The sequence below is a fragment of the Lutra lutra genome, chromosome 1, assembly GCF_902655055.1.
Source record: "Lutra lutra chromosome 1, mLutLut1.2, whole genome shotgun sequence".
NCBI classification, from domain to species: Eukaryota; Metazoa; Chordata; class Mammalia; order Carnivora; family Mustelidae; genus Lutra; species Lutra lutra.
The window spans coordinates 159,681,583-159,822,025 of NC_062278.1; the positions used below are offsets into that span (position 1 = coordinate 159,681,583).

Genomic DNA, 140,443 nt, shown 5'->3' on the forward strand with positions numbered 1-140,443 from the left:
AGAGGTGGGTTTTCATCCCAGGACCCTGAGTTCACGATCTGAGCTGAAATCAAGAGTCGGATGCTTAACTGACTGAGCTACCCAGGTGCCCCAACTAATGAAATTTTCAGTAATCCAGCCAGGATCTCCCCAAGGAAGAGACCTACAAATAGGACACATCACAGGAAGGATCTGGAATAGGTGATTACAGTTACAGTGACCCAGGAAATGTTGTCTGTAAAGCATGATTCTTGACACAAGGGGACCTTATGGGTGGGATGCCCAGAAGAACTTGTATTCTTGCGACTCCTGGGTGGCTCAGTCAGTTAAGAGTCCAACTCTTGGGGTGCCTGGGTGGCTCAGTTGTTAAGTGTCTGCCTTCTGCTCAGGTCATGATCCTAGAGTCCTGGGATGGAGTCCCGCATCGGGCTCTCTGCTCAGCGGGAAGCCTGCTTCTCCTTCTCCCACTCCCCCTGCTTGTGTTCCCCCTCTCGTTGTGTCTCTCCCTGACAAATAATAAATAAAATCTTTAAAAAAAAAAAAAGAGTCCAACTCTTCATCTTGGCTCAGGTCTTGATCTCAGGGTCGTGGGTTCTAGCTCTGCATTGGGTTTCACATGGAACCTGCTTAAAAAAAGCAAAACAAACAAAATAAAACTCATTGGGGTGCCTGGCTGACTCAGTCATTTGAGCATATGGCTTTGGATCTTAGGAATCATGAGTTCAAGGCCCATGTTGGGCATGGAGCCTACTTAAAAAAAAAAAAAAGAAGAGCTTATATTCTCTTGATAAGTTTTTGTGTTATCAGATGTAGATCTTTCACTCCTGTTACTGTTCCTTACTGAATCTTGAGAGATCTGAAATTTTGGAATGATAGAGGAAGCACCATATTCATCTTGATACTTCTTACAAGATTTGGAATGATGCCTCACATGGTAGAGTTTAGTCTGTTTTGCATAGTATCTGCAGCTGTCCGAAAACTTCCTCGCGATAATTTCAAGTTCTAAGGCCCATTCAAGACATGCTCTCTCTCTTCTAGTCCCACTTCCACTACAGAGGGGACATTGTATCCACTTTCTCTCATGGCAGTTAGGCTGGGTCCTCTTGGGCATTTTGAGCACTTCCTGACAAGCAGTAGACAACATCTTCTGTGTGGGACGTGGCCGTGAACAGCTCCTTGGCTATGGAGGTGGGGGCATTGGGAGATCAAGGCGGTGGTGGAATTAGACTCTCTATGAGAACTATTTTTTTTTAAAGATTTTATTTATTTATTTGAAACAGAGAGAGAGAGATCACAAGTAGGCAGAGAGGCAGGCAGAGAGGGAGAAGCAGGCTCCCCGCTGAGCAGAGAGCCCAATGCGGGCCTCGATCCCAGGACCCTGAGATCATGACCTGAGCCGAAGGCTGAGGCTTAACCCACTGAGCCACCCAGGTGCCCTCTATGAGAACTATTAACAGCATTTTAAAAACCTGGAAGAAGAAACCTCAAAGTTAACCTCCAAAAATGTTGGTCATTAAAAAAATTTTTCTGGATTTACCAAACTATTACTAATGTTAGCCATTTCATAGAAGGGAGAATTATGCTTTATACTTTCCAGGTTCCTTCCTTCCTTCCTTTCTAAGATTTTATTTATTTTTTTGACAGAGAGAGACACAGTGGAACAGAGAACACATGCCGGGGGAGAAGAAGAGGGAGAAGCAGGTTTCCCGTGGAGCAGGGAGCCCGACCTGGGGCTTGATCCCAGGACCCTGGGATCATGACCTGAACCGAAGGCAGACGCCTAATGACTGAGCCACCTAGGCACCCCTGGGGTTCTTTATTTCTTCAAACAAACATCGATTACTTTTACACTCTCCCAAAACAAGAGAAATATTTCCATTTTAGAAAAGAAAAAAAAAAAAAGGAGATCTTTGTGATTATGGAAAGCTGACAAATGAACCACAGAGAGATAGTCTAAAAAGGAGGGTTCACAGGTGAGGGGAGCAGGTAGGTGCTTATCCTGATCTGATGCCTGCCTACAGAGGATGTCAGTGCATTGAAGAAGACGCTTACGTCAGTCCTGTTGAAGAAGACACTGACGTCAGTCGGATGGGTAGCAGAGTTCATGGTGTGAGATGTGTACAAGATAGCATTAGGAGCTTGCAGAATATTTGTTTTTTTGGGATCACACTGTAGAGAAATGGGACTATAATTGGAGCCCAGCTAAGCAGGAAAATATCTCCATCATCGTGTACTAAACAGCCTCCTCTCCGTGGTTGCCTTGGTTAGAGGGATTCCTCGTAATTTTGATGACATCACCATGAAAACATCACATGTAGACAAAGTGGACACTGGTTCAGGATGCATTTTGTGGTCCAGCTGGGCTCCTCTTGGGAGAATAACTGAGGAGGAGTTAGAGGGGGTTTGTGCTGTGGACAAAGTAGGAGCTTACGAGGGGACATGTACGAACTGTGCCTTGAAAACTTCTTGTGGGTCATAGGATTGCTGAGTTCTTCACTGGGAAGACTTCTAATGAAGGTGCAGCAAAAGTTCCCAGTTTGGGGGGTTCTTCTTGTCTTCTGAAACACCTCATAAATTTAAAAGGTGGTTCTGTACAGGTTGACAGTTCTTTGTAAAGTTGAATGTATACCTACCTACCCTGTGATCCAGGGATTCTAGACCCAAGTATTTACTCAAGTGAAATGAAGACCTCAGTCTATAAAAAAGACTTATTCAAGAATGTTCATAACAACATACTTAATGGTGAAGGGCTGAATGCCTTCCCCTTCATAAGGTCAGGAACAAGACAAGTAGGTCTGCTCTTGCCCCTTCCATCCATATTGTATGGGAAGTTTGTGGTAAAAAAAAAAAAAAAAAAAAAAAAAAAAAAAGCAAGAAAAAGAAATAAAATGCATCCAGATGGGAAAGGAAGAAGTAAAACTATAAGATGACATAATCTAAGGCATCTATAAAAAAGTATTAGAACAGGGCGCCTGGGTGGCTCAGTGGGTTAGGCCGCTGCCTTCGGCTCGGGTCATGATCTCGGAGTCCTGGGATCGAGTCCCGCATCGGGCTCTCTGCTCAGCGGGGAACCTGCTTCCTCCTCTCTCTCTGCCTGCCTCTCTGCCTGCTTGTGATCTCTCTCTGTCAAATAAATAAATAAAATCTTAAAAAAAAAAAAAAAGTATTAGAACAGATAAGTTGAGCAAATTATAGGATGCAACATCAATATACAAAAATCAATTCTATTTCTATACACTGGCAATGAATAATCAAACATGAAATCAGAAAAAAATTCCATGTACAAGAACATAGATAAATTTAACCAAAAAAAGTGCAAGATTGAAAGCTAGAGGAGCCCTAAATCGATAAAAGGACATTCTGTGCTCACTGATTAGAAGATTTGGTATTGGGGCCCCTGGGTGGCTCAGTTGGTTAAGCCTTCAGCTCAGGTGGTGATCCTGGAGTCCCAGGATCGAGTCCCACATTGGGCTCCCAGCTTCATGGGGAGTCTTCTTCTCCCTCTGATCTTCTCCCCTCTCATGCTCTCTCTCTCTCTCTCAAGTAGATAAATAAAATCTTTTTTTTTTTTTAAAGATTTGGTATTTTAAAAATCTTTAAAAAATGTCAATACTGAGGGCGGTGGGAGGGATGGGGTGGCTGGGTGATGGACATTGGGGAGGGTATGTGCTATGGTGAGTGCTGTGAATTGTGTAAGACTGATGAGTCACAGACCTGTACCACTGAAACAAATAATACATTGTATGTTAATTAAGAAATTTTTTAAATTAAAAAAATTGAGTTAAAAAAAAAGATTTCTAGATTCAATAAAATCCCTATCACAACCCAGCTGGCTTTTAAAATTTTGGGGGGGGGTAGAAATTGACAAGCTGATTCTATATAGCAATGAAGGGGATCCAGAAGAGCTAAAATAACTTTGAAAGGAAATAAAGTTCCTGATTTCAAAATTTATTACCAAGCTACTGCGATTAAGACAATGTGGTACAGCATAAGGATAGACATATAGATCAAGGGATTAGAGTTGAGAGTCAAGAAATAAACCAGCATGTTTATGGTTCATTGATTGTTTGACACGGGTGTCAAGATAATTCAATGGGGGGAAAGAATGGTTTCTTTCAAAACTGATGTTAGAACAACTGGATATCCACATGTAAAAGATTGAAGTTGAACTGCTACCCACTCCATACACAAAAAAATTAAAATAGATCCCAGATCTAAATGTAAGAGCTAAAACTGTAAAGTTCTTAGAAGAAAACAGGGGCGCCTGGGTGGCTCAGTGGGTTAAGCCGCTGCCTTCGGCTCAGGTCATGATCTCAGGGTCCTGGGATCGAGTCCCGCGTCGGGCTCTCTGCTCAGCAGGGAGCCTGCTTCCCTCTCTCTCTCTCTCTGCCTGCCTCTCCGTCTACTTGTGATCTCTCTCTGTCAAATAAATAAATAAAATCTTTAAAAAAAAAAAAAGAAGAAAACATAGTTTTCTTTTTGGGGTGATGAAAAACTTCATAATGTAGATTATAGTGATGGCTGCATACCTCTGTGAATATAATAAACATCATTGAATTGTGCATCATTAATGAGTAAATTTTATGGTATGTGAATATATAGCAATAAAAATATTTAATAGAAGAATGTGTATAATAGCTTTATTCATAATAGCCAAACACTGGAAATAATCCAACTGTCCATTAGCAAGAGAATGGATAAACAGGTGTAGTATATTCATGCAATGGTTTATTACTCAGTAATGTAAATCAAGGAGTAAGTCATTTAAAACATTGGTATGCCTCAGAAACATTATGTCAAGCAAAAGAAGCCAGACACAGAAAGGCACATATTGTAGGAGTCTACGTATATGAAGCTTTAGAACAGGCCAAACTAATCTATGGAGACAAAAATTACAACAACGGTTGCCTTTGGCGTGTGGTGGAGTATCAGCTGTGGATGAGTGCAGAGCAGTACTGGTGATGAAGATTTCCTGTATCTTATTGAGTGTGGATCAGCTGGGGAGATTCATTTATCAAAATTTATTGAACTATACACTTAACAATATGCATATTTTATGGCATGGAAATTATACACCAATAAAAAAATATTGCAGAAAAATTCTGGGATTAAATATCTCAGAGGACCAGAACTGGGAAATGAAAGTAAAGTGGTGAGCAAAGCTATAGGACCTCAAGTTGGCTAGGTCCTGGGACCTGAGGCTGTCGGTAGCTGTCAGGAGCCCTGATCCTGCGGGGTAACTCCACTCCATGGGATATGGGCGGATTTGAAGCCGGAGGCTAGATCAGGGCAGAGCTATCTGGTCTCTGAAAGAAGAGGGAAGAACTGCTGGTTGACAGTTGACGGCCTCGTAGGCTGGAGGATGAACACAGCTTCACAGCTAAGATTTGAACTAAGCCTCAAGCACAGGGCTCAGGAGTCAGATCTGTGATACCTCCAGAACTGTAGGACTTGAGATTCAAACATAAGACCTGGCTGTGGACTGTAACTGTAACCTGTTAACTGGAAGGAGTGGTAAGTTGAATTCTCTAGAAGTTGAGTCCGAGACAGAGGTTTCGGTGCAAGCGATTTACTAGGGGCTACTGTGTGGAGAGGGGAGGGAGGGTGCAGGGTAGGAAAGGGGAAGAAAGTAAGCAAGGATGTATTGTATGTTAGGGTTCTCCAGAGAAACAGAACCAATAGGATTTTATCTTTCTATCTATCTACCCATCCATCCATCCATCTGTCCATCCATCATCATCTGTCTAGGGAACTTCTCCAAGGAATTGATTCATGTGCTTATGGGGCAGACAAGATCCAAGATTTGCAGGGTGAGTTTGCAAGCTGGAGACCAGAAACGATGGTATAGTTCCAGGCTGAAGGCCCGTAGGCTTGAAATCCAGGAAGAGCCAGTGTTTCAGTTTGAGTCCAAAGGCAGGAAAAACCCAATGTCTTAGTTTGAAGGCACTCAGGCTGAAGGAATTTTCTCTTTCAAGGGAGGGTCAGCCTTTTGTCCTATTCCGCTCCCCAGTGGATAGGATGAGGCTCTCCCACACCAGGGAGAGCAATCTGCTTTTCTCAACCTAGAGATTCAAATGTTAATCTCATCCAGAAACCTTCACTGGAATCGTGTTTGACCAAATGTCTGGACACTCCATGGCCTAATCAAGTTGACACATAAAATGAACCATCACAAGCTCCCAGCATGGGCTTGCCCCCACAGGGCCTCTTAGGCATGAACTGTATCACAAAAGTAATCCCAATTTGAGGCAAAGGGTCTGTTGTTGTTGTTTTTTAAGATTTTATTTATTTATTTGAGAGAGAGAGAGAGAAAACACGAGCAGGGGGGAGGAGCAGAGGGAGAGGGAGTAGAGGGAGAGGGAGAAGACTCCCTGCTGAGCAGGAAACCCGAGGTGGGGCTTGATCCCAGGACCCTGGGATCACAATCTGAGATGAAGGCATACACTTAACTGACTGAGCCACCCTTGGTCTGGTCTTTTGTGTCCCCATGTCAGTGAGGCATCTTCCAAATTAAGCCCAGAGTAGTTCTCCAGGGAAGGGAGCATCCAAAGCTCACAGCAGATAGAGGAGGGGCGCACCAGCAGGCAAAGTCTTCTGGGTAGGGCACCAACAACATGCTGTACAGAAGCAACCTCAAGATTTCTATAGAGGGATGGAGAGGCACAGAGAGAGAGAGAGAGAGTGACAGACAGAAACAAATCTTTATGACAAACTAACAGAAAATTTCCCAGTGAAAATGAGCATGCAAAACCAAATTCCATAGTCCAAGGGAAAAAATATAATTCTAAAACAATGACCAAGATCAAGAATCAAAACAAGAGCTCTGGGTGCCTGGGTGGCTCAGTGGCTTAAGCCTCTGCCTTCAGCTTGCGTCGTGATCTCGGGGTCCTGGGATCGAGTCCTGCGTCGGACTCTCTGCTTGGCAGGGAGCCTGCTTCCTCCTCTCTGCCTGCTTGTGATTTCTCTCTGTCAAATAAATAAATAAAATCTTAAAAAAAAAAAACAAAAAACAAGAGCTCACTTGAGATGAACTCAATATAATAGTGTAGAAAATACTTTCCAATAAATGTGCTGATCTATTTTTCAGGAAGTAATAACACCCACTAAAATAACAAAAGATTCTAAACATTTACTGACGCCAGGAAGGGCTGATCCTACCAGAGGTGTTAAACAAGATACACATGGGTGTCAACAGTAAACTTCCTTCTAGAACGGAACTCATTTCTATTTTGAGACCCCAGTTCTCTCGGAGGCAAACACATAATCTCAGTCAGTTCAGTGCCTCACCTATTCCCCCTCTCCTCAGTACCGTGTGGTGTTACATTTTTGGGAAAGGGACTCTGGTCTTCGTCATCTGTTGATGTCAGGACCTGCGGGGAGATACACTCCAGCCTGTCAGGGCCTCAAGCATCCATCCATGAAGTGACCCGCTGAGTTGACAGGCCCTTACATCCAGGATTTATCAGATCCTTTGACACTCCTCTCGTGACCTGGGAGACACTCCATTTTCTCCTGTTGTCCTCTGTGGCCTCAGGAGGCTTAGTGAGGCTGTCTAGACCTTTGCTACTTCATGCTGCTCTAGCTGGCATGGGAGACCTTCCTACTGCTCTCCACTCTGGGTCCTGCGAACCCTTGGAGGCTGCCTTGGCCCATGTGTAGACACCCACTCTATGCTGTCTCCCCATCTACCCCATGAGGGGGACCTCAGGGATCTTGCTTCTTCCCCAAGCTTGGCCTTGGGAATGATAGCTCAAAAAGCCCCATTTGCTGAGATATCAAAACCTTGGTGGGGATGCTATTATGCTGCCTAACCCCAAGGGCTTGGTCATGGGAGGTAGCCATGCTAGAAATCTTCTCAGGACTCAGGGATGCTCACACAATCTGCCCGTTTTGCTTTCCTTCTGACTCCTCTCCTCCTCTGTCTCAGCGTGTCGAAGTCATTTGCCTCTGGGGCCTCCTCCAAAGAAGTTGAACCTGGAGGGCAAAGGTGAGCATATGTCATATCAGGAATACAGACCGGACATGTTTATGTTAAAAACGATCAGAAATTCAGAGGTGGGGGGCCCCTGAGTGGCTCAGTCAGTTAAGCATCTGCCTTCGGCTCAGTTCTTGATCCTGGGGTCCTGAGATCGAGCCCCACATCAGGCTCCTTGCTCAGCGGGAAGCCTGCTTCTCCCTCTCTCTCTGCCTGCCACTCCCCCTGCTTGTGCTCTCTGTCTCTGTCAAATAAATCAAATCTAATAAATAGATAAGTTAATTAATTAATTAATTCAGAGGTTGGAGTAGACAAAGAAGAGGAGAGAAGATAAAAAGATGGGCAACCTATACGGATGACAGGAAAATGTCTTGTGAAAACAGGAATATCTAGGGGCACCTGGCTGGCTCAGTCGGAAGGGTGTGCAACTTTTGATCTTGGGGTTGTGAGTTCAAGCCTCACATTGGGTGTAGAGATTGCTTGAAAATAAGATCCTTAAAAAAACACCCTGGAATATCTACTATTCAAAACTACTGAGCTTATGCTGTGCCGTGTAGACCACCCCTAGCCCACAATCTCTTCAAAGCTTCTATAAAGTTCGAAAGATAAAAAGGCCCGATGTGGGTGAGGTTTTTGTGAAACTAAGGGACTCGGCTCCACATTTGAGTCAAGATACTGCAACAGGGTGTGTGGGATGGTGAGATCATTCACGAACTGAACCAATTCAGTGGAAGCAGAGGTAGAATGTCTAGCCAGAGGAAACTGAGAAAGTGAGCCCTCCAGCGGTTCACAGAAACTTGGGAAGGTTTTGAAGACAGATCTTATCAGATTCTTCAACAGAAGGACACCTGCCCTCACGTCTGTGTCAGACCTGCCGGAAGGAAAGCTGGAGACATGTGGACGCCCTCTTTGCCTGGGGACACAGTCACGGAAGGCCTCTTTCACCCATGACACGTCGATTGAGAACCTACTAGGGGCTAGATGTGCTGGCATGGGTACCGAGGACGCAAGAATGAAGGTCCCACGGAACTGGCCAGTGGAAAACAAATACGTGGCCTATTTCGAGCTACGTGCCATAAGGGATGTAACTGCAGAAGGGATTAGCAGCCCCTGCACAAAGCAACTTGAGGGCAGCCAAGCTCTTGGAGCACATGCGGGAGTTTGTTCTCTGTCCTATGCATTTCCTCTTCTGCACCCAAGGCTCACTGAACATTTTGCCAGCGCGGTCCTAATCTGCAAGTCTGTATTTCTGACACCGTGCCCTGGATATTTACTTGTGTCCTCTGCCTAATTAAAAGTGGGACGTTTCTCTTCTTTGTCGGGTAGTGATCATCGTGGGCTACTGCTTGGGGAGCCCAGGGCCACACTGCAGAAGCTCCCTGAGGACCACTCGCTGACATCGGGCGAGCACAGGTGAATTATTACCAACAGTGTCTCCAAAACAGGAAATTGCCCCTCATCTCAAAAACCCCTGGGTGAGATAACTGCCTTAGTAGGAACAACAGGTTCTTTTTGGAGAGGGGCCTCTGTCCCAAAGAGACCGTGAGATTCTCGGTACATTTAGTTTGAAAATGCGTGGATTTTTGGGGACATGTTTTCTCCAAGTGGGAGTTGGAAAGGACAGTTCTCCCCCTCCATTTTCCATAATAACAGCAATCAAAATAAAACAAATGTTGTAAGTTTCAGGCATTGAAGAAGGAAATAAGCTTGCATCTTTTTTTTTTTTAAAGATTTTATTTATTTATTTGAGAGAGAGACAGTGAGAGAGAGAGCATGAGCGAGAAGGTCAGAGGGAGAAGCAGACTCCCCATGGAGCTGGGAGCCCGATGTGGGACTCGATCCCGGAACTACGGGATCATGACCTGAGCCGAAGGCAGTCGTCCAACCAACTGAGCCACCCAGGCATCCCATAAGCTTGCATCTTATAGATTCCTACAACAGGCATTCATGGTATCCTGACACAAAAGGAATTTTGTTAAGAAAAATTCCTGCAAAAAGTCCTAGCTTCTACTTCCCTTCTTTTTTCTTTTTTAATACTTTATTTATTTGACACACAGAGAGAGAAGGGGAAGTAGCAGGCCGAGGGAGAGGGAGAAGCAGGCTCTCCTCTGACCTGATGCGGGCCTCGATCCCTAGACCCTGGGATCATGACCTGAGCCAAAGGCAGATGCTTAACCAACTGAGCCACTCAGGGGCCCCCTTCCCTTTCTCTTTAATGGATGAACAAACCCAAATACTCTCTGAGACCACTCAGCAGAGAGAGGTAGCTCTGCCCAGCAGAGGCCTTGCTTATCTGCCGGAATCACTGCGGGAGGACAGAGGATGGGGAGGCTGGTCCTGAGCCCGGGCTTTGTCTGTGCCGCTGACTGCCTGTGTGACTTTGAGTCTGTGTTTCTCCTCTCTGGACTCAAAGTTCTCTGCCTTCATGGTACAGATGAAAATTTGGCTATTTTATTTTGTAGTTCCCGAAGTTCTATTTAGTTCTCTCACAAATCTGTGAGGTCTTGTCATAGTTTCCCATCCCCTACAGATATAGTTTATTGGTCTTTAAATATTGTATTTATTTTAAAATACATTTTGTAATTTCAATATCTGAAGCCTGGGTGGGTCTGCTTCTGCTGGTTCTAGTCTATATTGTTTTGGTTGTGTGTGTGTGTGTGTGTGTGTATGTGTGTTTATATTTGACTGTGACTGTTCTTTGACCCTGAAGATTATTTGGGGGGATTTCCCAAGGTGTGGGATGAAGCTGCCCTTATTCCAAAGAGGACTGCTTCTGTCAGACACAAAAGGGCATTACCAGTTTTGCACAGGACCTCAGCTCACAGCCTGATGTTTAGTGGACTACCTCAGGGATGCAAGTTTAGACCACAGATCCACACAAGGGCTGGCCTGTGCTCAGAACCTCAGGGAGGGGTCATATCACTTATTCCTGTCTCACTGCACAGTCACGCACTTGTCCCTACATCCCCTGGGATTTAGACAAGGGAAGGTGGTTTCCATTTGATCCTAAGGATCAGAGCCCCCCAGCGTAATGTGGGCCTGGCTCCTACTGAACCTCCCAACCTTGAAGACCCCTGCCCCCATGTCTCACGAAGAAACCCCAAGACAGTTTCTAGTTTCACCGCTGGTTTACTTTGGATCGCCAAATGCAAACATGTCTCTAAGGATTTATTTATCTCTTTCTTACTGTCGCATCAGTTTTTCAGGGCTCTCTGATAAAGGGTTGTCTGTTTCTCTTTATCATTCCATCATTTTTTTCTTTATATATTTTATTTTATGCATACATGTTTAGGACTGACCTATCTCTTTGATGAGGAGTAATTTCAGCATTTTTGTGGTGACTTTCTATTCCTAAAGATGCTTTCAAGATTAAAGTCTGGTTTTTCTTGTTGTTTGCGGGGGCTATCACTGCACTCTGGCAACTACGGGAGGAATGCTCTGGGTGGTGGTTGCTCTGTCAGCCTGGGGCCTTATGTGAAAACAACAGGGAACCGCAACCTCCAACTGATGGCAAAGGATGTAGCAAGAATGAGAAATAATCTCGTTTTAAACTACAAAGATTTGGGTGTTTTTTGTTATGAGATAGAACTTAGTCTATACTGACTGATACAGAAATATTGGGCTAACGCCTCAACAATGTTATCTTCATTATATACAATCAAAAGAAACACTTCACATCAGCTTTCTGGACACCTCTGCAGCCCACATGTTCTCAACACTGTCCATCCCCATCACTCACATGTCTGGGACTGGCCTTACTCTCTCATGGCTCTGGCTGTCTGCAAATATGGTCAGTTTTACCCAGCACACTTTCCCCACACTTCAGGTGGCCAAATCTTATCCTTTAGGCTTCAGGGTAGAGACCTACAGCAGATGCAGAAGATGCTTGCCCAAGTCTCCATCAGGGAGTGGTTACCCAGTCTCCAGCATCTGTGAGCACTGATTGCAACCTCATGGATGCCCCTCTCTCCCCTTGTTCTGGGCTCCCCTCCATGAGTCCCTCAGAGCACAGCTAGGTCAGCTGCTCTCATGACAGCCTGCAGCCAATGGCTGGCTGGCATGGCTTCAGGTAATAAGTCTGGCCGCCCTGACTCAAGATGAGATCGACTTCGTGGTACAATGAGTACGTGTGTTTCTCTGGAACCAGCTGCCCAAGCTGCCTTACCGCCTGACCTCAGACATGGGAGTAAGCCCAGCCAACAGCGGTAGAGCCCTGTCCAGACCGGAACTGCCCAGCAGAATTTCGAACTAAGTCAACAGTGGCTGTTCTCAGCTGAAGTTAGTCTCCTGGCTTATCTTTATTCCCCTGCCCATGTTCTTCACTCACTCCCTCTCTCCTCGGCGCCTCCCCTCTATAAATTCCATGCACTAGAGCTCCTGTCTGAGGTCCTGCTGGCCCCTGAACTGTGAGCCCATCCTGAGCTGCTCTGCCACCGTCCTGTTCCGGTCATGGTGACTGTTCCACGCATCTGGTCACCACGCATGGAGTCTGCCTGTTTACTTACCTCTCCTAATAACTATAAACCTCTTGAAGGCACGGGCCTTGTTCTTATTATTGCTACTGAGAGTAGCTCCATGCTCTTGAGAGAGGGGATGGTAAAGTGGTTACCATTTTATCCTCAATGCTGAGCAGGCATGAGGTCCTCACTGAGAGTTGAAGGCATGAATGAGCGCTGACCCGGATTGAGCCAAGAGACACAGGCTATAAGCACTTTTGTAGGGCATAAGGCAGACGAATAACATTTCCACAGAGAATGGATCTTGGAGACTTTTCAGGTGCAGAGACCAAGGACTTCAGTGATAGAATTTTTGTACAGAAGGGATAAATCAGTGTAGAAAAACATGGGAGCAGAAAATGGCAGAATTTTGTTACCAAGAGAAAGAGGAGCATTTGAGACCAAGATGACATTGAAAGTTCCTACTCAGTGAGGAGGGGTTCAAAGTCTGGTTTGCTCCCACCGTGTGGTGCGTACCTTCGCACAGTGTTATCTGTTCCTGTACAGGACCGTGCACACTGAGCTCTTTTTTTTTTTTTTTAAGATTTTATTTATTTGAGAGAGGCAGAGAGTATGAACAGGGGAGAAGCAGATTCCCCACTGAGAAGAGGACTTGATCCCAGGACCCTGAGATTACGACCGAGCCAAAGGCAGATGCTCAACCAACTGAGCCACCCAGGTGCCGCCCATACTGTACTTTTACAGCAGGAGGAGAAGGTGGTTATTCTCAAAAGCACTGCTCTGTTTGACCGCCTCAGATGGGAGGCTCCTTCCCAGCTGGTAAGAGTTCAGAGTGGAAAGAAATCGGATGATCATCGCCATCTCCTTTCTCCATCCTCCACCTCCATCCTCCTGAACAACCAGAATTCCGTCTTCCAACCAACCAGGCTGGTTTCTGTAGAGTTTGTAATGAGACTGACTTGAATCTGCTAACCTCAAGACAAGGCCTTGAAGATGAATGGATTCTAGTAAACACCTCCCTTGTATCAGCTGATCAGGAAATCACAGAATCTTTGAAAAGAAAGACAGAGCCGGTCCTCTACCCAGCTGTCTCTCCTCTGGCTTTCTTCCTACAGATCCTGAGGACAGCAAAAGTCCCATCTAGTAAAAAGATTTGGTATGTAGCTTCTAGGCCATCTCGATTTCCAAGTACAAATCGGTGGAAGGTTCATCAAGGTCCCTGAGGGCTCTGGGAGGAGCCCGACCACCTGTGGTCCACTCAGATGACCTTGTCAGTGTGTCTGCTTGAGTGCTTTACTCTGTTTGTTCTTTGCAGATGTGTGTGCTGGTGTTTACTGAGGATGGCGGAATGTGGGCAAGGGAGGCCAGTCACCCACATAGAGAGTTCCGAGGTTCTTATCATCGCAAGGGCTCAGTTGAGTCAGTGAGCCGTGTTTCTCCATCTGGCCCAGTCTTCTCAGCCAGGCTCAACTCAAGGGAGTGACAGTCACCATCTGACTGCTCAATGGCATTCCCATGTCACGTCTCTCTCTGCTCACCACTTTCAGAGAAACCTGCTGCTCACGGAACCTTCCTGCTCAGTTCCTGGGGGAGTTTGCTGAGTGTCAAAGAACAGATTAAGGCCACGCTCTACAACAGTGGGTTTTACTGGGGAGGGACGCCTGGTGTGGAGGCCTCCTCGTTTTCTGACCTGTGTCCACTGGGATCCCACATATTTGGGCTGTTCTGATCTCCACAAACACGCAAACGACTCTGGGTCACTCACGAAAACCTGGGGCCACAGCTCACACCTGGCCTGATGGTGGCCAGGCAGCATGGCTGAAATAGTGTCTTGTGTGTTGAGTTTTCTCAAAGGGAACACAAAACTATCTCCTCGCAGACTAATCAATCAAGGCAACTTTCCCTGGGGAGAGAGTGGGGCCTTTGTCGGAAAGAGACTTGACTTGTAGTTTCAGCCCCCATAATTTGGGGTAAATCACAACGTTTCCTACTTCTCAGTTTTCCTAAACTACCAATTAACGTGGCATATCACCTGGCTTATTTTTTCAAAAGGTTTTTTTTTTTTTTTTAAAGATTCGGTGAGATACTGTCTGCAAAATAAAACCTTAAAAGTACTGTACAGATATTTGTTATTACTGTCATTGTTATTTTATTATGATTATTAAAGCACCACTGGAGTTTAGGGCAGGAGCCTAGAAACTTCAGAGGAGAACAGATGCGTGGACACTAAGTTCAGGACACTACTGTCCGGGTGGAGAGAGCTCCAATCCCTGCATCTCTCTCTCCACTCGGAACTCCAGTCAGACTGAGCTACATGGCAACAGTTTCTGGAATTCTCCATCATCTCTCCAGACCCTGAATCTCTGCAGGTACTGCTTCCCTCCCCAAGCACCTTGTGCTGTCTTCACTTCTACCTCTTTTCCTCCTCTGACTCCCCACCTGGCTCAGCTCTAGGAAGCCAGTCCTGAGCAACCCGGCTTCCACATCAAGTCTGCGAATAGATCCAGATATCACAGGGCTCTGGTGTTACTCCTCAGCACTGTATCCTCAGCACAAAGTCACGCCATCCATTTACTCACCCGTGTAAGAGAGGCCAGAAGGTGTCCTACTCAGTAGCGTGGGGTTCAGAGTAAGTACTGAATAAACATTGAGTGAGTAAATGGAAAAAAAAAAAAAAAGCCCACTCTAATGGCTAAAGCTGAGGAGCCCTCTCACCCCTGACGATGACCAGACCTGAAACCCTAGGGCTTCCTCACTGGCACTTCTCGGGACACCTCATGATTTCAAAGGCCACGGAAAAGAGGACATGTGTGCCACAGCGGCCTGAGCACACTGGGAAAAAGATCCCATCGCTCAGCAAGAATTAATGTGGAAGCAAATTCGAGAGAGGGCACCTCTTGCTCAGAAATCTAGATCAAAAGATGTCCCCAAAGAGAATAAAGGGGGAAATCAGATTGAGCTCTAAGGGCAGTGCCCATCTTTTCACACCGGCATGACTATGGCCGGTGGTGGGTTTACCCAGTGGATTTCTAGTCTGGGTTCAGAGTCACAATTTCCCTTATGCTAATACCTTGCGGGATCACCAGGGGCCAGCTAACTTGCAAAAGAGAGGGATTCAATTCATTACACACAGGCTAAATATACGTATTGTGAACCAAGCATGCTGCTCTGCCAGTGGGGGCTTGGGCCAAGGGCAATTAGGTCTCAGTTCATGCTCAAGGGGGTCTTAGACTTTTAGTGGAATGGACAGAAAGAGAGAAAACTGGTTATGCTACGCCCAGCACAATATGTACTTGTGAGAGGGTTATTATTATTTTTTAAATGGCCACAAATTGGGGCACCTGGGTGGCTCAATTGGTTAAGCATCTGCCTTTGGCTCAGGCCATGATCCTGGGGTCCTGGGATGGAGCCCCATGTTGGGCTCCCTGCTCAACAGACGGCCTGCTTCTCCCTCTCCCTCTGCCTGCTGTTCTACCTACTTGTGCTATCTCTCTGTCAAATAAAAACCTTTTTTTTTTTTAAAGATTTATTTATTTGACAGACATCACAAGTAGGCAGAGAGGCAGGCAGAGAGAGAGAGGAGGAAGCAGGCTTCCCGCTGAGCAGAGAGCCCAATGCAATGCGGGGCTCGATCCCAGGACCCTGGGATCATGACCCGAGCTGAAGGCAGAGGCTTTAACCCACTGAGCCACCCAGGAGCTCATGTCAAATAAAAACCTTAAAAAAAAATAAATGGCCACAAATTCTTTGTCCTTCCTCCTATCAATTGGTGGGATCTCTGTGCCCTCCGCTTGAATCCAGGTGTGTAGCAGAGTCCAGTGGGATTGTGTGATTCCTGAATCTTGGTCTTACAGAGCCATGCAGGTTCTGCCTGGTTCTGCTGGAAAGCTTACTCATGCTCTGGGAACCTGGCCACCGCACTGGAGAAGCCAGAGCCACACGGAAAGGTCCCACGTATTTGTTTCAGTGACAGTCCCACCTGAGCTCAGACTTCAGGTCATCCCAGCCCCAGTTCCAGGTGTGAGTGAAGGAAACTCCAGATGATTCCAGTATCCAGCAGAGGCCCCAGCTATCACAGAACAAAGATAGGCCATCCTACCGCCCCTGTACAAGTTCCTGGTCCCTAGAATCATGCATCACAAAATAGTTGTTTTCTGCCACTTACACAAACTTTATTGAAGTGCTTTATATACAATAAACAGACAACAACCCAAACTGGACGCAATGATGAGAAGTGCCCTTTGGGATGGGAATTCAACACATTGGCCCTGGAAGTCTCCCCCCTCCTTCCTCTTCTTCTGTTAAGGTTTTGTTATGCACAGAGCTGGAGGAGGGACTGAGTCTTTCTTGGCAGCTTGGAAACCTTCCTACGGCGGCTGGGACATAACTCAGCTCTTCTTGTGTGGATGTGAGTCTGGTCCTTTTCTTGATCATCTTGAGTGCCCACTTGTCCTTGGAGAACTTGAGCAGTTCCTTGGTGCGCTGCTCATAGGGGGCAAAGCAGCACATCCACTGAATCCCATCCTGCATGACTTGGCGTGCTTGGTGAGGTGCTGAGGGCAGCTGTGTGTCAGCTTGCTCACGTCCTTGGTTCTCTTGTGGCCCTTGTTAAGACCCATGGCTATGGGGTAGTGCAGAGCCATGGCTGCTTCTCTTCAATGGCTGCTGCGGCAGAAGGGCCCTACTTAGGTTTGAGAACAAGAGTCTTTTCCATAGGCTGGGGCAGCCTCCAATCGCTGCCCCCACCCCCTCCCCCCAGCACCCTGCAATGCTGGAGGGTCTTGACAGTTGACACACCCTAACTTTTTTTTTTTTAAGATTTTATTTATTTATTTGACACACACACACAGAGAGAGAGAGAGAGAGATCACAAGTAGGCAGAGCAGCAGGCAGAGAGAGAGGGGGAAGCAGGCTCCCTGCTGAGCAGAGAGCCCGATGCGGGGCTCGATCCCAGGACCCTGAGACCATGACCTGAGCTGAAGGCAGATGCTTAACCCACTGAGCCACCCAGGTGCCCTGACACACCCTAACGTTTTGTGGAACCTCCTCTGCCACCAACAATCTGTGTCTATGTTTTATTTTTGTTTTTTGTTTTTAAAGATTTTATTTGAGAGAGAGAATGCACATGAGGTGGGGAACCACACGTGAGGAAATTGAAGCTTATAAGTGAATTGCTTATTTGAGACCATGCCGGTGGTAAGTGATGAAGTGGGAACAGGAAACTGTGTTTCTGTCCCAGAGCCTGTCCTGTTTCACCTGGCGACACAGTGCTTCTGCGTGGGGAGTTCAGGGGAATGAAGCTTGTGGGAGGCTTTCTCACATGTGGGAAAGCCCCTTGGGATGCAAGCAGAGCTACTGTGTGGTGGGGAATCTGTTCAGAATCTTCATGGGACATTTACACGGCTGCTGGGTGTCCAGTTAACAAACATCACCGCCAGAAGGCTGGAGGGCCAGGGACGACCCAGAATGCAGCGCTCAGTCAGACCAAGAGCAGGGTCAGGGCTCAAACCCAGAGCCACCCCCTCTTGTTGTCTGGACACTGACTGGACTTTCCTCATAGCCCACGAGTTAGTGGTTCACATCAGCCATCTAGTTTACCACAGCCCAGACAGAATCCTTCACAGTGACTAAAAAAGCGATTTCAGAAAATGACTTTTTTTTCTCCTAAGGCAAGAAATAAAGATCACACAAAATCATTTCCTATTTGTGTCATCTGACAGAAGATACGTTGCTTGTTGGGGAAACAATGAAAAAAAACCAAACTTAGAAGAGCACTAAACAATTTCATTCTGAATAAACTGAGATTGCTGAGAAACAAAGACTGACGGGTTAACAGACACAAAAAGAGAGACGCTCACAGGGGCGGAGCAGGGAGAAGAGAGAGGACAGAGGACCACTCCGGACCAACGGCACCTGCATAGCGCACACTGCTGCTTCTTCGGTCCTTACTAGCCTCAAAAATGATGTTCTGAGATTGTCTGGCAGTTTCTTAAAAGGTTAAGCACATGTTTACTGTATGACTAAACAATTCTACTCAGGGGAAATGAAAACAAATGACCACACCAAGAACTGGAGATGGATGTTCACACCATCACTCTTCAGAATAGTCCCATCCCTGAAACAACTTAAACACTCATCAATCGGCAAATGGATAAACAAAAGGTATTGTGTCTGCCCAATGGAATACTCCTCAGCAATAAAAAGAACAGATTCCTGAATGCGCTACATACAATATGGTTGTGCCTCAAACACATGATGCCACGTGAGAGAAATAGGACACAAAAGCCTGCCTGCCTATGTGATCCCAGTGACCGCACAACCGCAGAGGCAGCAAACGGGTCAGCGGTTGCCTACTGTGGGAGTGGGAATGAAGACTTCCTCCACAAGAGAATTTTCTGGGGTGAAGTATTCTAAGACTGGATTGTGGTGATGGCTACACAGCTGTATAAATTTAGTAAAACTCACCAAACTGTACCTTCATATGGGTGAATTTTTTTGTATGTAAATTACTTTTCAATAAAGCTATTTATTTATTTAAAATTTTATTTATTTGAATGAGAGAGAGAGAGCACACAATGGGTGGGGGTTGCAGAGGGAGAAACAGACTTCCCACTGAGCAGGGAGTCAGACGCAGGGTTTAATCCCAAGACCCCAAGATCATGACCTGAACCAAAGTCAGGTGCTTAATTGACTGAGCCACCCAGGTGTCCCCAATAAAGTTATTAATTTATTGTTTTTTTTAAAAGATTTTATTTGAGAGAGAGAGTGTGTGTGAGTACAAGCGGGGAAAGGGAGAGGCAGAGGGAGAAGGAGAAACAGACTCCCCACTGAGCAAGGAGCCTGTCACAGGGCTCTAGTCCAGGACCCTGAGATCATGACCTGAGCAGAAGGCAGACATTTAACTTACTGAGCCACCCAGGTGCCCCCCCAACCCCTGCCACCCAAGCTATTTAAAGCTATTTAAAACAAGATGTTCTGAAGGGCATACAAATCTGGGGTACATCTAAATAAGGGTACAAAGGAAAAAAAGCTCACAATATTCATCACAAGGGTGACTGAGAATGTGCTAATATTCTAACACCGCTGGTGTTATGGTCAGCTCAGAAAGCTCCAGAATACTAAAATCAGCTTAAAGATAAATTTAATTTTACATAGCAGGCAATGAAGGCACTGTTTTTATTATTTTCAGAGGCAGCATCCAAACACAGAGTTGAGAAATCAGGAGTGCCTGAAGGCGCATCATGTTTTTAAAGACTGACTGATTGATTGAGAGAGCAGGGAGAGAGGCAGAGGCAGAGGGAGACAAGCAGACTCCGTGGAGCAGGAAGCCCGATATGGGGCTCAATCCCAGGGCCCTGAGATCATGACTCTGAGATCATGACCTACGAAGAGTAGGCTGCTTAACCAACTGAGCCACCCAGGCGCCCCAAGGCAAATCACATTTTAAGAATGGCACCATAGGTGACATTACGCCCCTCTGAGGTGGTATGGAGAGCTGGGGGGGGGGGGAATGAGAGGAGTCCAGGGTGGCACAATCTATGTAGCAAGATCTGGTTTTCCCGAACAGGATACCCTGGACAGGAGATGACCAAACACTGGCTCTGGATGGAGATTGCAATCCAGCCCCACCTCTCACTGAAGCGTTCCATATTTTCATGTGTCAGATGGGCTTGCCGCTGCCTACCTGATCGCGGTTCTGAAGATGGGGCGCCCAGAAAGCAAGCACACGCTCTCGCAAGGAGACCCCCCCCCTCCGCTGCCCGAGTCTTCTGGAGCCCTGACAGGGACAGTGCAGGTGCTTTGCAAGGAAGTGCCTCACATTTCTTTCTGGAGCTTATAACTGGGCACAGTTCCAGAGTACCATTCTGTATGTGAAAGGAGGAGTAAAGTAATGAGAACATGAGTCCATGCAACCTTTCCTTCGCCCTGCAGTTATGCCTCAAACATCACATGCAGGACATTGAGACAAAAATGCAACAGAAAACAGTCCTAAATAAAGTTCTAGTCTCAGTTTGTCTCAACCCAGGGATGCCTCCCTCAGCTGGCTCAACCAGAGCTCCGGTACCCCTCCGCTGCAGTCGTTATTAATGTCCACGAGACAGGGAAATTGACTCTATCGTGAAAACACATTGTAGATTAGCATCAAAAACATTTCCTTTCTTCCTCCCTTAAAAACGTTTACATCTTTCCTGTAAAGGATTTATTTTTTTTTTAAGATTTTTTTTTTTAAATTTATTTGACAGACAGATCACAAGTAGGCAGAGAGGCAGGCAGAGGAGGAGGCAGGCTCCCCGCCGAGCAGAGAGCCCGATTCGGGACTCGATCCCAGGACCCTGAGATCATGACCTGAGCCGAAGGCAGAGGCTTTAACCACTGAGCCACCCAGGTGCCCCCCTGTAAAGGATTTAAAATAGGGGTGAGCAAAAAAGAAAAAGTAAACTGTCTCTCAAATCCTTACTACTCAGATACGATCTAGTAACATTTTGGTTTCCGTCGTTCTAATCCTTTCCCGTGGGAACACAAGCATGTATTCATATATTGTGTGAGCCGTGTGTGCTTGGACACTTGCTCCAAGGTGGCTCAGCTTCCAGCTCTGTCTCTAACATTAACAGCTGTGTGGCTGGGTAAATCAGGGGATGACTGCACATTCTGCAGTTCTCCGAGGGAGGAGTGAATGAAACAGATAGCATGCTCGGAGCTGCACGTGGTGTCGGACCAATGCTCAGCAAGTGAGAGTGACCGCCCCAGGGCAGGACGCACATACTCTGGGATGCCACATCCCCACATATCTGTGTACGCGCACACACTCACGTGTATGCGTGTCTGTGTCTGCCGAGGTGCGTTCGGGCCTGAGTTGTGCAGGTATGTGCCGTTCTCATGTCTAAACACACTAAATGCAACTATTTTTAAGGTAATCAGCTTTTTGAACACAGCAGGTCACAAAGGGTTCGCACTAACAGATCTACATCAGCATTTTGGGGGCTCCCTGACATCCCAGCGTGCAGACGCCACGTTACATGCACTCTCCGTGGCTGACCATTTCAGTGGTTTGCAGGATGGTTTTGAGTTGTATGATGGGCCCCCTTGTAGACATCACAGAAACAAAAAAGGAAGTCAGATGAGGATCAGAGAAGCAGCAGTCCACTAGATCAAACCAAGACGATTTTCCATTCCTTTGAACCACAAGTTAGTGAAGTGGCTTATTCGACCTACTCAAGTCGAGTTATGATTTAAATCAGAACTTATAATTTAATAGCCGCTCAATGTGAGAAACAGTAACAGCATTTGAATACAAATTTTATTTCACAAAAAGACAACATGATTCCTTCAAGATAAAAATCAGGAACACCTTTAAACCTTTCATTCCAACCGGGCAGACGTATCACGCCTTCCTGTGCTGCCCGGCTCCTCCTGCATTTGTGGTGCACCCCCCAACTCCGTTGGAGGCTTGGGCACCATGGGGCTGCCTGGAAATCTCTGGAGAAAATGCACATGCTGACCCCACTTTCTAATTGCACTTTCCAGTGAGTACTGGCGTGGCATGGGGAAATACGTGAGGTATGTGCAAGCCAAAACTCCAAAGGGTCACAGTGCTTAGCCTTCAGATGTAGTCCAATCCTGAGGGTTAGTCAGGCAGGCCTGGAGGGGGATGACCAGAGGTCGGGGTGGCACTGATAACCGGCCTGTCCACAAACTCCACGGTGCACAGCTCCGGGCCATTGTCACCGCAGGGTGCTCGCTCTAGCTCCAGCACCACGATGGTGTTGGGGGCCGATGTCACCAGGATGTGCCGTGGCACAAACAGAGTCACCTGGGGTCCCCGCGCAGGCCAATATCGCCCAAGGTTAAAGCCATTAATCCACACCTGACCCTGGAGAAAGAGAGAGAGAGAGAACTGTCAGGCCCACCTGCACCCTCAGCCCTGGGGAGTCTGGCTCATGGGGCCAGCAGCGGCAGAGGCAGGAAGCGCCCTCACAAAGGTGCTCTCCAGCCACAGAGACCCAGGCTGAGACCCAGGCCCACACCAGCCACGGCTCCCGCACCCTGCTGAGATGACCAGCCAAGCAGCAGGGGCTGGAGGGCAGAAAAAAACAAAACGTTGCCCCAAACACCCATTCCTGCCTCAGGACGGCACACATTTGGTTCCTCTGCCTGAGCAGTATTGGATGGTACTGGACAGCACCGTGGCAGCTTCACCGGGTTTTGGAATGTTGTCCTGGGTCCCGGGTGACCACTGCCCCTGTAGGCCAGCCTTCCCTGACTTCTCTGCCCGCAGAGGAGAACTGCTGAGCTGTCCCCCAAGGAGACACACTCTAGTTGTTCGCTCCCCGTCCCAGGGGCAGGGCTCGGCCACACTGTCTCTGTGCATGGATGAGCATGGTCCGCAGCAGCTCAGGAACCCGGGTCCGGAGAGCTACCCTCAAACACGAGGAAGGCCACACTTGCTCCCAGCTTGCTCTGCATGCTGCAAAGACCATTTCTGTGAGTAGAAGCTCTCTCCCCTATAAAACTGAGAGAACAGAAATGCCTAAAGAATAGGGACCACGTTTGGGTGTGTCTACACAGCCCTCGATGCCTGCATGGGCTAGGGTTTGCTCACAGGGGAGGACTTAACAGGGGGCTGAATAAGTGGAACATTCTATTACAGAGAAAGGTGGGGAGGAGGGGAGATCACACACACACAGACACACATAGAATGAATATATGGGAGACGAAGGAAGGAAGGAATAGAGAAGGGAAAGAGGCAGAAGTGAAGAAATTTCTATCCAGAGTGGCCCAAATATACTGGGGCCGCTGGAGAAGGCTCAGCCATGCTGTCCCCTGCTGAGCCCCGGTCCCTGCAGGCTTCATGACCCAGCTGCAGCCACTCCCCTAGAGCGACTCAGCTGTTCATTTTAGGTATTTTTCAGTCTCCAGGTGTTCCCTTTAGCCTCACTCCCTCTGAATTTCCTCCCCTGGTTCCAGTCTTAGTCCTGCTGCTTCCCGGCTGCCGGGCAGTAGGGCAGGTGACTGGGGACAGCGGGAGGAAGCATCGCTGTCCGGGGGCTGGCACCAGGGGCAGAGCCCAGGGAGCGACAGAGCTCCTCGCACTACCATAAAACAGATCACATGCCTACAAAGGAGGCCAGTGATTGAAAACTATCTGTCTGTTGAATTAAGTCATTTAGAGAAAGGATGACAGTGTCACAGTTCTCAGAACTGTCTTACCCTTGTTTTTACCGCGGGATATGCTATCTTAATCCTTCCTACCAGGCATGGGCCACGACAGCCTTACGAGGTTCTTATCAGATGAGGATCTGCCGGTGCCTTGTTTTTGCAGTGCAGAGGAGAGCAGCACTTGACTTTAGAGGCTGAGGGGGAGACAGGTCCAGACGCGGAGAGCAGCGGGTGGCTTCACAGTGTCCTAACGAAAGCCAAGCCCACTCCCAACCCAGTGACGAGGTAGACAATGTGGAGGTCTGATGCCTCCTCTTGCCTGAAATTCCCTTTCGTGAGGATCCAAGGGACTGTCCCTCACATCCCTTGTGCTGAATCGGGCAGGTCCATCTGGAAAGCTGGGAAGCATTTCCCTGAACCCCCTTTGCCAGAGGGTTTTGGGTTAAAGTTGGTCAAAAGAGGACCCTGTTTGAGACTGGCCCCGTGGAAGGCAAGCTGAGGCCATTGCTCTTGTGGGGGGTGGTCATCTCAGACACACGGCTGACAGAACCAGGGACATCCACAGGTCCAGCCTGTCCTCGGTCCTCTGCTGCATGTCTGGCTCGTCTCCCTAAATGCTGCTCTGCCGATCAATTGTGCAGCAGCCTCACAGGGCAACAGTCCTAAAGACCTCCATGTGAGCTCCTCAAAGTACTACGCTGGCAGCTAGACTTGCTTCGGAAAGCCCCCAGGACCGGCCTGACAGCCTGGCAGGGATCTTAGTGCGTCTGCCTTTGATTCCTGGCCCCTCTCCAGCTTTCACTCTTCTGGCTCATTTCACATTTGTGTGAGGTCTCACTCCTACTAGGGAATACTCATATCTCCACAGACTGCACTAAGACAGACAAGACCCCAAACTGTGGGTCCTAGTTGCTAATCACAGTTGATACAACTTTTCTCCAACTGATTCCTTAATTCTGGACACAGTCACCCAGCTGCCCCCATTTTCTCCCACCGTGGGCCATCCACTCCCATACGAACTTTACCTCCTGGCCCACCCAGATGACGTCCCAGTATGTAGAGATGGTGCCTTGCACATCCCCTCTAACATTCCCCGAACTCAGGGTTATACCTTCCATGGCCTTGGTTAATTCTGGAAAGCTATGAATTTCTTCAGGACAAAATGACCCTCCACTCTTCTCCTAACAGAATGGGCCTTAAATGAAGTTTAGGGTGGCTTGGTTGCCCTGCCAGGACAGGAATAAAGCATTTGGAAAGAACAAACAAGGAATCTGGAAAGAATGGGTCACAGGCCCATAGCTCTGAAGCACCGGGTTGAACAGAACCATCTGCAATGACGGAATGTTCCACACAGCCCCATCCAGCAGCCGCGTGCTCTTGGCATGGCTACTGAGGGCTCGAAATGTGGCTACTGTGAGGAGCCGAATTTTCACTTTTCATTAATTCACATTTAAACCTAAACAGCCACGTGTGGCCAGCACAGTGGAGGAATGGTGAGGTGCCTGGCATTGCACTGTCAGACTACAGCGCCTGCGCTTCTCTCCGCCCTCATGGCCATCTTCTAGAGAAGGTCATAATCGATGCTGTCTCAGACTCCTGCGGCCTCCTCACAGGTGCCCCGACGGCTTCATTAGCTCTAGAACCGAGGTTCCCCCCCAGCAGCATAATAAAAATCAGATGATTTTTGCTCATTCTCGCTTCTGACCTTCTCCCAAGGGCCCCAGAGGACCCAGTGCCTGCTTCCTCCCCGCCCTGTCTGCGCCATTCTCCCCACACCTGCCCACTCAGATCCCCACTGGACTTTCCCCCCCACCGTCACCTGGACACACCAAGCTCCTTCCCCTGTGCAGTAACTGTTCCCGCCACCCGGAGGGCTGTTCTCCCAGATCCTAAGCCTTCCAGAGTGCAGAGATCTCAACCCAACCAGCGCCTCAGGGCAGGAGCTGTGGTCATCCTCAACTCCCAGCCTTCCAGTCCACGTCACACACTACCCCCTCAGGCTCTTCTTTTTCTTCTAGTTATCGTCATTGTTTCCTATTTGTATCATTTGTTTGATTATTGGCTTATCAGCTATTTCCAGCACAGATTCTATGAAGGAATAATCTTGGTTCACTTGCTCACAGTGAGACTCTCAGTGCTCAGCAAAGTGGTACTCAGTCAATACCTGGCAGCCCCTGTTAGAGAAGACTGGCTGATGATTCTGCCTGAGAATAGATTCTGGGAATGGGTGACATGAAGTCCTACTGAAAGAATATTCCAGGTTCCTCTGCTCCCAACTTAACAGTTTGAGAGAATCCTGTTCACTGGAAGAAAAATAAAATATTTGCATTGCTCCTTGATTAGCACTGTGATTTTTAGTTGTAAAAAATTACTTTAAAAGACTCAAATTTGGGGGGCACCTGGGTGGCTAAGGTCATGATCCCAGGGTCCTGGGATCAAAGCCCGTGTTGGGTTTCCTGCTCAGTGGGGAGCTTGCTTCTCCCTCAGCCTCTGCAGCTCCCCTTGCTTGTGCTCTGTCAAATAATTAAAATCTTAAAAAAAAAAAAGTCAAATTTTAAAAAAATTTAAAAATATACATACTCTAATTATTTTTCTCTTTAAAAAGTTATGCTGAAATTTGGGGCACCTGGGTGGCTCAGTGGGTTAAGCCTCTGCCTTCAGCTCAGGTCATGATCTCAGGGTCCTGGGATCAAGCCCTGCAGCAGGCTCTCTGCTCAGCAGGGAGCCTGCATCCCCCTGCCCACTGCCTGCTTCTCTGCCTACTTGTGATCTCTGTCAAAAAAAAAAAAAAAAAAAAAAAAAAGTTATGCTGAAATTATTGGGGGCAGGCAGAGAGTATGCTCATGTTAGTAAAAGTAGACTCTTTTTTTTTTTTTAAAGATTTATTTATTTATTTATTTGACAGAGAGAGATCACAAGTAGGCAGAGAGGCAGGCAGAGAGAGAGGGAAGCAGGCTCCTCGCAGAGCAGAGAGCCCAATGCGGGGCTCGATCCCAGGACCCTGAGATCATGACCTGAGCTGAAGGCAGAGGCTTTAACCCACTGAGCCACCCAGGCGCCCCAGTAAAAGTAGACTCTTAATTAGAGAGCCCCACTGGGGCCCAGCGTTCCTAGAGTGAATACCAATGACTTCTGGGGCTTTGTGGGGCTGTCCCAGCTAAAATAGTTCCTGACAAAGTCTGACTTTCTCTGACCATGGCTTGACCCCTGGCAGACTCCCCACTCTGCTATTATCACCAAGGTGATAATAGTTCAATAAATGTTAGCTTCCCAGAAATGTGTGACCTGCTTCTTTGTTAATCAGACAAATTGTGTGTCTGTTTTAGATTCTCCAGATAAACATAATCGTCTCCTAAGAACTTAAAGCAAAAATTTTGATGCTGTTTTAAGTCACAATTTAAAAATTTCAAATGTGCTCTGGTGTTCCTTCAAAAACAAGAAACTGGTTGAACACTGACTCTGTCAAACTCTGAAAGACGTCACGGAGACAGCTGGAGGACTTACAGTGGAACAGACCAAGGTCCATTTCTCAAGGTGAAAAGGCTCTCACGACACACAATTAATGAGTAATTGCGATGTTAATTTGGGAAAAACAAAAGAAAAAGAATTTTTTTTAAAAAAGGTAAAATAGTGAGGGGGTTGTTTAGATAAAATGGTAAAGAGATCTCACTGCACAGATCTCAGTGCCAGGGAGAAAATGAATTTTCCACAGCTGATGCAGCCCACATTCCCTGCTTCCTCCTTGGTCTTGGAGCAATAAATAACCTTATGATCTCCCTGTATTTTATGACAGACGCAACTAGAATTAAAACCATGAAAACATAAAATGTTACATAAAAGATGAATCATTTCTTCCTTTTTTTCAAACCCCACACATAAATTCCTTTCTTCTCAGCCCCCAAAGTTCCAGAACTGCTTGACCTTTTTAAGAGCACCTCACCTAACAGTGGGCATCACGCTGCCGCGAGTTTCTGGAACAAAGCTACAACCACTGAGTGAAAATTGCTGTGTATTTGCTACAAAATAACACATACTCAAAATTGCAGGAGACCCGCCCCCCACCTTGCTTGACTCAGAGCCTCTTTGCTCCTGTTTACACATAATTCTTACAAGGTTGTTACTAAATTTTTAAAACATTTTTACATTGTATTGATTTTTTTTTAAAGATTTTATTTATTTATTTGACAGAGAGAGATCACAAGTAGGCCGAGAGGCAGGCAGAGTAAGAGGAAGGGAAGCAAAGCAGGCTCCCTGCTGAGCAGAGAGCCCGATGCGGGACTCGATCCCAGGACCCCAATATCATGACCCAAGCCGAAGGCAGCGGCTTAACCCACTGAGCCACCCAGGTGCCCCTGTATTGATTTTTTAAAAAGTAAGCTCTATGCCCAATGTGGGGCTTGAACTCATGACCCCGAGATCAAGAGTTGTATGTTCTATGGAATGAGCCAGCCAGGCACCCAGTTTTGGTCCCAAATTAATATATATCATTGAAAAGAGGTTTGATTGTCTAGTTTCCTAGCTCATAGGGCTTGTGGCTAGGAAACAATGAGTTAGATGGAAATAGTAGACTTTGTCGGGGGTAAAAATAACCATAAATCAGGACCCAAAAATTTAAAAAGCATCTCAGATTCAGAATGAAAGTAGGGTCACCAGGGCTAAGACTCGTGGGACAGGCTACAGAAATGGCCCCAGTTCTTAGCAGCTGCCCCCCATCAAGGGACAGAATCTGTTCTCCCTCCTGTGAATCTGGCTGGTCTAGTGCCTTGCTCTGGCCGAAGAACATGGAAGAAGCGATTTGTGATTTCTGACTTGGGCCTTAAGAAGTCTTGTAAGTTGGCAGTCTTCCCCTGACCACGGCCGGTCACCACACGAATGAGTCTGGGACAGCTAGCTGGATGATGAGAGAGACATGGCCCAATCTCCTCGGTCACCTCAGTGGACAGACAGCTAACTTCTGTGAGTACAGCCTCCTCGCTGACTAGAAAGGCATGCCCGGCTGAGCCCAGCAGAAGAGCAGCCCAGTTTGCCAACACCCCAAATGATGAGCTGAATGAATTGTTTCTTTAAACCAGGAAGGTCTGACGGTTTGTTATACGGCAAAAGCTAACCAATACACCTCAAGGCACGTTAGCGTGCCACTTTTCATAAAGGAAATGAGGTTTATAAACCTGATTTAAAAATAGTAATTTTCTAGTATTCAGTTCCTCTTTTACTAAACAGTCACCAGATCCTGTCAGGGCTGCCTGGTGGCACGTGTGCCCCTCTTGGGGTTGTTGTAAATGACTAAGTGGGAGGACACATGTGAGCACGCAGCCTGGCAACATGCAGTGAGCACTCCTAGTCAATGCAGCTGCTGACGTAATTTCCCACGGTAGGACCCTCGCCCCCATTCCAGAGTGAGTTCCACTTCTGCATTCCCATTACAAGCACTGAATATATGAATAGATACCTTCTGGGTTTTTTTTGAGATTGTATTTATTTCGAGCATGAGCTGGGAGGGAGGAAAAAGGAGGGGTAGAGGGAGAGAGAGAATTTCAAGCAGATTCTGTGCTGAGTGCAGGGCGCAATCTCATGACCCTAGATCACGACCTGAGCCAAAATCAAGATGCTTAACCAAATGAGTCGCCCAGGTGCCCCTGAATATATACCTTTAACTTGCATTGCAGCCCATCTCCTGATCTGTAGGGCCTTCTCTCTATAGACCCAAGACCCCCAGGTCTTCTATAAGGTATCAGGTCTCGCAACATAGAGAACATTATTTCATTGTATTGAATGTAGCTTTACTTACTTATTCTTGCTATGTTCCAGACTTGCTGGTCACTTCCTCTTGGAGATTAGATGATTAGTAAGTACTTGAGGCTGAACATATTTAAAACAGAGCTTCTGATCGCTGCCAGCACCCCACCTGCCCTGCTCCAGCCTTCCCACCTCAGAAACTAACCACACTCTCCCCTCCCATTACACGGGCCCCAAACTCTGGTGTCCTCCTTGACTACTTTCTCTTGAACACCATACAGGATCCCTCAGCAAACCCTGCCTTTTCTTTTCAGTACAAATCTTGCACTTGTCTTCCCCAGCACCCAAGCCCACAGGTCCTTGTAGGATTGCCATACTAGCTTCCAATCAGGAATTCGTGCATCAAGCCTCGCCCTCCTATAATCCATTCCCACTGAGAATCGAGCTTTAATAGCCAGTCAGCTCTTTGACTCTCTGCTTAATACCACCACCAGAATGAGGAGAAGCCAAAATCTCCACCTCCTGAGCCAATCCCTCGTCTCCCACACTCTCCCCCTTGCTCACAGGATCTTTCTCTCTGGGCCTCTGCACGCACAGCTCCCTGGCTCTGGAATGTTCCTCCTTTGGCTCCTCACGTGGATGACTTGGTCTCATCCTTCAGGCCTTAACGGCCACCTTCTCTGAGAGGCGCCCCTGACCACTCCTTATGTGGTGGCTTCAAAAGAAGTCTATACATTCTTAACACTTCTCCCTTCAAAAGGCAGAAACTAATTTCTATCCCAAAAACAGGGCCTGGACTTAATGCTCTCTTTCGACTAACTGGATGTGATAAAGGCTACATGACTTCCGAGGCTAGTTTCAGCTTGGCTCTCTCATTTCTAGATCACTCCCTCTGGGGAAAGCCAGTTGCCGTGTCAGGAGGACACTCAAGCAACCTATGGTGAGGCCTGCTGGGGAAGAAGTGAGGCCCCCTGCCAACAGCCAGCCCCAGCCAGGCAGCGACTATAACTTCATGACAGACCCTGATCCAAAACCACCAGGCCAAGCTGGTCCCAAGTTCCAGACCCAGAGAAACTGTGAGCTTAATAAATGCTTATCATAGTTTTAAGCCACTAAATTTAAGGGTAAAATTTGTTACACAGCAATAGGTAACTATTATGCCATATAAGATAGCAACAGCTTCACCCCATACCTTACTTTAGATCACATTGTCACATTTAATTTCTCCCTAATTGTCACCACTATCTGAGATTATAACATTTACTCATGATGTCTTCCCCAGTAGCAGTGTCCTGCCTAGCCTGCTCACATGCTGAATACCAGTCCCCAAGTACTTCATAGTTCCTGGTACTTTCTACACACTGTTGCCATTTTCGATCATATCACTTTGATGCTTAAAATTGCCCCTAGTTCTACAAAGGTCTCAAGGTAATACCCAAATTCCTTGATACATGAGGCCATAAAGCCACCTTTCCCACTGCACTTGCTATAACTCCCTTCCTGGCTCCTTCTAGGGTGTTTTCTGTGACACCGACCGATTCTCCAATTCTCTGGACCCGGCTGCATGTCCAACAATTCAATGATGACATCATCTATCTGGAGCTGGGGTCAGATCCCACAGTTAAAAGGGCTCTGACCCACATTTCTGAACTACCAGCTACAAATTGGGGGTTCCCATAACCTCCTCCTCAGGTTCAATAATTTGCTAGAATGGTGCACAGAATGCAAGAAAACATTTTACTTACAGGTGTAAGTAAACTCCAGGTGTACCTGCCAGCACCTGGTATATCTGCCAGCACCTGGATATGTTCACCCACCCAGAAGTTCTAGAGTTTTTACAGAGCTCCATCTCCAGCCCCCAATCCCTACCCCAAGAAGTCAGAGGTTGAAGAGTGGAGCCAAAAGTTCCAATCCTTTGATTACTTGGTGTTTCTGGTGATCAGGCCCCACTGGCACCAGAAAGTCCAATGATGAGGGTATTGGAACTTTCAAAAGCAAGATGCAGAAATAATTTAAACAGATGAAGGGATCTTTGTCAGTGTTTTTTCTTTTTTTTTTTTTAAATTTATTTGAGAGAGAGTGAGCGAGAGACCAAGCATAAGCAGGGTGAGCGGCAGAGAGAGAGAGGAAGACCAGGCTCCCCACTAAGCAGGGACCTGGACCTGGGGCTTGATCTCTGGGCCCCGGATCATGACCTGAGCTGAAGGTAGATGCTTAACTGACTGAGCCACCCAGGGGCCCTGTCAGCCCTTTGTTAGAAATTCTTTTATCTTGTGACTTTTTACATCTTGAAAGAAGGAATACTTGCCTTTAAAAAACAAAATTACTTTTAGTCAGTATTCTATCTGCAACCTTAGCTTTCAAAGTATAATAATTCTGGCTGAGGAAAGGAGGGCGTGACTCCACGCTCTCCTCTCTACCCGAACCCACCCTGAGAGGCTAATAAATGCAGGAAGCCTGCGGCAGAGGCTGCTCTGGGACCATGTACAGCACATGGAGGAGACAGAAAGTGTGGAGATGCGTGGCGCTGGCAGAACACCTCGCTTGAGCGATAGATAGCACACGTGGCACAGCCAGCACTCCACCCATCTCAGGGAGTTTGTGGTCAGATAAGAGTTCTGTGCAGACCAGATGCAGGCCTGTGTCTCTTAGAAAGGGCAAAACATGCCTGACCACTTCCCACTGTAATCCCAGTTTGATGGTAGGGCATTTAACCAGAAAGCCACATCCAAATCAGGAGGGATTTTTAAAAAAATCTCATGAATCACCCTTATCAGTGACTTTGTTCACTAAATCAAGGCAGTCTCTTTGTATCAACTGAACAGCACAAGCCCAGAGGCTGGGACAGGACCTCCCTGATGGAGAAGGGTGGAGGAAGGTTGGTGTGTCCAGAGGCAGGGTCCAAGGAATGGCTCTGGCTTCAAGTGTCATTTGGTCCCCCCCACCCCCACATCTGCCAAAGTGTTCATGCTCCCAAAAGTCAAAACTCGGTGGTCTGTGGAGAGGTGGGTTCTGTTCTGCGTCTGCTGATCTTTCAAAACCTCAGGAGCTGGCCTAGGACTTTCCTCAGTAAGAGGGACCACTGTTCACCAGAAAATAACAGAAAACAGAGGGGCACCCGGGTGTCTCAGTCAGTTAAGCGGCTGCCTCCGGCTCAGGCCATGATCCTAGGGTCCTGGGATGGAGCCCTGCGTCATCTGTTTCTCTCTCTCCCTATGCCCTTCGCTCCAGCTTGTGTCCTCTCTCTCAAATAAATAAAATCTTAAAAAAAAAAAAAAGAACAGAAAACAGTATGCATTGTCTTACGTGTAAGTCCTCTGACCTTTGGACTCCCGTAACCCAGGTCCACGAATCCCATGGATGGGCCTTCCCATCTGCTTTCTTGAGATATATGTCACACTCTATGTAATTCACTCGTCTCAAGCGTACAATTCAGCGGCTGTGAGAACACTACAGAGCTATGCGGTCAATTTTAGAATATGTACATCACTCCAAGCGGAAACTCTGCACCCGTTAGTATTCACTCTCCATCCTCCCTCCCAACACCCCTCTTTCCCTGCTCCAGGCAACCACTGATTTTTCTGTGTCTGTAGATTTGCCTATTCTGACATTTCATATAAATGGAACCTTTCACATATGTGGCTTGTGATTGGTTCCCTTCACTTAACATGCTTTTAAGGTTCATCCATCCATGTTGTAACATATAGGATTACTTCATTTTATGGCAAATTTATTTTCCATTACTACATATCTAATAGACTGTTTATTCACTCATCAGTAGATGGATATTTGAGCTTTTCCACCTGTTGGCTGATTCTGGATAATGCCACTGTGACCATTTGTGTCCTAGTTTTTGAGGAGATACACATTTGGTGGGCTTCTGGGGTTCCAAACTTTCTGACACATTTGTAAATATCATGTGTCCATGTGCCTTCCAAACAGAAAGTGCAAAACAGCCATAGGACTGACAAGATGAGTGCAAAGGCCTGGTCTACGTACTTAGCCCAGCTCCTCATTGGCCTTCCAGACTCTGTACACTGCTGCCTGCCTTTCCATGTGGGCCTGCAGGTCGGACAGACCTGGGGCTCAGGGAGCTGTGCTACCAACTACTTCTGCTCCTCATGCAAGTTCCCTGGCTCTCTCGAGCCACTCCTATGAGAACTGGAGGTAACAACAGGGTATCGTACTACGCTTGCTCTCTTGGCCATGATGCAGCTCGTGTCTCCAAAGTGTGGAACACAATGTCTGGGTCAGGACTCTCGGGTGGGATGTCTTCAGGACCTGGTGAAGCCCCTCTGACTTCCAGAGATGTTCATGCTTTTCCATGTCTGCACCTTGGCCTTTACCGTTCTTCCACTTAAAATGCCCTCCCTCACAAAACTCCCTCTGACTCTGGTGAGGGGTGGTCCATCCGTCAGGTCTGCTTCCGCCCGAGCCACCCTGCTCTTCTCATGGGTCCTGTCGTGCATAGCTTCTCTCTCTGCTTCGCATCTCCTTAAAGTTCTTTCTCTTAAAGCACAAAACTGGCACCACCTGGGGAGCAGTGTTCGTCTTCTCGTCTGCCTTGGCCCTGCAAGGCCCCTCATCACCAACAGGGCTGCCTGAGGACCTCCGCTCCTCCCACCTGCTTTCTTCTCCTGGGGGAGAGGGGGGCAGCCAGGGATGGGGGAGCTCAGCAGCACAGCCACCTGGGCCCCCTCCACCTAGAGCATTTACAGAGCAGCCAGGCCCCACGAGGCAAGCAGGATGATGAAGAAGCCGAGCACTTTGAAAAAATGCCCCTTCTGAAGCTTATGGCCTAGTGGGTGAAACCAAGGGGCTCGACGAAGTGTGGAGTCTGGGTGGGGCACAGACGGGGTGGTGGGCCTGTCCTTTCCCAGACTAAGGGTCTAGGAAGGTTTCTTAGAGGAGTTAAGGCTGGTGGTGACAGATGAATAGAGACGGCGGGGTGGGCAGTGTGAGGGAGTGAACAAGCATGAACAAAGGAGATCTATGACACAGCAGGCCACCAAGAGGGAAAAGGGGACAAGGAAGGAGGGGAGGAGAGGAAGGAGCAAGGGAAGAAGAACAAGCCTGTGGCTGAAATGGGAAGATCCAGTGAGGGTTTTAGTTTGTTTTTGTGTCTTAGAGACCCCAGATGTCACTTCTTGGCTGCAGCCTGGAAGCTGACAGCGGAGACTGAAAGGCTGACAAAATGCAGGACAGGAGGCATGAGAGCAGGATCCTGGTGGAGGAGGAAGGTGGGGAGGAGATTCAGAGCTTAGACTTCCTCCTAGGGCCACCAGGCAGGAAGTGAGAGTAGAGGCAGAGATAAGTCTGACAGGAAGCTGAGGGAACAAAGGAGTTACACTTGATAGCAGTCAAGGAGGGTGAGTGGGTGGGGGAGGAGTACGGTGGCTTGGGGAGAGGTAAAGGTTAGAAAGACCAGCTGGGGAAGGGGGAAGAGACCAAAGACTGCTGGGCAACTTGGGGGCCTCCAGAGGCTGGAGAGAGTGAGGGGATTGGAGCCCTGATGAGCACGCTGGAGAGGCCCCCTGGCAGTGCTCAGTCACTCATGAAGGAGTAAAGGCCAATGGTGGACCCACTCAAAACAGGATGAACAAGGAGACAGAGTGGAAGGTCAAGGGGACCAGTGGATTGATGGCTTTTCAAAAAGAATAGTGGCGATGTCTAGACTGGATAGGGAAGAACTGTGGCCTTAATGGTGGAGAGTTTCAGATCATCAGTAAGATCCAAGAGCAGGCTGGGGAGATAGAGTTTGGGGGATAGAGACATGTAGCAGGAGAGAGGATATCACAGCTTAAAACTCTGGAGGTATGTTCACCAAGATACAGCATATGCTCGGTCATGAAACAAGTTTCAATAAATTTAAGATCGTGGAACAATCACCATGATTTAATTTGGGGACATTTCCATCACTCCAAAAACAAACCTCATATCAACCTGCAGTCCCTCTCCATTCCCACCATCAGCCCCAGACAATCATCAACCTCCTTTTTGTTCTCTACAGACTTGCCTTTTCTGAACACTCCATATAAATGCAATCCTACAGCAAATGGTCTTTTATGTCTGGCTTCTTTTACTTGGCATGTTTTTCAGATTCATCCACTTACAGCTTGTATCAGTAGTCTGTTCCGTTTTACTCGGGACACTATCCCTTTGTACGAATATGCCACATTTTATTGACCCGTTCATCAGTTGCTGGACATCTGAATTATATCCAGTTTGGGGTTGTTATGAATTATGCTGCTCTGAATATTTGCATATAAGTCTTTGGGTAGACATAGGTTTTCATTTCTCTTGGGTATACACCCAGAAGTGGAACTCCTCAGTCCTATGGTAATTCTGTGTTTAACCTTTGAAGAAACCTCCAAACTGCGTTCCAAAGTGTTTGTACCATTTTATGTTCCCACAAGAGACACAGGAAGGTTCTCATTTCTCTATATCCTCGCCAACATTTGTTATTGTCCATCTTTTATTAGTACAGCCATTCCAGGGGGTGTGAAGTCGTATTTCACTGTGGTTTTGATTAGTACTTTTCTAATGATTAATGCCATTGAGAGCATTACACATGTACGTATCAGTCATCTGTAATCTCCTTTGATGAAATTTGCACATTTTTTTTTGACTGGGTTGTGTATCCTCCTATTATTGAGTTGTAAGAATTCTTGATGTATTTTAGAAACAAATCCTCTGCTAGACATATGATTTGAAAATATATTCTCCTAGTCTGTGGCTTGGATTTCCATTTTCTTAATGATTTCTTTTGAAGAGCAAACATTTTTAATTTTGGTGAAATTCAATTTATCACTTTTTCCTTTAAGGATCATGCTTTAGGTGTCCAATCTAAAAAGTCTTTACCAGGGCGCCTGGGTGGCTCAGTGGGTTAAGCCGCTGCCTTCAGCTCAGGTCATGATCTCAGGGTCCTGGGATCGAGTCCCGCATCGGGCTCTCTGCTCGGCAGGGAGCCTGCTTCCCTCTCTCTCTGCCTGCCTCTCCATCTACTTGTGATCTCTCTCTGTCAAATAAACAAATAAAATCTTAAAAAAAAAAAAAAATTAAAATAAAAAATAAAAATAAAAAGTCTTTACCTAGCGGTGCCCGGATGGCTCAGTTGTTAGGTGTCATTTAAGTTTAAATGATAGAATGGGGGGGGCACCTGGGTGGCTCATTCATTAAGCATCTGCCTTCCGCTCAGGTTATGATCTCAGGGTCCTGGAATCGAGTCCCATGTCAGGCTCCCTGCTCAGCAAGAAGCCTGCTTCTCCCTCTCTCACTCCCCCGCTTGTGTTCCCTCTCTCGCTGTCTCTCTCTCTGTCAAATGAATAAACAAAATCTTAAAAAAAAAAGTCTTTGCCTAATTGAAGGTCATAAAGACTTTCTTCCTTCCTTTAGAATGAGTTTTATAGAGGAATTAAGTTAGAAATCAATAAAAATAAGATACGCTGAAAAAACAAACTCATAAATATATGGAAATTATATAACACATTTCTAAATAATCTATGAGCTTATTTTTTTGGAGAGAGAGAGAGAGAGGGAGGATGGGGAAAGGGGAGGGAAAGGTGGGGAGAGAGAGAATCTTAGACAGGCTCCATGCCCAGTGCAGACCCTGAGATCATGACCTGAGCCAAAATCAAGAGCTGATGCTTAACTGACTGAACCCCCCAGAAGCCCCCAAAAGGCATTCCTGAAACAAATGTGCATATCTTTTACCCTCTTCTCGTCCAGCGATTTACTTATTTTTCTCCTCTTCTCCTTCAGAGTCAAAATTCTCACAAAGAATGTTTATATTCAAGTCTCACATTTATGTTCACAAGGTTGTCTCTACCTGACACTCCTCAGCAGCAGGTAATGCAGCCCGTGGATGCTTTGCTTCCAGAGGGGCCCAGTGAGCAAATTGTTACTAAATCCAGGAGAAGGGCTTTGGTCTTCCTCTTACACATCCCCTCAGCAGCACAGATGCCAGTTTTCCTCCTCACTCTCTGCCCACCACATATGTGCCTCTTTTCTTCCTTCTGCATCCTTTCTCCTTAGAGGATGTCCTCTGTCCCATGCCTTCAATAACCATCCACACACAGATGACCTGACACATATACTCCCAGCCCAGAGCTCTCCTCTGACCTCTCCATCCACAGACCCCAGAGCCCCCCTCCAGTATCTTCTCTCCACTGTTCTAAAAAGGACTCTCAAACTCAATCTGTCCAAATCCAACTCACAATCTCCCCTCTCCTAGTCCATGTTTTCTTCTGAAATTTCTTTCAATAAATGGTACCATCTGCCCAGTCACCACCCTGGGACCTAAGAGTCATCCAGGATATGTCCTTCTCTTTAAACCCCAATATCCAATCCATCATTACATCTCATTGATTAAACTTCACACGTCTCTTAGATAGTTTACGTCATCCCCATCTTGGCTCCACCATCCTAGTCTCTCACTGAGACTATGGTCCAGCCACCTAGATAGCTTTCCCAGATCCACAGGTACCCTCACCCAACCCTCTCTGCACCCTGGGATCAGGGAGGTTTGTCCCATCATAATCATGTCATGGCACCGTTGCGCCCTCCTGCTTCAAAGGCTCTCAACACAAAGACAAAACTTCAATGTGGTTTAATTGGCCTATTCTAATCTTACCTCTACCCACTTTCTAGTCTCTTCACTGAAACATACTCCACACCCAAACCCTGTATCTGGGTCCTTTACCAGTTCTTCATGCTCCTCATTTCCCCTCTAACCACATGGCCTTTGCACGTGCTATCTCCTCTGCCTGGAACATGTTTCCCTCCCCCTTTGCCACATTAACTTTTTCTTATCCTTCATATCTCTGTCAAGCTTCACTCCCACAGGGAAGCCTTCACCAACCTCCCCGACAAGGTCAAATGCCCCAATTATTATCAACTCCCCTATTTCTTTTTAGCAATCATTGCAGGTGCAGTCTTCCCGTTTAATTTGGGTGATCATATGATTTGGGTCTGTCTCCCCAACCAGTGTGTAAGTTCCATGAGGGCAAATCTCATAGTTGGTTTTGTTCATCATTGTCTCCTTAGCTCCTGGCAAAAGCTTGGACCCATAGTGGCCACTGGAAAATACTTGCTGAATGAATAACTAAGTCATGGTAACGTCACCCAGCATGAAAATAGGACTGAAGGAAGTCATGTGAACATCTTCAGAGAATAAAATGGGGGAGGGTGACCAGGCAGTAAAATGGCCAAGGAAGAGCTGAGGATCATGGAGACGCACCCAGGGTGGACGCCCCCAAGGGGTAGGGCTGTATGAAGGCGGGGTGTTGTGGGGGTACAGAGGCAGACATGGACAAAAGAAAAACAAGTTCTTCCAGTGATCCACCCCTTTGCCTGGACCAACTTTTCTTCAAGAAAAAGAGAAAGTATCCCTCATAAGCAGTATCCCAAGGAGGTACAGCTTTTCTTAGAGGAAGCAGGGAAGCCATCATTTGCTCAAGGAAGTTGTCAGTCAGTGAGAATGGGGCAGATGGTACACATTCAAGCTGGCCACTGAGTCTCTGAAGATTGGCCAACGTCCCCCTACTGAGGAATGGGTAAACAAAGAAATCTGTGACATAGCATCTCATTAGCAGCTCTTTTTGACTCTTTATTGCTTTCCATGAAGACACGTACCTTGGTCCATCCAGGAAACTGGATAAAGGTGTCCTGGGGCAAGTCTGGGATCCCACTGGGAATGGAGAAGTTCCCCATATAAAAGGCCGGCAGAGTGTAGTTAGATGAGGTGTGCGCCAAGGCTTTCTCATGGTGGCACTTGTTATAGCCATTCCAGTCTTGCAGGGGTCTGCGCACTGCATTTTCGGTGTCCAGTGGGAAGATCATCCAGTCTGTGAGGATTTTGGAACCGAGGGTCAGGTTAGAAACAAGACCCTGTAAAGGAGAGACAGAGCAATGAGCTGGGGTGGGAAGCAAAAGGCTTCAAGTGTTTCTGTGTCCCTGCCCTGAATCCTTGGGGAGAGCACACTGGGATATGAAACACCAACAGTAAGTGAGACTCAAACCATGTGTACATCAAAGTGATGTTGGGCTGGAGGCCAGAGCTCCTGACCCCACGCCCCCAGTCTTCAGAGTCACTGCTGAATGGACGGGATGATGGAGTCTGAGGCATGGGAGAATGAACGCAGTCAGGAATGCAGAAGAACATTTAGTCACTGTAACGGGGGTTGGAGGGACAGACTCTGTCCCTTCATATAACCAAGAGCAAGTCCTGGCATTGAGCCCCTCAGCAGCCCTCATGGAATGATCACACCTGAGTCCATGTACCCACTGCGGGACTTAGGGAGGTGACATAAACGAGGACACTGATATCTGTGAAAGAGCAGAAAGGGAGTGATGATGATGGTGAACAGTTGTGCCACTCGTCCAGCGGGGTCAGCAGGCCAGGTGTCCACGGAACCGGCCACCTCATCGAAGCCTATGCTCAGGGCTCAGCTAGCTTCCTCTTCCCCGCCTCTCATGTGGCAAACTTCTCCATTCCCCGTAGGATCCCAAATCTGTCCCAGGACAACTCTCAGTACCGAGCCTCAATTGCCCACTTAGTAACTCAATAAACATGAGCCAGGCAGATGTGTGCCAGGCTCTTTGCTGGGCACTGGGGACCCAGCGACTACACAAGAATGCCTGTCACAGCATATGTCAACATGGCCTGTGACAGCCAAGCAGGAAGGCCACTAACTACAGCCTGAGCACAAGGACTTTAACAGGGACATTTCTCTTGGAGGTAAAGGTTGCCCTGCGTGGCCATTCTCTAAGAGAGGAACTGCCTTGCTACTGTGCTGCCAACGAGAGGGTCAGGAAACAGCCCCATACACCGCCTCTGTCCTAGAGCGTGTGGTACCCTCAGTCCTCGGAGGCCAGCCTTCTCTCCTCTGGCGGATGATGAGCCACCTGAGGGGAAGCCTGCATCTCGACATCTCCGCAGCCCCCCGAGCACCTTGTGGAGCCTCTTATGGAGTACAAGCTTAACAAATGTCGGCTGAACGACACTCCTAAAAATGTTGCCCAAGGAATAACATCTGGGCTAGGGCTAGACACCTGGACACAGGGTAACCAGCAGGGGTGAGAGGCCGTGCACTGAGGGAAAAGGCTTTCTACCATTCAAGGCTTTGTCATGGATCGTCCACACCCAGAACACAGAGCAGACCAAACACCGGGCTGGCATTGTCGGCTCCCAAGTGCCTTTTGAAAGTGAGCTGGGTTTGTTCAGCAAAGGAGCAGCGAGGTGGAGTAGCTTCCTCCTTCTGTTTCTCTCTACCGGGTGACTGAACCTGAACACAAGGGAAGGGTTCTCTCTACACAGCACAATGTTCTCATCACCTGCAGGGGACACCGGTCTTCAAACTAACCCAATTCTAAAGCTGCAAAAGAAATCACAGTAGGTTCACTCGCCGAACTTGGCTGAGAGTACAAGCTTTCAAAAACCACCTCTATGTGAAGGGGGCTAGAGGAAAAGAATGCATATGTGAGAGTTTTTATATGGCCTTCCAGAACCTTCTTGGGTGGCACAGGCACGGTCCTGTCAACCTCTGAACGTCACTCCTGACAGGGAGGCCGGTCCTACCTTAAAATCATTGATATATCTGCCATAGTTCACACGCCCCATGTTCTCCACCAGAAGGTCCAGAGTGGCTCCAGCTTTCCCGGTGATGTTCAGAGAGGTCACAGCACTTCGCTCCAGGACTCCCTGTGGCACCTGCAGGGTCAGAGTCCAGTGGGAATTAACTGGAGTGAGAAGGTCAGCAGAGTCAGCTGTCACACTCATTTTCCTGTCTTGAAGGGTCACTGGACTCGGGAGGCCATGCTCTGCTGGCCCCTTTGCCCAAGTCACCGGCTGGGAGGTCAAGTTCCCCCAAACACTGCTCCCTAACCAGGCAACTCTCCAGATGTGGCTCAGAGCAAGGGGAGGTCTAGGCTGGCTTCCTTGGCTCTGGGATGTTTTGCTGCACGTCTATTTTTTTTTTTTTTTTAAAGAGTTTGTTTGTTTATTTGACAGAGAGAAATCACAAATAGAGAGGCAGGCAGAGAGAGGGAGAGAGAGAGAGAGGGAAGCAGGCTCCCTGCTGAGCAGAGAGCCCGACGCGGGACTCGATCCTAGGACCCCAAGATCATTACCTGAGCCGAAGGCAGCGGCTTAACCCACTGAGCCACCCAGGCGCCCCTTGCTGCACGTCTATTTTTAATAGGAAGGGAATGGGGGCAAAAATTCCAGGAGGGGATTCCTGCCCCAGGAGCTGCTTTGTGTTTCACAGCACAAAAGGCAGTCATAAAAAGTGGCTTCCAAACAACGGGGAGAAATGAGGCAAAATCAGATAAATGAGATAAAATCAGAGTTAGGTGGAGCCGTCTTACCTCAAGATACCTGACGGGGAGCATTAACCACGTAAATTACGTAACAGAGTGAGGAAGAACAACAAACACTTAAGCAGCAACATACTCCTAACTTTTTAAAAGGGGAGGTTTCTAAAAAATTGAAGTTACTGACTATAATTCGCTAAGACAACCTCTAAAACGGAATTCAAGAGATTGCCATCAGTGTACATGTGGGCAATATACACGTATGTCCTAGAAACTTGCTCCCACTGAAACGAAAGCCCTCGATCACAACAGAATGGAAACTTTTTTTTAAAATTTTTTTTGAGAGAGAGCAGGAGTGGAGAGTGGGGCACAGGGAGAGGAAGACAGATAAGCAGGCTCCCCGCTGAGCAGGGAACCCAATGCAGGGCTCAATACCAGGACCCTGAGATCATGATCTGAGCCCAAGGCAGAGGCTTAAAAGACTGAGCCACCCAGGTGCCCCCAGAATGGAAACACTTTAATTTAAAAATTTCTGAGCAAATTTCCACCGTTAGAAAAAAAATCTCTTCACATGTTCTTTTACATGATTATTTCAGTGGAAGGAATGGAAACCCTCCAGTGTTTCTCTGCTGTGTTGTGAGACAAAGGTCTGTGTGGACTGTAGCTACCATTACCAGAACAGTCCTTTAAAACAGGATTTCTCACGCGGGATGAAGGCGCAGGGTTAAATGAATCACTGCTCCAGCATGTATAACTCGGACCCTGTCCTCAAGGAGCAAAGGAGACATGGGTGACATTCTGCCACTGGCAGAGAGGATGGCGTGGACTGGGGAGAGCAGACTGGGGAGAGCGCTCCCCTCCAGGTTCAGATGGGTGAGAGGGTGTACTCCAGGCAGAGAGGGAGCATGGGTGAGACCACAATAGCAAGCAAGGGGACACGGCCAAGGGACATCAAGAGGAGACGCACCGCCTGAGTCTGGAAAGGTGGGCAACGGCCCTGAATGCTGTGCTACCAAGGGCAGACCACACGTTGTCTGTCGGGGCAGACAGGCGCGCAGCTCAGAGACAGCTCTTACCCCATCCACGGCGACATAGGCACGGTCATGGACTGCGCTGAGGGGCGACGACAGGGGAGTGGGGTCACTGCAGTCTTGAGGAAGTGTCGTTCGGTACAGCACAAACCCAAAATACTGGTTAGTAAAGGATGCAAGAAAAACACATCAGTCTTTGAAAGATAACAGGGTCACCTCGACTTGTGTGAAAGCCATGTCTAAAATCATACGGAGTAAGAGGTTTCCCCAGCCTCCCACCAAAGTTCGGTCTGGATGAAGGAAACTGGCTGGCATCTTTAGATCACACACTAGCACAGCAGTAACAGCAAGGAACCCATATTTTATCAGAGAGCCCTTTCCCACACGAGGAGACTGGACTTTGGGACATGTTCAGTGATGTGCCCAGAATCACGCAGGGGATCCTATCATACACATCGAAAGGTCATCGATATTATCTCAAAAACACAACACAACAACAAAAAAGACAAACGGGGGCCCCTGGCTGGCTCGGTGGGTAGAGCATGTGACTCTTGAACTTGGGGTTGTGAGGTCGGGTATAGAGATTGCTTAAAAATAAAATCTTAAAACAACAACAACAACAACAAAGCTAAGAATGTTCGGTAAAACATTTTCCAGGTTCTTGGGTTACATGTGCTCTAACATACAAAACAAGAGTCAATCAGAAACCGTTTAAAGTGCAGGGCCGGGGGTGGTGGGGACAGAGATAGTGAGAGGTGGGGGTGTAGCCTGTCGCTAAGTCAGAAAACAGTGGTAGAGAGGCTGATGTCCCTGGTCCAAAAGGAAGGTGCCAGACTACCAGCCCCGCCCGCAACAGCACCTCAGCCTCAGCTGGCGCCCCTCTTGCTGTGGACACTGGCCAGGGTGAGCCAGGTCGGACCCCGCCACACAAGAGCATCCAATGGGTGTCCAACATGGGGCAGAGGAAAGGATCCTCCCGTCTAGGGCCCAGAAAGCAAGGGAGTGCATCTCGGCAAATGCAAAGGTGATTTGGAGGAGCTGAAAAAAAAAACCCACATTAACCTACGTTCCTGTGTTGCAGAAAGGGCCGAACTCAAGAAATGTCACTGGGGCCACCACCCAAGGCTTCTGGCACAAGGATGCCTCCCCTCCAGACCCCAAATCTCCATCTTTTGGCTTTTTTTTCTTTTCAAAGTAACCAGAGTGGTAAGTCCTAACTCAGAGGCTGAGGAACACTTTGTGATGGGGTTCGACAAGGGGGGCGGAAGCCACAGTCCTCCACCCTCCTCCCTGCACCTGTGCCCTCCATGGGTTTCGCTGGAAATGAACATTCAGCGGGCTTGCCCCAGACCTGAAACAGCCAGGGCCCAGGGAGCCCCCCCAGTCAGAGAGCACTGCCTCGGCCAGAGATCACAAAGCACAAGGGGCTGGCCAAGAACAATGAGTGCAGTGTCTATACATTGACCTGGAACTCACTTCCCCGGTTCCAGCTGCTCTAGTGACCACGTCTGGCCCGAGGTGCTCCCCCGCTAGGTGAAGGCAGGTTGCATTTTCTAGACAAAGATAAGGACACACAGCAGGCGCTGGCTGGAACTAGAGCAGGAATTCTACCCAGTGTTAATGAGATGGGGGTCGTTTACTCCTTTCACTGATCACAGGGTTGTTGGAATCAAAATCACAAGTGTAGAAAGAGTCTCCAAGGGGGTGCCTGGGTGGCTCAGTGGGTTAAAACTTCTGCCTTCGGCTCAGGTCATGGTCCCAGGGTCCTGGGATGGAGCCCCACATCGTGCTCTCTGCTCTGTGGGGAGCCTGCCTCCCCACCTCTCTCTGCCTGCCTCTCTGCCTGCTTGTGATTTCTGTCAAATAAATAGATAGAATCTAAAAAAAAAAAAAAAGAGTCACCAGGGCAAAATACACCAAACTAAGATCGGATATGCCATTGTTTTATCACCTTATTGTTCAGACGCCTTCCAGAAGGAGATCTCCACAGAAAGTCAGTGAAGGGGGACCCAGGTAAGTGTCCATTATTTCAAAAAATGGGACTGAATTCCTAACGAAGTGTTCAAACTGAATATCATAACAAAGGGACAAACGGAACCTCTCAGGCATCCGGACACGGCACTCTGAGGAGGACACATCGCTTTTGTCATGCTCATGCCAAATGTGTTACTGAGGCTAGTCCGGGAGGGGCAGGCTACAAAACAACAGGCCCAAACTCTTCAGAAATGTCCATGTTGCAAGAAAGGGAGAGAGGAAAGACAGGACTTAGGAACAGCTACGGATGAAGGAAGACTAGAGGGACATTGTAACTAAATGCAATGCGTGATCATAGACTACAAACTGGATTCGAAAACAGTTAGCCATGAAGGACATTACTGGATATGTAACCACAGAAAGCATATTAAATAATAGGTTATATGAACGTCAAATGTTTTAGGTGTGATCATTATATTGTGATTATATAGAAGAATGTCCTTTTTCTTAAAATATATAGGCTCTGCTATTTAGGGGTGAAGCGTCAGGATATGGACCACAAACTCAAATGGTTCAAAGGCGGCAGGTGACTGCCTGCGTGTGCTCCAAGGCAACTGCTAGTGCTTAGTGAATCCAAGTGAAAGCGATATGCGTGTGATACTTTCCTTGCAACATTTTTAGCTTTGAAAGTTTCTAAAATAAGAAATCGAGGAAACATTTTTAAATACATATGAGGAGCGCCTGGCTGGCTCAGTCGGTAGAACATGCGACCTTGATCTCAGGTCGGGAGTTTGAGCCGCATGATGGGTATGGAGCCTACTTAAAGAAAATAAAAATTAAAAAAATCTGAGGCAGCGCCTGGCTTAACCACATACACGCATGCACACACACTCAGACACGCACACACACACACACACACACACACACACACACACACACACACGTGCTCTGCTCTGTTCTCTTTAAAAGCAGGAAAGAGATTCTCCGAGAAACTAATCTATTAAGAGCACAGTCCTGGGGCGCCTGGGTGGCTCAGTGGGTTAAGCCTCTGCCTTCAGCTCAGGTCATGATCTCAGGTCCTGGGATGGAGGCCCGAATTGGGCTCTCTGCTCAGCAGGGAGCCTGCCTCCCCCTCTCTGCCTGCCTCTCTGCCTGCTTCTGATCTCTCTCTGTCAAATAAATAAATCTTAAAAAACAAAAAAAAGAACACAGTCCCATACCTTTGAGCTAACAAGGACAAAAAATTAAACTGTCTTGTGTATTACAGTGTGGTTTTCCTTTAGTAATAAAGATTAATTAGATCAGAAATGTGCTCAGTTTATAGCTTGCACTACAGAGTCACGCTGAATCAGGCTGAGTTACGAGCTTATTGGAGTAATAATAAGCAACAGGGAGGTAGGCTGATAGGAAAGGTCAGCCCAGCATGCAGTACTTAACGCTGAAGAGAGCCTGGAAATCAGTGGTGAATTTACCTGGGATGTGATTTATCTGCCTACGGTTCTGGTCCCTGGGCTCAGGACAGGCCCTGCAAGGCAGTGCAGAAAGCACATTTCTGTAAGGAGAGGAACTCTGGAGGCCTACCTGTTTCACCTGGATGAATGTCAAGGGATAAAGGCTTTTTACAGGCCCGGGCGGACACAGAATGGTCAGCGCGTCCTCCACTGTCTTTAACTGAAAAGAAACAAAAGCAGCACTCACTCCCTGTCACCCCTCCCTGGTATTCGGGGTGGAGGGCAATGTCATTGGCAAATTCTCAAAGAGATGAAGGTATTTGCCCAAATCCCTAAGTAGAACTAAGTGGTTCAAACTCCGCTCAGTGCTGCACAGTCACCTTCAGTCATGTTCATCCATGAGTTAGGGGCTCTGGATGAAAAATAACCGAGGGTATTCATAAGGTTTCAAGCATATCTATTCGCAAATGCAACCTCCTTTTATAGATGGCCCTTAAAATGAAGACCAAGGCTCTGAGGCTACCTCCTCTGTAAAGCCTTCCCCAGCACCCTTGTGGGAAGTCACCATGGCTGTGCCTTCCTTTGAACTTGTCTGGGGTGTATTTTCCATGCCTGCATCACTGACTAGTCGCTTACCTTTGCCGTCCTTGCCAGACAGCCAGCTCCATAAGGGCAGGGTCTGTATGGCACGGTGTCCCCCAATACCCAGCACATAGTATACACTCAATAAATACTTATTATATTCAGTCCAAATGGCTGTGTATTCTTGCACCCCAAGAAGCTTATTCTGATGCAGTAACAAGGATGGTAACAGCTACCGAGCACTGAGTGCCTACTAAACTCCAGGCGACAGCACCCTACATGCACACCTCACTGAGTGCTCATGCCACCCAGGGAGGCTGCCCTCGCTGTCCCCACATTAGTGATGAGGAAACAGGTTCTCAGAGAGGCTCACTGTTAGGTTTGGCTACAAACCCCAGACTTCCTGCAGCGTGATACTGGCTGCGAATTTCATAAACACTTTCAGGGTCACCTTACCTTGCTGATGTGTGCGATCAAGGAACACAAAATCTGAAGTACAATTCCATCAATTCAGCTACTCATGTGGATGTTTTTCTATTTGGACAGCTAAAGAAATTCAACTCACAGTAAAAGGTTCTATCCTATACGACCATGTCCAACGTTAAGTTAATTCAGTTGTATGCTAACTTGCTACCTGAAATTGTACATGTTTCGTTAATAATGAAAAGCAATTTCTGCTTACACAATTTTCCTTCATGATAAACAGAATGCATTTTTGGTATTAAGATTGGTTTTGCAGGGATGCCTGGGTGGCTCAGTGGGTTAAGGCCTCTGCCTTTGGCTTAGGTAATGATCCTGGGGTCCTGGGATCGGGTCCGCATTGGGCTGTCTGCTCGGCAGGGAGCCTGCTTCCCCCTTTCTCTCTGCCTGCCTCTCTGCCTACTTGAGATCTCTCTGTCATAATAAATAAATAAAATCTTTAAAAAAAAAAAGGTTGGTTTCCCTTTGTTTTGCAATGTTGCTGTATTAAATATTTGCAGTTATTTTCTGTTGCATAAAAATAAATTTCTCACAGCTCCAAAACAAATCAACTTTTTCCTTAAGTAGCAGCAGCACTGAAAATGTAGAAGGTGCTCCCTTTACAAGTGTGATTAAAGTCTGATTAAACTAAATAAAGATTCCTATCAGGCAGACAGACCACAGTCTTTGTAGAATGTAACACACGTATCTGACACTAGGTGGAAAATGTTACGAGAGCTCAACCAACCATAATTATCAAAGGGCTTTAGGAACGGAAAAATTATACAATCATGTTTGGCATTTTGGTTAAAGATAAAAACTTACACTAGTTTAGAATCAAGATTCTTAAGAAATATGTAACTGCTCTTTTTTTTTTTTTTTCTTGTGAGTTAACAGATGTAGGAGTTAGGGATTATAAAAGGGGAAATCCTGAAAACAAAGATGGTCAAAACAAATTGATTTTGGTTTACGTCACTCCTGAGAAGGAAACGAAATCTCCCCTCTTTTTCTTTCCTAGAATAAAATGTCTCTTATTTATGATTAATTTTTAGCTCTTCCCCTTGATGTCTCATTTACCATATAAACCACAGGGCACAAAAATTAGGACATGATTTTTAGATGAAGGGGAGGATACTGAATTGTGCAAAGATCTATGAAAATGCTGGTGATTTTTGAGAACCCCTGAAAAAAAGTAAATAAATTATGGAAAGGAGCCTCACCAGCCATAACGAGGTGCCATGTTATTCCCACAAAGGCTCCTGAAGCTCCTTTGGATGACTAATCATTGAACCAAAATGACCTGCATGGTCTAAGAATGCCCATCTCCTCCTGCTCATGCCCCGTGTGCTCACCTTGTCAACCTGCACACATACCCTCTCACCTCTCACGCCCCACCCCAGCAGTCTCACAGAAAACAAACTCAGAGAAAAATAGAACCAAAGCCCCAGAGCAACACTTTCACTCACAACTGCTGAGTTCCACTTCCCCACTCTCAACAGATCTGTTTATGTGCCCTCTTACCTTCTTCAGAGCAACTTTTCCATATGCAAACTTGGGTGTAGATGGAGGGATAAAACCTTCTGGTACTTTTTCAAACTATAAACCGGAGTGGAAAAAGAGAAGATAAAAAGCTGTTAAACCCTCAGAAACACAGCGATACAATTCATTTTTCAAAAGGAGGCTCAAAGACTCAAACAATAGTGCCAGCAATTCTTGGAAAGGCAAAGGAACAAAAGACTTTCTCCACCAGGGCCGGGTAAAGTTTTTACTTCTAAGTGTGTGCCTGTGTATTTTGCCTGCATTTTTTTTTTTTTTAAGATTTTATTTATTTATTTGACAGAGAGAGATCACAAGTAGACGGAGAGGCAGGCAGAGAGAGAAAGGGAAGCAGGCTTCCTGCTGAGCAGAGAGCCCGATGCGGGACTCGACCCCAGGACCCTGAGATCACGACCCGAGCCGAAGGCAGCGGCCCAACCCACTGAACCACCCAGGCGCCCCTTTTGCCTGCATTTTAAGCTCCAGGAATCATTCAAATAATTACAGAACAAAAGACTTCAAAACAGCAAAAACAAGGGGGAAAAAATGAGGTGGGGTGGGGGGAGAAAAGGAAGAAGGCCCACAGCAAGACAGAAGCTGAAAGAAGGTAGCCCTAGTAGGGAGAAGTGTTGTTTGTAGGTTAAATCTTACTGGTAGATTAAAGTTTTGTATCAGTGTTAAATCTCCTGTGGTTTATATAAGAGCATATTCCAACCTATTATGAAACACACACTGAAGTATTTAGGGGTAAAGGATCATGACATATGCAACCCTCCAGTGGTTTAGAAAACCCAAGGAGGTGGTAAGGGGCAAATGATGAAGCAACAGAGTGTAATGTTGACATGGGTAAATCTGGGTGTGGGATAACTCAAGTGCTCTTTGTACTACTTTTATTTTTAAAACTCTTTGGTTTTAACTCTGAAATTATTCTTTTTTTTTTTTTTTAAGATTTTTTATTTATGTGACAGACAGAGATCACAAGGAGGCAGAGACAGAGAGAGAGAGGAGGAAGCAGGCTTCCCGCTGAGCAGAGAGCCCAATGTGGAGCTCGATCCCAGGACCCTGGGATCATGACCTGAGCTGAAGGCAGAGGCTTTAACCCACCGAGCCACCCAGGCGCCCCAACTCTGAAATTATTCTTAAATAAAAAGTAAAAACTAAAATAAAAATTAAAATTAAATATTAAATACACATACACACACACACACACATTTACATTAGAGTCAGAAGATGTAAGTACCAGGTCTTAAAAAGTTTGTGTCTAGGGACGCCTGGGTGGCTCAGTTGGTTAAGCGTCTCCCTTCGACTCAGGTCATGATCCCAGGGTCCTGCGGTCGAGTCCTGAATCGGGCTCCTTGCTCAGCAGGGAGCCTGCTTCTCCTTCTGCCTGCTACTCCCTCTGCTTGTGTTTTTTCTCTCTCTCTCTCTGACAAATAAATAAAATCTTAAAAAAAAAAAAAACGTCTGTGTCCATCTCCAAGTAGGTTGCATTATGATCTTTCAGGCTCCTTACATTTCTTTCCGCCTCCCTTCTCTTCCTCCCTTTCTTCCTTTCAGTTTCCCTTTTGAAAAGTAATTTAAGAAAGAAAATAAGAGACTGTTATAATGAAAAGCAATAGTCTCCTTGACTCACTATTCTCTTAGCTCTATTCTTCAGAGGAAACCATTTTAAATTCATTTAGTTGTTCCATTTTCACAATTCTGGTCTCTAAATAATATACTTATCTGAGATTTCTTATTTGATCTATTAAAACATTATCATTGATTTAATACATGAGAACTTAGCTCCATTGTACTATTCTGGATATCTCTCTTTCTTGACAATTTGGTTATATCACCATTTTCAGTTTCTCTACTGGTTACCTTTGTAGCTTGAAATAATATACCTTTATTTCTTAGTTCCATCAGTTAAGATTATTTTTGTATCCATGCCTTTTAAGATAAGGCTATTTGCATCCTTCCCTGAGCTCTCTTCACTACTCCCACCCCAAACCATCAGCTATACCTTTATATTGTCAAGGTTAAAACAGTCTATCCTGTACCCATACATCTTCCCTTCACCTGTATTTTGAGTCTAACTTCAAAATCAACCAATAGTGCTCATGCTCACATGATTATAATTATAAAAACATGACTCTCTGCAAAATTAAGTATTTTATACCATGATGGCCTGTTCTATCTTGTTCAGCTTTTTGTTTTTTTCCTCCCCTGGGGTTTCTAATTGCATTTCTTTTTTTCCTGTCTGCCTTTAGGTTAACACCTCTATAGGTTGTTCCAAACTTCCAAAGATGGTATCAAGTTTTTTCAAACACTTCTTACCCCCTAGGAAACTCCCTATTGGAACTCTCAAGTCTTCTTACTCCGAGGGACTGACTCTCCTTTAGGCTTGACATTCTGGGACTTCTCTTCATTGTTCTCCTGGTTTTAGCTTCTGTTTCTAGGATCTTATAACTACCTCATTTCACTGGAGCAATCTCAAGTACTTCCCAAGTACTGGTATGTGAAAGGAAAAATTTTTAAAACTTTGAATGTCTGAAAATGGCACATTTAGCTGATAATTTGGATGGCTATAGAATTCTATGTTGAAAATCATCTTCCTGGGCACCTGGGTGGCTCACTGGGTTAAGCTACTGCCTTTGGCTCAGGTCATGATCTCAGGGTCCTGGGATCGAGTCCCGCATCAGGCTCTCTGCTCAGCGGGGAGCCTGCTTCCCCTCTCTCTCTCTGCCTGCCTCTCTGCCTACTTGTGATCTCTCTCTCTGTCAAATAAATAAATAAAATATTAAAAAAAAAAGAAAAAGAAAAAGAAAATCATCTTCCCTCAGACAGGAAGATGTGTCTTCCCTGTATCATCCAGTATGATTCATACCAAGCTTGTTGTTCTTTCAAAGGTGATTGGCTTTTTCCTCCCTAGAAGCTTGTAAGTGCTTTATTCTCTCTGTTTTAAATTTTTCCAAGGATGTGTTTGGATATGTATTTTAAATTTATTATTCTGGGCAACTCAAATATCCTTTTCTGTTTTGGAAAAAAATTCTTTGATATCTTCTTTTTCTCCATCTTTTTCCCTTAAAGGTAAATTAGACATTCTAGATTGTCCCTCTATATCTCTCATCTTTTCACTTTTCCATCTCTGTCTTCTGGTTCTAATTTCTAGGAGATTATTTTTTATTTGGGAGAACAAAAATATGCTTTTTCAAAGCATCACATTCTTATATTGTGGAAACATCTTTTCATATGTCTCTGAAAGATATAAATTTGAGAGGATCTGTTTTGTTTAGCTTAAGATCTTTCATTCCTGTCCCTGAGCCTTCTGTTACCTTTATGTTATTTTTCTGTTTATTTCATTTTGGTCTTTCTCTTTCCCTTTACAGTTTTTATGGATGTCCTCAAACATTTGGCCACCCTTGGCCGTCCCAACACATTTAATGGTAATGCAAATGAATGCACCAGCACTTGCATAACTATCCTCTCTATGCCAGTCCTGCCCTATGTGCAGAAGCAAGCACTGTCCAGTGGGGAACTCTGTTTTAGGATGATTTGGGAGTCAGACATAATACATAGGGTTTTTGCTCTCAGGCTGCACTTTTTTTAAAAAATTCTGATTTTTTGGGGCGCCTGGGTGGCTCAGTGGGTTAAGCCGCTGCCTTCGGCTCAGGTCATGATCTCAGGGTCCTGGGATCGAGTCCCACGTCGGGCTCTCTGCTCAGCAAGAAGCCTGCTTCCCTCTCTCTCTGCCTTCCTCTCCGTCTACTTGTGATCTCTCTCTGTCAAATAAATAAATAAAATCTTTAAAAAAAAATAAATAAAATAAAAAATTCTGATTTTTTGACTGTTAAAAAGATACTTCCCTGATAGTCTGTTTGAAAGAGGGGTGGAAGAGTGGAGGACCTGATGGGAAATTAGCCTTCTTAGTTTTAGCTGTTTCATTCTGTCTCTTGACACACCTGCACTTCTAGGATCCTGGGCTCTGGGGTTCTTCTTTTTTTAAAGATTTTATTTATTTATTTGAGAGAGAGCAAGAGAGGGGAGTAGGTCAGAGGGAGAAGCAGACTCCCTGTAGGGCTGGGAGCCTGATGCGGAACTCGATTCCAGGACTCTGGGATCGTGACCTGAGCCGAAGGCAGTTGCTTAACCAACTGAGCCACCCAGGTGCCCTCTCCGGGGTTCATTACCTGTTTCTATTACCCTCTCTCACACTCACTGGAAACCTAGAGTTCCTCATGCTACTTCCTCAGCCCCCTCCACCTATTTTTGTTTCCAGAAAGTCTCTAAAATCTCTCATGCATAGATAGCTTCCTTCTTGTTGGCTTCACTTTAAAGATTTTACTTATTTATTTGAGATATAGAGAGTGAGAGAGAGAGAGAGAGCATGAGCATGGGGGAAGGGTAGTGGGAGAAGCAGACTCCCTACTGAGCAGGGGCTCAATCCCAGGACCCTGAGATCATGACCTAAGCTGAAGGCAGACACTTAAGCCACCCAGGCACCCTTGTTGGTTTCATTAAAAAAAAAAAAAAAGTCTTTTTTTTTTTAATCATTTAATAACATTTGAAAGGCAGAAGAGATTAGTATGTGGTCAGTCAGCCATTTGAACTAGAAGTCCTTTATATTTCTAATACTCTATGAATCAATACTTCTGTGAAATTTTTCAAAAAGTACATTACAATGATCTTCATGATTTGTATTAAAATGAATGCAAGGCCAAGGAGTTATTACTGTTGATCCCAGACAGACAAAATGTGAACTCTCTTCCAGTCTTCCCTACAGTCCTAGAATGCATTCATTCTCCTTTGGCCGTTTACCCATCTCTTCCTCCTCCACCTCACCTTCCGGTCAAGAGAAGCAGAAAACACAAATACACAGAGGGGACCTGAGAATACTCTGATTTGTTTTCCAAAGTTCCCTATTCACATGCACAAAGCAGTGACCACATCATATCTAACTTAGAAAGTCAAAGTAGAGTCCAGTCTAACAAGGACTACCATATTGGAAGAAAAACTCACTATACGGACATCCTTCTTTAACCTCCCTTCACCTATTCACCTCCATTCACCATTAACCTCATTCACAGTGATGGAGTGCTTCTCTGGAGTTTTGTCATCTCATTTGCCACTCACAAAGGCCTTCACAGCCAGTATTGTATTTCCTTTTTAGAGGCGAGACTAAGGAACTTGTCAAGATTATCAAGAGGGTAAAGGAGTGAGCTGGGTTCCTGACTCTAAGTTGTGTTTCTACAGTTCCATCTGACTTCCTTTATTGTACAACAACAGTACAATAGAAAGTGTCTTCTATTAACTAAACATAATTCCAAAAACAAAAACAACCCACAGAAACTTTTCTCTTTCATTTTTCCTCCTGGCCCTCCCCTTATGCATATATACCACGTAAGGTTAGAGATAGTAGCAATTTGTTACTGCTACTTACCAAAAGTACTTCTGGCATGACCAAATACTGACAATAATTTTATTTATTGCATATTATATTCAAATGGATATGACCATCCTTTCAGTATTAGGAGCTAAATCATTTCCAATTTTTGATATTACAAATAACACTGCAATGAACAACTTTATGTTTACAGTATTATCTTGGTTTAAAAAAATCCTTTTGGGGCACCTAGGTGGCTCAGTTGGTTAAGTATCTGCCTTCAGCTTGGGCCATGATCCCCAGGTCTTGGGATTAAGTCTCTGCTCAGTGGGGAGTCTGTTTCTCTCTGTCCCTTTGCTGTTCCCCTTGCTTATGCTCTCTCACTCAAATCAATAAATAAATCTTAAAAAAAAAAAAGAAATGTCAACAATCAAAATACATATATATTTTTAAAGATTTTATTTATTTATTTGACAAAGAGAGAGATCACAAGTAGGCAAAGAGGCAGGCAGAAAAAGAGGGGGAAGCAGGCTCCCCGCTGAGCAGAGAGCCCGATGTGGGACTCGATCCCAGGACCCTGGGATCATGACCTGAGCCGAAGGCAGAGGCTTAACCCACTGAACCACCCAGGCGCCCCCCCTAAAATACTTTTTTTTTTTTAGGATTTTATTTAAATGATTTTACAGAGAGAGAAAGAGAACACAAGCAGGGGAAGCAGCAGAGGGAGAGGGAGAAGCAGGCTCCCCACTGAGCAGGTAGCCCAATGTGGGGCTCAAACCCAGGACCAATGGATCATGACCCTAGCCAAAGGCAGACGTTCAACCGACTGAGCCACCCTGGAACCCCTAAAAAAATCTTTTTAATAAAGGCCCAAGTGAGGAGTTACTAGGTTACATGATAGGATCATTTTATATGAACCTTAATTTAGTGTATACCAAGGGGCACCTGGGTGGTTCAGTTGGTTAAGCATCTGCCTTTGGTTCAGGTCATCATCGCAGAGTCCTGGGATCAAGCCCTTCGTTGGGATCCCTGCTCAGTGGGGAGTCTGCTTGTACCTCTCCCTCTGCCCTTCCCGTGGCTTGTGCACACTCTCTTATTCTCTCTCAAATGAATAAATAAAATCTCTAAAAAATATATAGTGTTCATCATCGTTAGCCATCAGGGAGATTCAAATTAAACCACACTGAGATGTCACTTTACACCAGTTAGAATAGCCAAAATTAACAAGACAGTGAACAACAAGTGTTGGAGAGGATGTGGAGAAAGGGGAACCCTCTTTCACTGTTGGTGGGAATGTAAGTTGGTACAGCCACTTTGGAAAACAGTGTGGAGATTCCTTAAGAAATGAAAAATAGAGCTTCCCTATGACCCTGCAATTACACTACTGGGCATTTACCTCAAAGATACAGATGTAGTGAAAAGAAGGGCCATCGCTACCCCAATATTTATAGCAGCAATGGCCACAGTTGCCAAATGCTGGAAAGAACCAAGATGCCCTTCAAAAGATGAATGGATATGGTCCATATATACAATGGAGTATTATGCCTCCATCTGAAAGGTAGAAGAAGGGGAGAACTGAAAAATGAAGCTTGAGGGTAATAGGGGGTCAAGTCATGGAAGGCATCCTGATCAGATCAGCATTTTAGGGAAATGACCGGAAGACAGACTAGAAAACCCAAGTCTGTAGGAAAGGAAAAGACTAGAGCCACAAGAGGGTAGGCAATGCTTTAAAAATCTGCCATTTGTTATGTAATGTTCATTTTGTCATCCTCAATTGTCAGTCATAAAACACCATGTTTCCACCAGCACCATGGATCAGATCAGTAAGAGACAGCTTGTGTCTACTCACTGAGCTAATATCATTCCATCCATGAAACAAGAAGGACAATCAATCAGCCAGTGTAGACTGGTCCTTGGTCAAGTTTCAAACTTCATTAGGTTTTCTTTTTTTGGAAGATTGATTGATTGATTGTGTGAGCAGTGGGGAGGGGTAGAGGGTGAGGGAGAGGATCTCAAGCAGACTCAACGCTAAGCATGGAGCTTGATGTGGGGCTCAATCTCACAGCCCTGAGATTATGACCTGAGCTGAGATCAAGAGGTAAATGCTTATCTGAGTGGGTCACCCAGGCTACCCTTCATTTAGCTTTGAAGTACTAAAAGTCACTGTGGTCATTTTAGCATTCTGAGTCCCCACCCAGCCCCAATGCCCACCTCAAGGAATCCTAAGATTTGCTCCAATTATCAAGGTCCTCAACATATAGCTTGATTAATTTCTGTAAAATGACCTATCTCCAAAAAGCCATCTGGATTTTTATCTTTAATAGAATCCCTATGAAGAAGTGTAACAAAACTCCTCAAAAATGGGTCTTAAACTAATTCAAAAGCATTAAAAATAAACTCATCACTGAGTAAGGCCCCTCGCAGGGATTGGTAGGGAGGAGGAGGTTGCTGCCCTACATCTCATGGCTCATCCTCGAGGTCAAAGTGTTAACCATGTCTGGTTGAGTTTTACCCACACCAAAGAGAATACCTTAGAAAATGCAAATGTCATGAGCTTTGTCATACCTTAAAGAATCATATGCAAAGGGCCACCTGGAGCCTTTTATCACTGAGCACAGGTCTGCGCAGCCTGATGGGAAATTATCCCTGGGCGTCCATGTTAGTGGAAGATATTGTCCACTGACACCCAGCTTGCTCTTGAAATAGATATAAAAAAGAGACCCATTCTACTTTTTAAGTCTCTGCTGAAGGAAGAGACAGGAAGAGCTATATATGGGGGTATTTATGATCCTATTCTTTTCCTCAATGCAAGCAAATATTTTGAATATCATTTAACAAACCACCCAAGTGAACATCTACAAAGTCTCCTAAGAAAGAGCCCACTTTTAAAGTAGTTAATTTCTCTCTTCCAAACCTAAAAGAAGAGAAGAGGGAAAGCTTTCTGAAGATTGTCTCCTTCATGGGTTCATCTTACTATGCTCACTGGTTAAATGCTTGGGATCCCCTGGGTTTGCCTTTGCTTGGCCCTGTCCTTCTTACTGAGCTCTCCATGGACAATCCCAACCTCTCCTGGATGTCAGCCTCTACTTCCACTGAGGACCGTGTCCTAATGACTTCTTCCAGAGTTTCTCCCTCTTAAGAGAGAGACTTGCTGTATAGACACCTCCACCTGGATGTCCCCGGAAGCATCTGGAGCTGCATAAGCCCAGAACAGAAGTTGTTTCCCCCTCCCCCTTCCCAGCCTGTGCCTTGTCTGCAATTCTCTATAGTGGCTACTGCCTGTAATACCCATCCAGTTATCCAACCAAAGCTGTAACCTGGACAAATCAATGACTTCTCATACTTTCTCACACCTGCAGGTGTTCAGTTGCTGAATCTTATCAATTTTACTTCCTTAACTTTGTTCAAATCTAGAGACTTCCTCTCCAATCCCTGCTGCTCCTGCCACCATGTCATTCCTAGGTTATGGCAACAGCCTTCTAGCTCATCTTCTGCCTCCAGAAATGTCTGCAGGGAGGATCCTGGCAGTGTGCTCACATGGTCATAGGTGTTTATAAAATTTGCAGAAGTACTATAATTTAACCACAACAGGCTAAGACCCTTGTCTCCTTTTGCTCCAGCTTCTCTGTGTCGCATAACCCTTTTATGTCAGGAGACCCTGCTAAAGCATTTCTGGAATTCAAAGGAGAGCTGAGGTGTAGATTTATTTAATTTGGGTGTAAAATATATCTACATAGTTCACCGTCACTTCCGTGGATAGGTAACTTACCAGTAACAGATTATTCCTAATACCCAATATGCTGACTCACTTGCATATCACTCGATGGTGCCCTGAGGCACCCAGCCTCAGAAGTATGGGGGTTCTGGAGGAGACACAGGGTTTCAAATGTATAGGGCCAGAGCCTGTCTGCAGCAATTTCCTCCAAATACTGTAGCTCATGTAGGAAGGAACTGGAGAGTCCCCCAAATTTGTTAATAATCCTAAACATTTATATAACATTATCAGTAACAAAATGTGAAATTTTCTGTTTTCTAAACTTTCAGTACAGATTAAAAGACAAAGTTCAATCAGCCACACTGAAGAGAAAGATTTCCATTCTCTCTAGAGGAAAAGATTACAAACATAAGAGAGACAAAAAATAGCATGCAGCCAAAAGAATGTAAGGAAAGAAGGATAGCAGTTATATTTTAAATAGTTAATAAATCCAAAATGTGTTTTTTTTAAGTTTTGTGATGTTTGTGATTATTTTAAACTTTAAAGTTTTAAATTTGTAATAATTTTTCTTACTCATTTAAATACACATTTGGGGTGCCTAGCTGGCTCGATTAATGGAGCATAAGACTCTTCATCTTGGGGTTGTGAGTTTGAGCCCCCTGTTGGGTGTAGAGATTACTAAAAACAATAAATACACATTCATTTTTGTTGCCTTATCCAACACCCTTTCTGAAATGCATATCTGAATACATCACTTTCTTCACGTTCCTCAACAGAGTGTAGGCAACAGCATTAATGTTCCTGGTGATAATGTCACCTATCTATTAAGGAGAGAATAGAGTGGTGATGATTTACAGTGGAAAGAGATCAGGGAGCAAAACAGACCTGGAGACAGTTAATGGTCTCTGATAACCTAAGAGAAGAATAAAGTTAAATCCCTACCTCACTCCCAACAGCAAAAACAGCAATTCCATATACATCAATATTTCCACTAAAATATGAAATCACAAAAATTTTAAGTGCTCCACAGGAATTTATTTACACTACTAGTCTAGGGAAGCAGCCATGAAAGAGAGAAGGGGGTAGATTTCACGAGGTAAAAATTCAGGATTGTTTTTTACAGGAAAAAAAAAAGATGAAGAAACCCCCAAACTGTTAAAAATGCCCAATAATAGAACTCTTGCAAATTACACAGAAGACAAACGGGCAAACGGAGAAATTGTGAAAGAATCAACATAAGTAGTTCACAGAAAAGGAAACGTGGATGGACAATTTATGCATGAAACGGTGGACAACTCTAGTACTCATCACTAAAGAAATTCAGTGCTTTCTTTTAAAATGATCCTTTATACCTATCAAATGGCAAGGTCAAAAAGCCTGATAATTCACAGTATTGGTAAACGTGTGGGGAAGTACAATTTCATTAAAGGGCCATTTAGTAGTATCAATCAGAATGTCAGAGGCAAGCAACATCGACCCATTCCATTTCAAGAAAGTTTTCTACAGCTATCTTTGAACTGGTCCAATCCCGCCTCACCTAAATGGCTGCAAAAACCTTTGATTTTCCTGTTCTATCCTTGTCTTGCCTCCCAGAGTCTAGTCTCCACATAGCAGCCTGAGCAATCCTTTAACGACTCTGTTCAGCTCTACAGTGTCTCTCCATTTCACTCAGAGTCAAAGCCAAAATCCTCCAACAGCCAATAAGGCCCTAGGGGACCAGTTCCCTGCTATGTCTCTGACCTCATCTCCTACCACTCTCCCCTTGGCTCACTAGGCTTCAGCCACACTGGCCTCCTTGCTGGTTCTTTAAAATGCCAGGTGCATGCCCACCCTCCTACTGGTGACATTCTGTTTGAACTCTCACCCTGGACGTCCCACATGGCTGTCCTACCACCTTAAAGTCTTCACTTCTGCTTCACCCGCAAGGAGGGGTCATATATAACGAGTGGCTAAAACCATGCCTGGGATATAGAGGGAACTTGCTAAATAATTGTGGAATTACTTCTGAATAAATAAGCAACATGGGTGAGGTCAATTGGTGTCTGAAATAATTATAATAATGCCTTCCAGGGTTTTTTCAAGAAAGAATTGAAATATATGAACTCTAAACCCAAGAGAATTAAACTGCATGACATTAGTAACATATAAGTCAGGAGGGATGTAACTGGGGTTAATATGAGATAAAGTTTTGGTTGGATGTTTGTACTGAGTAGTTTTTTAAATTATTATAAGCTAAAAGTGAATGTTAAAGTGTTTTGAGAGTCAGACATAAAGGCGGGCATACTGTATGAACCCATTTACATAAAGTCAAAAAAAACAGGCAAAACTAACCTATGGTGACAGAGGTCAGGGTAGTGGTTGGCTCTGGGGATGGAAGGTTCATGACTAGAGAGGAGCATGAGCATGGCCTCTGGGGCGCTGTGTGTTGGTTACAGGGGTGTGTCCACCTTGCATAAATTCACTGAGTGGGATACTTATGAGTTGTGCTTTTGGGAGGTGGGGGTACATATTTTACACTTTAGTAGGTAACCACTAAAAGAACAGAAATATAGTGAATAACTTCCAAACTGGGAGGAGGATGCTGGGCATGAGTGAGGGATAAAATAAGAAAAAAAAAAAGACTCAGAAAGTAAACAAGAGAAGACAAAATGGAAAAGGTAGAAAAATAGATTATTATAAATAAGACAGTTGAAAATAATCAATGTGTATCAAGAATCATAATGAATGAGAATGAATAGATGCACCAGTTAGAAAACAAAAGTGCTCAAATTAAATTTTTCAAAATTCCAGTTATCTCTTGTTAATGAGGGACATGTTAAAAAAAAAAAGATACTGAAAGACTGAAATTCAGGACACTTGGGTGTCTCAGTTGATTAAACATCAGCCGTTAGCTCAAGTCATGATCCTGGGGTCCTGGGATTGAGTCCCATATCGGGCTCTCTGCTCAGTAGGGAGCCTGCTTCTCCCTCTGCCTGCTGCTCCCCCAACCCAGACAAATAAATAAATAAAATCTTAAAAAAAAAGATTGAAATTAAAGTCTTGGGAAAGATACACCAGGTAAATATTAACCAAAAGAATGCAGGTAAACTTTATTAGTATCAGACAAAAAAGACTTAAAGACAAAAGGCGTTATCAGAGATACAGGGTTACCACATAATGATACTAAATAAATGATACTGAAGAATTTAATTCTCAGTTTGCATACCTAATAACATGGCTTCAAAACTGACACAACTAGGGGCTCCTGGGTGGCTCAGTCAGCTGTTTGTCTTTGATTCAGGTCATGATCTCGGAGCCCTGGGATTGAGCCCCATGTTGGACTCCCTCTCCCTCTGCCCACCAACCTGCTTGTGCTCGCTCAAATAAATAAATAAAACCTTAAAAAAAAACCAAATAAATCAAAACTGACACAAGTATAAAGAGAAATATGTAACACAATTCTTTTAATAAATCATAGACTAAATGGACAAAAAGCCAGGAAGGACATTAAAGATATCAACAGCACTATGAATAAACTCAATCTAAGGAACACATATATAGATTCTATCCAACAATTATAAAACATACAGTCTTTGCAAGAACGCATGGAACATTGATTCAGTTTGACACTCGCCAGGCTCTAGGACTGGGTTCAAGGGATTGGTATCATACAAACCACATTCTCTATCGAGAATGCACATATGTTAGAAACCAGTGAACCAGAAAAAATACTTATATTTAATAACTGCTACTTTTGAACTACTTCTGAACATTTCCAGGTCCAAAGAGTAATCCAAATAGGCATTTATAGAAGCAAATTATAATAAATATACTAGATATCAACACAGGAATTGGAGCTACAGAGGTACTTGAAAGAAACACATAACGTTAAATATTTACAGGAGGGAAGAAGAAAGGCTGGGTTACAAAGTTTCAGATAAAGGAAGGAAACACCAAAGATAGGAACAGTGAGCCTTGAAACAGAACAAACATACAAGAGAGAATTTGGGAGTCATCACTCTAAATTGTGCAGAAACAAAAGCCATGGTAAAAATTAGCGTGCACAACATTTCAACCGCAAATCTGATGATCCGCAAAATCCAGATGACATGGACAAATTCTATGAGTAGTTACGTATTGATCTTATTTTTCAATATGCTTAAAATATTTCATCGTATAATTTTTTATGATTATGATGTTAGTCCCCATACAGTATATCTTCAGTTTTTGATGTAGTGTTCCGTGATTCACCATTTGCATATAACACATGGATTGCTCCCTGCAATCCACGTCCTCCTTAATATCATTTTTAACACTTAGTCTTAAATTGAGACTAAGGCATACTTAAAACAAAAGTCCATACCATTTATAGGCAGAAAACCTTTGTTTTTTAACTTCAAAACTCAGGTGACTGAGCAGAAAAATTGTGGGTTTTTCTTTTTTTTTTTTTCACCCACAGCAGAGACAGGAAACCCCACCTGGGTGCTTTGGATGCCTGAAAAGGTCACCGTTAGTGGGACTGAGCAGTTGAGCTTGCAGGCCGAAAGGAAGCAGCAAATGACTTGCCCCAAATGAAAAAAGTGAAGTATTGCTGACAGCTCCCCTTTGCACAGCGCCTCACAAAAGCCCGGATTTGCTCTCCGGCATGCCTCAGCTCTGTGCGTGGACACGCACCTTCCCACCTTCAATACAGGTAATTGCAATGGCTCCTGCCTGGTGCACAACAGACATGCCGGGCCCATCCTGGATGCCCGACGGCCCTTTTTTTTTTTTTTAAGATTTTATTTATTTATTTGACAGTCAGAGATCACAAGTAGGCAGAGAGGCAGGCAGAGAGAGGAGGAAGCAGGCTCCCCACAGAGCAGAGAGCCCGATGTGGGTCTCGATCCCAGGACCCTGGGATCATGATCTGAGCTGAAGGCAGAGGCTTTAACCTGCTGAGCCACCCAGGTGCCCTGCCGACAGCCGTTCTTTTTTTTTTTTTTTTTTTTTTTAGATTTTATTTATTTATTTGACAGAGAGAGATCACAAGTAGGCAGAGAGGCAGGCAGAGGGAGAGAGAGAGAGAGAGGGAAGCAGGCTCCCTGCTGAGCAGAGAGCCCGATGTGGGACTTGATTGCAGGACCCTGAGATCACAACCCGAGCCGAAGGCAATGGCTTAACCCACTGAGCCACCCAGGTGCCCCGACAGCCGTTCTTTTAATCCCGATAACTAACCGAGGCGCTATTGTTCCGGTTTTACGATGAACAGACTAGTGGAGGAATGCGCCCACAGACTGACTCTGAATCAGATAGAGGCCAAGACTCAAGGCCAAATCCATCTGAGGCCTCCCTTCATAGGCCCTTTTAAACACCAGGCAGTCACCAGCCTGGTCCAAAGCAGGTTTGGTCCCAGACCAGCCCACAGCAAGCCCGCACCAAGCACCCACCTTCCGAATGACGTCTCGCAGAGCAAAATACTTCTCAGTGAGGTCCCCTGCCTCGCTCAGTGGGGCGTCATAGTCGTAGCTGGTGGGCTGTGCTTTGTAGGGCATGTTGGCTCCTAGAAGACAAAAATAGCTGCTACTTACCAGCTAATTACTAGGCTTTCCCTGGGGACAAGCTCTGTGGGATTTACGGGCTCAGGGCCGTGGAGAGAGAAAATAAAGGACACATTAAAAACCAACTGTCAAGCAATAGAGAGGGGCCTGAGTTGTCAGGGTTTAGAGAAATGCATTTCTTCCTGCATGTGGCCCTCGCCAAAGCACCTGAGAGTCTACAAGGCCCTGTCTCCACCCGTTCTCTCAGCCAGAGCTGTTAGCAGAGATCCCAGCGGGTGTCACCACCCTTGAACCAGCAGGGAAGCTGAAGGTCTCCCTGAACCCAGCTCCATGTCTCACAACCAGGAGTGGCAGGGCTTCTGGCATGACCCATACCTCTCACTGATAACCCCAAAGTCTGAGATCTTTTCCATGCCCTCAGACCAAGGATTAGCTGAACACAACCGAGGGGTTATCAGAACACACAAAGTAGGAGATGACTGAGACACACATCGGTCCCCAGATTCAAATGGAACCCTAAGGTCTTTGTAACGTCAGAGGTGTTTTGTAACTGCAGTCAGAGGTGCTGCGGTGTCCTCTCATGTCCCCTTCAGGAGCAAGTCAAGCCCTCACGGTCCCAGCTGCTGGGAGGGTTAGCTGCTGCTGGCTCTCAGATGTGTCCCTCTGCTCATAGGCCTTGCCTAGGTTATGGCCCTCCGGGGAGAGCCCATACCCAATGACTGACCAAGGGGGTGCTGCAAAACCTAGGTCCTGTCTGTCCAAGCTGCAGAGCTCCCTCTAGAACCAGCTGAGCCACCTTCAGAGCTGTCTCATTGCTCAACATCTTCCTTTGCCCACGTCTGCCACCCACACTCTCGAAAGGTGCTGCTCCTGGGAATGCGCCCCAATAAACCTCCCGCTGGGCACCCTCAGTCTGTCTCCCAGGAGATGAAACCCACAACAGAGCCTGAGAACTAATGCCGAAAAAGACAAGAAAAGTAGATGGCTTGGCAATTATCGTTCCAGCAGCAGAGCCTCGAGCAGACGCTCCTCCCCTTGTCACAGATGTTCACAGGTAGGAGATTGGGTCCAACAGTGGGCAGTGATCCTCTGCTCCTATTAGAAAACTCACCCATGCCACACAGAGAGCTCGTCCAGATTCCTGAGCCCCACCCCACCTGAGATTCTGAGTTGGTAAGTCTGTGGTGGGACCTGGGACTCTGCATTCCTAAGAGACTCCCAGGTGATGCTGATGCTGCCCTCCGCGGACCACCAAGGCTCTGGGCCAGCCCTTTCTCTTCTACTCCAGAGAGCGTTTGACAACACAAGGGTATGAGAATAAAGCGGCTTTCGGATCATCTTAGAGCCAAGCTAATTTTTAAGCAAATGACGCACAAAATCTGATCATTCACCTATGATTTAGTAGTAAGTTCCTTTGACCAATCCTCCAGCCCACAAATGATGGAGCTGCCTTGGGTGAGCCTACTGGTGGGGAAGCTGACAGATGAGCTAGGCTGACGATCAGCTCATGGTTTCATCAGTTCTTTGTGCAAAATCCACCCTTCTTGAGGACCTGGACCACTCAGGCAACTGAACTGACCCAGTTCTATGACCTTTCCCATCTTTTGTATTATCAGAGGCAGCGGCCTGCCAACAGGCCCACCGGCCTGTGGGGATACATACATTAAAGCACATCCTTTGCTGTGAGATGCAAAGGAAAATAAAACCACATCCCTTGTTGCAAGGAGCTCACCCCTTTGGTGGCCCCTCCTCTAGCTCTAATGTGGCAGTCACCTTGCCCCCCCCGCCCCCCCGCCCCGGGCCCCCAGTTCCTATGCACATATTCATGGCACCACACTAGCTTCCTGAACATTGGAGGTGGGTGTGGCCTCATTGACTTGCCCTGAGCTCAATCAGTGGTTACCAAGTTGAATTGAACGATGTAACTCACAGATGGGGATGCACACAGGCAGAGTGTGGTGCATGTGCCTGCATGAGCAGGTGTATCTACTGTGGGCAGAATGGGCAGGGAGCTCCCCGACAGGGGTTTTGCTCTCATTGCTCTCTGTGGGGATCTGGCCTGAAGAGCAGCTGCTAAGAAGCACAGACTGGCCCTCCTCCGTGTCCCCAAAGAGGCCAAGCACTGAGGCAGGTGAGAGAGGCCCACAAACACAGGTGGGGCTGGTGGGGTTTCAGGATGCAGGAGGTGATACGAGGCCCATGACCAGCTTTCAAGGCCCAGGTCTGAGGCCAGCCCTAGCCCCTGCCAGCCAAAGGGGAAACATGTGGACTTTTTTTGGGTACCCTGCTTTTCTAATCTGTAAAATGGGTCCATAATCTCTGGCACAGATGAGACTGCTATGAAGCCTAAATGGGAAAAACAGAGGCAGAAAAGAGACTTTAATGGTTTCTGGCAGGGTTGGGAGCAATGCAACAGACTTTTTCTGGAAGGACAACTTCCATTTTCTGAGTGGTTGTTCTTATCTTACTTTTTAAAAAAGAAGAATATATCATTTTAAGTAAAATAATACAAAATTTAAAAAAAAATAGTACCATGGACTGTAAAGATTCCCAAAAATATCAGTCCTTATTCCTGGACTGGATGCTTGGCACAACTCCATGAATGGAAGGTAGGTGGAATCCTTACCTACTGAATGAAAAAGGTATCACAAAGTCTTAACTGTTTCTAAGAAGAACATGAACACACAGACATGATCTAAGACTTCAATGAGCAAGCCTGGCATACTCTGATCTTTGAAGAAGTGACATTTGAGTTTTGCAGAATCTCCATTTCTTGGCTCTGGTAATAGTAGTAACATCAGGAACACCTGCAAGCGAAGTCTTCTCCTAGCCCATCCCACCCTGCACGAAAGAGAGCAGTTCACAGGAGCTGTACCACCCAATTACGGGTCCTCGGAGACTCAGGCCCAAATGAAGCTTCCAAAACTCAGCACGGAGGGGCATCTTCAATGATTCAGAGAGAAAAATGCAGGTGTGGAGGGGTGAGCAATGAGCCGGAGGGAGAAGACTAACATGGTTTGTCTGCAAAAGTCAAGGGCAATGAAGAGAATTTTGTCATAATTTTTCCTACTAAAAAAAATAAAAAGAGGGCGCCTCAGCCGTTAAGCGTCTACCTTCGGCTCAGGTCATGATCCCAGGGTCCTGGGATCGAGTCCCGCATCGGGCTCTTTGCTCAGCGGGGAGCCTGCTTCCCTCTCTCCCTCTCCGCCTGTCTCTTTGTCTACTTGTGATCTCTCTCTGTCAAATAAATAAATAAAATCTTTAAAAATAATAATAATAATGTTAAACATAAAAATAAATAAAAAGAGACCATATAGGAATTAAAAATGGTATGGTACAGTCATTTTGGAAAACACCATAGCAGTTCCTCAAACACTAAGCACAGAGTTAGTTATACCACATGACCCAGCAATTGCACTGAGATATACACCCAAAAGAACTCAAATGAGGACTCAAACAAATACTTCCGTGTTAGCATTCATAGCAACATTATTTATAATGGTCAAAAAGTGAAAACAACTCAAATACCCATCAACTGACAAATGGATACACAAAACACTGTGTATTGATACAAAAGAATATTATTTGTCAGTAAAAAAAATAAAGTGCTGACCTATGTTACAAAACCGATGGCCCTGGAAAAGATTACGCTAAATGAAAGAAGCCAGATACAAAATATCACATATTGTATAATTCTCTTTATGAGAAATGTCCAGAATAGGCAAATCCATAAAGACAGACAGTACAGATGAGTGGTTGCTAAGAACTGGGATGAGGGAGAGTAGGGAGTTTCTCGGGTAAGGGGTTTCTTTTTAGGGTAGTGAAAACATTCTGGAATTGGATGGTGGTAATGGTTGCAGAGCTTTGTGATATACTAAATACCACTAAACAGTACGCTTTAAAATTGTGATTTTTATGGTGTGTGAATTCTCTGTCAACAAAACATTAAAAAAAAGAAGAAGAAGAAAAAGATCATAGCAGAATACATGGGCAAGTAAGCTATTGCCCAGCTACTTGTTTTAAAACAATAAGGTTGCTGGGGCACCTGGCTGGCTCAGTTGGAAGAGCACATGACTCTTGATCTCAAGGTTGATGAGTTTGAGCCCCACACTAGGTGTCAAGATTACTTAAAAAAAAAAAAAAAAAAGTAAACTTTAAAAAATTAGAAAAAAATAAAACAGTAAGGTTTCTAAGTGCACATGTTCCTTAAAAATTTTTTTAATGATTTTAAAAATTATATAGGCAGTTTTTATAATATCAGGAAATTTGGGAATGAACAAAAATAGAAAATAAAAATTGTCTGTAGGTACTCCCTACCCCCAAATCAAGCACCAGAAACCTTCTAGCATAAGCTTCCACAACCTGTAGGATTGTTCTTACCATTCCAATAGGCAAAATTGGTCCCACCTATAAACATGTACCTACAAGGAAACAAGAGAATAGACATACTTCACTGTGAGCCCATAGCTGTGGAGGGGGCCCTGCCCTCCAGAAATGGACACTCACAGGTTCACATTCGCCCCACGGGCAAGTATATCATGGAGGGAGGAAGCCACCACTTCAGTCTTCACTGTTGAGTGAGGTTGGCCCCAGTGGTCTAACCAGCCGGTATAGAATTCAGAATTCACCTAGAAGGACAAGAGGACATGGAGCTTAGGATGGACTTAGGACCTTTGGAGCCTGGCACCTCCCAGTACCCTTCACCCTCTCTACTCCACCAAAGGACAGGTGGAGAACCGTGTTACAGGTCCTGCTTAGCCCAGAGCTGGGAGACCAGGGGTGGGGGGCTCCAATGACAGCACTGCCCAAATAACAGTTTTTAGGTGCCGACAATACAGATATTCCTGAAAAGTTGTCCTGCAACAAAATTTTGTCAGCCAACCTTGAGTTTAAATGAGGCAGGAAAGTTTGTTGGGCAAAAGAATTGGGTGGCAAAATATTTTAATAAAATTATCCAATCTAAGTTCACCTTTTATGTCAGTCCGGATTTTTAAGTCCCAGGTTGACTTAAGGTGAGGGGAACTCATCCAAGTATTCTGCCAGGTGGGCCCCACTCACTTCATGTTTCTCTTGAGCAATTACCCTGCCACGCCCTTTGTCTCAAGAAGGAGAAAGAAGTCTGGATGTCTTCTGGGGCCTTCTTGTCTCGGGGTCTGACAGGAAATCCCCCCCACCATGCCCCAAGTTTGTGAATGCAGGTTCTCCATGGCTCACTGAGCAGCAGAGGCTCTGTGCACAGGTGGGGCAGCCTGACCCCACGGCCAGAGAAAGCAAGGACTCACCCCCCTAGTTAGTAGCAAGCCACCTCACCTCAACCCACACCTCACCTCCAATTCTTACCAATGGTCCTTTGGGCTCACTCTTTCTCTGGATTTCGAAAGCAGCAGTGATGTTGGCACCTGAAAATTATGAGAGAGAGAAGAAAGGTCAGTCATTGGAATGATAAGAAGTTAGATAAATATAGCCCTTCACAGACCTTCAGCCTGAGGCCTCGCCCTTCACCACACACTGTGGGCCTAGAACACCTCCCAGCCAGCTGTAGGCTGGCCTCGGACCATGCACCCACCAGACATGTGGGGACCATGGAATGCTGCTTCCTCTCTGAGAGGTCCCCTTGGCCTCTCCTGACTGCACCGCCTCAGGAGATCATGTCATAGGCTTGTCTGAGTTTCCCCAAGGCCTGGATACGTGTTTTGTGTTCTCTCTTCAAATAGACATCTGACCTAGATGCTCCCTATAGGATGTGCTTGCTTTGTTTTGTTTAAAGATTTTATTCATTCATTTGAGAGAGCGAGCAAAGGCAGGGGGAGAGGTAGAGGGAGAGGGAGAAGCAGACTCCTGCTGAGCAGAGAGCCTGATGTGGGGCTTGAACCCAGGACCCTGAGATCACGATCTGAGCCGAAGGCAGAGGCTTAACCCACTGAGCCATCCAGATGCCCCGATGGGCTTGCTTTGAAGTTACTTCCTTGCAACCTCTACAGCATCACACACATAATAGTACCATGGGTATCTGCCCAGTAATCAACAAATCAAAGGGATGGATATGGTCTTTCTGCCTGAATCATGGCATATACGCTGATTTTGAATTTGTACGTCATCAGACATCCCAGGCTACGTGCTCCTAAGTTTTCCTTCTAAAATATACCATTAAGATGCCTGCATGTGAGCTTGCCCCTGGGGTCTTCTTTGTCCCTCCCCCTCTAAAGGGAATGAAGCTCTCCCCACAGAGGGGCAGGCTGCCCTTCTCCAATGACCGAGCAACCACAAAGGGTGTCTCTCTAGCCAAAGCCGTGGACACCCTGGCCCCAGACTTCACAATCCACTTCCCACAGCAAGTACCCAGAGTGGAGACTACAGCAGCCAAGACCTCCCAATAACCTCTTGCTTTCTGTAAGGCCAGGTTTCAGGAGAGAACGTGCCCATCCAGAGTAGAATCCTCTTTACTTTATGGCTGTGAATGTCCCACTATTAAGTGTCGGGCGGCATCCGGATCTCTCCGTTCTGTTCCCATGTACTTCCTCCTGTGACCTGACCCCGGCACTGCCCCCGTCCCACACACATGAATGAGGCCCCCATAAGCCTCACCTGCCCCAAGTCCACGGGCCCTCCAGGGGGCCGTCCTTCATCCCAGAGCCACAGCCACTGTACCATCACCCCACACAGGTAATGTTTCGAACAAACCCAGAATAACCTTCCCATTGTTTCTCCCAACAGAAAGATACTGCACTTCTTCATCACTGTGGTGGGAAAAGTGCCAAAGTGGGAGGAAACCAGCAGGCCATCATCAAATGCCCGCTGCCACACATCCTGTGTCTAGAAACACTAGATTCACTTAAAGCTAGTCGTCCTTTTCTTTTTTGCTAACGTAGAGGAATGCCTTTAAAACTACTGTTGGTAGGAATGCAAGTTGGTGCAGCCACTTTGGAAAACAGTTTGGAGATTCCTTAAGAAATGAAAAATAGAGCTTCCCTATGACCCTGCAATTGCACTACTGGGTATTTACCCCAAAGATACAGATGCAGTGAAAAGAAGGGCCATCTCTACCCCAATGTTCATAGCAGCAATGGCCACGGTCGCCAAACTGTGGAAAGAGCCAAGATGCCCTTCAACGGACGAATGGATAAGGAAGATGTGGTCCATATACACTATGGAGTATTATGCCTCCAACAGGAAGGATGAATACCCAACTTTTGTAGCAACATGGACGGGACTGGAAGAGATTATGCTGAGAGAAATAAGTCAATTATAAGTCAGTAAGTCAAGAGAGAGTCAATTATCATATCGTTTCACTTACTTGTGGAGCATAAGGAATAACATGGAGGACATGGAGAGATGGAGAGGAGAAGGGAGTTGGGGGAAATTGAAGGGGGAGATGAACCATGAGAGACTATGGACTCTGAGAAGTATCTGAGGGTTTTGGAGGGGTGGGGGGTGGGAAGTTGTGGGAGCCTGGTGGTGGGTATTATGGAGGGCATGTATTTTTTTTTTTAAAGATTTTATTTATTATTTATTTATTTGTCAGAGAGAGAGAGAGAGAATGAGAGTGAGCACAAGCAGGCAGAGGCAGAGGGAGAAGCAGGCTCCCCGCCAAGCAAGGAGCCCCATGCGGGACTCGATCCCAGAATCATGACCTGAGCCCAAGGCAGCGGCTTAACAGAGCCACCCAGGCGTCCGTGGAGGGCATGTATTGCATGGAGCACTGGGTGTGGTGCATAAACAATGAATTCTGTTACACTGAAAAGAAATTTAAAAACAATAAATAAAAATTTTAAAAAAATTAAAAATCAAAGTTCAACTTCAGTCTTCTGTACACCTGTCTTGAAAGAGAGCCAGCACTGCATGTGGAATGTGAGTGGGCTGTCGTACTTCTCAGCCAGCAAGGCAGTGGGGTCTTCATTGTACTTGAAGAGCAGGCCTTTTTTTTTTTAGGGGAGACGGGAAGGGAGTTAACACTTATTTTGAAATCATCTCAAACTTAAAGAAGAATTGTGAGAATAAAGAACTCATAATCCCAAAGAACCAAGATTCCCCAATTGTTAATATTTTGTCACGCTTGCTTTACCAATGTGTGTCTCTCTCTCTCAACACACTTATTTTTTTCTGAGCCATTTGTCAGTAAGTTGCACACAGGAGGGCCCTTTACCCCTAAATATTTCAGTGTACGTTCCCTAAGAGCAAGAGCATCCTTTACATAAACACAATAAAATTATTAAAAAAAACAGGAAATTAACATGGAGACAATCCTATTATCTAATCTACAGAATTGATTCAAAAAAATTAGATTGTCCCAATAACGTCCTTCACAGCATAGAAAGGTAAAAGCAAGCAAGTCCAATCTGGGAGCCTTTTCAGGAATATACGCTACCTTGTCGGTGGCAGGTCCTTCATGAAAGCTGCTCTCTTAACATTTACGACAGCTAGGAGCCCCCCACCAGCCATGCTGGCCGCCCCCAGAGCCTCCCGAGCCAGGGGAGACGATCTGTGAGGCATCTACGGACCACCTGTGGGCCCTCACTGTCCACAGCGCTGAGTTCAGAACAGGAGGGCAGGGAAGTTCCCAGCACTCCGGGCGCACAGGCCCGAAGGGACAGCCCTGAAAGGTGACTGCTTCGGGGCAGAGCTCCTGGCAGCAGTCCCTAAGACAACAGAGCTCTGGGCTCTGGGCTCCAGGTGTGCTCACCAGTGCTAAAAACACAGGTCTTGCCCCTAAAGGGCCAATCAGCTTAAATGAAATCACCTGTACACTGGAGGCTGCTTTATTCATTCTTCCATTTCACCTGTTCCTTAGTAACGGAAAATCTGAGATCTCATTCAATGTACCCACTTAAAACACAGCTGCCCTGAGCGACTGGTGGGTTTCACTGCCCAGCCTGCACGGCCTGAGCTGGATTTGACTGTGACTACAAACACTGACCTGGTCCGAAGTCCACTGTGGCATAGAGCCCCTGCAGGGCCCCGCACTGCAGGAACGGCTCAAGTGCCCCATCCGTGGTAAACAGGAGCACGTCCTTGCCCAGGTGGTAGTGGAAGAGCTTCTGCAGGAAGCGCAGGTAGTCGTAATCACAGGTGAAGTAGCTGCCGTATTCGTTTTCAACCTACAAGTCACAGAAGAGGCGGGGGAATCAGGAGAGCCCAATATGCTCATTCCAGCGCCAGCTTTGGTTTGCAGATGGCACCTGGGCATCTGTGAGGTGACAAGGCCCAAGGATTGCCAAAACTACTTCCTGATCTCGATCCTCCGAGCTCATTTTCCAAAGAGCAGCTCAGCATAAAAACTTAACTTCTACTACTTCCCACTTCACCAAAGAAAGAACAACAAAAAACACCAGGTCGGTTTCGGATTGGAGTGACGTTCTAGCCTATACCAAATAACAGATACTTTAAATGTTACACAAATAAGATCTCCCCATGGAAGAATATTAGAAAATGGGGGGAAATGCAAAGAAAAGAGAAAAATCATGTGTTAATTCCTTTAGCTAGAGATAAGTGCTACAAGCATTCCGACTTAGTCTTCCAGATTGACACACGTACACGCACCCTAAATATACACGATACAGTCAGTGTTCTCTGTTCTCAGAACTGGTATCCTATTACTTGCACCACTTGTAACCTTAGCTCCACACTGTAACACACTATGCAAAATGTCCATGTCAGTCACGAGGGCAAATGCTGGATAAGGATGTACCATCATTTCCCTGATCTACTGCCAAACACTCAGGCAGTCCTCCTTTTCGTACTCCATCACAAATGCTCAGTCTGTGTTCAGTCTGTGTTCAGTAGCATCCGTGTTTTTCCACCAGGAGTTATTCCCCCTGCCCCCGCAGGGAATATATGACAATGTCTGCAGCTCTTTTGGGTTGTCACAAGGGGCAGGGGGTGAGAGAGTGCGCGGCTGGCTTCCTCAGTGGGTAGAGGCCAAGGGAGGCCCCCAAACTTCCCGCCTGCCAGCCTCCACAACAAAGGATTATCAGGCGCAGGAGGACAACAGTGCTGAGGGCGGGAGACTCTGCCCCACGCCACGCATTTTCACTTTCTCAAGTTCTCGATGGGGGTGGACAGCGCCCCGAAAGAGGTGAAAGTGGATTCTTATAGGAGAAAAGAACACCTTACTCTTTTTTATCTGTAAAGCACAGATATACATACGCTTATACAGTAGATGGAAAGCATTACAATTTCGTGGGGGGGCAATTAGACAAAAGTGTCTAAAGAGACTCTTTAGGGGCCACAGTGAAAACAAGGTGAAGAAACATTGCTGTAAAGCAATAAAATGAACGGCCTTCAGCTCCACCCAATACACGAAAGAGTCTTAGAGCTGCAATGCTGATTGAGGGAAGCAATACAGATGGCATGTCCCCCACCGAAACTTCAAACAGTCCCAACCAAACTGTAACTCTGGGTATATACGCAGGTGTTAAAAATAGAAACACCAAGAAACGAACGGCCATGGAAAAGACACCAGGGAAACTTCTCGGGTGCTGGCCACATGCTAGTTCCCATACTGGGTGGTGGTTCCCATCCTAATACTTTATTACACCACACACTGGTGTCCGAGTTCACAATTTTACAAAAATGAGAAAAATACCTGGCCATCCAATTTCAACCTGCACTTAAGACAAAATAAATTGTGATCCTGGGGATCCAGAGTCATTAAACACAAACACAAGAAACTGGGAACCCCTACAAGAGAGGTAGCTGGGAGAGACCAGTAAGGAAGCTTCCCCACAGGTGCCGCCCAGGGCAGCTGTAGGGGCAGAGGCACTGTTTCCGGAAGAAGACAGGTAGTGAATACTCCCTGTCTGCTAGATGTAGCTTTGTATGGCCTGTGGACAGTCAGGGAGGAGGCACAGGACCGTGAAGGACGGAGATGAACTGAATGCCACCACCCTTCTCTGCACAGGGCTGCTTCCCGAACAGTTCAATGAATGACTCTCTCCCCAGACAGAGGGGATCCCTCTGATAACACTTTCATGTTGCAGATTCAGACTGTAGTGAGTATGCCCAGCGCCAAGAGCTTCACTGGTCCTGAAGCCACCCTGGAAAATGAGGACTTTGCTCCTCACACAGAGCATGAAACCCCTCCTTGGGGCTCCTGACACTTTGATTGATCCTACAGGTGTGCCTTTGGAGATAATTGAGAGCCACCTGAAGAAAAGCTTTGCAAATACTGGCAAGATACTTTCCTCATTTTCTTTTTCTCCCCTCTTTTAACACCATCTATTTAAATGGGTATGTGTTCCTTTGTCCTCTGGTCATCCACAAGTTCAGAGCTAGCTCCAGGGTCAGCTCGAGCAACTAAGTGGGCCAGAGCCTTTGCGTTTCGTCTTCCTCTCTGCCCAACACCGCAGCCCAGCCCAAAGCTCATTTAAGGTCACTTTTTTTTTTTAAGATTTTTTATTTATTTATTTGACAGGTAGAGATCACAAGTAGGCAGAGAGGCAGGCAGAGAGAGATAGAGGAGGAAGCAGGCTCGATGTGGGGCTCGATCCTAGGACCCTGAGATCATGACCTGAGCTAAAGGCAGAGGTTTAACCCACTGAGCCACCCAGGTGCCCCTAAGGTCACTTATTTTTTCAAGCTTTGACTACGCAGGATCATGATGACTATTATCAGGAGTGTACGTTAAAATAAACAGGCTTATAAGAAATGCATGAATACAGTTTGGCTAGATTATTAGAAAAAAAGGTCCATGTTTGCAAGGCAGCTCAGAGCTGTGGGCATGGGCGTTGGAGGCCCAGCTGTCACGTCCAAGTGTCAGCTGTGCCATCTCTTGCCCACGGGGCTCTGCCTGTGAAACAGCGTCATCGGTGAGAGGCCAACGAGTCCCCTTCGTGGGACCGTCATGAGGATTAGCCAAGTCACCTCATGAATACTTGGCACCCAGTCAGGGCTCCCAGAGCTCCTCAGAGGACACTCATATGCGACATTAGAGTCAACCAGAGAGAGACAGGGGTGGTATGCAGACAGGGAAGGTGAGAGGAAAGAAACACAGACAAGTCATGGTAAGATTCAGAGGAACGCTTGATTTTTTTAGAGCAAGGGGTCAGTCAACCTTTTCAATCAAGGGCTACAGGGTAAGTATTTTAGCGTCTGTGGCCACAGGTCTCTGTGCACCGCTGAACTCTGCTACTGACGTGCAAAAGCAGCCACAGACCACACAAGAACAACTGGGCGGGGCCGGGTGCCAACGTACCTTTGTTTACAAAAACAGGCCACAGTGGTCCTCGTTCTATCAAGAGTAACGGGCTCATCCTGTGAGCTCCTTAATAATGAAGCCACAAGGCACTGGGGACCTTTAATGTCACAGAACTTCCACAACATCAGGTAGAAGCAGGGCGACGAATACCCTGGTACACCAGAGGAAGTGAAGTTGTGCATGAAAGGGCCCCACTCCGATCATTTTCACCTTGGGTATTATTAAGAGGCATCAGCGGCTTTACTTACCTTAGGCGTGGTCTTGGTACAAACTTCGATAAACATCCTCACAGGCCAACCAGCTTAGATGGCACTGGCCTAGCTAATCCCTCCAGAACAGAACACTTGCTACATGGCTGGGTCGTTAGGATGAATAAAGGACCAGGCTGGCTCGCTGCACCTCAAGACAAGAGCCTCATTTTTGCCCTGCCTGCAGACAAACAGGGGTCTCTTTGGACTCTCCAGGCACCCAGAAAAGAGCACAAACACGGTGAACTGAGTCAAGCCATCATTTTGCCCCATGGCCTGAATGTAGACAAGATGGAAATCAGCTTGTTTTTTTTTTTTTTAATGAGATTTTATTTATTTATTTGACAGAGAGAGCGAGAGAGCGAGAGCACAAGCAGGGGGAAGTAGCAGAGAGAGGAAGGAAGGAACAGGGTCCCACTGGGCAGGGAGCCCAATGTGGGTCTCAATCCCAGGACCCTTGGATCATGACCTGAGCCGAAGGCAGATGCTTAACTGACTGAGCTACCCAGGCGTCCCCAGAAATCAGCTTTTACAGAAACTTTTGCGTACCAAAATTTTGCAAAGCAATGCCAATTTTCTGACCCATTGGCTTTCTATTCCATTCTAGAGCCAGTTGGTGGGCATGTGAGGAATAGTGACCTGTGGCATGACCTCACAGCTGCCAGTCACATACATGGGGAACAGAAGAGAATGGAGACGCCCGTGGTCAGGGATGAACACAGACAGACTGCCACAAGTACCTCACAAACAGAGGCACTAACAGAGGTTCTGAGTCATGTGGACGCCAACTAAGCCAACTGGGCAGGCGTCCAGACAGAGTGCCTACTGGGACTGCCCTCAAATGACAAGAGGCCACCATGAATTTGGTGTACAGTAGGAAGAATTTTTTTTTTTAGATTTTTTTTTGTGAGAGAAAGAGGAGGAGAGAGAGAGAACATGAGAAAGGTGAGAAGGAGAGAGAGAAGCAGACTCCCCGCTGAGCAGGGAGCCCGACGTGGGATTTGATCCCAGGACCCTGGGATCATGACCTTGAACCAAAGTCAGACGCTCAACCAATGGAGCCACCCAGGCGTACCAAAGAATTTTTAATGATGTAAAAAAATGCTTATGAAATAAGACTAAAATAAGGAAAATCGGGTAAGAAACTAGTCACACAGTTTAAACTGACTCTGTAAAAAGAAATTTTTTAAAGGCATGGGAAAAAAATTCAAGGAAATCTCCCTGAAATACGAAGAGCTCTGCTTCTGGCTCCTGCCATTTAGGTGAAAATTTGGGTTTTTCTCATATTCTTCTATAAATCCCGCACTGACTCCTTAGTTAGTGGTCAAGGGGCAAACGGACCAGGTGGCAGTCCAGCAGGTGGAGGTGTGACAGGCAAAGGAGGAGGCTGGGGAGGACCCAAAGTCAAGGTCACGCTGTCCAAGGCTGCGAGCAATGCCCCCTGTGTAGCCAACGTCGTTCTCCTCTGCAGCGTTCACATCCAATTATGCTTTTTGTGGCATTTCGATAACCAAAAGGTACAGAAAAGTTGTGAGCAAAAATTCAGTGACTTGGAAAGAAGCAGAGATGAGAAAACGAGGAAGACTACAGAAAACCTGAGATTAAGAGAAAGGAAGAAGACCCAGCCACGCAAAGACACACTCAAGTTGCAGCCTTGAAGTCCTCATACAGAAAAATGGGCTCCTGTACACTTAACCAGTGCAGACTCAAGACAGGTGGGGGGCATTCGGCGCTCCTTGGTCATCCCTCTGGGAGCAGCAACCTGGCCTCTCTTTACCATGCAGTGTCGGCACGGTCCCTCTGGCCAGGTCCACCTTCTCACTGCCTCATTCGACCTCCACCTGCAGGCCAAGAGAGCAGCCATGCTCCCTTCCCACAGTACATGTCCCTACCACTGTCCCTGGTATTGGCCCTAAGCAGGAAATCTTGGCCACACTTTGGTAGGGAGCACCACGCTGCACCCCACTGTTTCAGGATGCAGCCAGCATCACATTTATTCCTTGGCAAATGACCAATGGACACACTTTAATGTTTTAACCTAAGGAATTCTGCAAACATCACAAAGTGTTGCAGGTCAAGGCCCCAGTTTTTCACAAGGGAAATACTTGGCACATGATCTACTCCATAATATCACAGTCTTTGCGGAGCAAAGAAGAGATGGAAGAAGGGGAGTGAGGGCAGGAAGTGGGAGGGAAAAAAGAACGGCCCACCAATTCACCGCATCCTCTTCCCATGCCAGCATGAACTGAGAGCTGAACCAGGGCAGACACCAGAGCATTCAGTCTGTCCTGCATCCCTGCAGCCAGAGACACTAGAGAAAGAGGCCACAGGATCAGTGGAACAAGGGACCTAGGCTGCCATCCAGATTCAGCCACCTGCCAGCTGGGTGACCTTGGCTAAGTCCCTCAACCTCTCTAAAGTTCTTCTACTAAAAGAGACGGTGGCTGGAATAACTGAACAGCATCTATAGGGCAGTCAGCCTGGTATATGGCAGGCATTTAAAATGATAATGCCTCCCCACAATGCAACTTCAATAAAATCACCAGCTGTGGCACTGCCTCGCAAAGAAACAGATCTGTGTGGCTCAGAGACACATCACTTCTGCATATACTGTGGATGGATGAAAGCCCGCCCTTGCTCATCTCCGAGGTTACCTGCACCGTTATGATCGGCCCTCCATTCTGATAGAGGAGAGGCTTCATCTTGGGCAGGAGGACTCCCAGCCACTTGTCCACGGCTGCAAGGTAGTCTGGAAAACAAGACAGGTTTAACTCCGCTCCATACCTATTCCTGCAAACAGACACGAGTCCGCCTCATTACCCTGGAGCTGGCAGCTGAGACCAGGATATGCTGGTTTCAATGATGATGTGAAACGGGGTGGCTGTGTGCTCTGGAAGTCTCACGGAAGTTCTCCTGCAAGGAGCCACCTCCTCAATGAGCTCTCAGTGGACAAGGAACAACAGGCATGGTATCTGTCCTCGCCACTACACACAAAGCCTGGAGCCCAGGGGGCATCCAACCCATGTTTGTTGAATGAAGAAAAGAATGCCTGAATGGTGTGTCTTTCTCTCTGTCAGAGTAGGGCAGGTTGTTTTTTCCTTTTTATTTATTTTATTATTTTCAAGTTTATAAATTTGAATTCGATTTATATAGTAACATATAGTGTATTGTCAGCTTCAGAGGTAGAGTTCAGTGATTCATCAGTTGCACAGAACACCCAGTCCTCATTCCATCAAATGCTGTCCTTGATGCTCATCACCCAGTTACCCCATCCCCCACCCACCTCCCCTCCAGCAACCCTCGGTTTCTTCCCTATAGTTAAGAGTCTCTTATGGTTTGCCTCTCTCCTGTTTTTGTCTTCATTTTTCCTTCCCTTCCCCTATACTCGTCTGTTTTGTTTCTTAAATACCACATATGAGTGAGATCATATGGCATTTGTCTTCCTCTGATGGACTTAGTTCACTTATACTTATACTCTCTTATTCCATCCAACTCATTGTAAATGGCAAGATTTCATTCTTTTTGATGGCTAAGTAATATTCCATTTAGATATGAACCACATCTTCTTTATCCATTCATCTGTCAATGGACATCTGGGCTCTTTCCACAGTTTGGCTATTGTGGACATTGTTGCTGTCAACATTGGGGTGCACGTGCCCCTTCAGATCACTATTTCACCAAAGAAGACAACCAAATGGCAAACAGACACATGAAAAAATGCTCAACATCACTTAGCATCAGGGAAATACAGGTCAAAACCACAGTGAGATACCACCTCACAGCAGTCAGAATGACTAAAATTAACAAGTCAGGAAACAACAGATGTTGTCGAGGATGCAGAGAAAGGGGAACCCTCCTACACTGTTGGTGGGAATGCAAGCTGGTGTAGCCTCTCTGGAAAACAGTACAGAGGTTCCTCAAAAAGTTGAAAATAGAGCTACCTTAGGGCCCAGCAAGTGCACTACTGGGTGTTTTTCCTTTTTATTTTATTTTATTTTAATTTAATCAAAGTTAGCTGCTCTTATCACCATCTCCAACACTAGCATCACAAGGAAAAACTGAAGTCTTCAGAAGACAGAAATGCAGGGGCGCCTGGGTGGCTCAGCGGGTTAAAGCGTCTGCCTTCGGCTCAGGTCATGATCCCAGGGTCCTGGGATCGAGCCCCGCATTGGAATCTCTGCTTGGCAGGGAGCCTGCTTCCTTCTCCCTCTCTCTCTGCCTGCCTCTTTGCCTACTTATGATCTCTGTCTGTCAAATAAATAAATAAAATCTTAAAAAAAAAAAAAAAAAGAAGACAGAAATGCAGCCAAATGGGAGCTTGTCACTGATCAGGGTGATTATTCACAGCTAAAATATTTTCTAGTTGTTTAAAAAGATAAGCAAAAGACTTCATTTACAAATCACTCTGTAAAGGCAGACAAATGAATTGCCATTTTGATTAGCTAGATGCTATCACTGGCCATGTAATTTATTGAGAAAGTAGGCAGAGAAAGCATTGAAGTGAGTCGGTAAACCACAAACAGGCCCAATGCCAGTTCAAAGCTACCAGTTTATCAGCAAGATCTGGTCAGATAGTTCAAGTGAGCCCTATTTCCCACACATGCGATGCCTGCAGTGGACAGTGATTAACCCTCACACTTCCAGTAAGCTTTCAGAGGGACAGAAGTACCCCAACCTTCCAAATACCTGGCACTTTGGATATAAAATGTCCAAAGATATCATAAGTAATCTCAAGACATCTGTAACAACTTACCTGGGTCTGAAGAACGGAGAATAATAGATTCTTTTAATAAGAGCCAAGCAGGTAATCCTCCCTAGGATGGGGGTGGGGGGTGGGGGAGAAAAGAGGAAGAGAAAAACCATTATAAGGTCTGGGGATGGGGGAGGGGATAGGAATTATTTTAACAGTGAAGAAAAAAAAGTTTCATGAAGAAGGGGTATTAACTGGGCTTTCTCGTTTGTAACTTTCAAGGAAATTAGAAATACAAGAGTGAAAGTCAGATGGCTTTACACACATGCCATGTTTGGAGAATCAAAGCCTTTGTATAGATTATCCACTTGGCTTCGCGACTACCTTGGGCAGGAGACAGAGCCCATACCACCCGTTTTTTTACAATGGGGAAACTGAGCCATGTGAGTGAGCACCAAGAGGGGGATGCCTGCCTTCTGACCCTTATCGGCCCCTCTATGCTGAGGCACCTCCAAGGTAAAGGACATACCTGTCCTGGCTACAGGGACAGGCTCAGTGCACCCTGGAATTAGAGACTTATTGAAACTGCTCTTACTCACTGTCCCCCAGATCTCCAGCCGCCAGCCCAGCTGGTCGTGCACGCCAGCCAGGCAGAACCCAGCCCAGCTGTACTCACCATATCCCACTCTGCACAGATGTAGGGTCCAGGCCTCAGGATGACCAGCAGTCCCAGCTCATGGGCCAGCTTAATAAAATATTCCACATCCTGTTCCCCGGAAAACTCGTACTGTCCTGGCTGTGGCTCGTGAAAGTTCCAGGGCACGTACCTGCCAAGACACGCACAGCCCCTTCCTGGAAACAGCTCAGAAATCCGGGCATTTCTGAACCGTCAGTATAAGCTCCCTCCAGCAGCCCCCCAATGGAACCAAACTTAGTGGCAAGGACATGTTTAAGTTTATGACCCACAAGGAAGCCCCGTTCCTGTGTAATGACTTAAAAAAAAAAAAAAAAAAGAATCACATGAACGTGAATTGCTACTATATAAAAATTACTTATGCCTGTATAAGGCCAAGGGAAAATGAAAATATCCATGCTAAGATAGTAAGAGGTATACTTATTTTCTAGAAAATGCTTTTTAAGAAAAAACAACAAAAACCCCAAACCTCTGACCCTGTATCCTCCTGCAAAAGATTTTGTCAGGAACGCACACAGGAAGTCATGACAAAAACTTCCACCAGTTCCCCTGGCTGCCTTCAGCCCAGGCCACAAATGCCATCACAGAGGTCTCTCGGATGACCCCTGGCTCCTGGCCTTTTCCCACAATCCCATGGCCTTAGTCCCCCAGGGCTAAGTGTTAAACTGCAGGTAGGTTCCCGGCCCCAGGGATCTGCCTCTGCATTTTTCTCACCCCTTATCTTGAAGAGGCTATCTGCAATCCTTATCAGTAGTGTGAAAACCAGAGTGGCCAGCTGCCCCAAATTTCCCCCCAGTTAGTCACCATGCAACAACAGAAGACATGAGGAGAGATAGTTATTGGGGTAATTCTGTAACTCGAGGCTCTAGAATTACCCCGCAGAACCACAAAGGGAAACTGGGTTCAGCAATCTACCTACTGTGGCCTATGCCCCCAAGAGCTCAGGGAAGCTGTGGCTGCCTACAAACACAGTTACCTCTAAATTCTAGGGAGATGGCTGTCCAAAAAGATGTACTTGGGTAAATCCCAGTTTCACCAGCTGTAGATGGGACTGAAGAAATGGAGTCCTTCATGGAAAGTGCCCTACACCCGACAAATGCTCAATCACTACTACTCCCCTTTGCCTTCACGAGCTGAGGTTCATTTTATGATTTCAGTGGCAAAGTTCAAGATCGGAAGAAGTGGTTAATTATCGGAAGAAGGGCTAGTTGAGCTCATGCCAAGCCCCTCCCAGAACACCAGATTACACCATGTCCCATTCCAAGGAACGAAACCACTAGCTGCACTGGGGGCTGTACCTCTCTCTGTCCAGGTGTGGGTGTCTTGGCCCAGGGGAGAGCCCGGTGCCCTCTTACTTACGTTTGGATGGCGTTCAGCCCAGCCATCTTCATCTTCAGCAGCCGGTCCTTCCAGTAGAAGCGGGGCACGCGGGAGTAGTGAATGCTTCCCGAGATGTAGCGGAAGGGCTGGCCATCCTTCAGGAAGCGGTTGTGATGGTAGTCGATCTTGAACGTCCTCTGGGAAGCATTCTACAGAGCAAGGAGGGGATCACGTGAGAACCTCCACCTTCCGCATTTTGGAAGCAGACACTCTGACCGTGGCAAGCGGCCCCCTGCCTCTTTCATCTGCGGAATTTGCTGATGGAGTTAAGGCCTAGGTTCTGGGCTGTAAAACAGAGCACTGCTAAACCAGTGGCTAATGCACCCAGGCAACAGAATCCATCAGGGAGGACCCACGGGCAGGACTCCAAAGAGTTTACCTGTCCAGCACCAGCGTGACAATCAGCGGCTGAGACACAGAAATTAAATTACCAAAGAGAAAACCCTGCTGAAGGTGAGTCTCTTCTTGGTATAGCAAAGCCCAGTGTGCTGGGAACAGAACACATATATAGACACCCTCCTTCCCTGTGGCTGTGACTGGCTGGAGCACTGGATGGACCGTGACAGTCATGTCACTGGGCTGAGAGCAAGAGATGAGAAGTCAGCCATCCCAGCTGGGGCTCCAAGTCCTGCAGCGATGAGGCAAACACACTCTCTAAACCCACATCTCCATTTCCACAAACAAGCAGGATGTGAACACTTCAAGTCCACTAAGTGAACTTGAAGGCAGTCTGTTTCAAATTATGGGCTGCAATCCAATTTGTGAATCATGAACCTAATTTGGGTGACGACTCACACTTAAAAAAAACTTTTTTTTGATTGGCACTTGTTTAAATGAAAGAGAACAGAAAATATCAGTGTACAGCACCTGGTAAAGACAAGTATTATTTTATGAAGATTCTGTTGTACATACATATATAGAGTTGCACTTGATGTAGGTCTCCACTGGGTTGCAATGAAAGGTGTATGTCTAGCAAAGTCAAAAAATCTAGGCAAATTAAATTTCGAGAAACACTGGGGACTGGTTCAGAAGCTAAAATGCTAGGATGCAAAAGGGAAGCCAACAGTTAGGTAGAATAGAACACTGCCCTCTGGTGGACGGGAAAAGGCAGTGAGGGGTCACCGGTGCCAACAGGACCAGGGCCCTAAGAAACCAGTTAATTGCTTTCCTTCATTGTTGGTAAGATTCCTTGTGCAGCTTTAGGCTTTTTTTTTTTTTTAAACCTTTTTTTCATAGCAGCACCACAGTCCATGACAGCTTTGAAGGCTTCCCTTGAAGTCATATCTGGAAACAACTGTAAGACCCCAAGTCCTAGACATTCGGCCTGAAATCTAACTAGGGAATTAAAGCACTGTGATGAAAAGTTAAACAACTTGGAGTAAATCGCTCAGAGGCAAATGGAAAGCTGTACTATACGTGAGTTCATCTCAGTAAAGCTAACCAAAAATAAATAGGTAATTTAAGAATCATTCCTCAGGCACCTGGGTGGCTCAGTCGTTAAGCATCTGCCTTCGGCTCAGGTCATGATCCCAGGGTTCTGGGATGGAGCCCCCTGTCAGGCTCTCTGCTCCATGGGAACCTGCTTCTCTCTCTCCCTGCCGCTCCCCTCTCTTGTCTCTTCTCTGAAAATAAATAAATAAATAAATAAATACTTAAAAAAAAAAAAAAAAAAAAGAAGAATTTCTAAAGAAGGGCCAGAGCGTCAATCGCTTATCACTTTGTACTAGTAAAGGTAAGAAACTCCTGGAGAAACTCACGAAAAATATAAGTTACTTCTTAGACCAGGTGCCCTAATGGATGATTTTAAAAACATTTTCACAGCATGTATGTAGTTAGGTGCCAAAAAAGGGTTTCCTACCATTCTGTGAGTACAGAGGTGGCACATGAGGTAGGGAAATTCTTTAGACAGGTAGAAAGGGGTAAGCCACTGGGAAATGCAGGGGGCTCTTTGCAGCCTGCTTGTTATTAGGGGAAAGGGCTCAGAGGAGCACATGAGGTTGCCAAGGTGTGATCTTAGCAGACTATGGACTCACCTTTGTCCCACTCAGCAGAGCACCATCCCTGCATTCAAACAACCCCAGAATGCAGCCCAAATATCTCCCTACTGTCCATTTATAAGTAGTCTCAGAAAGAGCCACCCAGACGGGGCCACAACCTACAAGAAGCTTCTTTCTAGACCAGGTATCAACATCGTGAGGCCCAGATGCTAAAGGATAAACTGTTCACGCTGCACACCTTAACTGACACAGTATTAGTATCAATTATACCTCAATAAAGCTGGGGTCAGGGCTGGAGTAGAATGCTGCAGTGGTAATAAATGGCATGTAACCCAGGAGTGGGGCGTGAGGACAAATTTCTCAGAGGGAGGAACTCTGTTTCTCAACCTTGGCCATGCATCAGAATCAGCTGTGCAAACTTTTAAAAATAGCAAAGTGAGGACTCACCCCCAGACATTCAGATTTTAATTGATCTTGGGTGGAGGCATCGGCATTTCTTAAAACTGCCCAGATGATGATGTCATGTGCAGACAGCGTTGGGAACTACCAGCTTGAGCTAAGCCCCAGGATAAGGAAGTTGTGGGCAAGGGGAAGGACACAGGCAGAGGAGACAGTGTGTGGGATGCTGAGAAGGGGCCCCAGAACCTCAATACAGACAGTGCACAGCAGGGAACTGAAGGCGGACAGGGACCAGACTAAACGCACCTGACATGCACATTCATGGGCCTGGGCTTCACGCCAAGAGCTGTAGAGAGCAACTTACACGGAAGGTCACATGAAAGTGTGTGTTTTCAAATGTCGCACACTCTGGCCTTTTCCTGGAGCAGCAAAAAGGAAGCAGAGTCATGGACCGTGGCGGCGGCAGTGAGGTGGGCAGTGGACAGGAGGAACCCCCAGGACCAAGGGGTGGTGGTTAGATGTAGGACATGGGGGCTAACCTGAAGAGGCTCCCGCTGGTCTCAGGTGGAAAAATTGGGGGCACTTAAAAAAGGAGAGAGACTTAAAAGAGGAAATTAAAGGGGAAATTAAAGACAGCACAGATATTAACCCCTGTGAGTTACAGGTACATGATTCCTTGGCTCATGTCAGCCTCTTAAAAATGGAACAAGCAGACATTATGTCCCTCATGCTGTGATTCAACAGGAAGTACAGCCCCACCTAGAAGCAGAAGCAGTCCTTGTTACTGAACTTGAACCTCAACTGAACCTCAGTCTATCAATAGCTCAAGGAAGTAAAATATGCCAAATGCAAAATGTGGGATGCTCTAGAAGTCCAATGATAGAGTTGCTTCAATAGACAGATGGCATTAAAATCAGACAAAATAAAGAGAATATTGTTAGAAAATAAAAGAGAATTTGAGAGGCATAATGACCTAATGCAACATGGGAACCTGGTTTGGATCCTGATTCTAATGAACTGCAAAAAAATCCAATGTTGAGACACGGAAAGTCTGAACAGAGACCAGGCATGAGGTGGAATTAATAGAATTACTGTTCATTCTGTTGGCTAAAACAAAAGCATGCTGATTACACAAAAGAAAAACTTCTCATCAGTTAGACATACATACGGAAGTTTTTCTGGGTGGAAGGACACAAACTCTGAGGTTACTACAGATGAAAAAGAAAAAGAGCAAATTAAAGAGCAGAGGGCACACGGAGCCAAGCTGATCACTGTGGAACCTGGTATGGACACATGGTATTCTCATTGTTCATTTGTGTGTTTGTTTTAATTGCCACACTGTTAAAAAACCAAATCGCACCTCAAAATAAAGGCTTTTTCTTGGTTCTAAGAAAAACAAAAGCATACGTTCATGAAAAGACGTGTAACACATGTTCACGCAGCTTCATTCATAATTGCCTAAAACCGGAAGTAAGCAAATGTCCATCAGCAGGAGGGAGGATCGCAGCTTGGTGTGTTCATACGATAGAATGCTTCTCAGCAATAAAGCAGAATGACGGGTACAGCCAATAATACGGATAAATCTCAAAACTGTCATGCTGAGTTTGAGCCCTACACAAAAGGTTCATACTGTATGAGCCCATTTATATGAAGTTCTAGAACACGCAAATCTAATCTATGCTGGGAAAAAAAATCAGGGGTAGTTGTTGCCTTTGGGAGGGGGAGGCACGGACTGCTTGGTAAGGAACATGAGGGAACTTCCTGGGGTAACGGTAAACTAGCTGAATATGGATTTCAGATTACACAGGGTGTGCATTTCTCAATACTCATCAAAGGGTACCCTTAGATTTGTGTATTTCATTGTCTGTAAAGTTCACCATAAAGGGAGAAAAATAGCTATAAACAATATTCACCTCTAATTAATGATACACGACACACTTGGAGTGGAAAGTACACTGCAACTTATTTTGGAACGCATCTAAAAAATAAGATGGATTGATGGGTGGATGGATGGAGGGATAGATCGACAGTAATATGTTAATGGTAGAATCTGGATGGTAAGCATGAAGTTCCTTCAACTCTATGTATGACAATTTTCCTAATAAAATGTTGACAAAATTTTAAAAAGGGGGGGATTGGAGAAAGGAGTTCAGAAGATACAAACTTCCAGCTAAAAGATAAATAAACACTAGAGACAAAATGTACAACATTGGTGACTATAGTTGACATTGTTGTGTGATATACAGGAAAGCTGTTAAGAGGGTAAATCCTAGGGGTGCCTGGGTGGCTCAGCTGGTTGAATGTCCAACTCTTGATTTTGGCTCAGGTCACAATATTGGGGTCCTGGTATTGAGCTCCATAAGGCTTGGCACTAAGCACGGAATCTGCTTCTCCCTCTCCCTCTCCCTATCCCCCCAAAATAAATAAATTTTTTAAAATACTTTATTTATTTGAAAGCGAGTGAGCATGTGCATGAGCAGGAGGAGAGGGAGAAGCAGGCTCTCCACTGAGCAAGGCGCCTGATGTGGGGCTCGACCCCAGGACCCTGAGATCATGACCTGAGCCAAAACCAAGAGTAGGCTGCTTAACTGACTGAGCCACCCAGGCACGCTTCATAACCAATAAAATCTTAGATTAAAAAAAAAGGAGGGTAAATCCTACAAATCCTATGGCAAGGAGAAAACTTTTTCCTTTCTTCCATTTTTCTTTCTTTCCTTTCCATTGTGTCGACATGAGAAGACTGACATTAGCTACTGCGGTGATCACAGTATATGTAAATAAAATCATGCTGTACACCTTGAACTTATACAGTGAGGAGAGTCATTTGTCAGTAAAACTGGAAAAATACATACAAACAAAATTAAAAAGGTGCCCTGATGAAGGGCGCCTGGGTGGCACTGTGGGTTGAGCGAGAGACTTCATTTCGGCTCCGGGCATGATTTCAGGATCATGAGATCAAGCCCTGGGTCAGGCTCCAGGCCCAGAATGTGTCTGCTTAAGATTCTCTCCCTTTCTCTCTGCCCCTCCCCCTGCTTGTACCTGTGCTCGGGCGAATGCTCTCTCCAAACAAACAAACAAATAAATCTTAAAAAAAAAAAGTGTCCTGATGAAATAAATGCTGGTTTCTACGGTAAGAGCCTTGACTGTGAATGGGAAGCAGACACGCATACGTGCATGATAGAGCATAATGCGGCTTCTGAGACTGATGAGATGCTCTTGCCCTTGCAGAAAGATCTTCCATTCATCAAGAGTAAAAAGAGAAGACTGAGAAGGGCTTTTTTTTTTTAAAGATTTTATTTATTTATGTGACAGACAGAGATCACAAGTAGGCAGAGAGGCAAGCAGAGAGAGAGGAAGGGAAGCAGGCTCCCCGCTGAGCAGAGAGCCTGATGCAGGGCTCGACCCCAGGACCCTGAGATCATGACCTGAGCTGAAGGCAGAGGCTTTAACCACTGAGACACCCAGGTGCCCCGAGAAGGGCTCTTTTAAAGCATACCTATGTCAGCTGCAGCCCGTGGCCAGTAGTGTGTGAGCTCAGTATGCTCCGTGCTGACAGTGTCTCAGCTCAGACCCACACCCTGGGGCTTTGTGCCTTCCTGCCCTGAGAGAGGAACCTGCTCGCCCAGGGATGCAGGAGTGCCCATGCTCCTCGGGCCAACCCTCAGCCAATGCGGTGGACAGCTGCATCTTGTAGGCAGACAATGCTGGAGATGTTCTGTGTACCTTCCAGGAGATGCTGACAGAACCCTGGCCCTACTGCCCACAGCGAGAACCATGACACATTCTCATACAGACCTGTTTCTTCCCACCTGTGCTTCATGCCTGCATTCTCAGATCACTTCTCAGATCACCTGCATTCAAGCCCTTGCTTCATGTTTTGCTTCTAAAGAACCCAAATTAAGGCAGTGGTACCAGGATTGGCCTCAAGAGCAGATCCTCAGGCTGTGAACCTAGACCTGGATCTCTTGTATCTGTCAGACAGCCACAAGAACCCTACAGGCTGGTGTTAAGTGGGTGGGGACACCCCACATTATGCAAATACGAATTCTAGGTCCTCACCTGTGCTGGATTGAGAGAAGCCACAGGCAGAGGGGGAGGAGTTGGCATCTGCATTAGCTCTACCCCTGGAATGGCGCGGGGTGGTAGGATGTACTGGTAATTAAAGGATTGTGAGGTTGGCTGATTTTTATTCACAGAGTTGGAGGCTTTGAAGAAAGATTGCCAGATGGGATCAACATCCACCGCAGGCATTCTGTGATGCCAGAGGCTTCTGTGGCCATCGTTAAAGAGACTATTGTCTCCAGCTAGAAGGGTAAGGCTCAGGACTTAGCCATGTGGGCACCCTGGGAGAGGACCTTGAGGGACAGACCGTAAGGCTGGCTAGAGGGAAGTTTACTCTCACAGTGCACTGTCCCATGACCTGTGAGTTACCATCTGGATAAAGGTAACCTAGTTGCAACGCTGTTGGAATCCGGCTCCTTGGAACCTGGGCATGATGCTGGCCTATGGGAAATGAGGTGGACATGCCAGGATGGGCTTGGCATCCTGAGGAACTGTGAGATGCCTCAAAGAGATGGGAATGTAAACATGATTGACCAGACAACCCACCATCTGACTATATCCCCAAGGACAGGCTAGAGTACACTCCCGTCAGGAAGGAACGCCATGCTGAGGAGGGCCCTGGTATCCCTGAGAAGCCCAGTAAGGGACCACATAAGCACCACAACGACCAGCTAGGCGAGAGTGCAACAGACCCCAGCACTTCCAGTGGGTGGGACGATTGTGGAACCAGCTAGGGTGCTGCCCGACGTGTCTAACAAGAAAAAAAAAAAAAAAACAAGAACTCCTGAGCAAAAGGCTGACATCAGCCACTGCAATGGAAAGTTGTGATTCCTTCCTCCAGTTCCCAGCTCTGGGGTAGCCTCTCCAACAAATGCCAATTGACTGAAGGGAGGGTTGCATGGATCTCTCGAGGAAGAACCCTGTGATGCCTTCCCCAGTAGGACTGGGGTACCTGGGGAAAATGGCCTTCTGGGGATGGCTGGATACACCTGAGCGGACATACCAGGTGTCCGGAAATGCGATGGCATTTACCGCTCTTTAGGAGACTGGGGAGAAAGGTAGCCATGGCCCACCCAGGCCCTTCTACGTGGGTCCAACAAGGAGTGCCTATCCTACAGTGATTTCCCTCGTCCTGAGTGCAAACTGGGATGGCTTTACTTAATAGACCCTGAGCCCACACCACAAGTCAGAGGCATTATGGAAGGAAGAGCCAAGTGGAAAACCCAGGGTTTGGGTTTGTGGCTAATGTTCTATTCTTTTCAAAACTCTCAGTAGAAAGGATCAAGAGTGGTTTGTTTGTAAGTGGGCAGGATAGCAGTACACATTCTCTCTCTAGTCCCAGCCCCCCACCCCACCCTCACTGCCCCACTCTCTCCGAGAAACCCCAGTCATCAGCACATCTCATGGGATGTCACGCTGATCTGATAGATAAACAACATCATGTTACTGGGACCCAAGGAACTGTGACAAGTCCCTGAAACTGAGGCTTGGAAGAGTAGCACACAGTGGAGTGATGGGGACAGCCACAGAAGCCACATCACCTAAGAGACAGCTTCTAAATGGTGGCTGTCATGGCCAAGGTCAATAGGGAAAATCTGCTTCAAAGCTCCAAAGTGACTCCTCTCAACATTGAAGGACCTGAGGGGATCTAGTCTAAGAGGGCCGGCCTCCTTAACATCTTTGGGCTGTGGTACCTCTGACAGAAGTAAGGCAATTGAGAAATGGCAGGGGAGAAGGAAAGAGGAAAACTGCCTTCAGAGCTTAGTCCCCCCCTCAAATACAAAAGAACAAAAAATATGACCTGTGGTCAGATTCCACGCCTTCTAAATTAATTGGCACGGGAACGGAATACTGAAGAGCCATCATTTTATTTCACACGTGCAAGGGTGTGGCAGCATCAGTGTTTACAATGCATGAGGTCACAGAAACTTAGAAAAGAAAAAGCAATTGCAAGCAAGGCAAACCACACACCTTTCCAAGACCCCTGTGTATAATGCATATAATACTGGAGAAAGAGGACAGCAGTACAGACAAAATACCCTTGAACCAATTATACAGTAGAGACCTAATACTGTCTGACATAACATTTTGAAAGTTATTCTGTTTAGATTATTTCAGTGGTAAATAAGCATCTCTTTTTTTTTTTAAAAGATTTTATTTATTTATTTGACAGAGAGAGATCACAAGTAGACGGAGAGGCAGGCAGAGAGAGAGAGAGAGGGAAGCAGGCTCCCTGCTGAGCAGAGAGCCCGACGCAGGCCTCGATCCCAGGACCCTGAGATCATGACCTGAGCCGAAGGCAGCGGCTTAACCCACTGAGCCACCCAGGCGCCCAATAAGCATCTCTTTAAGAAAACTCAACACAATACCAATATTTATGTCACCAGGCAAGGTGAACATCGCCCAGGTTTTCTAATACTCAGGACTAAAAATCATTATATTAGCATTACATTACGCACATTCCTCAACACGAACAAAGAAATACAAGGTGCTCAGTGACGTCACAAGTTAGGGGTCATGTTGACCATACGGAGACACTACATCTTCCAGCCCTTCAGTAGGACCCTGGTAAAGCACCTGTTCAATGGATCTGTAACCCCAGCACCTTGTATGCCTTTTCACTCACCCCTGGGGCCCAAGAGCCTGGAGAATTCCTGACAGGAGCTGCTCAGCTCCGGAGTGGCACAGACCCAACCTTCCTAGGCTGCTAATGCCCTAAGGTTGAGGGACAAGGGATGAAGGGGAGTGAAGAAGGTGGCGATAGAAGGGTGCTGATACACATGGGTTTCCCAGACCCCTCAGCTCACAGAACAGAAAGACAGAGGGGTATTTCCGATGATTATACAACCAACTTTGATTGTGCCAGAGCTAACAGCCTTTCAAACACCCAGTGTCAGGGAAGCAGCAGACATGAGACAGGCTGAAGAAGCAAAACAGCCACAGGGAAGAGTGACAATCAATACAGATCGGAAGGAAGTTGTGGATGACCCACTCTGGCTTATGCGTCCTATTTTTATCAGTGTTGTTATGTATGTTTGCCTCTCTGGTTCCGCAAAGATTTTTGTGCAGTGTTCCAAGAGACAGCAGATTCGAAGAGTGTCAATGACAATGGAACACAAATTACAACGGGAGAGGAAGGAAAATGGCAGAATGGAGGAGAAATGAACACAGCTTGGGACCAGCTCCCCAAATCCTCCATGACTCACAGGCAGTTACAGATTTAATTCTGCCTCCTCAGCTCAGAGAAAAGGTAAGTACATAGTCTTAAAAATAATAATAATAATAATAAAAATGAGTCTTAAAATTATAAAACAGTTCTTCAAAGTTAATATCAGACCCAAGTTTCTTTCCACACAGGAAAGAATCATTTCAAGTGAATTTGAAAGAGTATTTTGATGATATTTAGCCTAAGGATAAAAATATATCTTAAGCTGCATTCAGGTCAAACAAATGAACAAACAAAACTGTATCCAGTAGATTTCCCCCTAGTAATAATAGTTTATTGCTATTTTGAATCCATAATATATGTAGGTAGGATAAAGTAAATAAATAATTACACTGGTTGTTAGGAACCAAAATTTTCAGTGTAAAATGGAAACAAACATAAAATCAGAGAAAGTTAAGTAAAAACCCTGTAACCAGGGTTCTGTGAGAAATCTCTGTACCTTCCATTCAAGTCTGCTGTGCTCTAAAAAATAAAGTTTATTTTTCAAAAAAGCTCTTAACTTGACATTTAAATTGGAAATACTAATATAGTTTTTTTCTTTCTAAAAAAATATTTATTTCCTAGCAATAAACACTGAAATGGCTTAGAAATGACACTAGCTCCTCTAGCACTTAAATTATGGTCTCTAAGTATTTCCCACTAAAAGAAACCAGAGCTCCTTCAGGAAATTACTTAGTCCAAGTCTAGGCCAGGATATGTACAAAATAACCCTAAAACTATCAAAAACCATTACGGTCACAACAAAATGACAGAGAAGCAGGGCTCCAACTGCTCAAAGGTGGGAGATTTTGAGCATCAAAAGATTTATCACGCAGGGGTGTGTGCCTGGGGGAGCTCAGTCAGTTAGGCGTCCGCCTTCAGCTCAGATCATGATCTCAGAGTCCTGGTATGAAGCCTGGCATAGGGCTCTCTGCTCACTGGGGTGTCTGCTTCTCCCTCTCATTAGCCCTCTGTTTGATCTCTCTCTCTCTCAAATAAATAAATCTAAAAAAAAAAAAAATTATCACTTCAGTAGACTGAAGCACATCAGATATAAGAAAAGAGCCAAATTCATGTTACTACCTCCCACCCCAAAGAGCTTACTGGACATCCTTGGGGTATGCTGGTGCATCAACTCTTTATTCTGACAATTGATGAATAAAAGGGAAAAGTCCAGCATCCGTCTTGCCTTTGTTATAGCCTTTTTCACAGTAACCAATTGATGAGGAGAGTTCTTTGTAAAAGAACCATAGTTAGTAAATACAGAAGAAATTATGCAATTAAAAAATCACTATTTTGGGAGCTGATGGCAGGATTATATTTCTGAGTACTCCAAAAACTCCTTCAGAATTCAGAACAGAGAGAAAGAAGATACCATCATCTCTTGAATATATAAAAGGTAATTAACTATTCTTGGAAAGCCTTTTTAGTACTCTGGCTCACTAAATTCTGTAATAAATGTAGCAAACTTTAAAAAAAAGGCATAATCATCAATGACTGCTGAAACATTAGATGAAAAGATGATGAGGGGGCGCCTGGGTGGCTCAGTGGATTAAAACCTCTGCCTTGGGCTCAGGTCATGATCCCAGGGTCCTGATATTGAGCCCCACATTGGGTTCTCTGCTCAGCAGGGAGCCTGCTTCCCCCTACCCCCGACCTGCCTCTCTGCCTACTTGTGATCTCTGTCAAATAAATAAATAAAATCTTAAAAAAAAAAAAAAAAAAGATGATGAGGAACTTTCTAGTGGACAGATCAAGTTGACAACACTAGATCCGTGGGTCAGTGTTAGCATCACTGAAAGCAATGAAGTCTTCCCGCCCAAAAAAGAAAAATGGCGAACCTGAAACTATCCAGCCTCTAGCTATAACTTTTACAGATCTCTAGCTCTACTAGCTCACTGACAACATGAGGGATAGTATAACACATTAACCACCACAATTCCGAAATGTAGGAAATACTAAGATAACTTGAACAAATAAAGGACATAAACAGGAAAGATGTTTTCTAGACTTAGATTTAAGAAATACATCATATAGAGTATATGGGTTTTATTTTTAGATCCTGATTCAAACAAAGGAACTATAAGAGACATAATTCCTCAAGAAACCAAAGAACAAACTAAACCCAAAGCTAGCAGAAAGAAGGAAATAATAAAAATCAGAGCAGAGATAAATGAAAGACAGAACAACAACAACAAAATAATAGGAAAGAAAAAAAAAGTCAATGAAACTGATAATTGGGTTTTTCTTTAAAGATCAACAAAACTGACAAAGCTTTAGCTAGATGAACTAATTAAGAGAGAAGACTCAATAGCTAAAATCAGAAATGAAAAAGGAGATATTACAACTGATGCCACAGAAATAAACAAGATTACAAGATACTACTATGAACAACTGTATGCCAATAAACTGGGTAATCTAGAACAAATGAAAAAATTCCTAGAAACATAAAACTACCAAGACTAAATCATGAAGAAACAGAAAATCTGAGACCAATAACTGGAAAGAAAATAATCAGTAACTGAAAATCACAGAAAAACCCAGGACCAGATGACTTCACTAAAGAATTCTAACAAACATTTAAAGAAGAATTAACACCAGTTTTCTTGAAACTTTGCCCAAAAAATGAAAGAGGAGAAAGGCTTCTAAACTCATTCTATGAGGCTAACATTAACTTAATACCTAAACAAGACAAGACATAACAAGAAAACTACAGGCCAATATGTCTGATGAATATTGACGCAAATATCCTCAATAAAGTACCAGCGAACTGAATTCAACAACACATTAAAGGGATAGTACTCCATGACCAAGTGAGATTTATTCCTGTAATGCAAGGACAGCTCAACATATAAAATCAGTAATTATAATACACCATGTTAACAGAATAAAGGACAAAAACCACATGCCCATCTTAATTGAGGCAGAAAACAGATTTGACAAGGTTCAACACTCAATAACAATACAGTACAACACTCAAAAAACTAGGACTAGAAGGAAATCACCTCAACATAATAAAGACCATATATGAAAGTCCACAGTTAACATCATATTCAATGATGAAAGACCACGAGCTTTTCCTCTATGATCAGAAATACGGCAAGAATGCCCGCTCTTACCACCTCTATACAGCGTAGTTTTGGAAGTCTTAGCCAGAGCAACAAAGCAAGAAAAAGAAATAAAAGATACCATATACCAAAAATTGCTATGACTAATAAACAAACTCAGCAAAACTGCAGAACACAAAATCAACATATAAAAATCAGCTGCATTTCTATACACTGACAATAAATAATCTAAAAAGGAAAGTAAGAAAACAGTTTCATTTACAATAGCATCAAAAAGAATAAAATACTTAATAAACCTAACCAAGGAGATGAGACTCATACGATGAAAATGACAAAACACTGCAGAAAGAAATAAATAAATGGAAAGATATCCTGTGTTCACACATTAGAAGACTGAATATTAAGATGTCCATTCTACCCAATGCGATCTTAGATTCAAAACAATCTTATCAAAATTCCACTGCACTGGGGCGCCTGGGTGGCTCAGTGTGTTAAAGCCTCTGCCTTTGGCTTGGGTCATGATCTCAGGGTCCTGGAATCAAGCTCCCATCAGGCTCTCTGCTCAGCAGGGAGCCTGCTTCCTCCTCTCTCTGCCTGCTTTTCTGACTACTTGTAATCTCTGTCTGTCAAATAAATAAATAAAATCTTAAAAAAAAATTCCACTGCATTTTTTTGCAGAAATAGAAAAATTCATATGGTATTTCAAGGAACTCCAAGTAGCCAAGACAATCTTGAAAAAGAACAAAGTTGGAAGACTCACAATTCCTGATTCCAAAAAATATCACAAGGCTACAGTAACCAATCAGTGCAGTATTGGCATAAAAACAGACATATGTGAAATATACTGTTGTATATTTCAGCATTAACTTATTAAGATTTTATAACAAGTTTCTCACGAAACCTAGACCCAAACTACAGCTGCTGTTAATTTTTAAAAGGCATTATGCTTCATTTTGAGTTTAACAAATTAAAAGAAAAACTAAAAGGAAACTGAAAGACTTCCCAAGCTTCCAGTGTATGTTCCTCACCACCTCCCCCAGCCATACACGAACAAAACAAAGAAGGTGAGTGAGTGAGGAAGAGGGAACAGGAGCAAAGGGCCACATCTGCACAGTAATGGAGCAGCTCCCGCTGGGAACAATTCCACCTCACCACGAGATCTAAACCATGCAGGAAAAGGTGCTGCTCAGTCTTCCCGAGACACACAGGATGGACCTGTCTTACTTCTGGGAGTTGAAAACAACCAGGCAAGCAAGGACTTCAGAACAAGGGTGAGGATACACAAGACCGCAAAATGACAGCGCTTGGGAGAAAGAGGAGACAAAGATGCAAGATAAACAGTAAAGAAGGAAGCTAACCTCAGGAAGCTCAGAACACAGATGAAGAATATCCAGAAAGATCAACCGCCACCAGCGGCACCTAAGGCTGGAAAATAAACGGCAGCAAGGAGTCTGGTGAGATCTAAGCAACAGAGAGCTGGAAAGTCAACTGGAATGATCCAGAAAACGGGATCGGGTCACAAGGGAGGGAGGAGAGGATTCGGAAACTTACTCCTGGCCGCAGGGACAATTAAGCACAAGGGGATACAAAATAAAGAAACCGCTGAAATCCCAACGTAAAGACTGATTTTAAATTTGCCTGGAAGGCTCACTGTTAGTACCTCGTCTGCCTGCCAACGAGAAAGGTCTCCAGGAGTGCCTAGGATTCTGTTACACACCAGGAAGACAGGAGGAAAATATAAGGAACTCCCTGAGGCCACAGTGTGTGCAAGGATACTGCAGCACAGGCCAAGAAAAACAGAAAAACAGCAGGTGCTACCTCGACACCTCTGCGGACCCTAGCCACAGGCAGCATTCCCCAGGCTCAGCCACTCCATTCGTTCTCTGGGCACCCCTGCCCAGCACAGCTCCCTAGCCCGGCCCCATGATGGTTAAATATTAACGCCACCAGGCACTTCCTGTGTGCCTGGGCCACAGGTACCTCACTCCACGTCTTAATACAACCCCGCGGAACAATACTGAGGTAGACAGAATTATCTTCATTTTAGGGTGAGGGAAACTGAGACTTGGTGAGGTCAAGTCATTTCCCTGACACTACCTGACCAATGAGCAGCAGGATGAGCTTCTCCAGGCCAAGTGGGGTTTTTGTTCCCCGTTGGAGAGACTCTAGTTTATAAAAAGTCAGTGCTGAGCCGAGGTCCCCAGGCTTCTCAGTGAGGCCTTTTCCAACAGGAGAGCTTACTGACTGCTACCTCAGGGCTGAAGGGTCTCTTGCCTCTGGCACAAGAGGCTTGGCCAGCAGGGAGCGGGTCACTCCAGAGTCCAGAGCCCAGCAGCAGGGCGTTATGGTTCTATGGCCAGGCCCTAGGACAACGCTGATGGGGTCAGGACAGGGTGAGAGATGGACAGGAGGGTGCTGGTGTGGAAGCCACCCAGCAGGGAAGACAGTCCTGGCATTCCACAGCCAGGGCCCAGGGGGAAGGAAGGTCTCCCAGCCCTCCAAGAGCACAAAACTGTGCCCCTTCCCCCTGCAAATTCAACTTCCCCTGGTAGAGAGTGAGCCTCAGTTTCTCACAAAACACAGACCCAGATCTGGGAGGTGGGGGGGGAGGGTCTACTTTCTCGACTTTTCTGCCAATGTCACAGACAGCCTACGCTGAATCGAGCCAAACCCCTTCCAGGCCCTGAGAGACCCTCAGGTTCTCGAGCCTTGTTCATTCTCTTGGCACAGCAGCACGTGTCTGAGCTCTGCACTCACTGGTCTCAGATGCCGCTCCTTAAGTGCCAGACCATGGACAGGAAGGCAGAAGGCCTGGCTTCCGGCCAAGGGTCTCCTCCATACCCTGTCATGTTGCCAGCACCCTGCTTCTCTCTGCCTCATTTTTCTCACCTTCAAGGAGGGAAAGGTAGCCTATCCTTAATTACCTCGCCCAAGTACTGGATTAAAGAAGCCCAGGGAGGCAAACCCCCCTCTGAATCCCTAAGCAACAGTGCATTACCAATGCCTACCACTGTGCTCCTGTTTCTTTCCAGCCCAAGGCCCAGGAGCACAGGCGATAAAAGAGCAGCACTTGAGGCCTGGAACAGCCACAGCCCTGCGTCCCCGAAGGTTTGGCTGATGCCCTCAATAAAGGGGACTCTGACAGAACCAAGAGGGAAAAGGAAACATTCTTCCCCAGTAGCTAGACAGGGCCTCCCTCCTGCCTATTCTCCCAGATCACCTAGCAACACGGCCCTTTCCCCAGAAAGCTCTGGATCAATGATCCTGAAAACTGCCTAAGTCCTCAAGGGGTTTTAAAAACGGCAGTGATCCTCTCTGTTCTGCTTTCTAGAGGTATCCCTTTCAAGGAACCCCATGTTTCCATTCAGCCTTCTGAGCTCTGCAGAGGAGGAGAGCTTACTTCCCATCATCTGGAAAACAGATGCTTGTTCTTACATGTGACTTAAGTAGTCTCACAGATACATATAAAGAAGCCACTGGCCACCTACAGAGTAAACCAGCCTGGACTTGCCAGGCTGCCCCGGCACAAATCACCATTCAAGCCAGGCTTATGACCAAGCATGTACTGGCAGGGCTGGGCAGGAGAGGCTGGAGGGGGAACGCAGGCAATCCACTCTAAGGAGGGATGGATGGTGAAGGGCAAGGGCACTGAAAAGGCATGAGGCAGGGCCAGATTCAGGGAGCCCGCTTCAGGATAAGCTCTGTAATCTCCGCCCGGCTACCCAGTCTCATGGGTATCCCATAGTAGGCCGTGCCTGGGCTGACATATACAAATGTAGTCTGGGCCACTTGGTAGAGGCCAGCGAAGAAGGGGTTCAAGAGATAGGCAGCCACATTCAAGGGGAAGATCTGCCCAGCATGCGTGTGCCCAGAGAGAATCAGGTTAATATCTGGCCGAGCCTGCAGGGCTCTCTTGGCAGCCAGCGGCTGGTGAGCTAGCAAGATGGTGGTGTGGTCTGGGCTGCAGCCCCCCAGGGCCTTGACGAGATCCATGCCATGGCCGGAGTAGTGCAGGATGTCTGCTTCGATATCGTCCACACCAGCCAAGCAGATCCAGTCCTCCCCCTCACCACCCCCGTGCTGGGCCCCTGTGGCGGAAATCTTCACGTTCTCGTTGTGAAGGGGCTTGACATTCAGGGATTCCAGCAGCGCAAACCAGTTGCTGACGTCTGACGTGTAGTACTCGTGATTCCCTGTGACGAAGTAGGTGCCCAGGCGGGAGTGGAGCTGGCCCAAAGGAGCCACGGCTGTGCGGAGGATGGAGGCTTCCGAATCACAGAGATCACCCACGATCACTGTGACGTCTGGCTCCAGAATGTTCACCATGTTCACGAACATCTCCATCTTGGTCCTGCCCACTGTGGGGCCCAAGTGAATGTCTGAGAGGAGCACGATCTTCAGGCTGTCCATCGAGGGAGGCAGCTGATGGATGGGCACCTCCACGGTTCTCACAGCTGGAGGCTGAGCGGCATTCAGGATCCCAGCCACGCTGAGCACAGCAGTCACGGCCACGGCCAGGGCCGGCCTGACTGCCAGCTTCCTTGTCTTGTCAAGGCTGCCCACAACCCTACCACTGCGCCAGGCCAAGAGCTGGTAGGCCTGCTCCATGCCACTGAGGGTACAGAGGAAGAAGACCATGATAATGTAGGCCCCGAGGCAGGAGTAGGCTGCCAAGGAAAACAGATAGGGCTCCTCCGCCACTAAAAAGAGCATGGTGAAGAAACTGGAATGGGCCAGGGCGAGAAATGCCACAACAGCCATCTTCCAAAGCTGAAAACAGGTGGACTCTGCGGCTGGGGAGTGGCTGAGGTTGCTGACTGCGCTACGCCAGATGTAGAGGGAGCCAATGAACATGAGCGAGTTGGCAAACAGGGCCAGCTGCAGGCGGAACAGCCAACGCCAGGCCCTGAGCTCAAGGCTCCCCGCCAGATAGGAGCGGGACACAATCATGGACACGAAGACAGTGCTTGCAGCCAGGGCAGCCTTTGCACCCAGGGACAGCTGCCTGAAGATCGCCATTGTCTCTGCTCCTAAGAGGGTCCCCTGCCAGTTCTGTGTGGGCGGGCTCTGGAAGGTGAGTTCCTTAGAAAGGACAGTGGCCAAGCAGAAGTTTCCGGGTCAGCTCCGCCTGCAACCAGGAACTGGCGTCAGCTTTGTGGGATATTAGAGCTTCCTTGTCCCCATTCAAAACCTGAAGGCCACTCACATCTACCCAGCCTGCCTCGAATCCAAGCCACTCAAATACCAGTTGGTTGCTACACTTTATTATTAAAATACAAACATAGTGGATTGTAATGTGGTGGGCAATTCTCATGTTCTTACTTACAGTTTTCTGAATATTTAAAAGTTTTTCCACAAAGCATGTCAACTTTTTTTTTTAATGATTAAGAAAAAATGTTATTTTAAATTAGCGGTTCTCAAAGTGTGGTCAGGGGAGACCCTTTCAGGAGGTACATTTACTCAGAATTATATTCCTAATACTACTAAGCTATAACTGCCTTTTGCATTCTCATTCTCTCATGGGTGTATGGTGGAGTTTTCCAGGGGCTCTGTGACATGTGATATGGCAAAACTGAATGTACCCAGCTATCATCTATCATGACAGGTGTGAAAGAGGTTTGCAAAAATGTAAAACTGTGCCACTCTTCCAGCTCAAGTTTGGGGAGAAATACTGTTATTTTTCAAAAGATATAGTTCGTTAACATATAATGATTTATTATTTTTTAAATAAGTTAATAAATATTTTTAAAGTTTCTATTTTAATTTCTAGGACAGTTAAAGTCTGAGAACCGCAGTTCTACATACAAGTGAACAAGGAAATCATGGAAAGCTAGTTTGCTGGTATCTTTCTGAAGCTCCAGGCCAGGAAGGACACCTAGACACCTGACATAAGAATTCCTGGGGTGAAGCCGGGCTCCCTGTGTAGGCTCTGGGCACCCCCTTGCAGGACTATGGGGCACAACGTTCCCCAGGGGGCTGCCTTTTCCACCAACTCCTCAACCCTACCCTGATCTCTCTCCTCTCACACTGCCACCCCCCCTCATTTTCTCTGCCACTGTTCCCTGCCATGGTTCCCCAACTCCACCCTGGCTCCACCCTGGCCAATGGTTCTCAGAGCTGGGTAGCTCTCACCCAGGGTTCCTACACACACACACACACACACACACACACACACACACACACACACAAGAGCAGGGAAACCAGAGACGTAGGCAGACAGAAGTTAGCACTCAATTTAAGGTGACCTTTCTCTAAAACCCCAAATTAAACTATGTTCAGCAACTGTTTTTCAACGACTTAAGATTTCCAACCTTGATTTTAAATTAATATGACTTCTCTGCCTAAGCACTTACCGAAAGCTTTTCATCAAGAGATGCAATTTACAAAAAAAAAAAAAAAAAAAGGGAGAGATGCAATTTACAAGTAAATGGGCCCAAATTTCCTCTCCTTCTATTGAAAACACGCCCTAGCATCAAGCAGCCCACCTAAACTTTGGGGGGAGCCACAGTTGGTTCGCTAAACGTGTGGAGGGCCAGGTGCCCATTTCAATGACCTGTCCGCCCCTCCATCCCGCCCCTCAATCTTTCCGCGGCTGTGATGCTGCCCTCCCCAGGCAGCGGTATGGAGGCCCCTCCGGCCCATGCTTTAGCTCTATTTGAGGCTATCCTCCAGCCAATCCTGCACTGCCCCCCTCCGGCCCCCACCTCACCTACTTGTTCGGCCGGACCTCCAGCAACGCTGGCTGCCACCTGCAGCCTATCTCTTGCCCACCCCTGGCCTGCACCGCCAAACACTGAAGATCGGGAAAATTCAAGCCAAAAAAAGTAGGCAGCAGCAGGGAGTGGCGGGAAAGGGACGAGATGTTTGAAAAGAGAACCCCTAGAAGGAAATCAATCCAACATTCCCATCGCCGGGGCGTCTCCTGACCCCATTTTTCTCCTTCCGGAGCGCTCCGCAGCACCCGAACTGGGCAAGGGAGGGCGCCTCAAGCCACAGCCCACGGCGCCCTCCAATGCCGCGCGCTGCTTGGAATCTCCCTCCCGGAAAACTGCAAAGCTGGAAAGGTTTGGGCGCACCTTCTCTCACCCCGTCCTGCACCAACGGGTAAGTGGGTCCAAGCGGAAGAGGCGACCGGGGCTGAGCACGCGAGCGACAGAGTTTACCGGGAAAGGACGCGCGCCCCGCCCTGCCCGCCCCCGACGGGAGGGCCGGTCCACTGCCTGCGCTCCTCCAGCTGCCCGCCTGCCCCGGCACAGTCCGGGGTCCCAGGCCCACGTCCTGCAGGACCCCGGAGGGCGGCCGCAGCCCCAGCCCGGTCCCTCGCCAGCCTGCCCCCTCTCAGTGCACCCCCGCGCGGGGTCCCGTGGACTTACCCGCAGGCTGCACGCGGAACCCGGCAGGAGCGGCACCAGCAGTAGAGAGAGAATGCGAAACACCCCCCACAAGCCCATCCTCCGGACTCTCCGCTCCGCAGTCGGCGCGCGGGCCAGCTGCTCCGCGTCACTGGACTGAGGACCCGCGGCCTGGCACCGCCCCTTACCGGCCCAGCAGCCAGCCGCACGGCAGTTCCGCCCCTCGCTCCGCCCCGCGACCGCCGGGCCGCGGGCGGGGGCGGGGAGGGGCCTGGGTGAGCCGCGGGGCGGCGGGCGGTCGCGTGACTCCCGGATAGCGTTATCTGGAATTTGCTTGCAGCTGCCTCATGGCGCGACCCTTTGGACAAACTCAGAAGGCCTGTCAGCAGCTTGATAACGCGCCCCGGGGTTGGATTTTAACAAGGGTCGTCTTGGCTCCCCGGCTTCCTTGAGGGCACAGGAGGGGAAGTTGAGACCAGGTACATCTAAGTGGAGGAGATAGAATGCTAGCCCTGCGTTGCCGGCTGTCCGCAAAACTAATCCAGGGCTCCGCAGTGTGGCCCCTGGAACCAACTGTATACCCGGTACTTGTCAGAAATGAAAGTTCTAGGGCATCACCCAGAAAGTCTCAATCAGAAACTATCGGAATGGGATCCAGAAATCTGCATTTTTATAAATGTTTCGGGTTATTCCAGTGCGTGCTAAAATGTGAGAACCATTGTGCTAGGTTACTGATAGTTTTAGAGGTGTGGTTCAGCTGTGACAAAATCAGTTTTAAATACCAACCCGCAAAGCACCCAAGTTTGCAGAATTTCTGCTTCGTGGTTGGGGTTTGAGAGGTAAGAGAATCAACACCTCCAGCATCCTTGAGATGCAGGGAATCTGTCAAATGGGTATGAAATAGTATTCTATCTTTTTACACTTGGAAAGAAAAAGTCTCTGCAGCCTCAGTTAAGAGAATCCTTTCCTGGCTGGTTCCCCAGGAGCTCTGAAAATCCCACTTCCCTTCACTGACACTTGTAAGGGTCTCAGGTCTGATGGAAACTGAGTTTCAGAGGGAAATCACTTCTGGTTGTTGTTGTTGTTGTTGTTGTTTTTTCCAGTTTATTTACTTATTTAAAGTTTTTACTTAAATTCCAGTTAGTTAACATAGTGTTATATTAGTTTGGGTGTGTAGTATAGTGATTTAGCACTCCATACATCACCCTGTGCTCATCCCTGCAAGTGAGCTCCTAATCCCCACCTTCTCCCCTCTGGTAACCATCAGATTGTTCTCTATAGTTAAGAGTCTGTTTCTTGCTTTGTCTCTCTTGTTCCCCCCCCCCTTTGCTTGTTTTGTTTAATAAATTCCACATGAATGAAATTATATATTTGTCTTTCTCTGATATATTTTGCTTACCATTATACTTTCTAGCTTCATCCATGTCTTTGCAAATGGCAAGATTTCATTCTTTATTATGGCTGAATAATATTCATATATACATGTATATATACATATATATATAAATACGACCTCTTCTTTATCAATTGATGGACACTTGGGCTGTTTCCACATCTTGGATTGTAAATAATGCTGTACAAACATAAGGGTGCATGTATTCCTTTGAATCAGTGTTCTTGTATTCTTGAGTACATACGTACATACCCAGGAGTGCAGTTGCTGGATCATAAGGTAGTTCTATTTTGCTTTCTATATACATGTATATATATAAAACTTTTAAATATATACATATATTTAATTTTTCCAACTTTATTAGTTATAACTGAGAGCACAAAATTCATTTCTTTTAAATATTTTATTTTGTTAATTCCTTATTTTGAAAATAAAATGTAAGGTTAAATTATGCTATTAACAGATTCCCTTCTGAGCTAAACTTTAGTTAGGCTCCTCCTGTCCTTGCCTGGCCTGCATTGTCTGGTCTTAGCAAAGAATCCTGCTAAGTCAGTTTAGGGAAAATTCCCCAACTCTTGATACTGGATCAAGTTCCTCATCCCCTAACTTTGACTTCTAAGTCGTTGACCTGCCCTTAGCAGGAATTTTCTGTTGTAATTTTCTACCCACAACCCCCTTACTCAGCTGACCAGCTATAAATCCCCAGCTGTCCTTATCTTTGTTCTACTTAAATTTGAAACCTTAAAAAAAAAAAAAAAAAAAAAAGGAAACCTATCTCTCTCCCCTATTACAACATCTTTTTTTTTTTTTAAAGGTTTTATTTATTTATGAGAGAGAAAGCACGCGCATTCGAGGGGCAGAGGGAGAAGCAGATTCCCTGCTGAGCAGGGAGCCTGACTCGTGCCTCCATCCCAGATCCCAGGACCCTGAGATCATGACCTGAGCCAAACCCAGAGGCTTCACACTGAACCACCCAGCTGCTCCCTCCATTACAACATCCTGAAGGAAGTCTTCCTTACATTTTAACAAGTGTCAGAATAATTTTTCCTTTAACACTATTTTGTACAACGTGTGGATCCTTTAAAAAAAAAACTCAATTTGGTCTTTAAATGCTGGGAGAAATGACTATAAAAGTCAAAAATAGTGGTTACTTATGGGTGGGGAGCTGGGATTGGGATTCAGCCCATGCAGGGCAGCTTTGGGGGGTTGGGAGGCAAGAGAGTTTTGTTTCTTGAACTGGTGGTTACAAGGGTTTTCTCCATAATATAACTCATTAAGTCATGTATTTTGTGTCACTTTCTGTATTTTTAAAATAAGTTAAAAAGTTATATTTTACTTTTAAAAATGTCAAAAACCTTTTCTATTATGTAACAAAATAACTGAAGTTCCATTTGTTCATACCTTTCTCTTTTCCCACTGGGCATTTCCTTGAGAAACTGAGAAATAGTCGCTGGCCCTCCCTTCTCAGGTTCTTCTCATGCCTGAAACACCAACTGCTTCCCCTTCTATGGTGAAGTCCTTTTCAAACTCTGCAACCCTCATCCGGTACGGAAAAACAAGGGCTTTGGAAGCTGACACACCTGAATTAAAATTCCAGCTATGCCACTTAATATCTGTGACTGTGAGTACCTTAGTTAACTTCTCCAAGCCTTTAGTTCCTTCATTGGTAAATTGATAAATCATTTTACTTCATTTGTAAAATAATATCAAACTCACTGGGTAGTTGGGGAAGTTAGCAGAGGTGATGACTGGAAGACATTTGGCACATACAGAATGTTAGTAGGACAGTTGATGGAGTCAGAATTAGGCCTGTAAGTTAATTTCTTGAGTTTGATAAGGGTACAAAGTCTGAAGATTAAATAATACTTTCGTATTAATTTATTGATTTGGATACTCGCCCTATGGTTACATAAGAGGGTGTCTTTGTTTTTAGGAAACAAAAGGGCATCCCCTTTACAACTCTCAAACAGTTCAGGAAAAAAATGAGTATTTAGGTACATGCAAAACAATAAAATACAGTAAAATGTTGACATTTGGGGACTCAACAAGGAATTCTTTGTACTGTTTTTTTTTTTCAACTTTTTTCTAAGTCTGAGTTATTGCAAAATGAAGTTTAAAATTTTTTTAAATCCTTAGCACATGGCAGATCCAGTTTTTCCCACTTTCCCAGCTCATAGATCCAAAGTGATAATGTACAGCAGGCATTCTTAACTGAATTGAGGCACAGGGGTTGACAAAGACCAGCCACCCAGATCTGGCCTGCTGCCTATTTTTGTATGGCCTGTTTGTTCAGAATTAAGTTTATATTTTTAAATGGTTGGAGGAAAAAAATCAAAAGAATAATGGTATTTTGTGACATTGAAAACAACATGAGATTCTAATGTCAGTGTCCACAAATAAAATTGTATTTGAACACAGCCACTTCCTATCCTCCACACTTTGTGTGTAACTGCTTTTGCATACTGGCAGAGAGGAGTCATTGAAACACAGACCTCAAGGCCCACAAAACCTAAAATATTTTTTATCTGGCACTTTACAATAAAAACTTGCCCAAAGAGTATGGATTGTAGTTTGTCTCTGAGATTTGAGAACTTGCCTTTGTGTTGTAGTCGAGCTGAATGCTTTGTCATCAGCGTTTCACTTCTGCCTCATAATCCAAGTTGCATACTATTATCCACATTTCACGGAAGAGAAAACTGAGGCACAGACGAGTTAAATGACTCACCACAGAGCTAGAAGGAAATGGAGGCTCTAAAAAGTCATACTGGCTGGCATTAGAGCATGAGTTATTTTTACAAAGACAGGCTTCTGCCTATACTTTATTTTTCAGTTCCTGTCCAAGTGTGCACATAGAGTTTGCTGGGGTATTGATCCCAGGACCTGGGGATCATGACCTGAGCCGAAGGCAGAGGCTTTAACCCACTTAGCCACCCAGATGCCCCTACTTTTCTAGTATTTAGAAAATTCTATTAAAATTCTTGTAATTTGGGGGTTACCTGTGTAGCTCAGTCAATTAAGTGTCTGCCTTTGGCTCAGGTCATGATCTCAGGATCCTGGGATCCAGCCCTGCATCAGGCCCCCTGCTTAGCAGGGAGCCTGCTTCTCCTTCTGTCTGCAGCTCCCCCTGCTTGTGCTCTTTCTGTCTTTGTCAAATAAATAAATAAAATCTTAAAAAATAAAAATAAAAAATATAATACTTGTAATTTGGAGTAGCTTTTAGGAGTATTAAATGATATGTGCTAAAGGCAAGGAAAAAACAAAGCCTCCACTGAAAAGACATGACACCTAAGTACAATGCATGGTCTCAGACTGAGGCGGGGATGGTGGGAGCACTAAACAAGACATTATTGGGACAATTAACCAAAGTTGAATATAGACTATGGATTAAAATAATAATATTATATCAATATTTAAAATTCCTAATTTTGATAATGGTACTGTCAATATTAAAATTCCTAATTTTGATAATGGCTATGTTCTTAGGAAATACACTGAAACATTTAGGGGTAAAGATACATAACTTACTCTCAAATGGTAATAATAATGTGTATCTATTTATATATATAATTATATGTTATACATAATGTATACATTTACATGTCCATGATGAGAGAGCAAATAGCAAATTATGGAACAAATAAGGCAAAATGTTAACTATTGATGAATTAGGTATAGGGCATCCAGGAATTCTATGTCAAAATACAAAGTTATTTAAAAAATAGAAAAATAGGGGCGCCTGGGTGGCTCAGTGGGTTAAGCCACTGCCTTCGGCTCAGGTCATGATCTCAGGGTCCTGGGATCGAGCCCCGCATCGGGCTCTCTGCTCAGCGGGGAGCCTGCTTCCTCCTCTCTCTCTACCTGCCTCTCTGCCTGCTTGTGATCTCTCTCTGTCAAATAAATAAATAAAATCTTTAAAAAAAAAAATAGAAAAATAAAGTCTCCAGCCTACAGATGTAGATAGTTCTAATTTACAGCAAATCCTTATCTTTCCCATGTCTTTAAGTTTTCTGACATAGAAAGTCCTAAGACTTGTATCCTGGGGCTGGATTGTGCAACCAACTGGTGGGTATGTTTATGAAACAATAAAAAGATAAAATTGTGAAATAATTGACCAACAGTTTGTCCACAGTTCCAATAAAAGTCAGCAACTGTGTATCAGGAACTGGGTCATGCTATATGACAGTCATAAGTGTTAGGATATCCTTGTCCCCACATCCCCCTCTCCTATGTCCCCATATCCCTTATCCTCCTTTTGGGAGTTTGAGATGTCTAGAAACAAAATGTCCCAAGTGAGACCTGACTTCAGGGGGGGAAATTGATGACTTTGTTTAATTTAATTTAATTTATTTTGATGACTTTGTTTTAGACACTCCATTCTCCTATCTTCTTTCTGTCGCCTTACTGTCAACAGCATCTGCTTCCCCATGATGTCTCAGCTGCACTTTTCAGGGTGTTTCTTTCCCTCTTCTATTTGCTCTAAGCCTGTTGTTTCTTCTCCAGGGGCCTGTGGAGTCAGCCCACCGTCTCTGATCTGTGGCTGTGTCTCATTTCTCTGAAAGATCAGAGTCATTTGCTAGCTCAATTAAAGGTTGCAACCAGCAATGGCCAGAATGGCTGGTCTATAAAGTGTCTTACATTTTGTATTATTGCTAGAGCTGTCAACCTTTAATCAGGAGAATTTGTGTAATCTGGATTTCCAGTTTCTCTTCAAAGATCAGAAGGTCTCATGACACCAGATCCTTGGGCCCCTTCAGGGTAACAGTAGTCAGAGATATGCATTGGGACTTTTTTTTTTTTTTTTAATTTATTTGACAGAGAGAGAGAGAGAGAGAGCGAGCACAAGTAGTTAGAGTGGTACGCAGAGGGAGAGAGAGAAGCAGGCTCTCCACTGAGCAGGAACCCTGATGTGGGGCTCAATCCCAGGACTCTGGGATCACGACCCGAGCCAAAGGCAGACGCTTAACCGACTGAGTCGCGCAGGTGCCTGGCATTGGGACATTCTTTAGGCAGGGCTGGCCTCTCTAGTAGGCAACAATCTCCATACATCTGGTGTACTTCACTTTTGATATAACTGAACATCCCCATGAGATATTTCATTTGTAATTCCTAGGTCAGAGAATATCAGTGGTTATGTGATCACGATCTATTATAACTGCTGTATCAAACCCATCTAAGTGACACCAGAGATTCACCAACCACCAGTCTCCTGAGCCCTAGGCTGCCTGCTGTAGACTAGATTAGTGCCATAGACTGAACGTCTGTGTCCCCTCCCCCAAAGTCCTGTGTTGGAAGATATTCCATCATGTGATGGTATTGGCAGGTGGAGACTCTCAGGTCATTTGCATGATTAGATCACAAGAACAGAGCTCTCATGAATGTGATTCATGCCCTTACAGAAGAGACTTCAGAGAGTTCCCTGGCCCCTTGCACCATATGAGGACACAGTGAGCTGATGGCCATCCACAAACCAGAAAGTGGGCTCTCACCAGAATCGAATCTGCTAGCACCTTAATGTTGAACTTCTCAGCCCCCAGAACTGTGAGAAATAAATTCCTGTGTTTATAAGCCACCCATTGTGGCATTTTTTGTTATAGCAGCCAGAACAGTTTAAGATGGTTACCCGGCCCTCTTTAGGGCCCACACAGCACTCTGTCCATATCTCCACTCCAGCTCTAATGGGAGGGTCATTGAAGGCTTACTTCTCTGTCTTCTCCAGCCTTTGAGTTCTCTGAGGGAGAAGTTGATAATCCTTTCTCTAATAGGTACCTGGCATGCAACAGTTCACTATAGGTTTATGTAACAAATAAAAAACAACAGATGTCTTATCTCTACTCAACTTGAAGTTCTTCATGGTCAAGGATGTATGTATGATTCAGCTTTGCATTCCAGCACCAAGGGCAGGACCTGCTATAGAGTAGATGCTGAACGGTGCTTTGAAAGAATTAATAAATTCATGATACAAAAGAGAATTTATCATTAAAGTCACATGGGGGAACATTGGCTCTTAATGAGGAGACACTGTTAGACATAGGTCTGTTGAGGCTGAACAGCCCCATAAGCTGTGGTCAGCCACACAACACTGTCTAGTTTCATTTCCTTCTACAAGTTGTGTTGAATTATTATGGGAAGCAACTGTTCCCTCCACCCCCACCTGCCCACACACAATCTCGCTCCTCAAAGCCAATGCACTGAACTTTTACTGTTCCACACTCCCTTCCCCCCACTCTTCATACTCAAGCCCCAGGTGGCCTTTTTTCAGTCTTATACCCTTCATGGCTCCTCCCCTAGACTTACCTTCTTTGGGGCTGGCGGGTTGGCTTGCAATATGTGGGAGTAGCCTGGGATCCAAGTGGCTCCCAAAGATTTCCCAAACCCCACTGTCAAAGCAGAGTGGTCTGGAAGTGGCATAGAGCTGCTGGACTTGGAGGGGATTAGGCAAGGGTAACAAGAAATGACTCCTCAATGGTGATCAACCAGGACCAAACAATGTTTCGGTAGAGGTCACAGCATCCATTGGACTTAATGGGAGGCAGCCCCCAAGGGACCGGGCAAACTCCACTCCCAGCTCAGCTCTCTCCACAGCCTCCTTCTCTCCATTCAGAAGGGATAGTTCACAATTTTTTTTTCAAATAACAAGTAACTATAAAATAATATCTTAAAAAGTATATGGCATAAAAAAACAACACAGTGGGCATCCTCATAGTGATTCCCATCCCCTCATCCCCATGGGACTCTCTCCCAATTCTATGCCCTTCCTTCCACCTTACAGGAAATAACTTTCCAAAGGTTTGGTTTACGGTTCCTCTCTCTGTGTGTTTGTATGAACCAGACTATATTCTTTGCATTCCTAAAGAATATTTTGTGTACGTCAGCGTATTTTTTTTTTTTAATTTATTTATTTGGCAGATAGAGATCACAAGTAGGCAGAAAGGCAGGCAGAGAGAGAGAGGAGGAAGCAGACTCCCTGCTGAGCAGAGAGCCTGATGCGGGGCTCGATCCCAGGATGCTGGGATCATGACCTGAACCGAACGAAGGCAGAGGCTTTAACCCACTGAGCCACCCAGGCACCCCAGTGTATTTTTTAAATTCTAGACAAATGGAATCACTTTGCGTTTGTTTGTTAGAGATTGTTTAAATTGAATGGTGTAACTCTGATTCCTTCATATTCTCCTGCTGTAAAATATTCTTCTATGAGCACATACTTGAAAAAAAATCTACTCTTCTGTTTATTAGATAGGTTATTTCTGCTTTCTGCTAGCTGCTGTATCTTACCAAAAACACTTATTACTTATAAAAAAAAATGAAGTGGAAAAATGGACGCAACACTAGCAAAGTAATCAAAATTCACATCGCTGATAAAGGCAGACATTATGTTCCTTCCAAGTGACAATATTGCTTCTGTGGTGTTCAAGTCAAAAGCACTTAGTATGTTTCTAATCCTGAGGAAACATCAGAGAAACACCAGTGAAAGACCTTTTATAAAATAACTGGCCTGTATTCTTTTTAAAAATAGACTTTATTTTTAGAGCAGTTTTCGATCTGCAGCAAGATGGAGTAGAAGGTACGGAGATTTTCCATATGCTGCCCAAACCCCGCTTGGTTCACAACCCTCTGGGGAGCTTCTTGAATGAAATCTGACACTGAATGCAAAGGGAGGGGGCAGGGAGAGATGGAAGAAAGAAGCAGGCCTCTCCATTGGTGGGCAGCAGTTTTAACAGCAAAGGGAACTTACATACAAGGGCTTGTCTTAGGCAGCCTCATTGGATCTCCACACTTGCCTGCCATGTCTTAAGTTTATAAAGAGGTCTAACATGGGCTTAGTCAAGTATACTGTAGAGGTATTCTCAACACCAACCACATCACTATCTCAAAGTTGTGTCCTTGGAGTCTCTTCCGGGAGCAGAAGAGGCAAGACAAGGGAGTGAGTGAGTCACATTCTGTGTTCAACTCACAGGTTAACAGGCAGTCACGTTTTTTTGAGGACCTCCCCCAACACCCCTGCCACCGCATATGCACAGCCTTCCCCAATATCAAAATTCTGTACCAGAATGGCCCATTTGTCACAATCAGTGAAGCTACATTAACACATCATCACCCAAAGTCTACAGCTTACATTAGGGCTCACTCCTGGTGTTGTACATTGCATGAGTTTTGACAAATGTATGATAACACTCATCCACCATTATAGTTTCTCTACCCTAAAAGTCATCTGTGCTGTGCCTATTAATCCCTGTGTCTCCCCAGTGCCTGGCAATCACCGACCCTTTCAGCGCCCACCTTCATAGTTTTACCTTTTCCAGAAGATCATACAGTTGGCATCATAGAGTATGTAGCCTTTTCATATTGGCTTCTTTCACTTAGTAAAATGCATTTACGTTTCCTCTATGTCTGTTTATGGTAGGATAGCTAATTTCTTGTTAATGCTGAATAATGTTCCATTGTCTGGATGAATTATACAGTTTCTTTATCCATTCACTTACTGAAGGACATCTTGTTTGCTTCCAAGTCTTGGTGGTTATGAATAAAGCTGCTGTCAACGTTTCTGTGCAGGTCTTTGTGTGGACATAAATTTTGCACTCATTTCAATAGATACTAACAAGTGCAATTAATTGATTGTTGGCTGGTGTGGAAAGAGTATGTTGAGTTTGGTAAGACTGTCAAACTGTCTTTCAGAGTGGCTGCACCATTTTGCATTCTCACTAGCAGTGAATAAGAGTTCCTCTTGCTCCACATCCTTGTCAGCATTTGGTGTTTTCAGTATTTTGGATTTTGGCCATTCTACTAGTTGTATAGTGGCTCGCATTGTTTTGAACTGTATTCTTGAAAAATGTCAGTGGCATAATGAGAAAACCTGAAGAACAGAAAAGCTAAAAGATTAGAGACCACTACACTGAGGAGACAAATTGATACAATATATGACCCCGGACAGCATCCTGTCCAGAGGGGCGGAAAATGTACATAGAAGACATTATTAGGACAGTTGATAAAACTGGAATAGGGAATTTAGATTAAATTCTTCTATTAACATGAAATTTCCTGGATTTGATCATTGATCATTGTCTAGTTTTGTTTTTAGGACCTACAAACTGAAAGATTAAGGGTCACATGGGCTTAATATAAACAACCTCCTCGCAAATGATTCAGAAAAAAATATAAAGAAAGGAACTGGCATAATATTAGCTATTTGTGAATGTGGATCATGGATACTTAGGAGTTGTACTATCCTTGTAACTTTTCTGCAAATTATTTGAAAATAAAAGTATAAAGAATTAGGGGGGGCGCCTGGGTGGCTCAGTGGGTTAAGCCGCTGCCTTCGGCTCAGGTCATGATCTCAGGGTCCTGGGATCCAGCCCCGCATCGGGCTCTGCTCAGCAGGGAGCCTGCTTCCTCCTCTCTCTCTACCTGCCTCTCTGCCTGCTTGTGATCTCTCTCTGTCAAATAAATAAATAAAATCTTTAAAAAAAAAGAATTAGGAAAATAACAGCTCTGTTTTAACACTCCATCTGTATCTTTTGAGGCACACATACAAGTTTCTTGATCATATTCTGAAGGGTAAAATCGCAGACTCAAGGTGTGTGCATCTTCAACTTGATCAGCTAAGTAGCTTACAAAGTGCCACTGACATCCTTATTAATTCTATTTTTTTTTCCTCTCTCACTGAAATGTAAGGTCGTTGGCAGCGTTATCAAAGTGCAGGCCTTGGGCCCTCAGCAGCAGCCTCACCAGGGTGCCGGTTAGAAATGCAAATCCTCAGACCCTCACATCAGACTTGCTGAGTCAAAAACTCCGAGAGCACCGCCTAGAAATCTGTGATTTCACGAGTCTTCAGTGATGAGAAAGTTTAAGATGCGCTGTGATCCGTTAGCGCCGCGCCTGGCTTGCAGACCGCCAGCTTCAAACAAATGAACAGTGGAGCCCGGGAGCTCGGGCTAGACCGGGCAGCGCAGCACCACCTCGGCACCCTCCCGGAGGCGGGAGCTTCTCCCGGACCCCCAGCTGGGTGGGGACGGCCAGCAGGACGGGGCGGGCCGGAGGCTGGTATCCCCGCCTCCCAAGCCTGGGGCTCGCCGCGTAGCGCAGTCCTCCGCCTTCCTTGCCTTCTCGTTCCCTTCCTTCCTTCCCTCCTTCCTTCCTTCCGCCGGGCGCGATGGAGCGGGGGAGCCGGGCAGCCGCGGCGCTGCTTGCGCTGCTGTGCGCGGGCTGTGTGCCGCGCTGCGGGCGCGCCCAGTACGAGCGCTACAGCTTCCGCAGCTTCCCGCGGGACGAGCTGATGCCGCTCGAGTCGGCCTACCGGCACGCGCTGGACCAGTACAGCGGCGAGCACTGGGCGGAGAGCGTGGGCTACCTGGAGATCAGCCTGCGGCTGCACCGCCTGCTACGCGACAGCGAGGCCTTCTGCCACCGCAACTGCAGCGCGGTGCCCCAGCCCGAGCCCGCCGCCGGCCTCGCCCACTACCCGGAGCTGCGCCTCTTCGGGGGCCTGCTGCGCCGCGCGCACTGCCTCAAGCGCTGCAAGCAGGGCCTGCCAGCCTTCCGCCAGTCCCAGCCCAGCCGCGAAGTGCTGGCCGACTTCCAGCGCCGTGAGCCCTACAAGTTTCTGCAGTTCGCCTACTTCAAGGCAAGTTTGGCCGTCCGGCCCCGCCCCCAGGCCCGGCCCCGCCCCTCCGCCTGGGGTGGCCTCGCACCGCCTTCCCGGTGCAGCCTGCTCCTACCCAGCGTTGCCAAAGGACGCCTCCAAATCCTGTCCCCCCTTCTTCATTTTAGATAGGGATGAAAATACTTTCTAGAAGGGTTATTCTGGGGCAGAGAATAGGTACACAGAGCGTCTAGCCACCCAGCAGTGCCTGATAAATGTTAACCTGTTACTTGAAGACAGACTCCTCTTTTCTGTGCATACCGTTAAAACCCCCTTTTCTCAAATAAGTGGCGACTTTCAGTAACAGAAGGGAAGAGGACCTGAGGTGCCGACTAGTTCCTTTTAAAGAAAAGGAAGTTGAGGCCTGGCCAGAGCAAGGGCTTGTCGGGAGCACACACCCCGGCCTAGAGGAGCAGAACTGTGTGCTGTGACTCCTCAAGGTTGGCGCTCTGGGCCCTTTGATCTGGGATTTAACACAGTTATCATACTCCTCTGTGGCTGCTTAAACTCTGTGATTGCTGGCTAAAAATAGCGCACAAATGGCAGTTCTTGATCCTTGGAGTCCTTTCTCTGGGGACCCGCAAGTTTTAAGAATGGGCTGAATGCCCTAACTGGATAAAGCGACTTTAACTTCGCGGGTGGTTACCAGTTTTTGCCAAGAAAAGCCCTCTCAAAGTCCAGTTTCTACTTTAGCTAATTGAAAATAATTTTTAAGGGAATATATTGTAGTCATTTTCATGACTACAAAAGTAGATTCAGGGCGCATTCCAGACTCTGGAGGTAGAAGTTGTTTTGTTTTGTTTTGAAACTTTGCTTTGAGTCTTTGGATTGCAAATCTGTTTTTCATATTTCTGAAACAGAGCCACCTTAGGTTGCATTCATAAGAACAGTAAAATAGCACAAAACCCCAAATAGGTGAAAAGCTGAGTTATTTCTGTGTTCATATTTTTATATAAAGTATCACTTTTGTAAATGTTTGTCCTGGCAATAAAAAAAATAGTTTAAAATAGAACCGGGGGATAAGATTAATAAAGCTCCAGGACATTGAAAAATGATGGCTGGCTTCTAAAGGGCTATGTTTTAACAAAAATGACTCCTTTAATTCTCTCTTTTTTGCCTAGTTTTTGCCAGATACAGTCTGAACCAAATTTGAGTCATATAATCAAGGGGGAAATGTTTTATTTTTAAAAGTGGAGACTAGTAGAAGCTGATTCATCTACAGATGAATTTGAAACAAGTGATATAGGGAGGAGGGGAAGAGTATTTTACTTAATGTGACGGGAAGGCAAAGGTTTTCTCCTTCATGATGGTGGCCTCAAAGGTCAGGATGGTCACAGCTATTCTTCAAAACCTTTCACAGGTTTGATACAATCACTTACTTAGAAGTTGGTGAAATACCATCTGTCTTGGTATTTTGAGATCTCCCAAAGGACAGGAAAGGTTCAAGATTTTATTAGGAAGCTAGGATCATCACTTAGTTGCTTCAGTAGAAAGTCACTGAAGAAGTGATTTGAGGTGGTGTTACTGTGTGGATTATTTTTTGCCTTAACGATGTTTCTCTTGTCAATCTCCGTGTATGGGGTGGGGGAGGACATGATTGGAGGTATGCATATACACGCCCCCGGCACCTACAGTCTGGAGGTTGGTGTGGGAGACAAAGCTGTCTGCTTCTGCTACACACTGAGACCGATTTAGGAGTGGCTCATTTGGTAGGTGGCTGGAGTCCTCTCATGTAGGTGGCTTGTCTCTCAAGAGCACCTGGGAGGGTAGTCCTTTTCTCCAAAACCTGCCTGGGTTTCTGTTGGAGGCTTAGCTGCCAAGATGTAGCTCCATGTTCCAGAGGTCAGGGCCCAAGCTGAAGTGAATAAATAATTTATATATAAATATATACATTTACATTTATATATATATATTTATATAAATGCAAATGTATATATTTATATATTATATCTATATAATATAGATATAATATTTAATATATTATAAATTTATATATAATATATAATATTTATTATATTATATATGATATATGTATACATATTTATACATATTTATATATATTTTCTTATATATTTATATATTTTCTATATACTTATATTTATATATTTTATATATTTAATTATTTATATACATTTATATATATTATATATATTTCCAATACATTTATATGTTGGAAAATATTAGTATATTTTCCAGCAGAAAAGGTGTGGTGTAGTCCCACTGGGTGTAGTCCCACTGGGTAATTGGAGGAATGTTGAAAAGTGGTTATTTACAAAGGCTAGTAATGACACCCCCCCCAGGGCCAAAAAAGGCTCAGGAGAGGACAGTTCCAGGAAGCAGGAAGGAGGGAGAGGGCCACCTTGAGAAGAGCTGTGACCTTCAGATAAAGGCCAGTAGTGGCCCAAGATGACTGAAGGGAGGAGCGAGGAGATAAGTAACCCAACTTTAACCTCTTGCCTTCCTTCAGGCTCCCACTGGGGCTCCTCACTGGTGAACCCCACTGGAAGCTGGAGGGCAAGAGAGCGCAAGTCTTGATGGGCCATGGAAGTCCGGAACCCTCAGCTGGAAGCATCATGTTGAAACACAGAGTTACTTGAAGGTTTTGCAAAAATCACTGCTCATCCTCCATTGAGCAGATCTCCCCTTTCTTTGTTGTACTCAGGCGAATAATCTTCCAAAAGCCATTGCTGCTGCTCACACCTTTCTACTGAAGCACCCCGAGGACGAAATGATGAAGAGAAACATGGCGTATTACAAGAGCTTGCCTGATGCTGAGGACTACATTAAGGACTTGGAAACAAAGTCATATGAGGTATATTTGGGTTTTTACACAGCCAGCCAGTTGCAGTGTGAGTGGCTGCAGAAGCGGGTCTTGATGAATAGCTATTGACATCCCGGACCTCTAATGATTTTGGTGGCGTTGTTGAGTTTTATGACAATGGAAATGATTGACTTTTTTGCACAGTTGACCCGTTTGAGAATGAGATTTTACATTCTATGATGCACTTAAAGCCACATTTCCTTTAAATGCTGTATTTTAGAAATAAGGTCATTTGGGGGCACTTAGGTGGCTCAGTTAAGTGTCTGACTCTTGATTTCTGCTTAGGTCATGATCTCAGGGTTGTGAGATTGAGCCCCAGGTCAGACTTCTCTCTCAATGGGGAGTCTGGTTGGGATTCTCCCTCTCCCTCTATGCCCCCTTCCACTCCTACTCTCTCTCCCTCTGTAAGGAGGTAAATATGTTTGTTTGTTTGTTTTTTAAGAAGGTCATTGGATCATTTAGTTTTAAGATAGAGGAATAAACACATATCTTGGATATCATCCATAAATGACCAAAAACACAAGAAACAGGAGCGTAAGTCTCCATTTCTGATGAAACTAGAAGACATATCTTTTTACACACACACACACACACACACACACATATACACATATGTATTGAGGTGGAAAGGGAATCGAGGAGCTTGGAGGACTGACTTGACAGATTAGAGGGTACTGAAATCTATGCATCTGTGAAGGGGAGTCTGATGGGAATGAATGAAGAAGCATCTAACTCCTTTGAGCACTTACTGTTGTTCAGACCTATTGAGTTTGGTACCCAGGGGCATGGGTACCTGGGAAGGCTTAGGGCACGGTTAAAAAACAGAGGGATGTGTTGGAAGTATCCATGAGGAGCTGATAGATCCCAGCCAAGGACTGACTTTAGGGTCACCGGTCATGCGACCAGACTGCAAGCTCACTTTGTCATTGGTGGTGACCCTCAGATACAGAGTACAGAGTCTTGATCAGTTTTCCAGGGAAGCATTCTCCAGGCTCTTGCAGGACTCGTGAAATATCATGCTTGTCTGCCTGTGTCTGAGAGCCAGTCTGGGGAAAGTGGTGGGGGCCTCACAGCTGAGTCAGAGACTTTATCTGCTTCTTGGTTCTTAGCCTCATGCCTCAACCCCCACTCTGCTATGCCTGATCCCTGACCCTCCAGCCCTTATAGATGGAGTTTCTAGAATAAATCACCAGTCTCTGGTGAGGAGCGCCTTTGGAAGGTATGATCCCTTTGGTGGACAGATGGGTGTGCAAGGAAACCTGGGGCTCTAACAACACTGTTCAGACTTTTGGCCCTGCTTTCTCTTCTGTGCCTAGCACCAGTCTCTGTGGTCGCTAGTGCCTGCAAATGCCGACAGGTGTATGACATAGTGTAGTGCATGGTGGTGACAGGTGGGGGGATCACTTCCCCCTAGACCCTCCTCTGTGATAATTTGGCTTTTGGTCCTTACAAAAGTTGTTGAAATGTCCTGTCTATTGCTGGCTCCTTTTCCATTCTCAGTGAAAAGAATTTCTGCCTTTGTACCTTTTTCACTGTGGTCTTCACTGGACTTGGGGAGCAGAGCTGAGAGCTCGTGGTCAGTGCACTGCATCTAACTGCAGGTGGGCTAGACCATTCTCTCCCTCAGAGTCCTGCCGGGTGGGCTGGGGCTGCCCGGCTGTGTGCCCAAGGCTTCCGCCTCCAGGTGTGGCTTTCTTCTTGCTGCCGCCCAGCTGTCCCTGCAGAGCCAGCTGCCTGGACTTGCGGCTCGTTTTCCTGGCTTCTGGGCATGCAGTTTGGTTCTCTGCCTGCCTTATTTCCGGGGGATGCTGCATGCTCAGGAGGTTCAGGGAGATCAGCCTCTCTATCTGACACCTGAAGCTTGGGGTTCAGGTCTGCGGGGTGGTCCTTAGACACCCCCATCCTGGAGCAGCTGAACACGAACTCCAAGTGGAGCATGCCGTGCTTATTTCCGCAGGACCCTCCAGGTGAGCGGGGTCGTGCATGTACCCGAGGTCTCTTTTCTTGTGAGACTCAGAGGCTTCCTCAGCCCAGTTATTCCTCTTTTATCTGGTCCAGTCAGCAATTAGCAGAAGTGTCTTGACGTTCCACCATCTGGCACATGCCCGCCCTCCCCCGGAACTAGCACTAAGGCTTGGCATTCCTATTTTATACTTAACTGTTGGGAGAAGAGTGTCTGCCACCCGCTGTCAAGCATATATCTCTTCTGTGTTTCAGTTGTAAAAACCAGCTTTACTGACGTAGAACTTATTTGAAATTTATTGACTAATTTTAAGTGTATAATTCAATGAGTTTTGGTAAAGGTATGTGAGTGTGTAACTACCATCACAGTCACATCACAGAATGTTTTCATCTCCCCTAAAATGTTCCCTCAGGCCCCTTTCCTGTCACACCTTTGTCCCAACCCCTGACCTTTGGCGGCCAGTGCCCTGATTTCTGTCACTGTAGTTTTTCTTTTTGTCTTGACTTGAATTTGATTTTATTATCAAACACCTCCTACTTTTTGAATCAAGTAAGAAGCGTACCATTGCACATAGGATAGAAAAGCTAGATATAAGTCAGTTCCTGGGCGGCTTCCTATTCAATTAAGGGTCGGCTTGGTTTTTTGGGGACTAATGAGAGTGGAGCTTCACGATGGTCTGACTCTTCTCGGTTGGACGGCCCTGCTCCTTCATGTCTGGGAGCTTCACCCTCTCTTCTTGCTTTCCAGAGCCTGTTCATCCGGGCCGTGCGGGCCTACAATGGCGAGAACTGGAGGACATCCGTCACAGACATGGAGCTGGCCCTTCCCGATTTCTTCAAAGCCTTTTACGAGTGTCTCGCTGCCTGCGAGGGCTCCAGGGAGATCAAAGACTTCAAGGATTTCTATCTTTCCATCGCAGGTTGGTGGCAGGCTATATTCCACATGTAAATGGGACAACTGTCCTGGGGCATCTGTGTGCCTTCCTGGGGACTTGAGGGACTGTGAGGAGCCCCCCCCCCTTTTTTTTTAAGATTTTATCTATTTATCTGAAAGAGAGAGAGAGCACAAGTAGGCTGAGTGGTAGACAGAGGCAGAGGGAGAAGCAGACTCCCCGCTGAGCAAGGAGCCCAATGTGGGACTTGATCCCGGCACCCCGGGATCATGACCTGAGCTGAAGGCAGACCCTTAACTGACTGAGCCACCCAGGCGACCCTCTGAGTAGCTGTTGAGCTTCAGTATGAAGGGTGGCTGGGGAGGTAATATGTAACCCACATGTCCGGCCTTTGATTTAGCAGGGGTTTCTGAAAAAATCCCTGAGTACAGTGTTCAGTCAAGCACAGCCTTAGAAAGGGGGTCCCGCAGATCAGTCCTGCCCAGTTACAGATCCCCTACAGGCTTTTGGAAAAATAAAAATGGGTCTGAGAGCAATTCATGACTCACACTGTATAAAACGTTACTAGTTTAGCACCCTTAAGGGTGCATTCCAGTGGCGTATAATACATGTGCGCTGATGTGCCCCTACCACCGCTGTCCATCTTAGCCACCCATCATTTCACCTTCCCAAATGGATGTCCTGTACCCATTCAACAGCAGCTCCCCTCCTTCTGTGACAGCCACCACTCCGCTTTCTGTCTGTGTGAATTGGACTACTCCGGGTACCCTGGAGAAGTAGAATCCTATAGCATTTGCCCTTTTGTGACTGGCTTATTTCACGTAGCGTAATATCCTCCAGCCTCAAAAATATTGTAGCAAATTGGTTGCCTTTTAAATCATCAGTAGATTTTTCCTCTACATCTATTTTCTCCCTTTGGCTATTGAAAAAACGAGATCATTGGCCCCTGAGAGATTCATAGTCTGGATTTTGCCGACTGTACCCCCTTGGTCCTCTATTCCCTGTATTTCTTATAACTTGGTAGCTGGATGGTGAGGCTTGATCAGGCTCAGGGTTGATTTTCTTTTTTTGTGGAGGTAGGGGTACAAGACAGCTTCCTAGTTGGTGCTCAGTTCTCGTGTTCCTTCCCACATCCCTTCATGCCTATAATATCAGGAAGTACTCCCCACACTCAGACTAAAGGAGGGGTACGAAAAGAGTGCTTCCTTGGAGTTACCATGTTTTGACTATAGACAGTTGCTAGAAAAAGTGACATTATGTTCTAACTAGATGCCAGGCCCTGTTCTATGCTCTTTATGGGTATTATTTTGAGTTTGCAACCCTATGAGAAAGGTACTAGCATTCTCCCCATTTTATAGCTGGGAAAGCTGAGGCCTAGAGAGATTAAGTACTGTGCTTATTGTTCTCTGGGGGAAGGGCTGGGATTTGAACCCAGACAGTCTTGACTAGAGTCTTCCCCAGTGAAATCGTCTCACCTCACCTACATTATACTTAATCTGGGACCTTATTATATTTTTTGAATAGGTAACATATATGCACATAGTATAAACTGTGAAAGACACAGAAGGATACATTGTAAAAAATAAGTCTCCGTCTGTATAGTCAGGGTCCTGACTGGAGATAGATGGCGGACATACACAAGGATACCTCAATATGGATTTGTTCATAGAAATGTGGGTGAAGGTGAACCCCAAAGGGGGAAAATGTACCCTCGGGCTACTAGTAGTGGAGTTATTATCTCCTAGGATGAAGGGGAGGAAGGAGTTACAGGCAGTTATTAGGAAGTCTTGCTTCTATCCACATCTCTTCTACCCATTCCACTCACCTCAAAGGGAACCATTTTTATTACCTTCCGGCTTATACCTCTATAAGGTTTTTTTCCTACAAAAATAAGCAAAGATCAGTTTATCTTTGATCTACCGAAGATATATCTCTATATCTTTATATGTAGATAGACGGATAATTGAGAATTTTTTTTTGTTTAAAATTTTTATATTTTATTTTAAAATAATTTTTTTATTTTCATTTTTATTTTTATTTTTTTTATTTTTAAGTAATCCAAACCTATAAAGAAGTAGCAAGAGTAGTACAAAGAACTCTCATAAACTATTTATCCAGATTCACCAATTTTTCACACTGATTGTGCCACATTTACTTCATCATTCTCTCTAGATATGTGTATGTAATTATTTTTATTACAGAACCACTTGAGAGTATGTTGCATACATCATGACCCTTTACCCCATAATACTTCAGTAAATTTCCCAAGAATAACAATATTCTCTATAAATCCACAATGCAGTTATTAAATTCAGGCAACTTAATATTGAGACAATACTTTTATCCGATCCGTAGTTTATATTGCAGTTTTGCCCCTTATTCCATAAACGCTCTCTAGCAACTTTTTCTTTCCTGGTATAGTCCAGTCCAATATCATGTTTCCTATTTATTTGTCATTTTTCTTTAGTGTTCTTTAATCTGAAACAGTTCCTTGGCCTTTCTTCTTATGCCATTAATTTTTTTTATGCCATTCATATTTTTTTTAAGAATATAGGCTAGGGGTGGCTGGGTGGCTCAGTCGGTTAAGCATCTGCCCTCAGCTCAGGTCCTGCTCCGGGTTCTGGGATTGAGCCCCACACTGGACTCCCTACTCTGCAGTGAGCCTGCTTCTCCCTCTCACTCTACTGCCGCTCCCCTTGTTTGTGCTCTCTCTGTCAAATAAGTAAGTCAAATCTTTAAAAAAATATATAAGAACATGGGCCAGTCACTTTATAGGATATTCCTCAATATGGGTTCCTATTACATTCAGGTTGTACACATTGGGCTGGAACATTACAGAAGTATGCTTCTCAGGGTATCCCATTCAGATGTGCATGGTACCTGTTTGCCCCTTACTGGTGATGTTGATTTTTAAGCATTTGGTTCAGGTAATTTCCAGTTCCCAGCTTTTCAGCAATACTATTTTTCCTTTTGATACTAATAAATAATTTGGGAAAAAAATACTTCATGATGAGGACAATTTGCTGTTCATCAAATTGTCTCCATCCCCTCCCCTATGACCATACACATAGCAAATGAGCGGATATTGAGGATTCTTGCCTGATTTCTTTTTTCTCTATAAAGGTTGTCTATACGTACATCTATTTCTCTGTATTTTTTGTTTGCTTTTCTCACACCGAATAGGTACCGTACTTTATACACTGTTCTGTTCTTTGTTTTTTCCACTTAGCAATATATCCTGGCTAGCACATAGAGAGAGTCATTCTTTTTTGCTGTTGCTGACTACTCCACTGAGGGGTGGGGGGAATGAGGCACCACAGTTTATTCAACTCTCTGATGGACATTGGTTTGTGCCAGTCTTTTACTATTACATGTAATACTTCAGTGGAGAACTTCAGGCCCTTTTTTTTTTTTTGGCTAAGTGTGGAGGTGTGTTTTCAGAGTCAACATAAGTCGGATTGGTAGTTCAAAGAGAAAATGTCTTTGTAAACTATTTAGTATTTTAAGTTACCATTTTGTTTCCTAGCAAAAATGTGTGAGAGTACCTATCATCTACAGTCTGGCCAACAAAATGTGTACCATCATCCTGGATCTTTTGCCGGTAGCTGCACGAAGGGAGGAAAGGGAGGGGGCCGAGGTTCATGTGGGAGGATTTTAGTGACCAGTCCTGAAAGCAGTGGAAGTAGCTTTCATTAGTTGTTGCGTCCACATTTCATTGGCACAACTAATCATAGGGCGCCAACCCAGCTGCAAGGGAGGTTGGGAAATGTAGTCTTTGATGTCTTTCTCTATTATTATATTTAGGTCTACCTATTCTCTTTTAATGGCTGTTTAGATTCCTACTATTTGTATGTACCATAATTGATTAATCACCTGTTGATTGGCAGTCAGGTTATTTCCAGGTCTGCTTGTTGTTGCAACAGTGCTTATATGTGCTTGTGTCTAAAGAAACTTTCCTAGAAGTAGACTGCTGGGAAAGGATGAATACCCAACTTTTGTATCAACATAGAAGGGACTGGAAGAGATGCTGAGTGATATAAATAAAGCAGAGAGAGTCAGTTATCATATGGTTTACTTATTTGTGGAGCATAACAAATAACATGGAGGACATGGGGAGATGATGAGGAGAAGGGAGTTGAGGGAAATTGGAAGGGGAGATGACCCATGAGAGACTATGGACTCTGAAAAACAATCTGAGGGTTTTGAAGGGGCAGGGGGTGGGAGGTTGGGGGAGCCAGGTGGTGGGTATTATGGAGGGCACATATTGCATGGAGCACTGGGTGTGGTGCATAAACAATGAATTCTGTTATGATGAAAAGAAATTAAAAAAAAAAAAAGAAGAAGTAGACTGCTGGGCCAATGGATATGTGCATTTTAACCTTTGATGCATTTTGCCAAATGACTCTCCAAAAAATGTGTTCATATTTTGCTTCTAATGACAGAATAAGAGAGTGTAAATTTCACCATTCTCCCTAACACTGGGTGTTACCGAATTTTTAAAATTTTGCCCATTTAAATGACAGGCAGTAGCTACACTTATGGGGAACACAACAAAACGTATAGACTTGTTGAATCACTGTGTTGTATACCTGAAACTAACGTAATGTGTGTGTCAACCCTACTTCAACAAAACAGGATTTTTGTTGTTGTTTGCAAATTTAGCAATTTAAACTATTTTAGGTGGGATTGTATTTCTTCATGACAAATGAGGTTTATCTTTTCACAATGTGTCTTTGCCATTTTTATGATTTCTTTTCCGTGAACATCCTTTGGCCATTTTATATTGGGTGTTTGTCTTTTTTCTTACTGTTTTACGGAAGTTTATGTATTGAGGATTTTAGCCCTTTCATCATAAGTGTTGCAAGTATTTTCCCCGTATCATCTTTGCCTTTTACCTGGATCACCAAGTGGGGCAGAGGGAGTACTGAGAGGCTGATGAATGTGCTGCTCTGAGAATTTGTGTGGCTTCTTTCAGATCATTATGTGGAGGTCCTGGAATGCAAACTGCAGTGTGAAAAGAACCTCACGCCTGTTATAGGAGGCTACCCAGTGGAGAAATTTGTGGCCACCATGTATCATTACTTGCAGTTTGCTTACTATAAATGTAAGTAATTATCTTCTACCAGCTCTTAGGCAAGGTCCTTAATTCTCCTGAGACTCAGCTTCCCCATCTGTAAAAAACGGGGGTAACAACACTTACCTCTGGTTGTTGAGAGAATTTGTCAAGGTTGTGTTGACAGCCCTGGTGCCGTGCTTTGCACAGAAAGCCAGCCAGCAAGACCTGGTGATTCAGGGCACGGACCCTGGAGCCAGACCACCTGGGTTTATGTTTCCGCTTCATCACTTCCTAGCTTCTCCGTGCCTCAGTTTCCTCATCTGTAAATTGGAGATAATTGTTCTAACCTTGTGAGCTGATACGTGTGGAATTCTTAGGGTATTTGTACACTAGCACATGGCCTTATCTTCTCCCTATCATCAGCCTTCCCTTCCAGACTGAGTTTTATTCCACTCTGTCCTTCTTGGACCTGAAATTCGAGTTAATCTATCAGAACGTTCCAAGGAGTTGAAGGGAAACAAATGTAAGAGAAAGTTCATCAGAGTTCAGACTTCAGAGTCTGTCTTTTCACCCTTTCCTCCTCTCCCCATAACTGATGTTGTCTGAGTGGTGGGAACCTTGCGGTGGCAAGCACAGGAGGATCCTTCCCATTCAGGGATGGGTGTCCTCGGGGACTCAGGGATATGCTGTCAAGGGACCAGCAACCTTGGCTTCCACAGCCCTCTTTCCCCACTGTGGCTATTATTTCTTTGTTGAGTTTCCTCTTCTTGCAATAGCCACCTGCCTTTTTATCTCCCTTCTTGTCCTCTTCAGGACTGAAAGATGTGCCTGCTGAAGGTTAAAAAAGGGACCCCCCCCCAAAAAAAAAAAGAAAAAAAAAGAAAAAAATTTTCTTCTATATGTGTGTGTGTGTATTTAATTGTGTTCATCAGGATTATTCCTGAGAAGACCCTGTAGCTGTCATTTACAGTAGAGCTTTGTGAGTAGGGGAAATTGCCCCTTTCAGCAGTGAACCTGCTATTATGACAGCCTGAACCTCATCTAAGGATGCGATGAGATATCCTGAAATGTCCCTTGATTGGGACGTTCCTCAGATCAACAGGAGGGTGAGGTGTGTCTTCAGCAGATGTCCCTTCCCGTGCATAGAGGCAGGGATGATATTTTATTTGCCACTGTAATCCTGGTACTAGGTAAAGGATTATTGAGCATAGAGGACAATACTCTTATTCTTTTTGGTGAGGGGTGGGGTGAGGTGTAGAGAGTGAGCTGGGGAGGGGGTGGGGCAGAGGGAGAGAGAATCCTAAGCAGGCTCCGTGGTCAGCACAGAGCCTGATATGGGGCTCTATCCTACCACCCCAAGATCATGACCTGAGCCGAAATCAAGAGTCAGATGCCCAAACGACCAAGCCACCCACGCGCCCCAAGTCTTGTTCTATATAATCTAGGAACATGCTTTCACATGAGACACACCAAGCTCACAATGGGTCCTCAGCAAATATTTATTTGGCTGCGTTCTAATGACAAGGGGACAGTTTTCTCCTAGACAGTGTTTTGCTTATGAAGAGCCCTCTTTTTCAGTCTAAGTGATTGATTAGCGCTTTCTTATGAAAAGACTTGAAGTATAGGCTTGTTACAGCAAAGTGAGCATCTCAGAGATGTACAGAGAAACACCCAAAGCAGAGCACCCTTTCCCATCTCCCCCACTTATCCCCACTTAGTATTAACTCTGTGTTTATATTCATCCATGCTTGGAAGAGCCCTATTTTAAGGAGAATTATGGAAAGTCATGTATATTTTAAAAACTTATTCTGGAAAATGTAAAGTGTACATTAGAGATGATGGTATAATGAACTGTATAGTATGCCCATCACCCAACTTGAACTTTTGTCAATACTTTGCCAGTCTGGGATTTACAGTTTAAAAGTTTTATGTTGGGATGCCTGGGTGGCTCAGTCAGTTAGGCAGCTGCCTTTGTCTCAGGTCATGATCCCGGGTCCTGGTATCAAGCCCCGCGTTGGGCTCCCTGTCAGTGGGGAGTCAGCTTCTCCCTCTCCCTCTATGCCTCCCCCTGCTCATTCTCTCTTTCTCTCTCAGATAAATAAGATCTTTTAAAAAAAGAAATAAAAGTTTTCTGTGGATGAAAACACAAGCTACTGTTGTTGTTTGATAAGCTGGTGTTTTTATTCCATTTTCCTGAAAACCTGTGTTGGCACCTTCTTGAGCTAGGCCCCATGTTGGACTCTGAAAGGGAAAGAATCCAGCAGGTGTTCGAGCCCTCTGAGCAGGGAGTGGCTCTGCCTGCGCAAAGCCAGAGCACGAGGCCTTTAGAAGCGTTCCAGATACATCCAGGCTCTGGCAACACACTTGTCCTTGGAATCCTCACACGCTCTGAAGATCGCCCTGAGTATCAGAGACGATGGCTGTGACCTGTAGATACCCGTGGACCAAAACCTCTAGCTCTACCCGCTGCTCCACGGGAGATCTTTGCTTTCTGGGTTTACAAGTGAAAAGTATGAGTAACATATACTTCTTGAAACTAGCTTCTTGAAAGTCAGCCCTGTTGCGAACTCTTTTGAGATTATCTACCACACCCAATTTTTTGAGCACAGGTGTTATTTATGCTTGAACCCCAGCCCCGGAGACCGTGAAATAAGTACCTTCCCCACCTTGCTGACCTTGTGAATAACCCGCGCCCTGAAGTCGTCGGTTTTTAGGGTTGTTGTTACAGGAGACAGCCACTTGGTGGCACAATTTATTCATACCCACGTTTTGGCTAACTAGAGCTTTAGCAGAGGTAGTGGGTTGTAAATTGGAGGGCCATGTGCCAGGATAAATACCCAAGGGCTTGCGGCTAATCACCTCTTTCCCCTTGCCCCCCACCTCCAAAACAAATCCCAACGCCTGCAGATCCCCTGTGCTGTCATAGGTGGGGCAAGTCTAAGGAGACGTCGATACCGGGTGACTTCACCTCGCTTCCAGCCCAGAAGGCCCACCATCCTTTGTGTCTTCTAGGTTTAGGTTAGCTGTAGGAGGGCTGCGTGGATCTGGGGATTATGGTGCCATCCAGATGGGACCCAGGCATCTCCTCCCTACATCCCTCAGCCCCAGGATAGTCCAGGGGACCCAGCCTTCCCCGCTCAGGTCAGTGGAGCCTGAAGTAGAACATAGTAGACATTTTGGCAAAGGCATCTACCTAACGAGAAATTCCATGTTTCAGAACCACTCCCCAGGCTGCTGTGGAGACCCAGTCTGTGCCCGGCCCACCCAGGGATGGCTCTGGCCCGTCACAGGCTTTCCCAAGGAGGGGCTGTGGAGGAGGGGCTTGCCCATGGATGTTTTCTTTAGGAAGCCAGCGCGGCTGAGGGGAACTTCAGGCACGGTTTGCTGATTTCCTGTGCCTCTTTTCTCCCCGGTCTCAGTGAACGACCTGAAGAACGCGGCCCCCTGCGCGGTCAGCTACCTGCTCTTTGACCACGACGACAAGGTCATGCGGCAGAACCTGGTGTATTACCAGTACCACAAGGACAAGTGGGGCCTCGCAGATGAGCATTTCCAGCCCAGACCAGTAGGTGGCGGGGCGCGGGGCACCACGTTTGCGGGCCCTTCCTTCTCACGTTAGGCGACTGCTTTGCCTCTTAGGGGAAAGCATTATTACAGAAATGAAGGGGAACCCCTTTTTTCTGGGTGGGTTTTTGTGGGGTTTTTTGGTCTCTTAACATTTTGCTGCTCTATTCTGATTCCTATATCAGTAAAAACTACAAATTTCAAACATTACAAAATAGTTTTACTTAGAAAATGTAATTCCCTCAAAATCCCACACTTTTTCTTTACCCTCTGCATTTGCTCGTATATACAGCTTGTATTTATTTATTTTTACAGAAACAGGGTCAACCTTTACCTGCTGTTGCGCAACTTGCTTTGTCTTTCCAAGAATTCATCAGGAATGTTTTCCATATCACACTCACACACCTACTTATTTTTTAACACCTCCAAGATAGATTCATTTATGGATGGACCATCATTTAATTCACTTGATGGACAAGCTCAGCTTTGCATGTGTTTGTTTTCAGGGAACTCCACAGATTATATATTACTTTTTTTTTTTTTTTAAGATTTTATTTATTTATTTGACAGAGAGATCACAAGTAGGCAGAGAGGCAGGCAGAGAGAGAGGAGGAAGCAGGCTCCCTGCTGAGCAGAAAGCCCGATGCGGGGCTTGATCCCAGGACTCTGAGATCATGACCTGAGCCGAAGGCAGCGGCTTAACCACTGAGCCACCCAGGTGCCCCGATTATATATTACTTTTAAAAAATCTTTTCTAGTTGGTCTTTGCCCTTAACTTGTATTTTCCTTGGGATTTTTATACACTGTCCCAGTTTGCCATACACACCTCACGCCCCTGCCAACACACACACACACACACACACACTCGCTCTCTCTGTCTCACTCTCTCACTCATTTGGGGTTGGCCTTTCTTTTTCAATTGAGGTATGTTTTACATACAGTAAAATTCATGCTTTTGAAACGTACAGTTTAGTGGTTTCTAGTAGAGTCACAGAGTTTTACAACCATGATCATTGTCCAATTTTAAACATTTTCATCAAGCCCAAAAGAGTCCATACCCTGTCTCGCCCTCCCTCCAGTTCTGACATCAAAAGGTTGGTCATAGAAACTGTTCTGTGTTTGTGTCTGAACAGGAAGCCGTTCAGTTCTTTAATGTGACTACACTCCAGAAAGAGCTGTATGACTTTGCGAAGGAAAATATAATGGATGATGATGAGGTAAGTTTTCATGTTGAGCGCATGTCTGGCTAAGAGAAAATATTACTCACATCTTTGCAGGAATCACTGGAAGGCCGAGCCATCCCTGAAACAGAAGGGAACCTTGAGAAATACAATTTCTGTGGGCATTTTAATGAAAGAGCATTGGAGGGGGGAACACAGCTTTCTAGAAAACCCAGGTCATAGCACCACATTTCCTGAAGGTGAATATGGAGGAACCTATCATTGAAGTCATCCAGTGATAATTTTTTAACTTTATAAAATTGCAGTGGATTTTCAATGACTCAGCACTCCAAACACACTTGGAACGCCTCATCCCAGTTTTTCTGGGTTATGATTATTATCTTTTTCTTCTTTTTCTTTTTGTAAATTTAGTCCTTGCTGTGAGTCATTTTCTCGTTCTCTGAGATTGCTTGAAATTCCTGATTCTCATTCAGCTGCCTCCTTTTTTTCTTTTTTTTAAGTTTTTATTTAAGTAATCTCTATTCCTGGTGTGGGGTTTGAACTCATGACCCTGAGATCAAGAGTCACATGCTCTCTGACTTGAGCCAGCCGAGTGCCCCTCAGCTGACTCCTTTTTTTGACAAAGACTCCACTGCTGATGGAGGAGTCGTTTTGGGGTGGGGCAGCCTACTCACAGAAAAGTCCTCATTATGGGGTGTATTTAGAGAGATGTATTTGAAACAAACCAGAGCATGCTTCCTAAGGCAGCGAGGGACTTGCTGGCCTGACCCCTCACTTCATAGACAAAGAGCTGGGGGAGAGGAAAGTTCTGTGAGCTCCTGGGCAAGACCCAGAGGCCCTGAACCTCTGGGTCTTCTCTTTCCACTGCCCTGGTTTTTGGTGGAGCACTTTGAAATAAGTTATGATCACGGAATTTGCTTTCCATGCACAAATTTGCGTGGGGTGGACCCATCACTGGCAGGCACTAAATTCCCCAGAGCTCTGGTTTTCCATCTATAAAATAGGACTAACAATGTTGACCTCACAGGGTTGGGAAAATGAAGTATCACACTGCATGTGGAAAGGCTTTATAGACTAGAAAGTGATCACTGTGTCCTGAGTCCTAGGTTGGGTTAAGAAGCAGAGCCTGACATAAGGTCACAAGGACGCTGCAAAGGAAGGAGTGCTGGCTACGCACAAGCAAGGTTGGATGCTCTAGTTTGGAGAGTGGAGAAAAATATATTTAGAAAAAGGAAGAGCTGAGTTCCTAATGGTCCAGAGCAAGCCACTCTTGATACTTTGAGATGTATACTTCCAATGTTTTCTATATATTTTCTGATATCTATTTATAATAAACCCAACTGTAATAGATATCATGGATTTTCCATTTGAAATGGTAATATGAGAAGTTCCCTTTGTGATGTTTTTCTAGAACACCTTTATTCACACACCATAAAGTACATAATATAGTGGTTTTTAGTATATGTGCAAAGTTGTGTATCCATCACTAAGAATTTTAGGGCATTTTCATTACCCCAAAAAGAAATCCCAAACCTGTTAGTAGTCATTCCCATTCCTTCTCCTCTGTCCATCCCTCCCCCATCTCTGTCCCCAGCCCCTGGCAACCACTAATCTACTTTCTGTCTCTATGGATTTACCTGTTCTGGACATTTCATATAAATAAAATCTTATGGTAGGTGGTCTTTTGCAATTGGCTTCTTTCCCTGAGCATAATGTTTTCAAGGTTCAACCATCTTGTAATATATATTGTGTTACATGTAAAATTCCTTTTTATTGCTGAATAATATACCACTTTATGGATATACCACATTTTGTTTACGTGTTCCTCTGTTGATGGACATTTGCACTGCGTTGTTTTCACTTTCTGACTATTTTGAATAATGATGCTATGAACATTTGTGCACGTGTTTTTGTTTGGACAAAAGTTTTAAATTCTCTTATATATGTGGAAGTGGAATTGCTGGGTCAGATGGTAGCTCTGTAGTTAGTTAAATTGTTGAGGAATTCCCAAACTGTTTTCCAAAGTGGGTGCACAATTTTACATTCCCACCAGCAGTGTATGACATTTCCAACTTGCCACATCTTTGTCAGCACTTCTTGGTGTTTGTCTTTTTTATTATAGCCATTCTAGTGGGTGTGAAATAGTACTTCATGGCAGTTTTTATTTTAATTTCCCTAATGACTAATGATGTTGAGCATTTTTTCATAAGCTTATTAGTCACTTGTATATCTTCTTTAGAGAGATGTCTAGTCTATTCAGATTCTTTGTCCATTTTTTAATTAGGATACTTGTCTTTTTATTGTTCAATCGTAAGTGTTCTTTATATATTCTGGTTATAAGTCCTCCATCATATATATGAATTGCAAATATTTTCTTGCAGTCTGTGGGTTGTCTTTTTCATTTTCATAATGGTGTCTTGAAGCATAAATGTTTTAAATTTTAATGAGATCCAACGTGTCTGGTTGAAACTGCATCTTGAAATTGAAAGTGTAAGTCTTCCAACTTCATTCTTCTTCTAGGTTGATTTGGCTATTATGGGTCCCTTGCATTTCCATATGAATTACAGTATCAGCTTGCCAATTTCTTTTTTATTTTTTGCTTGTGTTTTTGGTGTCAATATCTAAGAAACTTTCACTTAATCCAAGATCATGAAATTTCAGTCCTATTTTTTTAAGATTTTTATAACTTTAAGACTTTAGTTCTACAATCTATTTTGACTTCATTTTACATATGATGTGAGGTAGGGGTCCAATTTCATTCTTTTACATATTGATATCCAGTTGTCCCGGCACCATTTGTTGAAAAGATTTTCTTTTCCATTTAATTGTCTTGGTACCCTTGTAGGAAATCAACTGACCATAAATGTAAGGGTTTATATCTGGACTCTCAATTCTAATCCATTGATCCAGATTTCTATCCTTATGCCAGTACCAGACTGTCTTGAATACTGTAGCTTTATACTGCATCTTGAAATTGAAAATGTGAGTCTTCCAACTTCATTCTTCTAGGTTGTTTTGGCTATTCTGGGTCCTTGCATTTCCATAGGAATTATAGCATCAGCTTGCTGATTTCTTTCTTTTTAAAGATTTTATTTATTTATTTGATACAGAGAGAGAGAGAAAAAAAAAATACAAGCAGAAGGAGTGGCAGGCAGGTGGAGAAGCAGGCTCCCCACTGAGCAGGGAGCCAGATGTGGGATTTTGTCCCATGACTTTGGGATCATGACCTGAGCCGAAGGCAGACGCTTAACCTACTGAGCCACTCAGGCGCCCCTGCTTGCCAATTTCTGCAAAAGGCTGCTGGGATTTTTTTGTAGGAATTGTGCTAAATCTGAAGATCCTTTATTTATTTATTTTTTGATCCTTTAGATAGTATTGACATCTAAACAGTATTAAGTCTTCTGATCCATTAACATGGGATGTCTTTCCACTACTGGAGGTCTTCTTAATTTCCTTCAGTAATGTTTTCTTTTTTTTTTTTTTTTTTTTTTTTAAGATTTTATTTACTTATTTGTCAGAGAGAGAGAGAGAGAGTACACACAAGCAGGCTGAGTGGCAGGCAGAGGCAGAGAGAGAAGCAGGCTCCCCACTGAGCAAGGAGCCCGATATGGGACTCGATCCCAGGACCCTGGGATCACGACCTGAGCTGAAGGCAGTGGCTTAACCAACTGAGCCACCCAGGCGTCCTCAGTAATGTTTTCTTAATTTTCATTATTTTTTATTCTGTTGCAAATGGAATTTTTTCTAATTTTTCTTTTCAGTTGTTCATTGCTAGTATGTAGAAATACAATTGATTTTTGTGTATCGATATTGCAATTCTGCAAATTGGTTGAACTTGTTTATTCGAATAGTTGTGTGTGTGTGTGCGTGCGCACATGCGTGCTTATACATGCAAGTGTGTGTGTGTGTGTGTGTGTGTGTGTGTGACTGTGTTGCTTAGGAGTTTCTACATGAAACATGAGCTTCATGTTACCTATGAATAGAGGTGATTTTACTTCTTCTCTTCCAATCTGGATGACTTTTGTTTATTTTTCTTTGCTAATTTCCCTGACTAAAACTTCCACTAAGATGTCAAATAGAAGTGGGGAGAGTGGACATCCTTGTTTTGTTCCCAGTCTTAGAAGAAAAATATTCTGTGTTAGCATTAAGAATGTTGCTAGCTGTGTGTTTTTTTGGTAGGTGCCCTTTGTCAGGTTGAGAAAGTTCCCCTTCTCTTCTTAGTTTGTCAAGTATTTTTAACATGAAGTGGTGTTGAATTTTGTCATTTGCTGTCTTCTGCGCCTACTGAGAGGATTGTGTGTTTTTTTTTTTTAATGTTTATAATAAACATGACTTTTTAATGACTAATATTCCCTGGTATCAATTTTTTTTAAAGTAAAGCTTTTTGTTTTTGCAGGCTTTTAGGTTGCTTCCAACTTTTTGCTCTCACAAATAACATAGCTATGACTAAATTGGTTACTCCTTTTTTTTTTTTTAAAGATTTTATTTATTTATTTATTTATTTGACAGAGAGAGATCACAAGTAGACAGAGAGGCAGGCAGAGAGAGAGAGAGAGAGAGAGAGGGAAGCAGGCTCCCTGCTGAGCAGAGAGCCCGATGCGGGACTCGATCCCAGGACCCTGAGATCATGACCTGAGCCGAAGGCAGCGGCTTAACCCACTGAGCCACCCAGGCTCCCTAAATTGGTTACTTCTTTTCTGGTCATTTCCTTAGGATAAATTTCCATGGGTGGAATTCCTGGGTCTAGGGCTATGAACATTTTGAACACTCTTGATGTACAAAGACAATATGTTTCGAAAAAATCATACATATTAGCACAAGAGAATTTTTATGATATTCAGAAATGCTCTGTCATGTCACAGATGAGGAGATAAATTCAGAAAGGTGGAGTGACTTGCTCAAAGTTACACAGCTGGTTAGTAATCACCCGTTGAACATCAGGCTTATTCTGGGCTTTAAAACTCCTAGTATTCTTGGACTTGATACAGTCAAGATAAAAAAAGGAGTCTGTTAAAGGTCCTAGAAGAAATTAACTTATTAATCAAAGCTTTAGAATTGTGAAAGAATTAATCCATCTCTAAAGAACAAGCTATTTTCTTTTCTAGATATCAAAGTAATTATTTAAAGTAATTATTTAAAACAAAGTATCATCAATACAATAAAATTCCTAATTTAATCTTTAAAATTTCCAAAGGACAAAATACTACATTGAAACAAAACATCAATACAATTTAGCTACTGAAGTTAGGGCATTCTCCTTTATTATTATCTTCCTGGGGTCGAAATGTGTTGTAAGAGCTCCTGAAAGTTCTCACACTGGTTAAAAATTTTGCAGACACTTATTACGGTTTCAGAAACTTTATAAAGCAGGCTGAAATAGGTACTTCAAGTTTCGGGTTCTGATGGTTGTTTGATTTGTGAAGGTCTAAAAGAAATAGATTATAATTTACAGGAGTGATTTGTTGAGGGAGTGCTCTCAGGGAGGAGAGAAGCGAGGGGCAAGGGAAAGAGCCACGAAGATGTATGGTCTCAGCTGGAGTCAAGCTTAGCCTGATCCCACGGGAGTTCTGGAGCATGGATTGTACCACAGAGCTCTTCCTGCATTTTACAGGCAGCTTATCCTTCTGTCCTTGGTTGTTGGCAGCCCAGAAGGGCTGGTGTCTAAGCTCCCTGGTGGGGCTGCTCCTTTTATTCAAGATCAGTTGTCCAGAAAAGGGGCAGCTATCAGCCGTCAGTAATCGACATTTCCAACAGCTGGGGAATGGGTGCATTCCCCAAGCAGATCTGAGCTAGGCTCTTGGTGCCTCCATTCTAACAAACCACAGAGGAGGTTGTGTTTCTTTTGTCTGTATTGTCTTGGGTACTTATTAGTGAGCTAAGAACAGACAATACCATCATCCCCATGTCACAGCAGCCACACAGCAGGAAACAGTAACTCCTGAGACAACTGTCAGGGCCATACATATAATCCTTCTACTGTGTTTTCCTTTTGGGATCCCGAAAGCAACCAAAGAGCATCATTTTTTCTCTTTTTCTTTTTTTAAAGATTTAATTTATTTATTTGAGAGGGAGTAAAGCTTGCTAGAGAGAAAGAAAGAGAGCCAGGTGGAAGGAGAAGCAGGCTCCTCGCTGAGCAGGGAGCCTCACACGGGGCTCGATCCCAGGACTCTATCCCAGGACTCTGCGATCATGACCTGAGCCGAAGGCAGACACTTAACCCACTGAGCCACCAGACACCCCAGAACATCGTTTTTTCAATCAGTAGTTTTCCACTTCCATAACTTCAGTTTCTAATCTCAGGCATGACAAGGTAGATGTATTTGGTGAAAATAATAAGACTCCCTTTAGCGTCTCATGTACTTGGGAGATTTCCTAACTATCCTCAGATGCTGATATTTTTCTAATGGGAAGTGTGTTAAAATATCAAAAAGAGCAAATAGGCTCTAGGCCTGGGATGGTGACTTCTGTGAAAGAGGCCAAGCTTTAGCAGGGGTGGTTGGCATCAGTGGGGCTGGCCCTCATGGGAGCAGGACTTGGCCTGTTTGGTGGTTCACTCATTCTTGGCAGTTAAGAGAATGGGTGTCATCAGCTGGGCCCAGATGTGTTGTGGGAGAGAAATCAATGCGGAGAAGGAAATCAGAAAGTATCCTGGGCTATTCCAGGTTGAGGCTTAAGGCTGATTGCAGAAGGAGGGAGCAGATGGGCTCCTAGTCCTGAGAGTGGGCAAGTGGGTCCCACTGTACCCAGGAGACTGTCTTGTAATGGGAGTGACTGCTTGAGCACACCAGCACCGTGCACGAATACTCTCCATCATTCCTTTAGCAGGTTTCCCACCTTCTGCGTGCCACATTCCGGGGAAGAAAAGCAACCCAGGTGCTGGTCCTGGAGAAGCTCATGGTCTGCTGATCAAGGCAGAAGGGGAATAGATAAAGAGTGCTCCTGTGGAATAACTGCTAAGGGTTCAGGGTGCCCAGAAGAGGGGGCACTGAGCAGGTCTTTAAGAGGGTGGCTGGATTGCCCCCTTCCCACGGGCCACCCACGGGGGTTCCAGAGCTTGTGACTCCACGTTCACATGGAGGGGAAGCCACATCCCTCCCAGGGGGACGTCAGGTCCTCTGGGTGCAAGGGCAGTGGGGAAGGGCTGCTCCAGCCCACGCAGGCAGCCAGCAGGGGCATCTTAGAGACAGTCTCTGCTTACCAGCACTTTTATTTTTATTTTTTAAGATGTTTATTTATTTATTTGACGCAGAGAGAGAGAGCCCGAGTAGAGGAAGCAGCAGGCAGAGGGAAAAGGAGAAGCAGGTTTCCCACGGAGCAGGGAGCCCAAGGCGGGGCTCGATCTCAGGATGCTGGGATCATGTCCTGAGCTGGAAGCAGATGCTTAACGCCTGAGCCACCCAGGCACGTCATTACTGGCACTTTTAAAGTCAGGTAGCCCACCTAACACAAGTGTCCTATTGTCTTTTACAGGGAGAGGTTCTGGAATATGTGGATGACCTCTTGGAGCTGGAGGAGACTGGCTAGTCCACAGCAGAGAGATGCCTCTCGATGTTCAGGAGACCCAGATTCGTCTTCCTTACCCCAGTAGCCCTTGTTGTTGATACCTCAAAGCCTTCTCTTTGCTCTGTGAAGTGAAAGGGAAGCCTCAGCTCTCACTACATACAATAAGGGGTGAGCCTGCCTTCCTTGTGACTGCCTCCCCATGGTCTGCCTCCCCATGGTCTGCCCACATCCACACCTATCTCCCTCCCTATCTTCAAACCCGCCTTGACCATGTTCACGCCCACCTTTCTCACCGTTTTCATTGGAAGGACAGTCTTCCATTTTTTCCCCCCCAGGAAAATCACTATTATTTTTTAAATAAGAAAAATACTCCTAAAATTAAATAATTGTGAAGACCTACTTTGGGTTTTCGCTCTTCCAGATTTTGGACTCCTTTATCCCCATGCCCTGATCCAGAAGAGATAACCAGACAACAAGGGCCAAATTCCTCCACGCCCCCGACAGCCTACACATGGTCTGACCTGCACCATTTCCGGCCCCCACTGAAAGACAGTTTGGGTAGATAGTGCAGGCTACAGAAATAGGGCTTTTGCTCAACACTTCTGCCTCTCCGAAGTCTTACAATGGTTGGTCGGTCCCCCTTGGGGAAAATAGTCAGTTACAAGTCTCAAAGTTCAAATGGAAGAAAGCAGAGGGAGTCTAGTTTCATTCATTCTTTCAATAAATATTTATTGAGCACCTGCCTACATGCTAGACATTGACCTGGGCACTGGAAATGCTGTACAGAATGACAGAAAAAAACCCAAAACCAAACCCTGCCCTCTGGAGCCTACATTCTATAAGGAGAGACAGACAACAAATAAGAATAAATATATACAACCTATCAACAGTGTTAATTGCTATGGAGAAAAATAAAGCAGGGAAATGGGTACGGAAGCCTGGAGATAAGACTACAGTTTTAGATAGCATGGTCAGGGAAAACTTCACTGGGAAGGCGACATTAGAGCAGAGACTTTAAGGAAGCAGTTCTCAGGAAAAAGCATTCCAGACGGAGGGAACAGCATATGCATGAGAACATGCTTGCTGTGGTGGGGGAATAGCAAAGAGGCCAAGGAGAGGAATGGGCAAGGGGAAGAATGGAAGGAGATTAGGTAACGGAGGTGGGAGAGAGGACAGGTGGCTTAGGCCAGTGTAAGGCCTCTGGCTCCTACTCTGAGTGAGATGGGAACCACTGGAAGGTTTGGGGAGAGGAGTGCCTTGGCTGCCATATTGTGACCAACGGCAGATGCAGGGACATCAGGCAAAGGGAGTGCTGGCTTGAACCTGAGCCGTCACAATGGAGATGGTGAGAAGTGGTCAGACTTGGACTTATTTTGAAAGCTGGGCCTGTAGGATTTGGTGACAGATTGGATATGGAGCATAAGAGAAGGAGGGGTTAACAGTGACCTCAAAAGGTTTTGGCCTATGTAACGGGAAGGATGGAGTTGCTATTACTGAGAATAGGGAAGTTGGTTGCACGTGTTAAGTAAGGAATTTGGTGCAAAGTAGGCTCTCTGAGGCTGGGATGGAAGGTTCAGGCTGCAAATAAAAATCTGAGAGCATCCTCAGATCAGGTCTTTGACAGAGCCTGGTCCAGACGCATGGGTTTCTTTTGGGGGTACATTCAGAGGAAACCTGTGAAGGCCTCCATCAAGCATAGTTATTGACTGTCCTGTAGGGGGTAGGGGGTACCTTTGAAGGCAAGAAGCTCGGTCAGCTGAGGGCAGTTCTCTTGAAGGACGGTGACCACTGGCAGTGGATGGGCATGGTGAGGAGCTGGGAGCAGGGATGTGGGTCCTGGCTCTGTGAAGGGAGGTTGGGAGGAATGCCAAGCCCCTGCTGAATCGTCAGCATGTACATGGTATGGAAAACCATGAGCCTGGATGGGGTCCCCCAGACTGCATGTATGTATTGAGAAGCAAGAGAAAAGGGCCAAGGACAGAGCTCTGCTCTCTGGGAGATGAGAAACCCACCAAAGACACTGAAAAGGAGCCACATTTGAGGTTGGAGAAACCCAGGAAAGTGGTGTTTTGGAATCTGAGTTTCTTTTTTCAACCTTATTCCCTCTTCCAGCAAGCTGCCCAGTTGAGTTGAGACTCTAGGGATGGAGGCTGGAGGAGGCTGGCTCAGCACTGGGGAGACAGGACTTTTCTTACAGTGGTGTGGAGTGAAGGGAGATAGAGTTTGGGGTCTTTAAAGAATAATTAGGGGTGCAAAACTCCTGTCTTTCCCCTCACCCCCATCTCACTACTCCAAGCTCTGGGAATGCAGTTGGGCCCTCCTGTTAGTCCTTCAGTGCCATTCTGCTTGCCTTATCCCAAGACCACTTCCTCCTTTACCTGCACAAGAATCCTTCTGCCAGGTCCTCCTTCTGGGGCACTCAACTCAACACATTTGGCTGCTACTTACTCTCTTTGGCTGCACCTGCCATCCTACAGAGCTGACACTCCCAGGGGCTGTGTGGCCAAGGAGTCTGTGTGATTCGCACTGTGGTGGCCACACTGGTGTCCCCAGCAGCCCCCAATCAGGGCACCCTGCAGCCCAGTGACGGGTCAGATCCTACCAGCTTCCACCCCTTGAACACTGGGTCCTCCTTCTCTCCCCCTGCCCTCCACTCCACCAGAGAAACTTCCTTTTGAAGTCAGTGGGGAGGAGAGTCATAGGGCAGAACTCTAAAGTGGAGGGGCTCCAGCGAGTGGACGCCCTGCCCCAGGATGCCCAAGTCAGTGTAGACGGTACACCTGGCAGCTGGTTAGCTTCCTCGGGAGCTCTTGGCTGCAGCTGTCCTTCCCAGCTGTGTGAGAACAGCCAAGGACACCACCACGGGGACCAGGTTGGGGGGGTGTCTGACCCACTCCA

The 140,443-nt window shown here is 45.5% G+C and overlaps 3 protein-coding genes and 1 pseudogene across 8 annotated transcripts; 1 reads left to right on the plus strand and 3 right to left on the minus strand.

Annotated features, from left to right (window-relative positions):
* The window catches only part of LOC125103320 (E3 ubiquitin-protein ligase RNF138-like), a 2,644-nt pseudogene extending 224 nt beyond the window's left edge, over window positions 1-2,420 (minus strand).
* Window positions 2,421-21,691: 19,271 nt separating this feature from the next.
* GLB1 (galactosidase beta 1) lies at window positions 21,692-102,697 on the minus strand. 2 transcript variants are annotated; one of them, XM_047741482.1, is made up of 16 exons: window positions 102,558-102,697; window positions 82,433-82,602; window positions 81,056-81,206; window positions 80,443-80,503; window positions 78,344-78,438; window positions 72,163-72,343; window positions 68,589-68,647; window positions 67,755-67,876; window positions 67,629-67,669; window positions 63,138-63,250; window positions 48,635-48,709; window positions 46,203-46,292; window positions 42,693-42,806; window positions 40,883-41,014; window positions 38,938-39,192; window positions 21,692-22,282 (listed from the first exon to the last, which is right to left on the minus strand). In XM_047741482.1, exons 1-16 carry the CDS (start codon window positions 102,633-102,635, stop codon window positions 22,037-22,039), a joined length of 1,983 nt encoding a protein of 660 aa, XP_047597438.1. In that variant the 5' UTR covers window positions 102,636-102,697; the 3' UTR covers window positions 21,692-22,036. The 2 variants fall into 2 exon arrangements, with proteins under 2 accessions (XP_047597438.1, XP_047597440.1); XM_047741484.1 differs by lacking the exon at window positions 102,558-102,697 and adding an exon at window positions 102,261-102,279.
* On the minus strand, window positions 95,837-102,686 carry TMPPE (transmembrane protein with metallophosphoesterase domain). Of its 4 annotated transcripts, none has more exons than XM_047741487.1 (2): window positions 102,558-102,686; window positions 95,837-100,312 (listed from the first exon to the last, which is right to left on the minus strand). In XM_047741487.1, exon 2 carries the CDS (start codon window positions 100,201-100,203, stop codon window positions 98,860-98,862), a length of 1,344 nt encoding a protein of 447 aa, XP_047597443.1. In that variant the 5' UTR covers window positions 100,204-100,312; window positions 102,558-102,686; the 3' UTR covers window positions 95,837-98,859. The 4 variants fall into 4 exon arrangements, with proteins under 4 accessions (XP_047597443.1, XP_047597446.1, XP_047597453.1 ...); XM_047741490.1 differs by lacking the exon at window positions 102,558-102,686 and adding an exon at window positions 102,261-102,368; XM_047741497.1 differs by lacking the exon at window positions 102,558-102,686 and adding an exon at window positions 101,898-102,222.
* Window positions 102,698-113,976: 11,279 nt separating the features above from the next.
* Window positions 113,977-138,428, plus strand: CRTAP (cartilage associated protein). 2 transcript variants are annotated; one of them, XM_047741506.1, is made up of 7 exons: window positions 114,001-114,547; window positions 117,228-117,377; window positions 120,097-120,268; window positions 125,217-125,345; window positions 128,717-128,862; window positions 129,995-130,078; window positions 137,513-138,428. In XM_047741506.1, the coding sequence occupies exons 1-7, from the start codon at window positions 114,077-114,079 to the stop codon at window positions 137,564-137,566; spliced, it is 1,206 nt and encodes a 401-aa protein (XP_047597462.1). In that variant the 5' UTR covers window positions 114,001-114,076; the 3' UTR covers window positions 137,567-138,428. The 2 variants fall into 2 exon arrangements, with proteins under 2 accessions (XP_047597467.1, XP_047597462.1); XM_047741511.1 differs by lacking the exon at window positions 125,217-125,345 and having other exon boundaries at window positions 113,977-114,547.
* The last annotated feature ends 2,015 nt before the right edge of the window (window positions 138,429-140,443 follow it).

Coding starts and splice junctions, on each gene's coding strand:
- TMPPE (XM_047741487.1), bottom strand. CDS start 100,203: ATGGCGATCTTCAGGCAGCTGTCCCTGGGTGCAAAGGCTGCCCTGGCT.
- GLB1 (XM_047741482.1), bottom strand. CDS start 102,635: ATGGGCTTGTGGGGGGTGTTTCGCATTCTCTCTCTACTGCTGGTGCCG. Junction 81,207..82,432: donor GGGCTGAACGCCATCCAAAC/GTAAGTAAGAGG, acceptor GTGTCTTGGCAG/GTACGTGCCCTGGAACTTTC. Junction 72,344..78,343: donor GGCCGATCATAACGGTGCAG/GTAACCTCGGAG, acceptor TGTGACTTGTAG/GTTGAAAACGAATACGGCAG.
- CRTAP (XM_047741506.1), top strand. CDS start 114,077: ATGGAGCGGGGGAGCCGGGCAGCCGCGGCGCTGCTTGCGCTGCTGTGC. Junction 117,378..120,096: donor TGGAAACAAAGTCATATGAG/GTATATTTGGGT, acceptor CTTGCTTTCCAG/AGCCTGTTCATCCGGGCCGT. Junction 130,079..137,512: donor ATATAATGGATGATGATGAG/GTAAGTTTTCAT, acceptor TGTCTTTTACAG/GGAGAGGTTCTGGAATATGT.